Source organism: Muntiacus reevesi, chromosome 6 (assembly GCF_963930625.1).
Source record: "Muntiacus reevesi chromosome 6, mMunRee1.1, whole genome shotgun sequence".
NCBI lineage: Eukaryota > Metazoa > Chordata > Mammalia > Artiodactyla > Cervidae > Muntiacus > Muntiacus reevesi.
The window spans coordinates 72,230,191-72,372,770 of record NC_089254.1 but is presented as its reverse complement, the minus strand read 5'-3'; the positions used below and the strand labels follow the sequence as shown (position 1 = coordinate 72,372,770).

Here is a 142,580-nt window from a genome sequence, read left to right as displayed (position 1 = left end):
TGCCTTCATCTTCACGTGGCCTTTGCTCTATGTGTTCCTGTGTGTCCTCTCTTCTTCTCATCAGGACACTCATCCTTGGATCATCACCCTAAATCCAGGATGATCTCATCTTGAGATCCTAAACTGAATTATATCTGCAAAGACCCTGTTTCCAAATATAGTCATATTCTGAGGTTCTGGGTGGATGTGAATCTGGGGAGCACTCTCCATCCTGCTCCAGAGTGAGGAATATCGTGCATTTGTTCTTAGACTCCCTAACATACAAGTAGAATAAGCGTTGCAAGGTAATAAAAGGTAAGTTCTTAAATCATGTATCAATGCTAGAGTCTTTCTCTCTTCTCATTTCTGAATAATTCTCTACTTAGTTTTCCTCAATAACCTTTCTTTTTTCCTCCTCAAGCTATGTCAGGAAGTTTTGCAGTATTTTCCAAGGCCTGAGCCACCACTGCCATGGGCTTCTTACCCTGCTTTTGTTGCCTCTGAGTGATTTTCTTGGGACGAGGCAAGGGGAGTCAGTCTTAGGCACCAGGAGGGAGAGATGGTCTGCAGAGTTCAACATGGGGTGGGTAAAACCACTTTTAAGAGGAGTCCATGTGGCCATGTGGCCACCACCCAGGGCTCAGGGATGTGTTGGTGGAGGGTGAGCTGGGGCACTGACAGCCTTCATGCAGACTAGCAGATAGGGTTGGACTCACTCACCTGGTGCGGGAAATGATTGGATCTTTCTGAGAAAGAAGTTTAATGGAGTTGTGGTCCATGGTCACTGGTATGTTAATAGCAAGAGGGGACAAGAGGGCCCGGAAGCAATGCCAGCATCCAGAGGGGGTTTTCTCAGTCTGGACAATAGCCAGGGAGAATGCAGAATAAGGCAGACAGTAAGACAAGAAATGAAGGCGACAGACTATTTACAATAACCAGTACTTAGAAGCAGCCTAAGTGTCCATCAACAGATGAGCACAATGGAATATTACTCAACCACAAAAAAGAAGGAAACATTGCCATTTGCAGTAACACGGTTGGGCCTAGAGAATATTATGCTCAGTGAAATAAGTCAGAGAAAGACAAATACTGCATGTTTTCATTTATATGTGGAATCTAAAAAATAACACAGATGAATTTACTTTTAAGACAGAAACAGACTCACAAGACATAGAAAGCAAATTTATGGTTACTAAAGGGGAAAGAATGGGGATAAATTAGGAGTATGGGATTATCATATACATACTACTATATAAATAACAGGGACTTACTGTATGGCCCAGGCAAATTTATTCAATATCGTGTAATAACCTATAATGGAAGAGAATCTTAAAAATATAGATACAACTGAATCTGCTTTGCACCTGAAACTATAAATAACTCTAGCTTCACTCTAACTGTGTGAGAGGCGGTACTGGGAGTCTGTGCTGGGTGTGAGTCCCGCTTGCTTCTTCACTCCCACATGCTCACTCGGACAGGTAGCTCACGGCATCGATCCGTCTGCTCAGCGCTTGTGGGTGATAGCGGTGCCCCCCGTGCTGACCGGGGAGCGGGTATGAGGACCCGCTGCCTTTCCTAGCAGAGCCCCCTGTGGGGCTCAGGTCGGAGCGCCCCCTGGTGGGGCTGAGCTCTGCTGTGTCCGCTGCTCAGCCTGCCCCTCCCACCCACAGATGCTCATCCTGAGGGCACCCCCAGCAAACTTCCTGCACCAGCCCCCATCTCAGAGACAGCCTCCAGGACCACCCCGTCTGCAGCAGGGCCTGGCGATGATCACACCTCCTGGGAGGTCCTACGGACTAAAGAGATGCCATTGGTGGGAAATGAGGGGCCCTTGGCAGGTGGGAGCTAACCAGGGTATGTCATGTTCCAGACAGTGCTCCAGGGGAGACAGTGGATAGTTAGGGCGGGGGTTCAGAGTGAGGGAGAGATGCCCTCCTCATTAGCTGAGCGGGGAATGCTGTGGATCAGCCGGCTTCACCGCCCAGGTTGCAAAGAAAATGGCCGCCGTGTTCTTTTGTTCACCATGGACTTGCAACACGGAGGCAGGACAGGCTGAGTTTGCAGGAGAGACCAGAATTAGATCGCAGGTGGTCATGGATCTGGAGGCCTTGGGAAAGCGAGCGCCGAAGGCAGCGTGGAGATGTTAAAAACTACGCACTTAATTGCTCCAGAAAGTGCTGCGAGCATCAGAACTATATTTGGACTGGAAGGGCTTATTGGCAAAATATTGCAGCAGATGCTGGAGGGAGGTTTAATTGGAGGAGTCTGCCTGCTCCGTTTCCCGAGATTCTGAGTTTGATGCCACTTAATTTTTGCAAAATAGAACATCTTTTAAAAGGTTGAGAGCTACAATATAAGCCATTCATAGTTGTTAGAGTGGCATTTTTCTTTTCAAAGTAATTTAAAGTAATCTGTAATGACTGAGAAAGAAAATGTGGTTTCTGGGCGTGGGGTGAAGGAAAAACTGCAGCTGACATGCTCCATGTCATTATTTAATTTACCCTTCACACTGAAACCCCTGAAAATTAAATCATTTTCTTTCTCCTTTCAAAATAGATTAGGCATCATAGAAAGTCAGTGAATAAAATTGATTCTATCATTTCTAATGAGGAGAAAACATTGCACTTGAGAGTCATAGAGTTTTCAAGACACGTTTACAAACATTTTTTACAGCATATTGCAGTAAATGTGGGGAGGCCTAACCCAGCTTCTTATCTAAGAATTGCCTTCTTTTTCTCCAAAGTTGTCCTCTGAGACTTTCTTCCTGGTCCCCAGGCTGGGTGCAATTGATTGGACTACAGAGCATCAGCTGACAGAAGTGAAATCTGGCTTTCTCTGCTAGGTGTAGAGAGAGGAGGAAGGAAGAGACCACAGCAGCCAGACAGTGATCTTGGATAAAGGAGATGTTTATTCTGGGCTAAGTGGTCCTCCCCAGCACCCCCAGGCATCCCAAGAAACAGCCATTCTGGGTTAGGGCTCCTCAGATGCATCATGGGCTACCCTGGTGGCTCAGGGGTAAAGAATCCACCTGCAATTCAGGAGACCCGGGTTCAATCTCTGAGCTGGGAAGATCCCCTGGAGAAGGGAATGGCAACCCACTCCAGTGTTCCTGCCTGGGAAATCCCATGGACAGAGGAGCCTGGCAGGCTACAGTCTGTGAGGTCACAAAGAGTCGGACATGACTTAGCTACTAAACAGCAAGATGCAACACAGAATGACCCAGAGGGCATGTTGCTGGGTTCCAGCAACAGCTTCTGATTCAGCAGGGCAAGTGGGGCCCCAGAATCTGCATGTCTAGGAAGTTCCCATATGATACTGATGCTCCTAACCTGGGGACCACATTTGAGATCCACTGCTCTAGACAAATATGATGATGCTTCCCATGCAAATACAGTTTACCCTAGAACAACTTGGGGGTTAGGGGCACCCACCATCTGCACAATAAAAATCTGAGTGTAACTTACAGTGAACCCTCCTTAGTCATGGTTCCTCTGTGTCCGGGTTTCCTCCATATTCATGGTTCTGCATCTTTGGATTCAACCAACTGCTGATTGGATCATGATAAACTACAATATTTACTCTAAGTGGACCTGTGCAGTTCAAATTTGGGTTGTTCAGGGTCTGCTGTATAGTTGAAATGAGATTGACACAGAAATGCCAGCTGGAGCATAGGACATTCTAAGAGAAAATAGGGAAGAAAGTCATGCCTCTACTCTGTACCCAGCCTGAGGTTAAGAACTTATAGAGGAAACCCCAGAGTGGGTGTCAGAATGAGCTCCCCTCAGGCAGGGTGTGTGCGTACACGCTCAGTTGTGTCTGACTCTGCGACCCCATGAACTGTAGCCCACCAGGCTCCTCGGTCCATGGGATTCTCCAGGCAAGAATACTGGAGTGGGCTGCCATGCCCTCCTCCAGGGGTTCTTCCCAACCCAGGGATCAAACCCACATCTTTTATGTCTCCTGCATTGGCAGGCAGATTCTTTTTCTACTAGCTCCACCTGGGAAACCTGCCCTCAGGTAGGCTGATTCTGTTAGGAAGCTAGCCAGACATAGCTGCCCTGCACCCTGCCCCCGTGTCCAAGATGGTTCATCTTTCCCTCTCCCACCTGAACAGTGGTGGTTGGAGCATCACCTGAGATCCTTGCTCTCAGGCTCAAGGACCACTGCTAGATTTCCAGCCCTAGGTTTGGCACAGGTGCATCAAGACCTAAAAAGTGACTCAAGGTAACCCAGGGTTCATTGCACTGTATTTGTACTAAACTAGCATTGTGGTTTTTGCCCTCACCCCCTTTTGCTTGGGTGCTTATGTGTGCCTGTGCACTAGGAGAAAAGTTACATGACCTAAAGCTGTCAATCAGTTTGTCAGTCAAGCGACACAGGACACAGGGAGGGACTTGCCACCTCTCCAAAACAACCAACCCCAAACAGCCCGCTGTCATCCTTTCTCGGGAGTGACTTTCTTTCTGCTTAATAAAAGTCTTGCTAATTTAAACTGCTTTATGCTCCTCCACTGAATTCTTTCCCCTGAGAAGGGCAAGAATGGAGGAAATTGCCATTCTGCCAGTGACACTTCTGGCAGTTACAAGTTCATAAAACAAGATTAGACAATATAATAAACATACACCCTTTTCTCAAGTGTGCAGCTTGCTGGTTGTTTTAAACCTGTGAATCCCCTGATACCCCCTGAACGAAAAATCATAGAACATCCTCAGGGCCTCATACGTCCTGTCCGTCTCGTTCTTCCCCAGTCGGTCTCTCCATAACCGAGGTAACTGCTGGCTGATTGAAAGCAACATCATTAGTGTGGTCATTCCTGAATGTCACAGGAATGAAAGCAGACAGCAGGCCCTCTCAGTTCTGACTTCATAATCCTCTGAGATTCATTCAGGTGTTGCCTATAACAGTAGTTCAGTTTTTTTTAAAGGTGTGCAGGCTTGGCCTTTGAAATAATTACAGTCTGATAAGTTGTAAAATAGAGTGGTCTCCTGTTCCCTGCAGCCGGTTTCCCTGGTTGTAGCCTAACTGTGGGAGACTGTCCACACTGGAAAGCTGACAGAGGCGCACAGTGTGTGTGCTTATGGTCCTACGTCATTTGTTACATGCGTTGTGCCTGTAAACACCTCTGCAATCAAATTACTGAACTATGGCAAAGACCTCCCTGTGATACCCTTTGGTAGGCCTGTTCGCCCCTTGGTGGGGATGAAGCCAAAAGACACAACCAAGCCAAAGATCAGGAAAATGAAGGACTTATTTCTTGTAGCAAGTAAAGAGAACATCAGAGATGTTTCCCAAAACAGTATCTCTCCCAACAGCAAAACTGGGTAAGTTTTAAGCTAAGGGTACATGCATATTCATGATGGGGCTTGGGTGGTGGACAGAGACCCAGCCTTAGTTGACCGAAGTCACCAGGGTCAGAAAAAGCCAACGTTATCATCCATTAGGCTCTAGCTGACCTGGTGGTTGAGCTTCAGGCTAATCTTTACCACTGGAAGAGAACTGGAGGTCTTTACAACTGATATGTTATCTTTGCTATTATTACTTTTCTTCCTCCTAACAGTTGCTTGTTCCTGCCTTCTTTTGTGCCCTTATTAATTACTGAGGCCTGTCCAAGGGCCTGGCTCTTTCTCTGGGCATCCCCTGGTCTATCTACTCACAGTTACCCTGCCTTCATTCTCCCACAACCACCCCTGAGGCGTGGTAACCACCTGTCTCTTCCTTACCCCTATGATTTTGTCATTTCAATAGTTTTAATTATATGCTATAATTATAGATTACATAACTGAACAATGCAGTGTGGAACCACCTTTTTTCACTTGGCACAATGTCCTTGAAATCTTGAAAATCACTGTGTGTCTCAACACCTATTTCCTTTTCTCTGCTGAGTAATATTCCACAGGTTGGATGGTTGGAAAAGGAGAGGTTCCACCCTAACCCCCCTTGAGTTCTTTTGGCTAGTCTAATAATTAAATGGACACAGAATAGGTTAACAAGAAGAAAAAGAATTAGTTTGTGTTCATAGAGGTTTCATTGAGGTGGGACCTCCGAAGTGACCAAAGCAGACTATTTATGCATCATTTTTTAGAAAAAGAAACAATGATTTGTGAAGATTTAACAAAACAAAGGGGCTTATGCTTGAGATAGCAAAGAATTGAGATTTGTTTATACAGCTTTCTTAGCCTTGAATCCCCTAACTTTGGTGATAAAGCTTTCTGTCCTCCTGGTATGGGAAGATGTGGGAGATGTATTTCCTGCTTTCAGAGGGAAAGAGTGGAAGGAAGTCAGAGTGTTTTTAGATCTTTTTCTTTCACAGGCTGTTTCTCAACTTAATTAAAAATTATCAAATATGCCACTGTGGCATATGATGGGATGGTCAGCTCTGAGCCTCAGTGGGAGAAGACTAGTTTGATTCACCATTTATTCACTAGAAGACATTTTGGTTGTTTCAGTTTTGAGTTATTATTACAAACAAAGCTGATATTTGTGTACAGGTTTTTGTGCAGATGTCAGCATTCATTTCTCTGGGATAAACAGCCGGGAGTGAGATTGTTGGGCTGTGTATTATCACTGTATGTTTGGTTCTTTGAGAAATTATTATACTATTTTTCAGAGTGGCTATACATTTTACATTTGCATCAGCACCATTATAAAGTCAACTTTTCTGCATGCTTGCCAGTATTAGCACCAAATTTTATGTCTATTTTAGCTATACTAATATTTAATAGATGAGCAGTGGTATCTTGGTTTTTATTTGCCTTTCTTCTAATGGCCACAGATATTAAACATCTTCCCATGTGCTTATTTGTCCTTTGAATATCCCCTTCCATGATTTTGTGTATCTTAATCTTTGCCCATTTTCAGATTGAAATAGTTGTTTTTTCACTGTTGAGTTTTGGGAGTTCTTTATATATTCCAGATATTAGTGTTTGTCAGCTATGCAGTTGCGAAAACTCCATTCCCCCTCCCCCCACCCCCAGTTTGTAGCTTGTTTTTTAAATTCTTTTGATGGCATCTTTTGCAGAGAAAGCTAAGATTTTAAATTTTAAGTTAAATTTATCACTTGTTTTCTGTTATGAATTCTGTTTTGATGTCAACTCTAAGAACTTTGCAACACACTCTAAATCCTGAGAATTTTCCACTCTGCTTTCTTCTAGAAGTGCTATGGTTTTACCTTTTACATGCAGGTTTGTGATCTTTGTTGAAATAATTTTTATAAGGTGTGAGGTGTGAAATTGAAGTTATGGTTCATTTTCCAGTCTATGGATGTACAAACACTCCAGTAGTGTTTGTTGAAAGTACTGTCTTTCCTCCATTGGATTGCTTTTGCATCTTTCTCAAAAATTGCTTGACTGAGCTACTGCCGTCCAGAGAAGGCAGACTGCGGGGGCTTGCTGGGACTCTACTCATGAGGAAACTGGGCTCCATGAGGCTGCTCTTCTTGGATTCTTCTTGGAAACCTCAACAGCTCTCCCCAGGATATTTGGGGCCAGCTGTCAGGACAAACCCCTCTTCACTGTAACCTTTAGAGAACATTTCATGAGCAGACTTGCTCAGGACCACATTTTGTGCTGTTTCCCCTTTGTTATGAGTAAGAATTTCATTCTCTATATTTATGTGATATTTATGTGATATTTACATGTCATTCTTTATATTTCATTTAATTTCATTCTTTATATTTATGTGATATTTACAAAGCCTTGGTGAGGCTGGTTTAACTATTTCCCCATTTTCCAGGTGAGGGAGAAGAGCTGTGAAGGGTCCCAATCAAATCCAGACAGTGTCTGGGGCTCAGCATGTCAGCCTGGCTTCCTAGGCCATGAACAGAATTGGCATCTAGGTTCTAACCAAGAGGTTCAGTCAGTTATCACCACTGGAATTCACATAGTTTCAGCTCAAAGCAGCAATTCCTGAACTTCAGATGATTCTACCTGATTCCCTGATGCAACCATGGGCCTGAGAGCCCATGACATCAACCAAGTCATTCAGTACACAAGGGTGACTGGATGGTCATCTCTGAGGCAATGTCCTGAGGAGAGGTGAATGAAGTGCTGTATTTCATTAGAATCTGCAACACACATGATGCAAACTAGGGGGCGCCCTCTCCACCATCCTAGGGGAAAGTGAAAGTGTCAGTTGCTCAGTCCTGTCCGACTCTTTGCAACCCTATAGACTGTAGCCCACCAGGCTCCTCTGTCCATGGAGATTCTCCAGATAAGAATACTGTAGTGGGTTGCATGCCTCCATGCATCTTCTCAACCAAGGGATCAAACCAGGTCTCCTGCGTTGCAGGCAGATTCTTCACTGTCGGAGCCACCAGGGGAGTGGTGGAATAAACACAGTGAAGATCTTTGCCATGATTTCTTTTGTCCTGTCCAGGGACACTGAGCCTCACCTGAGCCTGGAGGGGGATGGTCAACAGCGGTTCTCCCTCTCAGGAAGTTCACAACCTCGCATGAATTCAGATATTATTCTATTCTGGGGACAGTTTAGTGGAAAAAAAGGAGAAGGGAATATTAACAAGTAATATTTATTGAGCACTGACCATTTCCTGGGTAGCAATATTAAAATATCCTTCCTTGCAATGGCCTTGGAGTTACGCTATTATGACTCTCATTAAACAGATAAAAGTCAAGGCCCAGAGAGGTTAACCAAATTGTTCAAGGTTATTCAGCTAGAAATGTTAGAAGAGGTCTTGAACTCAAGTGATACTCTTGACTGCTGAACTTGTAACTAATCTGGGAGCAGAGTTTTGTGGGCTGAACTTGGGGTGCAGAGGATAGGGCTTACTCTACCAGGGGTAGGAGAGTCGTGGGGGTAGGACTCCAAAGGTGGAAGTTGAGAGCTGAAGCAGGAAGGCTGAGCAAGGGTTCCCAGGTGGAAAAGATGGGCAAAGGCAGTGAGGCAGGGATTGGAGGCCATGGTGAGCCAGGTGATTTCCAGAAACTACAAGCCCCTCAAATTGGTTGGGGCCTGGGGTGTGGGGACAGCTAGGAGGTCAGACATAAAGGCAGGGGGAGCCCAGAGCAGGAGTGACCTTTACAGTCTGAACCAGAGGTGATTAGGAGGCTCCGGACAGCATTAGGCACAAAGAGACACACCCGGATTTCCCTTTAGAGAATTCAGCTTAATGACAGTAGGCAGGTGGGGGTGGCTAAGGGAGGGAAGAAACCACCGTGGTGGAAAACAGCTGAAAGGCTGGTGCCTCTCAAACAGCATGGATGGGGAGAAAGAGATGCAGAGGTATCCACATGTCCGAGAGATAGGTCTGTGATTGGATACAGGAAAATAGAAGCATTTAGCATAATCCCCAGGAGTTTTTCTTGGATGATGAGTAGATGGAAGAGTGATTTATTAAACAAAAATAAACCAAAGACCAAAACAAAACAAGAGAAATAATGACAAGAGAAAAAAACTAACAAGGGCAAAACAGTTTGATTTTAAGGAGAAACCAGGGGGAGGGGATTGCAGTTTTTCACAGACTGAGCTTGCAGTGTTTGTTCAGTAAGTAGAGGAAGGGTCCTTAGAGAGGCCTTGGTGGGCATACTGTAGGCCAGAGGCTTCTACGAGAGGAGGCTGAGAATAAACCAGCCCTGCAGTTACTGAATTTTGCTCTGTGTTTCCGGTGATTCGACTCTGAGGATCTGTAAGACAAACATAAGAATGAACAGACCACCAGGAAAAAAGTGACAGAAGTGACAGTGCAAGTGCAATATGTAAGCCTTCAGGACAAATGGGAGTGAATTCTCTCACATCATCATCTGGCCACTCAGAAGCCGGCCGTGGGTGGTGCGGGAAGTAACTGCCACCGTCTGTCATTTTACAGCAAGGAGCTGGTCTGGGATGTGCAGGGGAATCTAACAGAGACATTAGTCCTGGAAGACAGAATGAGTTAACCTGGCTCTTTTATTAACCCAGACACTCACCAGATGAATGGTGATGACTGAACTGTGCATTAGCGCCAGGAGTGAATCCAGACAGGATTGACCCTGATTGATCTGAAGCTGTGAGCAGGTGTCTCCTCTGGTTTTCGCCACAGAACCAACAGGCTTGGAGGGGACCTTTTCCTTAGAAAAGGTCAGAACCGAGAGAGGGGAGGATATCAGCATTCTGCTGAGATAATGTAGTTTCACAAGGATGTTGGAAAATAAAAACAGATCTTTGGTTTCAAAATAGAGTCTTGCTAAAATAGTCATTGCTCTTAGGGAAATTATTACCTGAGTGGGGGTGAAGGGACCCTGTTGGGGTGCTGGAAATATTTAATATCTTGATTTGGATGGTACATCTGTGGGTTTATGAATAAGTAAAATTTAATCTATATTCTTAACATCTATACATTTTATTGTATTTCAGCTGAATTATGTCTCCCAAAATTTACACACTGAAGTCTTAATCCTTAGAACCTCATAATGTGACCTTATTTGGAAACAGCTACATCATTGAAGATGTAGCTAGTTAAGATGATGTCATCCTGGAATAGGGTAGACACTTAATCCAATATGACTGGTCTCCAAATTAAAAGGGAAAGTTTTGACATGGACACCCACACACACACATCAGAGTGCCATGTGAAGACTGAATTATGCAGCCACAAAGCAAGGAACCACCAGCAACTGGAGAGAGGCCTGGAAAAGACCCTCCTGACACCTTAATCTTGGACTTACAGCTTCCATAACTGAGAGAATGGATGTCTGCTGTTTACGCTGCCTGGCCTGTGTACTTTGTTATGGCAGCTCAAGGACACTAATAAAGAATACATAACATTACCAGTGGCTAAGACTCCATGATCCCAATACAGGGAACATCGGTTCAATCTCTGGTTAGGGAAATAGATCCCACATACTGCAACTAAGAATTCCCAGGCTGCAACTAAAAATGCTGCATACCACAATGAAGATTAAAAGTTCCATGTTCTGCAACCACACCCGCTGCAGTCAAATAAATAGTAAAAAATAAATAAATAAATAAATACACATCATTAATAGGAAAAAGAAGAAAATGATCATTTCAAAGGACGCAGGAAAAGCACTTGACAAAATCCAACACCCTTTCACAATGAAAACACTCAACAAATTAAAACTAGAAGGAAACTTCCTCAATATGTTAAAGGTATCTGTATAAAACTCACAGCTAGTGTTATACTTAATGGTGAAAAGTTGAATGTTTTCCTTTAATATCAGGAATAAAGCAAGGATGTCTGCTCTCACACCCTCTATTCAACGCTGTACTTCAGGTTCTAGCCAGAACAATTAGGCAAGAAAAAAAAAAAAAGAGAGAGAGAGAGAGAGAAAGAAAAGGAAAATAAAAGGCACCCAGATTGGAAAGGAAGAAGTAAACTTCTTTTTAAATTGTATTTGAAGTAAACTGTATTTGAAGATGACATGATCTTACAGAAGACAATTACAAGGAAGAAATTTACAAAATAAACCAACAGAGCTAATAAATTGAACCAGTTTGTAGGATTCAAGATCAGTGTACAAACCAGTTCAAGTAAATGGATAAATGAAGAGATATCCCATATTCATGGATTTGAAGTCATAATATTTAGATAGCAATACTCCCTAGATTATTAATATCTTCAGATTCAATGCTATCCCTCATAAACTTTCAAAGGCCTTCCCCACCCCCCACCAAAGCAACAAACTTACTTGAAAACCTACATGGAAATGCAAAGGTCCCAAATATTTAAATAATCTTGAAAAAGAAGAATAAACTTTCAAAGTTGGAGCGCTTATATCTCAATTAAAAGAAGCCTACTGCAGAACTAAAGTAATAACAGCAATAACTCAGGACAGGAGTGAGAGTGAGGACCCCGGGGCTAAGCTGCCCGACGGAGCCCCGGATGAATCCCCATGCTGTGTGACTGGGTGGGCAAGCCACCTGCAGCTCTGCTCCTCAGTGTCCCCGCTTGTCCCCATGTCCAGGAGCCTTGCTAGGACTGCAGGAATCAAGATACATAAAGTGTATCTTTACAGCAGGGCCTGGCACACAGTGAGGGCTCTAAATACTAATCCCTATTATTTATAGAGGCTTCCTTCATAGCTCAGTCGGGAAAGAATCTGCCCGCAGTGCAGGAGACCCGGGTTCGTTTCCTGGGTCGGGAAGATCCCCTGTAGAAGGAAATGGCAACCCACTCCAGTATTCTTGCCTGGGACATCACATGGACAGAAGGAGCCTGGCAGGCTACAGTCCATGGGGGTCATAAAGATTCAGACATGACTTAGCAACTAAGCAACAACAACAACATTGCTTATAGGGACCAGAGATCAAATTGCCAACATCTGTTGGATCATCGTAAAAGCAAGAGAGTTCCAGAAAAACATCTACTTCTGCTCTATTGACTGTCTCAAAGCCTTTGACTGTGTGGATCACAACAAACTGTGGAAAATTCTTAAACAGATGGGCATACCATACCACCTGACCTGCATCCTGAGAAATCTGTATGCAGGTCAAAAGCAACAGTTAGAACTGGACATGAAACAACAGACCAGTTCCAAATCCAGAAAGGAGTATGTCAAGGCTGTACATTGTCACCCTGCTTGTTTAACTTATATGCAGAATACATGAGAAATGCTGGACTGGAGGAGGCACAAGCTGGAATCAAGAGTGCCAGGAGAAAGATCAGTAACCTCAAATATGCAGATAATACTACCCTTATGGCAGAAAGCGAAGAAGAACTAAAAAGTCTCTTGATGAAAGTGAAAGAGGAGAATGAAAAAGCTGGCTTAAAACTCAGCATTCAGAAAATTAAGATCATGGCATAATCTGGTCCCATCACCTCATGGGAAATAGATGGGGAGACAGTGGAAACAGTGACAGACTTTGTATTTTTTGGGCTCCAAAATCACTGCAAATGGTGACTGCAGCCATGAAATTAAAAGACCCTTGCTCCTTGGAAGAAAAGTTGCAACCAACCTAGACAGTTTATTGACTTCCCTGGTGGCTCAGAGGGTAAGGTGTCTGCTTGCAATGAGGGAGACTTGAGTTCGATCCCTGGGTTGGGAAGGTCCCCTGGAGAAGGAAATGGCAACCCACTCCAGTACTCTTGCCTGGAATATCCCATGGATGGAGAAGCCTGTAGGCTACAGTCTATGGTAGGCCACAGTCTATGGGGTGGCAGAGAGTCGGACACGACTGAGCTACTTCATTTTCACTTTCACTTTCAGACAGCTTATTAGAAAGCAGAGACATTACTTTGCCAACAAAGGTTCATCTAGTCAAAGCTATGGTTTTTCTAGTAGTCATGTATGGATGTGATAGTTGGACTATAAAGAAAGCTGAGCACTGGAGAATTGATGCTTTTGAACTGTGGTGTTGGAGAAAACTCTTGAGTCCCTTGGACTGCAAGGAGATCCAACCAGTCCATCCTAAAGGAAATCAGTCCTGAATATTCATTGGAAGGACTGATGCTGAAGCTGAAACTCCAATACTTTGGTCACCTAATGGGAAGAACTGACTCATTTGAAAAGACCCTGATGCTGGGAAAGATTGAAGGCAGGGGGAGAAGGGGACGACAGAGGATGAAATGGTTGGACCGCATCACTGACACAATGAACATGAATTTGAGCAAGCTCCAGGAGTTGATGATGGACAGGGAAGCCTGCCGTGCTGCAGTCCATGGGGTCGCAAAGTGTTGGACACAACTGAGTGACTGAACTGAACTGATTATTTATAATCATTATAGAAAACAGGAAAATATATTTAGGAAGCTGTGTCTTCTGTACATTGAACGTTTTAACCTGCTTGGAATCTTATGAATGCATAATGTTGACTTTTACTTTTTCCATTTGGCGTGAGTTCATGCAAGCCCATTGTGTCATTAATAATTTTAGGTCTCTAGATGCACTGAGAGCTTTCCATTTTTGTTTGTGAGAATATATGAGCTAGAAACTGTGGGGAGATCCAGTGGTTTCCCACTGAAACTACTCAGTCTGGATCTAGTCAAAATAAAACTCACTGAAGTCATCAACATGAATCTTTAAAGTGATGGAAAAACATTTAGGTAAATGTGAAAACTCTTCCTTTAGCTTTCAAATCCTGCTGTGCTGGGTTTAGTGATGTAAATTACAGTTCTGGTCCCGTGGTGGTTTCCTCCCCTTGGTGGAGTGCTGGAGCCTTCCCCATTTGCTTTGCCTGCCTGACCCACTCAGAGTGAGAGACAACACAGCGACCACCTTGACAATTTAATGGGAAGAGTCACTGCTTCTATAATTATGTAGTTATATATAGAGCACATTATGTCTGTCAAATAAAATTGTTAATTTCTATTCCTGTTCAGATAATGGGAAATGCAAATTTTAACAATGTAAAAGCATTTCCCCAAGTTTTCAATCAGATTTTGGTGCTTTTATCTTATAAACTTATTGAGAAACTAGAGCAACACAGGCTCTTTAGGTAGAAACAAATATTTATTGGTAGTACTTCATAATAAATACAGTACGGTCCCTGGACCAGTGGCCTCATATCACCTGGGAAATTGTTTAAAATGCACATCCTTTTGCCCCAGCCAAAACCTACTAAACTGGAAGCTGGGAGAGGGGAGGGCAATCCTCCAAGGGCTGCTGATGCAGACTCAAATTTGAGAACCGCTGGTGGCTCTGTGGTAGAGTCCACCTGACAATGCAGGAGACGTGGGTTCAATACCTGGAGGGGAAGATCCCCTGGAGGAGGGAATGCAACCCACTCTTGCCTGGAGAATTCCACGGACAGAGGAGCCTGGTGGACTCACTCAGTCGGTGAGTGCTTCATGCTAAGTTGCTTCAACCGTGTCTGACTTTGTGTGTCCCTATGGACTGCAGCCTTCCAGGCTCCTCTGTCCATGGGGTTTTCCAGGCAAGAATACTGGAGTGGGTTGCCATGCCCTCCACCAGGGAATCTTCTGAAGCCAGGAATTGAACCCACATCTCTTACCAGCTCCTGCAGTGGCAGGCAGGTTCTTTACCACTAGCACCACCTGGGAAGCCCAGGTTTCAGTCTACTCCAGTCTTTGGAGTTGCAAAGACTGTGAGAGCATGATTCACAGCATGGGATTTGGGATAATATTCTCGACTACATAATTCAGCAAAGTACACACACACATACATACACAGACACACATACAAAAACAGTTTAAGTTTCTCTCTTACTTTCATAGGAAAAAACAGTGAGCTAAGTTAAGGGGGTTCTGTCTGAATGACAGATAACTTGAAGGTCTCTGTAGTTCAGCTCTTGCCTGATCTTGTAAAATAGGCTTTTAAAAAATGTGTGTGCTTCCCTAAAGTTTCATAATTTTATCTCTATAGGACTTGCACCTCTTTTGTTACATGTATTTTTAGGTACCTTGGATTCTTCCCTGGTGGCTCAGATGGTAAAGCATCTGTCTACAACGTGGGAGACCCGGGTTTGATCCCTGTGTCGGGAAGATCCCCTGGAGAAGGCAATGGCACCCCACTCCAGTACTCTTGCCTGGAAAATCCCATGGACGGAGGAGCCTGGTAGACTACAGTCTATGGGGTCGCAAAGAGTCGGACACGACTGAGCGACTTCACTTTCACTTTAGGTACCTTACAGTTTTGACTATCATTATAAATGGGATCATTTGGAAAACTCTGTTCCTGTTTTAGAGATATAAATGCATTCTTAATTTCTGCTGCTGATCTTCTAGCCAATCATATTGTTAAATACATATCACTTATGATAATTTAGGTATGGATTTTCCTGAATTTTTGATGTATTGGTTTGATCAAAAATCTCATTCATGTTGTTCCATTGCATCTTACAGAAAAACTTGAACAAACCTTTTGGCCAACCCAATAGAATATCACATAATATTTAAATAATAATAGCTTGGTTCTTTATGATTTTCCAATGCTTAAAGATTTTAGATCTTTAGAAACTCTTTAATACCATTTACATTGATTTAATACTATTTATTATACTTTGCCAGGATCTCAAATAAATAGTGGATATAAATTATGAGATTGGGAGTCTTTGTCTTATTCTTGACTTTTAAAGAAAATGATTCTAAGATATCATCACAAAGGATAATGTTTTTGAAGATTTTTATTAAGTTAAGAAGATTGCTTCCATTTTATTCAATTAGACTGATGAAGAATGTGTGAAGAATTTTATCAAATGCTTTTATGGCATCAATTGAGATGATGCTATGGTTTCTCCCTTATTAATCTATTAACTTGGAGAATGATATGTATAGATTTTTTTTCAAATGCTAACAAAGCCTAGTAGTTCATAGAACAAAGTGGCGTGTACCCTCTTTTCCTATTCTTGGGAATTGTCTCTGATTCTGGAGAGATGGATTCCTCAAAATGATCACTAAAATCATCCAGGCTTGCTATTAACTACTGACTCAGTTCTTTTAATGATTATACCACTACTGAAATGTTTGATTTCCTCAAGATGTTTTTCATAAGTTATTTTTTTCCAGGATCAGATTATATACACTCTCAAATATGTTGCCACAAATTTCTAAATGGCATCATCTTAATTTCTTTAAACTGTGGTTTTGGTAATTAAGTCCTCTTTCATATTCCTAATATTTTATTCTTATGATTTTTGTTTATTTATTTTAGTTGTTTTTGGCTGCCCTGGGTCTTTGTTGCTGCCCTTGGGTTTTCTCTAGTTGCAGCAAGCAGGGGCTACTCTCCAGTTGTAGTGTGAGGACTTCTCTCGTTGTGAAGCATGGGCTCTAGGCACAAGGGCCTCAGGAATCGTGGCACATGGCATTAGTCACTCTGCTGCATGTCTGCTTCCCGGACCAAGCATTGAGCTGGTATCCCCTGCAATGCAAGGCCTACCCCTAACCATTGGACCACCATGGAAGGCCCGCTAATATTTTCTTATACTTTCCCTCCTTTAAAACAATCAACTTCTACAAAGAACTGTCAATTTTCTTAGTCATTTTAAAGAACTTATTTGGCTTTGTTGATTTTGAAGACTGAATACTTGTTTTCTATTTAATTTTAGACTTCAGCATATTTCCACATGATATTCTATAGTTCTTTATATAGCCTCTTAGGTTGGGTTCTTAGTTTTTTATTTTTAGCCTCTTCTCTTTCTTATTAAAGTCTCTGAGGCTATAAACTTCCCATTAAATACTGTGTCCATTGTATCTCAAGGTTTGGTATGCAGTATCTTTTATTGCTCAGTTTTAAGTACTTTGAATTTTTCTGGTACTATTTCACTTTGAGTCATGAGTTATTTTGACATACATGAACATTTAGCAATCATTTTATGTTTACACATATTTTACTTTTATTGTGACTGGATGACTGGTTTGTAAATATCTGAGTCTGACTCAGATTTTTGAGATTTACTTTGTGACCTGGTGTTTAACTTTCGTAAATGTTGCATACATACCTAGAAGAGTGTATTATTAAATAAATCAAGTTTAATAGTGTTCAAACCTACTTTACCTTTAGTCATTTTTTGTCAGCTTAAATTATTGATAATTGAAAAAGGTGGATTGATATCAACTACTCTGATAACATACTTGTCAATTTCTCATAGTTCTACCAGTTTCCTTTCTTTTTGGCCATACCTTGAGGCGTGTAGGATTTTAGTTCTCTGACCAGGGACTGAACACATGCTTCCTGCATTGGACCACTGGGGAAGTCCCAAGCAATTCTTAATTTATATATTTGGAGTTGACTTTTTCATGCAACTTCAGAATTATTATAATGTATGGATTGAATATTTATCTCCCTCCCCCAAATTCATATGTTGAAATCCAATCTCTAATGCAATGGCATTAGAAGGTAGGTCATTTGGGAGGTAATTAGGTCATGAAGGTTGAGCCCCCATGAAAGGGATTAGTGCCCTTCTAAGAAGAGGTTCTCAGGTATGACCTAAATCAAATCCCTTATGATTATACAGTGGAAGTGAGAAATAGATTTAAGGGACTAGATCTGATAGACAGAGTGCCTGATGAACTATGGATGGAGGTTCGTGACATTGTACAGGAGACAGGGATCAAGACCATCCCCATGGAAAAGAAATGCAAAAAAGCAAAATGGCTGTCTGAGGAGGCCTTACAAATAGCTGTGAAAAGAAGAGAAGTGAAAAGCAAAGGAGAAAAGGAAAGATATTCCCATTTGAATGCAGAGTTCCAAAGAATAGCAAGGAGGGATAAGAAAGCCTTTCTCAGTGATCAATGCAAACAAATAGAGGAAAACAACAGAATAGGAAAGACTAGAGATCTCTTCAAGAAAATTAGAGATATCATGGGTACACTTCATGCAAAGATGGGCTCAATAAAGGACAGAAATGGTATGGACCTAACAGAAGCAAAAGATATTAAGAAGAAGTGGCAAGAATACACAGAAGAACTGTACAAAAAAGATCTTCACGACCCAGATAATCACAATGGTGTGATCACTCACCTAGAGCCAGACATCCTGGAATGTGAAGTCAAGTGGGCCTTAGAAAGCATCACTACAAACAAAGCTAGTTAATGTGATGGAATTCCAGTTGAGCTATTTCAAATCCTGAAGGATGATGCTGTGAAGGTGCTCCACTCAATATGCCAGCAAATTTGGAAAACTCAGCAGTGGCCACAGGACTGGAAAAGGTCAGTTTTCATTCCAATCCCAAAGAAAGGCAAACCCAAAGAATGCTCAAACTACTGCACAATTGCACTCATCTCACACGCTAGTAAAGTAATGCTCAAAATTCTCCAAGCCAGGCTTCAGCAATACATGAACCATGAACTTCCAGACATTCAAAGGCAAAGGAACCAGAGATCAAATTGCCAACATCCGCTGGATCATCGAAAAAGCAAGAGTTCCAGAAAAACATCTATTTCTGCTTTATTGACTATGCCAAAGTCTTTGACTGTGTGGGTCACAATAAACTGGAAAATTCTTCAAGAGAAGGGAATACCAGACCACCTGACCTGCCTCTTGAGAAACCTGTATGCAGGTCAGGAAACAACAGTTAGAATTGGACATGGAACAACAGACTGGTTCAAAATAGGAGAAGGCTGTATATTGTCACCCTACTTATTTAACTTATATGCAGAATACATCACAAGAAACGCTGGGCTGGAGGAAGCACAAGCTGGAATCAAGATTGCTGGGAGAAATATAAATAACCTCAGCTATGCAGATGACACCACCCTTACAGCAGCAAGTGAAGAAGGACTAAACAGCCTCTTGGTGAAAGTGAAAGAGGAGAGTGAAAAAGTTGGCTTAAAGCTCAACATTCAGAAAACTAAGATCATGGCATGCGGTCCCATCACTTCATGGCAAATAGATGGAAAAACAATGGAAACAGTGAGAGACTTGATTTTCTTGGGCTCCAAAATCACTGCAGATGGTGACTGCAGTCATGAAATTAAAAGATGCTTATTCCCTGGAAGGAAAGTTATAACCAACCTGCTGCTGCTGCTGCTGCTAAGTCACTTCAGTCGTGTCCGACTCTGTGCGACCCCATAGGCGGCAGACCACCAGGCTCTGCTGTCCCTGGGATTCTCCAGGCAAGAACACTGGAGTGGGTTGCCATTTCCTTCTCCAATGCATGAAAGTGAAAAGTGAAAGTGTAGTCGCTCAGTCGTGTCCGACTCTTAGCGACCCCATGGACTGCAGCCTACCAGGCTCTTCTGTCCATGGGATTCTCCAGGCAAGAGTACTGGAGTGGCGTGCCATTGCCTTCTCCAATAACCAACCTAGACAGCATATTAAAAAGCAGAGACATTACTTTGCCAACAAAGTTCTGTCTAGTCAAGGCTATGGTTTTTCCAGTAGTCATGTATGGATGTGAGTGTTGGGCTATGAAGAAATCTGAAGAATTGATGCCTTTGAAATGTGGTGTTGGAGAAGACTCTTGAGAGTCCCTTGGACTGCAAGGCTCCAAAATCCAACCAGTCCATCCTAAAGGAAGTCAGTCCTGAATATTCATTGGAAAGACTGATGCTAAAGCTGAAACTCCAATACTTTGGCCACCTGATGTGAAGAGCTGACTCATTTGAAAAGACCCTGATGCTGGGAAAGATTGAAGCTGGGAGGAGAAGGGGATGACAGAGGATGAGATGGTCGGATGGCATCACCGACTCGATGGACATGAGCTTGGGTAGGCTCTGGGAGTTGGTAATGGACAGAGAAGCCTGGCGTGCTGCAGTCCGTGTGGTCGCAAAGAGTTGGACATGACTGAGCAACTGAACTGAACTGAACTGATAGACATTGTAAAATTTCATCCCTGATTATCTCAGCATCCATGTCCTAAGAAACAAGACACTCTAGTTTGTAACTGCAACATCATTATCACACTTAAGAAAACAAAGTCAGCTGGCAGCTTACTAATTCTCTGATATCATCTCAGGCCCAGGGCATTTTCACATCCCTCACTGTCCCCAAAGGCTAGTTTATGGTTAAAAACTAGGATTCCAGAGGTTACCATATTAAGTGAAGTAAGTCATAGAAAGACAAATATACAGTATTACTTGTACATAGAATCTAAAAAATATTACAAATGAACTTATTTACAAAACAGAAACAGATTCATAGACATAGAAAATGAATTTATGTTACTAAAATGGAAAGGTGAGGGGATAAATTAGGGATATGGGTTTAACATATACCACTGTATATAAAAGACATAAATACAAATTTATTGTATAGCATAGGGAGCTATATTCAATATCATGGAATAGCCTATAATAGAAGTAAACATGAAAAAGAATAGATAGATAAATCTATATATGTGTAACTGAATCACTTTGTCCACCTGAGACAAACACAATATTCTAAATCAATGGTAGTTCAATTAAAAAATAATCAACAGCTAGGATTCAATCAAGGTTCATGTATTACTATTGGTTATTATGTCTATTTTATTCTAGAACAGTCTCCCCCCCCCCCTTTTTTAATATAAGAGTGGTTTTCACCTAACATGTAATTTCGCAAAGAGGAGCCTGGGACTGGCTGAACCTACGCCAGTGAACTTCAGCGGGTGCCCCAGGTGACTGCTCCAGGTTGCCCCTTTCTCCTTGCCATCGGGAAGGAAGGAGTGGAAGAGCCTGCCCCAGCCCCCGAGCCACCGCTTTCCTCATTCCCACACTCCTCAGTCACCCTCGCCGGGGGGCTGACCCTCTCCTCCGTAGATAAGGTGACTGGCTCCCCCTACCTACAGTCTCTTTCAGGGGATTTGCCGGGGGCTTTCCCCCACACCTCCAGAGTGGGCAGATCACCTTGTTCACCGCAAGGAGGGATCATCCATTACCCTGCTTCTAACAGATGAAAATGTCAAAGTTGAGAGAAGCGAGGTTGATGGAGGTTGGCTCTGGAAGAAGGTCAGTGGTAGCAGCAAATCCGTGGCTGAGCAAGGCTGAGCTCTGAGCGTTTTGCAAAATGAACCTTGCCCCCCACTCCCACCAAATTCCAGGTGCAGTGCCTGGGAGCGCCCAGCCTGCCTGCTCTGCTCAGGGGGGCAGGTGTGCACACGGGTGTGCTCAGGGCTGAGGCTGCACCCTGCCGCACAGGGGGGCCTGGGCTACACCACCCTGGGCCCCCCGAGCCTTGCACAGTGGGCTCTTGCACTGTGACATCCTCACCAGCATCCAGGACTGCACATCCGCCCAGGTGCATTGGCATCTCCTTGGAGTTTGGATTCTTGCAGGACTTCTTAGCATCCTAACTGTTTCTTCCTGGGAACTTTAATTAATATGTGATAACTAAGCATTTACTCCCTGCTTGTAACTGTCTGTGGGGAGAAGGAGGCCCACCTGTAGTGTTCCAGCTCTCTTTTAAAACAGCATGTGACCAAAGAAAAAGTGCATTGACCAGACTTCAGGGCAGCCCAAGGCCTGGTTTGCCATCACTTGTGGCCAGGTCCTGGAGGCAGGTTCATCTTCCCCCTGCAGGCCAAGAACAGGGGCTTGATAACTGTGAACTCAAAGCACATATAAACTGGCCTGTTTTCCTCTCACTGATAGCAATTTGTCTTGACCTGAAAAAGACATATTATTGCAATAATAATGTGTATTTTGCTTATGCTTTACAGTGGCTGAATTGTAATTTATCTATTCTGACATATTCATTAGTCCTCATAGCAAACCTGTAATGTGTTAGATTTCCAACCTCATGATATTAAATTACATTTTTATGATTATAAAAATTTCTCATAAAAATTTTATAGCCACCGAAACAGACATACATAGGAGAAAAAACAAACATCCATATTCTCTGGGAACCTGCTGAGGGGAGCTAAGGCCTGGGGGTGAAGGAGAGGGACATGACAATGAGAAAGAGGTGACTGTGTGCTCCCGGAGCTCACAAGGGAGGGAGGTGGAGGAAGCTAAATGATTGTCTTTCAAGACTGTAAAAGTTTCCTAGGGCTGCTGTAAAAAAAAAAAAAAAAAATCCACAAACTGGGTGGTTGTTTTATAGTAGAAATTTATTCTTTCCCAATGTGGATGCCAGGAGTTCAAAATCAAGGTATTGGCAGGGCTGTGCTTTCTCTGAAACCTGTAGAGGAATCCTGCCTTTCAGCTTCCAGCTGAAGTGGTGGCTGGCCAGCCTTGGCATCCTTGGCTTGTGGCAGCATCACTCCAAGCTCTGCCTCCATCCTCACACAGCTATCTTCTCTTCTCATTTGTCATTATTCAGTCACCAAGTTGTGTCTGACTCTTTGAGACCCCCATGGACTGCAGCACACCAGTCTTCCCTGTCCTTCACTATCTTCCAGAGTTTGCTCAAACTCATGTCCATTGAGTCAGTGGTGCCATCCAACCATCTCATCCTCTGTCATCCCCTTCCCCTCCCACCTTCAATCATTCCCAGCATCAGGGTCTTTTCCAATGAGTAGGTTCTTCGCATCAGGTGGCCAAAGTATTGGAGTTTCAGCTTCAGCATCAGTCCGTCCAATGAATATTCAGGACTGACTTCCTTTAGGATGGACTGGTTGGACCCCTTGCAGTCCAAGGGACTCTCAAAAGTCTTCTCCAGCACCACAGTTCAAAAGCATCAATTCTTCAGATTTCTTCATAGCCCAACTCTCACATCCATACATGACTACTGGAAAAACCATAGCTTTTACTATATGGACATTTATCAGCAAAGTGATGCCTCTGCTTTTTAATATGCTGTTTAGGTTTGTCATAGCTTTCCTTCTAAGGAGCAAGTGTCTTTTAATTTGGTGGCTGCAGTCACCATCTGCAGTGATTTAGAGTCCAAGAAAATAAGTGTTTCCACTTGGACACCTAAATGCAGGATGATGGCATCTTGAGACCTTGAATTAATTTCTTCTGCAAAGAATGTATTTCTAAAGTCCCATTCTGAGGATCCAGGTGGACATGAGTTCTGGGGGGACCCCATTCAACCTGCTACAGAGATAGAAGTTGATGAGTGTGGGAAGGCAGGGGAGTGTGGAGGGAATCGGTGTGGGGCTCCTTTGATGAAGAGGGAACTGAGTTGGCCCATAAATGGGGGTGTGCTGATAGTGTTTTACCATACTAGCATCCCAACCTTCCCCAATTGACATGGTTCCAATGGACTGCCAAAGTGTGTGTTTCCCTGATGCCCTCTTGCCTAGGGAGGAACAGGACCCAGACTCATGCTGGCTGTCGGAGACCCTGGGCTCCTAGCCCAGTGATGGTCCCAGCAGTGAGCATGTGGGGGCCACTGGGCTGCTTCTGCTGGCACGTGGAGGACAGTGCTGACTTGGAATGACCCGAGGCACAGGAGGCACCTGCCCTTCATTGTGTTACTCCCATTGGTATCAGGAAAATGCAATTTGGGCTTCAGGACCCATCAGAGATGTGTGCGAACCGACCTGCCACTGTGGTCTCCATTCCTCTTGATTGACCTCGAAGGTTTCCGGCTGATATAGTGGGTGAGACTCTGCAAGCCAGAGGAGAGGTTCAGAGAGGACCTGGCCACACAGGGGATGACAGGGAACAGCTACACAGTTACCAGTCTGAACTGGGGGCAACCAGCGTACAGTTGTGTAGGAGAGGGGGTGGGCTGGGTGCCGGCCTGCCCAGCCTTGCCCAGGGCAGCACTCATGCCACATGGTGTTCCTAGGTGTTCCGTGGTCAAGTTAGTCAAAAGGCAGCGTTCAGCCAAGGTAAGCGGGGCTCCTGTCTGCAGCATCTCTTGAGAGCTTTCAGACACAGCATTTCTTTTCTTAGGGTTTTCCTCAGGACGCGTGTGCTGTAAAAAACATGCTTGGGGGATGCTCTGAGGCAGTAGGAAGCATCTTTTTTTAGAGCATGGAGTGGATAAGATGCTTTCTACATTTTAGGGAAAATGTGCCAGCGTCTGAGTGATGGGAGGGAGGGTGGTTCCAGTGGTCTTGGCAAGAAGCGGTGAAGACCCGGATGAAGGCAAGCTGCAGCGGGCGAGAGAGGAGATGCACGGGAGGAAGCTATTTCAGGAGTCGGATTCATAGGACTTGGAGGCAGATTGGACATGAGGCGAGGAAGGCAGGCTTGGAGGGAGAGGTTGCTGGGCTTCTGATGGGGATAAGGCAGTGCCTGGAGACTCAGGGAATCCAGAGTGGGTTGGGGTGGGGTCCCACTCATATTTCCCATGGGCTGACCTGAGTGCTGTCACACCAACACTTGAGTGTGACTCAGAGCTGCAGCTCTTTAACACAGGGAAGGGTCTGCTTAGCCAGACCCCACAGTGGCGAGCACGGGGCCAGTGGGCAGCGTGGCTCTGCACCAGCCTCCACCCTCTGCAAAATACAAAATGCAGGGCTGGGAGCTCATCGTCCAGGTGCCTTGGGCTGTATTTACAGCACTCTAAGTCCCTTCCCTTTACAGGAGATGCAAAATGCATTTAAAAATCCTTCTGGAGTTTTGGTTTTCCTTTTAGTCCCAGATGGCCTTTTCAGCCTCTGGCGCCTATATTTAACCTATTTAATGAGATTTCTTTTCCAGTAATTCCTGAAACTGGTAATCTCTAATTGGGTCAAATTCTCTACCCACAAGCCAGCGATTCTATTTTTAGTGCAAATCCTCAGGCTGAAGCTTCCCTGCCTTTCGGGCGCAGCTGTCAGAGTCGACTCTCCGCCGCGCAAAGCTTATTTCCCACCCGCCCCCCCCCCGGCACGTTTCAGGGTGAGCCTTTAGCTCCCGTCCCCTACCTCCCGCTGTCTTCAGCCTGACCCCCTGGGGAGGGTTTATACAAATCCATTTAGTGCCGGTCAGCTTAGGTCCCCTGGGTCACTACAAATAACTGTCGGCAGGCGGCTTTGGGGCAGCGCTGAGCGGGCACCTCTTCTGTTGCCTTCTGTCCCTGTGGTGGATGGTCTGCCAGGAGAGCTGGTAGTAAGAGCATTGTTTCAGGAGCTGTCAGGACCCCAGATGTCACCAGGGAATCCATAGGGAATCCCAGCTTTGTCCTCATCTCCCAGGGCACGCCGCTTGGTGCCAGGGTGCATGTCAGGCACTGCCTCTGGGTGGGTGGTCCTTGTCTGCACTGACCACCCTGTCCTCACTAGCAGCAGAGGTGACCATCAGGACGCTGTGTCCCCTCCTTCCTCCTGCTAGACAGAACCACACTCCCATGAGAACACTTGGCCCCCAGACAGTCACCACCTAGATGGAGAGCTCCCCTCCTTCTCAGAAAACACCACTGCATGCCTGCACAGAAGCTAATTTCCTTTGGGGAAAAAAAATGCAATATAGAGAACACAGGAAGGAGATGCACTTGCTTTGGCTCATGGAGGGAGGTGTGTTACATTAGGGCAGACGGTTTTTCCCTGGAGCACCTGAGTGGGCATGGATGGGGCTTGAATGAATTGCTGTCTGCACCTGAGAGTGGCCACCATGGCCTCCGTCCCAGGGTCGGTCAATGGACCCTTTCATCCTACCCGTGCTGATGCCAACCCTCCCAGAGTCATCCGGGCCCTTCCACCCTGCTCGTGGCTGATGTTCACTCAAGAGGCCACGTGTTGTCTCACCAAGATGACACAGAAACCTCATAGGAACTCGGCTCCGGGCAGTAGAGAAGGTCAGCAGCCCCCACGCCCACCACTGCCCACCACCACCAAGTCTGGATTAATCGTCTAGGCCCCACAGTGTGCTCCGGGCATCAAGAACAGTAGCCCACCCTTCTGGGTGTGCGGGTGCGGTTCACAGAGCCCAGTGCAGCCTGACCCCTCTCTCCCACCACAGGGCTCTTCCGAGGACACATCCTGCTTTCCTGGGAGATACTTGCCACAGGTGCGATCACGTATCTATCTGTGTGATTGCTCAGCTGGCACCCGCCTCTCCCACCCGCCCGGAGTCCTACTCTGCTTGATGCCACATCCTAAGTGACAAGGGCAATCGGCGAAAGTGCCTGTCACACCAACCTCCTCCCGCCAGCCGGGTCTCCCTGTAGAAGCGGTGGACACTCAGATGTTATCTGATGCCTTTGCCCCTAGGCTGGCCAGAGACGCCAGCGTAGAAGTGAGGACGCTGAGTCCCCCAAGATCTGCAAGCCCACCACCCCGGGGGAGGCCAGTGGTAGAGCCACTCTGAAGCTGCAGTTAGCTCTCTTCCTGCTGGCACTGCAGGGGACAGTGACATGTGAAGGGGAGGCTGGTTGTCTGCCTACTGTCATCTATCCACTTGTCCAGGGGCAGCCCCTGCTTGGGCTCGAGGACTTCAGAAGGGGAGCACCTCCCCCAGTGGCCTCCCTGGGCCTCCAAGTTGTGGTCCTGGGTCAGCCATTCAGGCTTTCAGTTGGGAGAGTAAAAGGGCCTCTTAGTTTTCAGATTTAAAAAAAAAAATTTTTTTTAATTGAGGGATAATTGCTTTATGATATTGGTTTGATTTGTGCCATGCATCAGCATGAATTAGCCATAGGTGTACATATGTCCCCTTCCTCTTGTACCTCCCACCCATTCCCACCGCTCTAGGTTGTTACGTAGCCCCAGTTCGAGTTTCCAGTCATAGTGCAAATTCCCACTGGCTATCTACCTTGCCTATGGTAGTGTATATGCTTCCATGCTACTCTCTCCATTCATCTCGCCCTCTCCTTTTCCCCGTGCCCTTGTCCACAAGACTATTTTCTATGCCTGCATCTCCATTGCTGCCCTGCAAATAGGTTCATCAGTACCATCTTTCTAGATTTCAAATATATGTGTTAATATATGATATTTGTTTTTCTTTTTCTGACTTACTTCACTCTGTATAATAGGCTTTAGGTTCATTCCTCTCACTAGAACTGACTCAAGTGTTCAGATTAAGATAGTTGGGGTTGGAGTTCTCCTGCCCCCTTTTGACTGGAGGGTTCCTGAGTAGAGCCCCTGAACTTTTCTAATCATTGTCCCACAAATCATTCGTGGGCTTCTCAAGCCCCAGACAAGTCCACCAGGAGCGATCTGAGGAAGGCCTGGGTAGTGCGCCTGCCCGGGTGTCAGGAACGCGCATCCCAGTGTCCCTGGAGGCTGAGCACCCAAGTCACCTGGCTGCAGGGCTACTCCACTTTCATGGCTCTCCTTTGAACCTGTCATGTGGGTCATTTGATTAAGAAGCAATGGCTCTGACAAAATTAACTCTGTGGAATGTAGTTTCCTTGTTGAACTTTCCTACCTCTGTCCCCACCAACTTGCATTTCCACAGTGGCTCAGAATCAGTCCACTAGAGGTAGGTCTCTTCCCCACAGACCCACAGGCAGAACTTTGTTCCAAATACAGAGCAGTGGCATGTGGAATAAGAAACACTTGTCTGCAAGCTAAGTCTCTGGCCAAAGTCTGAGGAACTCAGTGGGCTGGCTTAGAGCAACTACCCTGGTATCATGGTCTCTGTTCAGAATGCCTGAAACTTATACATTTACCTCAACGTGTTTGAATGGCCTTTGCCCCATTCCTTTACCCCATTTGCAGGGAACACTGACCCATGAGAGGCAAAACCCCTTTATTTTGTGCTTATGAAGTGTAGGTTCTGTGGGTATATATGCCTCTCTGCCTACCAAAACCCTGTGAGCCAGGGGTTGTTACCTACTCAATCTAAGGAGGACACGAGGCACAGAGAGGCTGAGTAAGCTGCCCAAAGCCACACAGCTGGGAGGGGTGGTGCTGGGACACCAGCCTTGCTATGTGACTAATGGTCCACCATCCCTGTGGTGTCTGTGATGCTGAATCTGGCTCCAGGCTGGGTCCACCCTGAACCATACTCACTCATGATCTGAAACTGGATTAGTTTCTGCGAAGTTCAGGGCCGTTGGCAGTTGTGATGCTCAAATGCTAACATACACATGAGATTTGTAAATAATCAAAAGTCAGAGGGAGGCCCGGTGGCACTACTGGTGCAAGAAACACTGCCTGCCTGTCCCGAGAGATGTGCCAACTCTCCTTAGGAAAGTGGGTAGAGGACTGTGAGCAGCCCCTCACAGGGGAGAGGAAAACTTTTTTTGGTGACAAGGAGGTAACCGAATGTCTGTCCTCCCAGGCCAGCAGGACTCAATGTGGCCCATGATGGTGCCCTGTATCTGCTCACCTCTGCTGGGGAGGACATGCTCCCCAGAACAGAATTTCCCCTGGTGATCTTTGCAACCCTTTTACTATCTGTCAATATTTGCACTCTGTAACATGGAACATTACCCAAGATAAACCACATGCTAGAGATATTAGTCTGCTAGGGCCCCTGTAATAAAGTATTGCACCCTGGGGGCTTAAACAACAGAAAAGAGATTTGCAAACAATTCTCTCACAGAAGTGGGAGGCCTGAAGTCCAAGATCAAGGTCAGTGGGGAGGGCCATGCTCCCTCTGAAGACACTGGGGGAGGATCCATTCCCCGGCCTCTCTCCTGACTTCAGGTGCTGCCTTGGCTTGTGGCAGCATCACTCCAGTCTTCACGCGGTGTTCTCTGTGTGTGAATCTGTCTCCAAATGCCCCCTTGTATAAGGACACCGGTCATATTGGGTTAGGACTCACCCTACTCCAGAATGGCCTCAACTTAATTGCATCTGTAATAACCTCATTTCCAAATAAGGTCATGTTCAGAGGTACTGCAGGTTAGGACTTCCAAGTATAAATTTGAGGTGGACACAATTCAAGCCATGACACCCAGCGAGAATACTGGATGTGTGCACTTGACTCTCAGATAATTTTCCCTGGCTGCAAATTGCCCATGTGCGGTCTTCTCCTTTCCTTCCAGCCAATGGGATGAGACAAGAGGAACCTATGAGCCATGCACGTCTGCACTGTGATGGTAACAATCTCTCCCAGCATCTGGAGTTAGGGAGCCATAGCCTCCACAGCTCCCACGAAGCTCTGGTGCATCCCCATCTCTGGCCCTGCAGCAACATCTCCAGGCCTCTGCCTCCTGGTCAACAAGACAAGGGTGACAAACCTTTTCACCAGGATGCCATGAGGCACAAAGGACATGATGGATGTGACAATGACCTGTGAACCGTGCCCCCCGTGGCCCCGGATGCTTTGTCAGGAGATGCTTTGTGTGTAGCGACAAACAAAAGGCATGGTGCCCATGGCTGAATCTCTTTCCATTGACCCTGATATACACAGGCTCTGTAGAAAAAGAGTTGAGTTTGCCCGTTAAAGTTGTTGGGTGAAGGAAGAGTGTGTTACTGATTTGTGAACTTTGTACCCAGATCACTTTATCATACTTCTTGCATTCTTACATAGTTTGATTCATTTTCAGATATTATTCAGTTTTCCTTCCACAAAGTCATTAAGATATAGAGATATACTGCATCATTTAACAAGAGAATCTACTCTTGATACTCAGTACTTAAAAAGAAAAATCCTAAAAAAAAAAAAAAAAAGAAAAAGAAAAATCCTGCAGACTTTGCTACCTTCTGGGGAGGGGCAGAAAACTAGAGGACAGAAGATGGGCACTTTGCCAAGTGAGGGGGAGGCAGGAGATCTTTCTGGCTCAGTTGCTGCCTTCCCAGAGCTGCCAGATCCATTAGGGTTGGAGACAAATGAACTGATGACCAGAGTGGTGGGTACTAGGGAGAGTAGAAACTGGGATGAGGAAGCAATTGGCTGGGGCAGGGGGAGTCAGGAAGGCTTCACAGAGGAGGTGTCCTGTGTGGGGAGGCCATTTCAGGAGGAGGGACCAGATAGCCACCAAAATTTGCTGATATGAACAGCTGGGAAACAAGGGTGGAGGTGTTCCTGGCCTAGGCAGAGATTGTGAGGTGATATCTTTACAACTATCACAGCTGATACCAGATTACTTTGAACCTTTTATAAAAATGGCAACTTCACCCGGCTCAACTGATTCCAGAAAGGTGTGACATACACCTCATATCTAATTCTTGTGTCCATATAACAGTATATGGTGCAGGGGGTCTCAGCCCTAGAGCCCCTCTGAAACAGACCCATGCCTGAGCCACAGTAGTTTAACCTGTTTGTCTGGAACTGGGCTCAGGTAGGACCCCTTGCAGAGAACCAGCCTCCTGGTCTCTGGGACTCATGGGATCTCTGATTCCCAGTCCACCCACGTGGTGGTCCACTCATATGAGAAGCAGCAGGGGATGATGGAGCAGACACTGGTTCTGCTGGGAGTCCTGACACCTCTCCACATCTCCTGGGGTCAGCTGCTTACTCTGAGATCCTTGTGTGTTAAGGGGGACATAAGCACGGACCCCCAGGGGACACTGTGAGCATAATGCAGGTTAAGGCTGGCACAAATCCTTTTCCTTTAGAGTGAGTGTAAGCAGTGGGTCCCACACACGTGCCACAGCAACAGTCCCTCCATTTGTCCTGCTGAAGAAAACATCTCATCACTCGGGTTTCCAGCTTCCACTTAGGGCAAACTGCAGCTTCCCTTTTCCTTTCCCTCTCCCATTCCACCCCTGCACCAGCAGCCTCACACCGGCTTCCACAGACTCTATCGCTGTGACTCTAACCTGGCTCCTCTAGCACTCAGGTGGCACTGGCCAGGCTACCTGCGGGCCGAACTTCGGCTGGGGTTTCTGCTCCTCCAATCTCACCATCTGGTCACTGCTTCCACCCCTGCACCCGCTGACGAGGGAGTGGGGGTGGGTGGGTTGTAGGAACCAGGACAGGACTTGCTTCTGGGTGCAGAGAGGCTGGGGGGAGGGAGATGTCACGGGTCACCACCTTCCTCTCCGCCCCCAGGGTTCTAGGGCATCCCTTCACCTCGCAGGGCTCTGGGTGTGGGTCTGTGGTCAAGCGTGGGCCTCATTTTGGGTTCCTCTAGAATATAGTGACCCGCTTTTATTGGGGGGTTACATTTGACAAGGTAAGCTGCCCGCCTCCGGGGGAACGGTGCAGAATTCCAGCACTTTTAACGCCCCAAGAGACAGCAGAGTGCCTGGCACTGCGCACCAGTGGGGAAACTGAGGACAGGAGGGGCAGGGTGGGCGCCCAAGGTCACGAGACTCCTCGGGCAGAGGGGCGTACAGATTGTGGAGTTGGGGTGCGGGCCTCGCGCACGCGCGTGGGCCTCGCGCACCCAGGCCCGCGGCTCCGAGCTCGGCTGTCGCAGCGCGGTCGCGGGAGGACCGCGGCCCGGGCGCGGGCGGCGCCAGTGCGCAGGCGCTGCGGGCGGGAGGGGACGCGCTCGGGGCGCGCGCGCGGGGCAGCCGGCGCCCCAACTCGGCCCGCCGCGCCCCGGCGCCTCGCCGCCCGCCCGCCCGCCCGGCGCCCCGGCCGGCGAGGGGCGCGCCCGCTGCATGGCGCTGGGATGGCGGGGGCGCCGCGCGGCCGAGGCGGCGGCGGAGGCGGAGGCGGCGCGGGCGAGTCTGGGGGCGCCGAGCGGGCGGCGGGGCCGGGCGGCCGGCGCGGGCTGCGGGCGTGCGATGAGGAGTTCGCGTGCCCCGAGCTGGAGGCGCTGTTCCGCGGCTACACGCTGCGGCTGGAGCAGGCGGCGACGCTGAAGGCGCTGGCCATGCTCAGCCTGCTGGCGGGCGCGCTGTCCCTGGCCGAGCTGCTGGGCGCGCCGGGGCCCGCGCCCGGCCTGGCCAAGGGCTCGCACCCCGTGCACTGCGTGCTCTTCCTGGCGCTGCTCGTGGTCACCAACGTCCGCTCGCTGCAGGTGCCCCAGCTGCAGCAGGTCGGCCAGCTCGCGCTGCTCTTCAGCCTCACCTTCGCGCTGCTGTGCTGTCCCTTCGCGCTCGGCGGCCCCGCCGGTGCCCACGCCGGGGCGGCAGCGGTGCCGGCGACAGCCGATCAGGGAGTCTGGCAGCTCCTTTTGGTCACCTTCGTGTCCTATGCCCTGCTGCCCGTGCGCAGCCTGCTGGCCATCGGCTTCGGGCTCGTGGTGGCTGTCTCACACTTGCTGGTCACGGCTACCTTGGTCCCCGCCAAGCGCCCACGTCTCTGGAGAACCGTAAGTGTCGCCGCGCGCCCTCGATCCGGTCAGGGATACACCTGCTCTCGGGAGGGACTGGGAACGCGGGGAGAAGGGTGTGCATCTACCGACTGGGCAGGAGGAGAAACTGAGGCCCAGAATTGGAAGGGGGACATTCAAGGTCACTCAGGGAATTGGGGACACATTGAGGGCTGGCACCCTGGGGCCGAACTCTTTCCCGAGTTACAGTCCACAAGCACTCCTGGGTCTGGAGACCCGAAACTAGCGGCGTGGAGAGGGCAAGGATTGGCCCAAGGTCACACAGCTGGTGGGCGGGCGGTGAGGCCAGAGCTCTGGTCCGACGCTGTCTGGCTGCACCCATCCCCACAGGATGGACAAAAAGTAGGCACGAGGAGCGGGCCTGGGCAAGCAGGATTGCTGCGGGCTGTGCGCTCAGCCCCGGGCTCCTCTCGCTTGCGCCTGGAGCGCGGAGCGCGTGCTGGGCTCGCAGAGTTCCCCTCCCAACCCTGCCGTCATGGGGGATGTGGGAAGCGGGTAAGGACTTTGGCCCCCTCCAGCCGCCCTGGCTCCCATTTGTGGTTGGGGTCTTGAAGGACAGGGTTTGCCAAGGTCGCACAGGGCTCTCTCTGGTCCCTCTCGACCTGCTCCGCCTGAGCCGGGATCCAGGCTCGCAGCGCCTGAACTTTGTCACTGTCTTTCCCCAGGGGCAAGATCGTGGTGAGGACCCCATGCTGACTGCTTCTAAGGGGCTCCTCCCCAGCCCAAGGACCCCAGAGGTCTGAGGCAGGTGTCTTCCAGCCCGGTGTTTTCCCATGCAGCCCAGCCCATCCCAGCTAGTCTTGGAGGGCGCAGAGGGAGGGTTTTGTTTCTCCCTCTGGTTGCATTTTGACAGGAGGGTGGTGGGAATCTGATGGGTTGGGGGAGCCCATCTAAAGAGAAATAGAGGGGAGGTGAGGAGACAGGGGTGAGGAAGGGCAGCTGGACGGAGCTGGCTTTGGGAAGAACAACTGGGAAGTGGGGTGTGGGGGGAGTGATGCGAGTCAGACAGCTGGTGCCAGGGCCCCACCAAGGCCCCTCTGCCCAAGGACCAAGGGAGGAGCCCCCAGACGGTGATGCCCGGAATGCACAGGATCAGAGGGGCCATGGGACACCGAGGAGTGACACATATTTCAGGGCCCAGAGAGACCAGTGTGTGGTGGGGGCTGGGAGGGGAGGAGGAGGGAGTATGTGGAAGGGAGCTGGCTGAGAGGGGCTGGTGGGGTGGGGGGAACAGAGGAGGAGAAATAGAGGTGAAGGCCAGAGACTGTGAGGAGGCAGAGATAAAGAAAAAAAGGGAAAAGGGCCAGGGGGCTGATTGCCCCCAGGGAGAGGAAGGAGGGAGTGGAGAGGGAGGGCTCCTTTCTGCAGCCTGCCTCCCACCTTCATACTTAGGCTTTGAGTGGCGCTTGTTTGACCTTCTCAGGGGCACTCCTGTATCTTTCCCCCCACAATCCTACTATGTGTTGTGTTTACTCCCCCCTCCTCCCAGCCAGCTTCCCCCCAGCAAGGACCTCCTCTCTATCCGGACAGGGGGTGTGTCTCAGTGGCCAGGTCAGCTTCAGGGGAGAGGGGCCCTAAGCTACCTGGACAGGCCCCAGCTGAGTTCTGGTGCCCCCAGGGGTTCAGGCAACTGCTTCAGTGAAAGGCTGTACTATTGTCTCCTTTTATAATAACCAGTGTTCTAGGTAGCCTGTAGACATTCCTTTTAGAGAATTAAAAGATTAAGGGATGGGGGGGTGGTGGTGGAGGAAGAGTCTGTAAAGGTGCCCCAGGCATTCACAGCTCCACCCCTCCCCCAGGATAAGATGAGCTCCTGTATTCTAGGGTGGAAGGGAGCCCATCCTGGACTTAGGTGAATTCTTAGGGAGCAGACACCAGGGTTTCAGTTGGCTAATAGCTGTGACTCCCTGGGCTAGGCAGACCCTTCCCTCACTGAGCCTCAGGTTCCTGTCCTGTCTCACCTTCAGGGCTGTGGTGAAAGTGAAGAAAGTTCACACTGGAAAAACACACATTCGGAATCTTGTGTCTCTTCCGAATTGTTGTGGCTTCTTTAGAATGTTGGTATTCAAGTCCACTGGTCTGTACAGGTGGTGGTGATATTGATGGACAGATGGAGATGGATGCGGAGAACCATGCGCTGATCGGACTGCATGGTGCCCCCGGGATTCTCCCTTCCACTGAGAAAATTCTGGGAGTCTGTGAAATCTGTCCTTAGTGAGCTCTGCAACTTGGTACTTGAGACTGGTGGAGAAGATGGCAGGCACATTTCCGAAGCGTGTTGGTTGCTAGTCATGCTTACGCCTCCCTGCCCTCCTGCAGTGCACTCACCTGCTGATGGTACCACGCCCGCAGGATGGAACCCAGGACAGGCAGAAGGGCTGGATGGATGAACCAGTCAGTGCCGGAGTGCCGTCTTTGCTGCAGATACGCAGCGTGTCGTGTGCTTGCTGGAGAAAGCCTGTGCTGGGGCCTGAGACCTGGGTTAAAGTGTGGGCTCCTCTGGCCCTCCAAAGAGGGACTCCAGGGGTTTCCTGCAGTCGTCCTGTGCTGCCCTGGTGTGCTTTGGGGCTCTGTAGGGCCCAGGCCAGCCCAGATGCTGGGAGGTAGAGGAGAACACAAAGAAAGTCAGACATGTGACTGCACAGCTGAAATATGGGGGGCTATGCTCCTCCTTTTCCCAGGAAGGTGTGCCTGCTACTGCTTTCCACTGGGGCAGAAAGAGTTTAAGGGAAATGTCATTATTCCCCGCTGGCCCAGGACCAAGGCCGGGTCCCATAAATATGGACCGAACGGGGTCCCTTCTGTCTGCCTCACTTTCAAGGCCCAATGGTTGTACCTCAGCACAGTTACTTTTATTTAACTGGGTGACATGTCTGAGCTGAAGGCATCCCATGCAAGAACACCAGAGGCCTGCTCAGAGCCAGCAGCGGTGGGCAGGCTGCAGAATCCTGGGCTTTCGAGGGTGGGGGAAGGAGGGAAGCTGGCAACGTCAGTCTTGTCCCTTGCTGACTTATATACGGGAGGTGGCTGTGGTCAGGTACAGGACGGGGAAGTAGAGTCAGGGGAGTGCTTGTGAAGGTCACTGCCGAAGGTCATTGCCAGGGAGTGATGGTGGGGGAGGGTGGGTGTCTCTGGAGCAGGGTCGCTGGCTCATGGTGCCTGCCCTGCCCCCAGGTGCCTTGCCTGTGGCAGGTGCAGGAGGTGGAGCCCCAGCTTCCTCCTTGTGCTGCCTCTCTGCTCACAGCTCCCAGAGGCCCGCTTCTCAGCCAGGGGGGCAGGGCTGCTGTATGTTTCAGAAGGGGGACAGCGAGGGTCCATGTGGCCTCCTGTCAGTGTAAAGGAAATATGTTTAGTGCCTGAACCATGGAACGGTAGCAGAAATCATGGCTGTCCTGGGGAAGTGGGAGCTGGCCAGATTTCCGTCCCCACCCCCCACCCTTGTAGTGTGGTCTGAGCTCTTGAGCTCGGAGTGCTGGCAGGTGGAGCCATGTGACCACTCTCAGAACCCCTGTGTGTGCTGGCGGTGCTGGCTGCCACACGGGCTTTGGCAACCCGTGCCTCTTGCCCCTACGTCTCCTGCTCCTCCTTCAAGGCAGGCCTCTGGGGCATCTGTCAGGACCTGTGTCCCTCCCTCAGCCCAGCCCCTCCTCAGGCGCCCCCCACCCCAATTCTCCTCTGCCCCACTGGCTGGCCCTCTTCCCCTCTTTGTTTAGTTACTGAGTTGTATCTGACTCTGCGGCCCCATGGACTGTAGCCCTCCAGTCTCCTCTGTCCATGAGATTTCCCAGGCAAGGATACTGGAGTGGGTTGCCATTTTCTTCTCCAGGGGATCTTCCCAGTCCAAGGATCGAACTCATGTCTCCTGCATTGACAGGTGGATTCTTTACCACTGAGCCACCAGGGAATCCCTCAGCCACCAGGGAATCCCTCTTCCCCTCTGGTCCTCTGCAGGCTCTCCCCACTCCCTCCACCAGACCCTCTCCTGACCGCCTGTGCAGCCCCACCCCACCGCGGTGCCCCTTCTCCTCTGGCTGGACTGTTTCCCAGCTGGGGCCCCTCTTCCTGCTCCCGTAACCAGCCTCCTGACCGTCCCCACCAGTACCTCCCTCTCCCCCCATCCCCACCCTGACTGGATTCTGTCACCTGTTTGTTCACCTGCCTTGGCTAAGCTGAGCAGGAGGGTAGGAGGTGGCTCCCCTGACACAGGCTTGTCCTGGGCTGGACACTCCTCCCCCAAGCCTCCGGGTGCTGGGCAGGGCACATACTGGCTTCCCATCCCCTGCACCTTACAGCTTAGGCAGTTTCCAGTGCCTCTTCCAGGCCTGCAGATTCATGTCCGTGGGCATCCATTCGGAAACTCCTGAGTCCTTGGAACCTGGGCTTCCAGACCTCTTGTCTGATGGGCGGTTGCCTCCCTAAACCTGGTCGCTTTGCATCACAGCTGTGTCATCCAGCTCCCAGAGTAAGAAGCACCTAGAGTTGCTGACACCAGGGCAGCAGGAACTAGGGAGCTAGGGCCCGGCTGGGGGGACCATCCTGCATCAGAGTGAGGGTTCCCACCTGCTGCCCTTCCGGGGAGTCCTCTACTGTCCATGTGCTGGAGCCTGGCCTCCCGGGGGGACGTAGCGGAGGGGCCGGGGACCACTGGAGCAGACACAGCTGTGAAGCCTCTGCGGCTGCTCGGGCTGTGGCGCCTTCTCCGGATGGTTCTGGGTCCACATTTGGGTGGCAGATGCCGAGCCAGGGACAGGACTGCCTGCCCTCCAGGAAGTTAGTCTTCCGGGACCCCAGTCAACTACTGGAACTGCAGTCTGTGCTGGGGGGAGTGTGTGTGACCTTCAGAGAAGAATAAAGGTGACAAGGCAGAGGGAGGGCTCGGGGCTGCCTCCTGGGGACAGTACACTCCAAGGTCCTGGATAGATGAGGCCAAGATGCTGCTGGATTCTGGGGCTGCAGGCAGCTGGCTGAGGGAACGAACTGGTCACCGTGGGGCTGGGGAGGCAGGTGTGGAGGAAAGAGCAGGTGCAGGGGAGGCCCTGGGGTTTGGACCACACAGAATGTTTTCAGGCCTTCCTCAAGCGGGTCCTGTGGGGAAACGTCCCCACCCACTGCCCTTTCCACGGGCTCCCTCCCAGTGGTTCTGGGGTGCTGCCCTTCTCCCGTCATGTCTCTGATGTCCAGAGGGCCCGGTTGATGGGCCAACTGCTCTGTGTTGCAAACTTGGAGCCCAGAAGTGTCCTTGGGCCATTTCCTGACTCAGATGGTGGTGGGTGGGCTTGCAGAGGGGGTGGGGTGGGAACTCCCTGCATGCAGGGGCTCCGCCCCAAGCTATGCAGCTGAGGGCAGGGCCCTTACCCTGTGCCTCCCTCTCCTCCGAGGTCGTGCCTGTGGTTGTGTAGGCACAGGTGGCCCCCGGGGACTGTGCCATCCCCACAGCGTGGGGCCGGCGCTCATTGAGGTGGAAGCTGTCTCCTGTCATGCACTCACATGCGAGTACTCATACACACACAGACACACACCCTTGCACACTGACACAGGAACGCATGCACCCACATACCGACTCACATACGGGCAGACTCTCACACGCTGCACTGATTATTTTTCCGATTTCCTGGGTAGATGTGTTTTCCCCGAGGAAAATGGGGTCTGGGGCCCTCCAGCCCCGCGACCTCAGAGGCCAGCCCTTGGAATGAGACCAGGCCCCAGGCTGCACCCAGATGGGGAGGCTGGGTGAGGGGGGCCATGCATGTAGGCCTGAGAGCCATGGGGTGACAAGGCCCAGGATCCCCAACCGTCTGGGGCCGTCCCCTCTGTCTGCTGTGTGTGAGTCTCTTCAGGGCAGGTTGGGCTCCCTTGTGCACACGTCCATGTGTGGGGCGTGGCGTGAGAATGACACTCACTGCCTTCTCCGCCCCAGTGCAGGCTGCCCCTCGCTGCTGCGTCTGTGTCCCTCCTGTCCTCATCCTCCCTAGATCCTGCTCTTTCCCCTGCAGCTCCTGACCCTGCCTTCCTGGATTGGAGGGTATCAGGATCTGCTCTGATACCCGAGCTGCTGGTGTTCAGTCTGCCTCCAGCTGAGGGAGAACTTCCTGACTCCCGGTTCTCTGGGTGGGGCTGTGCAGAGCATGGACACAGCTCTGGGGGTGGGGCTTGTGTGTGTACGTGTGTGCATGAATGTGGGCACAGGTGAGTGCACATGTGTAATGTGTGTGCATCTGTGTGGGCATGTAGTTGGCTGTGTGTACACCTGTGCATATGTCCTTCTGTACAGGAATGTGAGTGTGTTCATGTGTCCGTGTGCATGTATTGGTAGCATCCAGAGGCCCAAGTCCCACCCCAGACCTACAGAGTCTGGGTCCCTGGGTTTGAGGCCACCCACTGTTCTTCCAGAATCAAGCACCCACCTTGTGCCAGGCTTGGTGTAGGGTGTGTGGTCTGAGGGCCCACAGTTTGCACACAGGGATGGAGAACAGGGCCATTGTGTGTGTAGGTCTGGAGTCAGGGGCACTTGCTGAAATGGGCAGTGCATCTAAGAGGGGGCAGACCAGGGGTCATGGTCCATAGTGATCCTGTGGGCTGTGGAGCTGCTGCAGGCCCAGAACCAGGGTGTCCTGCTATGTGCCTGAGGGGTGCCCAGGTGAGGGGGTGCCCAGGTGAGGAGTGCCCAGGTGAGATGTCCAGGTGAGGGGTCCAGGATGCCCACTGAGGGACTAGAGTGCAGGGGAACAGGTCACCTGCCCCGGTGAGTAACCTGGGTGCAAGGGAATAGGATGCCCGATTAAGGACCCTGAGGATGGAACTCCCACCTATAATGCCACAGGAGCTCTGGACAGCTGGGTGCGCCCTCTTGCCATCCACGCTGTCAGAGAGGAAGTCCTCCCCAGGGCCACATTCCCAATCTGAGAGCGGCTTTGTGTTTTGACTCTGAAGGACAAAGTAGCTCTACCAGAGATCAGCTTTCCCTGTCCTGAAGTAGACCCTGACTTCCGGGAGCACAGCTTCCTCCAGGGGATGGATGGGCCTTGTTGCTCATGCAGCAGCTCGTCTGGGGCCCAAGGCACCACGTGCCCAGGCTGGACGTCAGGTGCCACACTCTGGACAAGGAGAATGGCCAGCTACAGAAGGGCCTGGGTGCTGAAACCTGGGCTGAGCCTGGGACCCTGGCCCTGTGGTCAGCCCTCCTGCGTGACCTGTCATCCCGTGCACCGTCCCCCTACTGCCCTTCTCGGCAGCTGCCCGACGAGCTCCTGGGAGACTGCACCCTGGGTGCCTCCCACATCTGCACTGGCAGCTTCATGCCGCATCTGAGCATCTGAGCGAGGTGTCTGCTCTGGGACTCTGTCCACTGCTGCTGGGAGAACTGGGTTGTGAGCACTGGTGGTCAGGATGGAGGGTACCCACTGAGAGCCTCGTGCAGGAGTGATGTGCTGAGTGATGACCTTCTCTGAAAGAATGTGTTTTTCTTGGTGCCTTTGCCTAGTTTCCTTACGTGAGAAACGCTCTCATGTTAAAGGAGTGTGTTGCCTTCTGAATCATCCGTGGCCAAAGGGATCTGAAATGTGTGCTCTTTGAACTTGTTTTGCAAGATGGCTGCTTTTCCAAACACACTCACCCTGCGCTATGGATGAAAAGCTCAGTGAGCACATTTGGGGAGTCACTGGTGTAGTTGAAGGATCTGGAAATATCTCTGCTACTTTATTGTGAAGCAGGTCTTTATCTGCAGGAATCACAAGTGGTTCCTGGGCCCTCACCATGTCCCTGGAGGACCCTGTGCAGTGGGATCCATTCCTGAAGTCCAGTTTGTTCAAGGGTCAGAAATGAGCAGTGAGGTGAGAGCCGCTTTGGGGCTAGAGCCGGTGTGTGACCCAGTCCATGTGTGCACACGTCTGCACTGTGTCCCCCTCACCCCACCCCGCCCCGCCATGCCCGGCTCCCGCCAGCTCAGCATGCCCCAGAAGCCATGTCACTCCAGACACTGGGACATACTGATGCCTTGCCTCTTATGTGCCTCTGTCGGTTGTGGAAAAGCTGGATCCCACTGCCCGTCTGATGACAGATGCGAGAGCTGGGCTGCAGTCTTATCAGGCCTTGTCTGAGACAACCTGGAGAGAGGTCGGGCTGTGCATGTGGCAGTGCAGGTGTCCCCCTGCACCTCCCTCCGCCCCCTTCCAGGGGTGTGCCAGGGCCAGGCCGCCTCCCCTCCATGTGCCCTCCGTTACTCATTCAGCCAACACCAGGGCACCTGCTGTATTATGAGAGGTTCCTGGATCCGTTGCGGACCTGACAGACTGAGGCCCCTTGAGAGGCAGCAGCGGGTAGGGGAGGTGGCAAATGAGTTAATGATACAATGTACTGGAAGATAGTAACTGCTAAAAGCAGCAGGAGGAAAGAAATAGAAAGGGCCAGCAGGAGAAACCGGAAGCCAAGGTGGAAGTGTGTGCACTTTTAGCCAGGGGTCAGGTAAGTGGTTTTGAGAAGGTGACATTTGAGTGGAGCCCCTGCAGGTCAGAAGTGCACCAGGCATTGTGTGGGAACCTGCCCAGGGATGCAGGACAGAGGCCCAAAGCAAAGCGGGCCAGGCCGGGGCACACGAAGAGGACAGGCTGTAGGGCATGAGCCACAGAGAGCTTTTGGCCCAGGGAGACTCAGGACTAGGGATTTAGAGCAGAGGACCGTCCAGGAGCCTCGAGGGCCAGGAGGGGCACAGGCTCGGGTTAGGAGGCAGCTTGGCAACCAAGCAGCGGATGGCAGGAAGGGCGGTCAGGGCCCCCTGTGTTGGAGACAGAGCCGGTAGGATTTGCTGGTGGTGGAAAAGGGCTGTGGCCTGAGAGGTTTCCAGGGGCCTGGATCAACTGAGGTGGGAGAGGCTGCTGGGTGAGTGCTGGCTGCCACCAGGGGTCCCACCAGGGCCTGTCCCATGCAGGCTTGACCCAGCAGGAGACATGCATGGACAGGGGAGGGGGACGGCTGGCTGGGCCAAGCTGAAGGTGTCGATTTGGGGGTCTTTGGCACAGGGATGGGCTCCCAAGTGGAGTGTGGCTGAGATGCCACAAGGGGTGGAGTTTGGGGTAGAGAGGGGTCCAGATGTGAGGCTTGAACCAGAGGACGCTGGGGAGGGCGCCCATGGAGGGGAGGTCATGGCCTGAGCAGGGTGGGCTGGACATTGGGACCTGAGCCTGGGTTCAGGATGTGAAGGTGGTCCTAACCTGGTCACAGACCATCCAGGACAGCTGCAGAAGGGATGGAGGCTGGAACTCCGCGGGGCCTTTCCAAGAGTTTTGCTGAAAGGGGAGAAAACTGGGCAGGCCCAGGAGAGAAAGAGAAGTCTCATTTTCAGGAGAAAGAAATAGTCGTGAGTTTGATAGCAGTAGGTTCCAGCTGGAAGGTAGAGGGGACCCTGGGGGCATGGGCAGTGGGAGTGGCTGGGCTGGGCAGAGAGAGGGCCCCTGGGGAGGAGGGACAGGTGAGGATTGGGATGGAGAAGCACTCTGGGCTGCTGGTGTGGAGTTGTGCACTCACTCCTAGGAGATGGCCCGGCAGACGGGCCCAGGCGTTTCCTCTAGCAGTGTGTGTGGAGCTGGATTTAACCAGTACTGCATTTCCAGAGTTTGAGGGGCAGGACAGTGTCCTGCTGGGCCATGGAGTATCAGCTGAAGAAGAAGAGAGCTCTAAGGGCAAGCCTTCCAGGGGCAAGAAAGGTGCAGATGGGGTTCCTGGCAGGGCTCAGGCATCCAGGGCCACATGGGGTGCGGGGGGTCCTGGGGGGCCTGGATGCTGAGGCCAGGTATGTGGGGGAGGTGCCCTGAGGCAGGAGTGAGGGCGGTTACAGGGAGGCCAGGTGGTGGGGCTGCTGGGTGTGCCCTGCCCTCTGCAGCTGGGGGCCCTGCCCTTCTTCAGGGCCCCTGTGTCTGTGGAGTGAGGATGCTGGTGAGGGTGGCAAGGACCTCTCAGTCTCAGGAAGTGTGTTCCGGGCTCTGTGGTACTCAGCCTCCACCCCAGTAAGGACCCTTCCCCAAGCCAGAACCCTCAACCTGTCCTCCTAATCACCACTTCTACTGCTGCCAGTGTGAACCAGCGACCTGTCCAGGCCACGCCTGTCAGCAGGTGACCCCTGGGCTTTTCTTTTTTATTTATTTTTTTTACTACTGGGCTTTTCTCTGCCTTGTCACCCTCCTCTCTGGTCACTGATTAGGTAGCCAGTCTTGAAACTTCTCTGTGCCCTGTGGGGCAGGACCTGGGCCTCTTGTCACTGCTGTGCCTGTCACCTTGGTTCCTGATCGTGGAGTGTGTGGGAATTGAGTGGGAGCAGGGAGCCAGATGTGCTGGGGGCTTTAGCATCATGTGGACGGCCTCCTCCTTTCATTTCCTGGGGGAGGATCGGCAGGTTTGTGAATGTGAATGCAGAGCATCGGGCAGGGGAGACCCCCTATCTCTGCTCCACTCTGCCTGCTAGACTCCAGCTGTGGGGCAGGCCATGGGGCTCTTCTTCGTGTGAGTGGCTCAGATGGTGTTGACAGGGCAGCCAGGTATGCATCCAGCTGGGCCTCGGTGTCCCTGGGGATCACTGTGGCCAGAGTAAAGGGAAGGTGTGAGGAAGATGGGTGTAGAGGGGGTGGCAAGGTGACCCAGCTCACCCCCTCTCTGCTACTGATTTTTCCCTTAACCAAACTGCCCAGCCTCTGCCAGCCCTTCTGCCCGCTGGCCCTCACCTCTCCACCCAGACCTCACTGGGGCCCTCCACTTTCCCGTTTCTGCCACAGGCCACCTGAAAAGCCCTGTCTTCCAGGCTCAAGTGTGACCTGTGGCTTCATGCACCCTGTGCTCAGCTGACGTTGGGTGCCTGGCCCCTCAGGTGGACTTTGTCCTCCACCTGACGGTGACAGCCGAGGGCTTCACTGCAGGGGTGCTGGGTTGGACAGCATCTCAGAAGAGGCATCCTGTGTATTATCTCGTCTCCATGTTCAGAACCTTAAATTGAGGCTAGGACGGCGTGCAGAAGCCATGAATGATTAAGGGTCTACTGGGAGATGAGTGTTTTGTGCAAAGACTCACTGTTGTTTAAATTTTTAGAAACCTGTCCAGCACTGTACCTGTGGGTGTTTTAAACACACTTAGTATGTGTTTAAATATTGATTCTGCCTGCCTGTCTGCTAAGTCACTTCAGTCGTGTCTGACTCTTTGTGACCCTATGGACTGTAGCCCACCAGGCTTCTCTGTCCATTGGATTCTCCAGGCAAGAATACTGGAGTGGGTTGCCATGCACTTGTGCCATGCACAGCCCTGAGGTTGTCCCCCTCAGGGGATCTTCCCGACCCAGGGATCGAACCCATGTCTGTTACGTCTCCTTCGTTGGCAGGCGGATTCTTTACCACTAGCACCACCTGGGAAGACCAAGTATTGATTCTACCAATGTGCAATGTATTGTTTCATATACGCTGGTCTTCCTGGTGCCACCAGAAAAGTGCCTTCATCAACAGACTGGCAGAACTGATCCCAGAACACAGCAGATGGTCCTTTAGACACAGAAAATAGTGTCTGGTACCGGGGCCCAGTGCAGCTGCCCTGGGTGCACCAGTGCTGGCCCCCAGGCCTGAGACCGACTGGCACTGGCCTTGGAGAAGCATTTGTGTTCCAGTCCTGCACCTGGTTAAAGCATGGATGCCCCAGCTCGGGGGGCACTCAGATTTGGAGGTGTTCAGGGTCACAGTGAGGGTGATCAGGGTTACATGCAGGGTCACAGGGAGATGATGAGGTCATGGAGAATGTCAGGACCTGACTTGGAGATGGTCAGGTCACATGGAGATACTCAGGGTCATGTGGAGATGATGAGATCGTGTGGAGATAATCAGGGTCACAGGGAGATGATCAGGGTCACATGGAATTGGTCAGGTCACAATGTGATGTTCCAGGTAACGGCAGGCACCATTTTTATTGGACTTTTGGCTGTTCTCCTAGACCCCTCTCAGGCTGGCCGTCCCTGTCTCTGGGGGGCAGAGGTAGGATCCAGGAGGTGATTTGCAGGAGAGTATTGTGTACACAGTCCATGTTAGGTGTAAACCTGTGTCCATCCTCTGCCAAGTGTAAGTGGACGAGTTGTCCATGTTGAGTTTGCTGGGAGCTCACTCCCCTGCTGGAGGTTTAGGGAGATGACCACTGGGTGCTGGGGTCCTGCGGATTCCAATTGCTTGGCCTGTCTCCGTGTCCTCCTGTGAACAGTTTCCATGTCTCTAGATGGATGTTACTGCCAGCTGCGACCTCCCTGGTCTCCCTGTCCTTGTCCCTCAGCTCTCCCTGTTCGGGCCACCTTGCCCATCACTGCCTGGACTCTGGAAGGTGTCCTCTGATCGTGGACTGCTGTCCCATCTGCCACTGTGTTTGTTTGTCCTGTGTAGTTGTGTGTGACATCAGTCCTGGGTGGGGAGTATTTCGGGTTAATCCATGAGGAGCAGTGACACTCAGAACCTGCAGGAAATGCTGGAGTTTAATCAAACATAAAATCATCCATTTTTGCAGTGACTGTGATGGGGATGGGTGGGTGCAGCATTTTTATAAACACCGCAGCCTCACAGGGAGGTGGGTGGACGTCCTTTCTGTCTCAGTGGCCTGGGGGCTCCAGGGGGATGTGCTGGGGTCCTGCTGGTCAGTGGAGGGCACCTCTGTCTGGCCCTGGGCCCTGTGGCCACGAGAGGTAGGTACAGGTCAGCTGAGGAGGCTAAGCAGGGGACATAGGGTTTGATCCCTCCCCAGCCCTGCCACTCCATGTGATGTGACCTTCATCTGTCGTGGGTGCCTGTGAAGTCCCCCGAGCTCAGTCCTGAGTAGTCTGGACTGGACTTGCATTTAGGCAGGTGAAAGCAGGAAGCGGTCAGACACTGCGGTCCTCAGACTTCCTGCCTTAACTCCCCGCCTGGGCAGAAGCTGCCCTGGAGGGGTCCTTCCTGGCCGGGTCCCTTTCTGCCTTCTTGTCTGTTGACGTGGAGTGAGAACTGGAGCCATCAGAGGCTCTGGACACTGCATTTTCTTCATCTTCATACATACAAGAGTTCAGTTCGTACCCAAATGCCGTTCTTCCTTTTTTGTTTTTAAGCAACTCGTTCACTCTTTTTCTGCAGAGCTTTCCCTGTTGCCTTTATGGGAATAACCACTCTGTCTTCACCTTAAAGGTTCTGGATGTAGTGTTTCCTTGGGCTGTTGTAATGAAGTGCCTAGGCTGGGCGGCTTAGACCACAGATGTTACTTCTCAGAGCTCTGGAGACTGGTCTTTCCCGAGGCCTCTCCTTGGCTTGTCGATGGCCACCTTCTCCCTGTGTCCTCACACGGCCGTCCCTCCGTGTGTATCTGCGTCCCCATCTCCTCTTATAGGGACACCAGTCATGTGGGATTGTTGTTGATGTTGTTTAGTCACTAAGTTGTGTCCGACTGTTTTGTGACCCTGTGTACTGTAGCCTGCCAGGCTCCTCTGTCCATGGGACTCTCAGACAAGAATACTGGAGTGGGTTGCCATTCCCTTCTCCAGGGGATCTTCCTGACCCAGGGATCGAATGCACGTCTCCTGCATTGAAGGCGGATTCTTTAGCACTGAGCCACCAGGGAGGTCCCTCATGTTGGATTAGGGCCGCCCTGATGGCCTCACTTTCTCTTGATTACCTCTTGAAAGACCCTGTCTCCAAGTATAGCCCCTCCTGGGGGATTGGGGGTCAGGACTTCCATGTGAATTTTGGGGGACACACCTTGCATCCTTGCCCACTATTCCATTACATGACAAGCCTATAGCACAGATGACCCCTCAAAGGGTGCAGGATGAGGCCTGGCTTGTGGCCACATGAGGGTGACTTGGTACGTGGGTCTAACTGGCGTGGTCATTTCGTGGGTTGGGGGTTGGAGGACGTGGAGGAGCCTCTGCGGAGCCAGGCCCCTGGTGCAGCCCTCTGCGTTGTTCTCTTCCCTCCAGCTGGGTGCCAACGCTCTGCTCTTCCTTGGTGTGAACATGTATGGGGTCTTCGTGAGGATCCTGGCTGAGCGCGCCCAGAGGAAGGCCTTCCTGCAGGCCCGGAACTGCATTGAGGACCGGCTGAGGCTGGAGGACGAGAATGAGAAGCAGGTCAGTGCCCAGGGTCTCAGCCAGAGGGGCGTGGGGGGCCCAGGGTCGGGGGATGAAGCCTCACAGTCTTCTACACCAAGGGCTTTGGGAGTGGGGCCAGCCTGACTCACCTGAGAGTCGGATAGGGGCCTCAGGCCCCCACTGGCCCCTGCGCCTCTGTGGGCCCGCTCCCTCGGCCTGGCGGGGAAGAGGACAGTTGTCGGGGCCACTGTGGGAGGGAAGGCAGAAGGACTGCCACCTGTGGCCTCAATTTGCCTGCTGGTGATATGTGGTACCGGAGTATGGAGGAGATGCCCGGGGGCCTTTGCAAGGCTTAAGTGGAGGCAGAGGAGAGCCGGGCTTTGTGTCTCTGGAAGGGCTGAGTTGTTAGGAATTGGTGGTCACCACGGCAGCCCCACAGCTGAGCGTGGCCGAGGCCGCAGAGCACCCTGCCCGGCTCCTGCCAGCCCTGGGGCAGCAGCACTGTACCCTGTGACCTAAAGGCTTGGAGGGGGCCGGGCTGGGTTCCCACTGCCCCAGCCACTGTCAGCTGTGTGTCCTGGGCTCACTCCCGCAGTGATGTTTCCTCTGCTGCTGTCCTGGGACCACCGGGCCACTCTGAGTGCTCTGGGTGAGGCCTTCAGCTAGGAGGCCCCAGACTCCTGGGCTTTATGGAAGTGCAGAGGCTTGTTTTCCTGGGGTGGGATGGATGGGATGGGTTTATAAATGAAATGCTATTATGGTAAATATAAGGCATGAAGTACTGACTGTATATTTAAAAATGTACACATTTCCATTTATAGGTATTGTAATGATGCCTAGTATTTACAGTAAAATTTGGATATCATTTAGAAGTAGGTGGCTTATGTATATTTAGATCGTGCGTACATCTGTGGGTGGCTTTGTCTGTGAGTGGTGTATGGGTGTGGGAACTACTTGTCTGTGAGGAAATGTACACACGTGTGATGTGCACGTGTGCACATATGTGTCTTGTGCGCACATGTATGTGTGGATTTGTATTTCTGTACACGTGTGTATTGGATATGTGGAGCATGTGTGCAAATGTATACATTTGTATATGTGCTCATGTTAGTGTGTGGGTATATCCACATATGTGGATTTGCATTCATGTGGATCTTGTGTGCATGCCTGTATGTCTGGGTACACATGTCCATGTGTGTATGGTTGTGGATATGTGTGCATTTGTGTGGATGTGCGCATGTGGATGTGTGTATATGTGTGCACACACGTGTATACTTGTGCATGCTCAGGTATAAGAAGTATATCTTCTGGGGCTGTGTCCTGAACATTTTTCCAGACCAGCATCATTAGCACCAATGGGGAGTCTTTGTTGCTTAGAGGGCCTTGAACTTGGTGTCCTTACCTTCATCACGCCCAAGAGATCCCCAAAGTGAGTCTTCAGAGTTCTCTCCCCTTAAATACATCTGCTGAAGTGCTAGAAAGATTGATGTGGGGGCCATTCTTGTGTGGATGAATCTGAATCTTTCTTTGCATTCCCTCTGTTTTCCCTGTTTTCCATCTCCTTTCAAATGTTTTCCTTTCCCACATTTTCTAATTTAAAAAAATTATTTGTCTTTATTGCAGTGCAATTGATTTATAATGTTCTGTTAGTTTCAGGTATATAGCAGAGTGACTCAGTTATACATTTTTTTTTCCAAAAATTCTTTTCACTTAGAGATTATTATAGAATAGAGTTCCTTGTGCTATATAGTAGGTCCTTGTTGGTTATCTATTTTATATATAGTAGTGTGTATATGTTAATGCCAGACTCCTAATTTATGCATCCCCCCTTTCCGCTTTGGTAACCATAAGCTTGTTTTCTATGTCTGTGAGTCTGTTTTTAAGTTCATTTGTATCATTTTTTTTAAAGATTCCACGTATAAGCTATATCATTTGATATTTGCCTTTCCCTGTCTGACTTACTTTGCTTAGTATGATAGTCTCTAGGTCCATCCATGTTGTTACATGTGGTATTATTTTGTTCTTTTTTATCGCTGAGTAATATTCCATTGTATAAGCATAGCGCATCCTCTTTAGCCATTCACTCGTCTGTGGACACTTAGGCTGCCTCCATGTCTCGCTATTGGGAACAGTGTTGCACTGAACGTTGGGGTGCATCTATTTTTTAGAATTATGGTTTTCTCTGGACTTACTTTCTCTGATTTTGTCTTTCATTTCTTTTCTTACTCTTGCCACTTTTCCTATAGACTACCTAGCTTCCACCCGTAAAACATGTTCAAATGCTTGATGCACCCTCTGTCCCTCGGGTGGGTCCTGCCTGTCAGTGGTGAGGATGCTGGCCACACGTGCGGGCTCTGCACATGTGTTTCTCCCCCTGTGCCCATATTCCCACCCTGGGAACACAGTGGCTGAGCCATCTTTCCTGCTCTCATCTCATGGAGCAGTTGCATCCCAGCCTCTGCTGCTGTTCATGTGTTGCTTCTCTGCAACTCTGAGAGCAAGAGTTTATTTTCTCTGCCCCACAGCTGGGGACACTCAGACTCATGGATGCTCAGAGACATGTCTGAGTTCTGATAGCAGGCCCGATGTTCTTAAGCAGGCAATCTACAAAATGGTAAATCCCGTCAACCCAGCTGAATGCTCCGTATCTTCAAGTTTTTGTCCTTATGCACATTCTCTCCCCACATCATTGTCATTGTGCTGTATATAGGATTTTATTTCTGCATTTTGACTTATTTCCCATAGGTGTATCCACCCGGTGCTCTAAAGGTAAAGGAAAACAGCTGCTGCTTCCTGCATGCACGTCTGACATCTGACATTTAGATACTGTTTTTTAAAAATGTTTATTTTTCATAAGCATCTTTATTCATATAGATTTGAAATAGCTTTGGTTACATCCTCAACAGTGCAAATAGGATGTTATTTCTCTCCCTGGGCCCTGGGCATTTCCCAAAACATGTGCTTCATTTTATCTTTCTAAGTAATAATTTGTTACACTGGACTCTGGGGAGCAGTGATTGAGTGGGGTCCTGGGACCAACAGAGCCAGCCTCACAGGGAGCCTGTCAGAAATACAGATTCTCAGGCCTGCCCAGTCCCATGGGTGGGAAAGCTGGGGTGGACCCAGCGTTCGGGGTTCTGGTGTGTATTCCCACTGTTGCTTTGACCCTCTGTTTCCCTCCCTCCTTCTCCCCGCTTCCTGTCAGAACTCGGTTCCTCCCGTTTATTCAGATGCTGGTTACTAATGCCGTGGCCACTTCTCCATGCATGCTTACCATTTGTAGTTCTGTGTGAAGTGCGTGTTCTAATCCTTTGCCCGTTCATGCTCTGACTTTCCTGTGGGTTTGAACGAGCCTCTCACTAGAGAAAGGCTGGCGCTTCATCTGAAGGGATCCCCGTGTTGCCCAAACCTGTTCCTCTAGCTCTGCTTTTCTTTGTGTAAAAACTCAATCTTTCATGTTTTCCAATCTATCAGTCATCTTCCTTGGTGGTTTCATCTATTGCTGCAGAGCTGAGCACATGGAATGTGGAGGTGAGTGAGGATGGGTCATCCCCATGAGTTCCCCTGGCTGGTCTTGCGAGGGGGCGAGGCAGCATCCTGACTTGTTCTGTGTTTCCGATTGGAACCGGCGGGTGGTATCACAGGACAGCTGTCTCCCTGAGCGGCCTTGTACCGGGCACTCAGGTTGCTCCCTGCCTCTGGCTTGCCTGACTGTTTTTAGCTCAGGGAGCCTTGTCTCTTTGGGTGGCAGAAGGGAAACCCTCGGGCTCACATGGGGCTCTAGCACCCCTCCGGGGCTCTCAAGCACCCGTAGGCACTTGATACATCAAAGCCTGCCCGGGGACTGCCTGGTTGGGCCAGGGGAGCCTGCAGGTGGCTAGCTACCTCTGCCCAACTCACGCTTCTGTGTCAGTGTGGAAAGCACAGCCCCCTGAGTTGCAGGTGAGGAGTGCCCCGGCCATATAGGTTTGTCATCTGTTTGTGTTTTCATGTCTCAGCTCAAATCGCAGAGCAGTCCAGTTCCATAGCTGCTTCTAGAGTCTTCTCCAGGCCTTGACCCCATCAGGCGGCAGCCAGGGTGATGTTGGTGGGTGCAGCCCAGTTTTGTGGAGGTGATGCTGGGGGTGCACCCCAATTCTGGAGGGGGCACTGGGGTATCTGGCTCCAGAGTGACCCCTGTGTGACGGCAGGTATGCCCTTATCAGCCTCTGCAGGAGGTGGGGTGACACTGTGCTGGGGCTGGAGGGGTGGGAGTGCAGTCCTTGAACGAGGCCGAGTCGGGGAGGAGCTTGAGCGCAGAGGCCGAGCCGGAGAGGGAGGCTGGGCTTTGCACTCTGTGGAAGGACGTGCATGAGCATGTGACCATGTGCCTGTGACGTGGGGCCTCTGATGTGTTCGAGCAGGTCAGACAGTTGGTCAGATGCAGGTTTTGGGGGGTTGGTGCGGAGGCAGGACTTGGAGGCAGGTGGGAGGCAGATACTCTAGAAATTGGTGGGTTGTTCTTTCCTCTCTTCCAGGGTGAGTATCCTCCTGGAGGTATTGAGTTTGGAGGCTTTGAGAGGCAGGCAGGGGAAGGTTGTGCTTCGTGGCTTGAAGCAGATGTTTCTCCTGAGCCTCAGGAGATGTTTTTTCCCTGGGACATGCCCTTTCTGCACAAATCTGCTGCCAACATTGTTCTTGCCCATGTTGATCGGTTACTTCTTTTTTATTGAAGTATAGTTAGTTTATAGGGGCTTCCCTGGTGACTTAGTGATAAAAAATCGCCTGCTAATTCAGGAGACATGGGTTTGATCCCTGGTCAAGGAAGATCCACTGGAGAAGGAAATGGCAACCCACTGCAGGATTCTTGCCTGGCGAATTCTGTGGACACAGGAAGCTGGCCTGCTATAGTCTATAGGGTCACAAAGAGTCGGATACGACTTAGTGACTTAATGCACACAGTTGGTTTACAATGTGTGTGTGTGTGTGTTAGTTGCTTAGTGGTGTCCGACTCTTTGCAACTCCATAGACTGTAGCCCACCAGGCCCCTCCGTCCATGGGATTCTCCAGGCAAGAACATTGGAGTGGGTTGCCAGTTCCTTCTCCAAAAGGAACTATAGAAAGAAAGAAAGTGAAGTCGCTCAGTCGTGTCCGACTCTTTACGACCCCGTGGACTGTAGCCTACCAGGCTCCTCCATCCATGGAATTTTCCAGGCGATAGTATTGGAGTCGGTTGTGGTTTACAATACTGTGTTATTAATAGTTTCAGGTGTATAGCAAAGTGATTTAGTTGTGCAGGTTTCAGGGTGCACTTCATCACAAACCTTGGGGAGAGCCTCTGACTGTCGTAGGAAAGGATGCCACTGTGAGCTCTCACCACTCACCCGCACTCAGCCGTGGGCATTCCATGCCTGTAATCACGGATTTTTAAGGCAACCCTGAGAAGAAGGTGATAATTGCTCCAGTAATCAGGAACATCCCCTCACCTCCTACATTGTTTAGAGCTAATTAGCCCTGCAGTTGCTGTTTTAAAAGAAAATCCACCTGCTTTGTCTACAAAATCTGAGTTTGTATTTATCTCCTGCCCTTCTCCCTGCACGTGTGGGCAGGCATGGTCCCCTCAGACATGTCTCCCAGAGCAAGGCCTCCTCCGACCTTTTCAACAGTGGGAATGTTTGAAGTGGTCTGTCCTCAGTGCAGCCCGCAGGAACAGAGGGGCTGGAGAGGATGGGCAGGGGGCCTGTCTGCTTCACGGGACACACTCTCGTTCTGGAGGTTTCCCGGCTATGCTTTGAAATAGCTACCTGAGTTGTCAGTGTCCCCGAGGCTGACTCCTATAAGAGAGACTTGTATATGCTGAAGTGACCCCCCCGCGCCCCCCACAGTCAATCAGAACAGACAGTAGCCCCTACACAGAGCTACCCAACTCTGCCCTGTCCCCCAGGGTCTTGGCAAAACAGATGAATGAGCTTGATCTGAAAGGCTTCTTTCCTCTAGGTTCTTAGATCTTTAATTTTAGGCCTCTGTGTCCATAGTGCAGCATGTAAGAACTTTGTTCTGTTTTATAAATCTGAGAACTAGGGCTGGGGTGAAGAATTTAAATGATGTGGGAAGGATGATAAGGCGAGTGACAAAGTAGCTGGTGATACAGTGAGGACAGCAGAGGCCCAGAATCCCCCCAAACCAGCCGTGGCCCACTTTCTCCCTTTATAGCCCACGTCTCCTCAGCCATTGAAAAGGCTCACACAGAGGTTTTGGGTTAAAATATTCCAAAGGGCTGTGAAAGGGTCTTTTTAATAGGTCTCTTTCAGTTTCAGACAAAAGTTGGTTCTTTGAAACAGAAAAGCCTTGGAGAGACTGACCAAGAAGAAAGAGCAGGCACAAGATGATTAGGGATGGGAATGTACCTGCCACAGAGATAAAGCTGGGTTAAAAATAGATAAGAGGGAAATACTTAGAGGTTTTTAGTTTTTTTTTTTTTTTTTTTTTTTTGCACAGGATATTTGAAAACTTAGACAAAATGAATAAATTCCCAGAAAGGTGTTAAGTTACTAAAATGGATTCTAGAAGAAAAAGAAAGCCTGAAACATCCTATGATCATTAAAACGATTGACTCAGTAATGAAAAGCTTGCCCCAGAGTCATCACCAGACCCCAGTGGTTCTACAGCTGAGTCACAGAAACTTCTGAGGAAAACGTTGTTCCAAGCTGGTCATCCATAGGACAGAAACTCCTTGTGACAGTGCAAGGTAGCCTTGCTCATGATTTTGGAGGATGGAGTCAGAATTCCAGACTCTCAGAAATGCAGGTCAGACAGACGCACAGGGGAGCAGCTTCTGCACCCTAGTCCTGCATTTGTGAGTGGTATCTGCCCTGAGGCCCTTTGCCTCTTGGTGCCAAGTGGGTTGGGAGAGGCCCAGCTGGAATTCCTGCGGAGGGTGGTCATCCTTGACCCGGCACATCTGAATGCTTGGCTTATGGCTCCAGAGACCCTGGAATGGAGGGAACCTGGTCTCAGCCAAATGTGGGACTGCATGGGGCACAGCAGCAGTTGGCTCCTGTGGGGAGGTCCAACTGGAGGATGGAGGGGTCTGAGGAGCATGCTACATGGTTGGGGGGGTGATGTGCATTGAAAGAAATATAGAAATATTTTGTTGGGCCTTTGAAGGTTATGTAGGAGTTTGCCAGGTAGAGGAGGCTGGGAGACGGGGAGCAGTGGGTGGCTTTCACTCAGCAAATGGGGGTGGGGTGGGGCACACAGGTATTCCAGTCAGGGCAGGCAGGTTGGTAAGCTTCAGCTCTGTCTTCCTTCAGCTTGGGGAGAGTTGGGGCAGAGTTGGACAACCTGCTCCACTGAGTGGGGGTAGGGAGTGGACAGAGAGACCACTTGGGGGCCTCAGGTGATCACAGCTCCCCTGGGGTCTAACCCTGAGGTCTGAGCCTGTCAGAGGTGGGGAGCATAGGGAAGGGAGTGAGAAGCCTCTGAAGGTCACCCCTTAGCTCCCTGGGGCCTCCTCCCTACTGCTCCCTGCAACCCGGCCAAGAAGCCTGAGATCAGTGTCCTTGCCCTGACTGCAGAGGCCACCACTCCAAAGTCCCTGACATGCCTCAAATGCCATTATTAGGTCCTAATTCCAAAACTGCATGCAATTGTTTACAAAGTGTATGCTCAGTTTGTCATTCTAACAAGATAAGTAAAACGTTGACAATTTTGATTTCCCGTTGTGTGACGGAATTTATCAAGAGAGAGAAAATTTCTTTTTAAGTGATATAGGGTGGATTTTTAAACAGATCTGGCTCATTCACTGCACCTTTAGAAACCACCATAGTTGTTATTTATTTTTAATTAAAAAAAACCTATTGATCTACTTACATACTATTAAGTTCAATTTAAAGTTCAAAACAACTAAATGACTTTTCTGATATTTTGAGTGTGTAACCATTATAATAATCTATTTTTTGAAAATTTTCAATCACCCCAAAAAGAAAGCTGTACCCATTAGTGGTCACTCCTTATTCTAGACACTGTTAATCTGTGTTCTGTCTCTATGGGTTTGCCTGCTCAGGAAGTTTCTTTTAAATGGAATCATACAGTATGTGGCCTTTTGTGTCTGCTTCTTTACTTTGCATATTGTTCTCAAGGTGTATCTATGTTGTACCATTGGTCAGTGCTTCATTCCTTGTTATGGCTGAATAGGATTCTACTGTGTGGATGGACCACACTGTTTTTTTTTAATTTCCATTTATTTTTATTAGTTGGAGGCTAATTAGTTTACAATATTGTAGTGGTTTTTGTCATACATTGACATGAATCAGCCATGGATTTACATGTATTCCCCATCCCGATCCCCGCTCCCACCTCCCTCTCTACCCAATCCCTCTGGGTCTTCCCAGTGCACCAGGCCCGAGCACTTGTCTCATACATCCAACCTGGGCTGGTGATCTGTTTCACCATAGATAATATACATGTTTCGATGCTGTTCTCTCACATCCCACCCTCGCCTTCTCTCGCAGAGTCCAAAAGTCTGTTCTGTACATCTGTGTTTCTTTTTCTGTTTTGCATATAGGGTTATCGTTACCATCTTTCTAAATTCCACATATATATGTTAGTATACTGTAATGGTCTTTATCTTTCTGGCTTACTTCATTCTGTATAATGGGTTCCAGTTTCATCCATCTCATTAGAACTGATTCAAATGAATTCTTTTTAATGGCTGAGTAATATTCCATGGTGTATATGTACCACAGCTTCCTTATCCATTCATCTGCTGATGGACATCTAGGTTGCTTCCATTGGACCACACTGTTTATCCATTCATCTATTGATGGATGTCTGGGTTGTTTCTGCTCTTCTGTTATTATTCTAGTTATTTTCTCTGTTTTTCAGTTTGGTCAAATTCTACTGTTCTGTCTTCAAGTTCACTAAACTTTCCTTGGTCCCCTCCATTCTAATGTTTCCATCTGTTGAGCTTCTTATTTCAGTTTTTTTTTTTTTTTTTTAGTTTTAAAATTTCCATTTGATTCTTTTTTGTATCTTTTATTTCTTTGCTGAGAGTTTCTGTTTTTTCATTTTTGCAAGCATATTTGTAGTTGTTCATTGAATCATTCTTAGGATAACGGCTTTAACATCTTGCTGGTTATTCTGATTATTGTTTTGGTGTTGGAGTCTGTTGATAACCTTTGTTCATTTGTTGAGGTTACTTTGGTTCTTTGTATGATGAGTGATTTCTGACTGGAACCTGGACAACTGGGGTATTGTGTGTGAGATTCTGTGTCTTGTTTGAACCTTTTCTTTTGGCTAGCTCTCTATGACTTCACTTGGTAGGGGAAAGGGGAGACCACCACCTCAATACTTCCTTGTTGAGGTCCAAGTCGAGGTTCCACACGGAGCCTCTGTTGGGCCTTATGGTGGTGGGGGTGCCTCCTTACTGCGGTGCAAGAGAGAGTTCTGGCTTCTGACTTGGAGGGAGGAGCAGGAAAGCCCTTGGTCTCTGCTGATGCAGTGGAGCGGGGTTGGTGGGGTGCGCTGGGTGTTACCCGCTGGTGGAGAGCAAAGGCAGAGTTCTCTGCCTGGCTTCTCTGGCTCCCCAGCCTAGCGAGGATGGAGCTTTGCTGGTTTTTTGGAGTGGTTTGCCTGGAGTGGGACAATTATTGTATAGCAGTTTCCATCTCACAAGGCTACCCTTGTCCTGATCTTTTAATCAGAGAGGGTCGAATTTGTTGGAGCTTACTGCTGTGCCTGTTGACATTTCTGGGCCACCCACATTCCAGCACCCAGTCTGGGATATGTAGGCAAAAAGAAAGTCCAGGCCCTCACCTCCAGGCCATCGTTCATACAGAGGTTTCTGCCTCCTTCCCTCTGCCTTCAGAGCCTTCAGATGACTATTTTATATGTAATGTCCAGGACTTTTGGTGTACTTAGTGGGGGAATAGGGAAAAATGCTTTTCCATCTTTTCAGAAACAGAGTCTTCATAATTGTTGTTTAAATATCTAATGTTCATTAAGGTTAATATATTAAGTCACATTTTGATAAGATAAACATTGAGGTTTTTATATAGCCTTCATAGGATGCTGGGATATTTTCTATGATTCATATTTATAAATTTGTCCCTTTGATTTCTGGCTTTGTATCTTATTTCAGTAGTTAGAACTCATCATGTAGCTGTCTGCTTCTAATGTAATGTTTATTGCTGCCTGAGGCTTTAGGGCTGGGTTTGGAATTGGATGTGGATTTCAGGTATTATCTTTATGATGTCAGCCAGCTAAGTTGTTTGCTGCTTTTTGTTTTTAATCAGGGATGGGCGCTTGATCTTTTCAGATGGCTGGCTGCTTCGCTCCCCGTGGGCGAGGTTGTGTACTTTCAAGTCTTGATTATTAATGTGTGTTGGCTTCAGGCACTATCACTAATCTTGTGGATGGAGTCAATGCTGAGCCCTTGGTCAGAAATATAGCCTGCTGTTAGGAACTTCATATGACAGTGGCTTATGCAAGTGAGATAACTCTTTTTCTCTTACATACATATTCCAGGGCCGGTGCTTTATGGCTAGTGATGCAGATCTGACCCTTGCAATCCTCACAACCCAGTCTCCATCTAGTTAAATGGTCTGCCATTGCTAGCGTGTAGCTTTCATCCTCCTGAACTAAGATGGTCAGTACAGATCCAGCCATCATGACTGTATCCCCAGCAACAGGAGGAGGGAAGAAGAACAAGATGTCTTTAGGGAATATTCCAGAAATTTCCACTTGATCCTTCAGCTCCTACCTCCGTGGCCACATCTCGTTGAACAGGAGGCTGGACAATACAGTTTTCATGTCCCCTGATGAGAACGAGCGGCTAGATTGTGGTGCTAGTGGTGGAGGAGGGACCCTGGGGCAGTGCTAACTCAGCCGTCTGTCTCGGCACCCCACGCTGCGCTGGGTGTGCACCCCTGGGCTGCAGCAGCTCCTGGCCTAACCCTCCGTACTTGCCCCCCGATTTCCTCTTGAAGTCCCGGGCTGGTCAGTGTCCCTCTGCCTTTTCAGCCCTTCCCTCCTCGTGGCTGCCTCGGTTTCCTTGTTCTAACTCCAAGTCGTGCAGGACAGCTGAGGGGATGGAGAGGCCGAGAGGTCTCTGTCCTCAGCAGGACCCCCGAGGGGGAGGCGGCAGCTCACTCAGGGAGAGCGGTCAGTTCTGGGGCTGTGAGACGGTGAAGGAAGGTGTGAGACGGGCGCCGGGGAGGACAGTTTCCCTAGCTTGATTTGACTTGAGCGACACCCGAGTGCTTTTCCAAGAGCAGGTGACAGATTTAAAAGATGCAGGACATTTTTCATGTTCCTTTACCTGCTGGGTACAGGATTGAAACATGTATATCATCAAGTGTGAAACAGATCACCAGTCCAGGTTGGATGCATGAGACAAGTGCTCGGGGCTGGTGCACTGGGAAGACCCAGAGGGATGGGATGGGGAGGGAGGTGGGAGGGGGGTTCAGGATGGGGAACGCATGTAAATCCATGGCTGATTCATGTCAGTGTATGGCAAAAACCACTACAATATTGTAAAGTAATTAGCCTCCAACTAATAAAAATAAAGGGGGGAAAAAAAAAGATGCAAGAGACAAAAAAGAGAAGCCATAAAGAGCTGTCATGGGAGGTGCTGGGAAGTGTGATAAAAATAGGGACCCCTGAGGGTCAGCGAGGGCCTGAGGTGTTTGTCCCCTTCTCAGAACACTCTGCTGAGGAGGTTGATGTGGTTATCACCCTGATAGACAGGATGGGATTGAGACAGAACCTAACTAATGGCCCTGGAGGAGGCAGAGTCGGGACGGGAGGCCTGGTAGCTGTCCTGCAGGCCTGGGGACTCTCCTCCCTGAGACCCCTGCGTGGGGCTCTGGGGTGCACCCTGAGCCCCTAGACTGGCAGGTAGCCTGGGCTTGTAGATGCCTCTGATGCTGGGGCTGCAGAGAGGGCTCTGCGTGTTCCCAGGGCCCTTCCGGGGTGGCCTGCTTTGTCATCCAGCTGCTTCTGTTTCCCACCGTGCATCTCAGGGCAGTGACAATCTCTGAAAGCTTCCAGGTGGTCCTTTGATGGTGGCCTGAGTGAGCCCCCTGCCAAGTACTCTCTGGGACAGTGGGCTGGTCTGCAGAGGCTCCTGCTCACGGGTGGTGCTCAGGTTCGTCCCCAGAGGCCCCGCTGCTGAGGAAGGGCTGATCTGGTCCTGTCTACACTCAGGTCACACACCAGCTCCCACGCCTGGGGCACTGGGACTTTCTGTCCCCGAGGCTGTCCTCACACGCTCACGTAGACTGACACTTCTGTTTCAGAGGGTCCTCTCCCCACGCTGGTCACGGAGTGTCATAGACTGCTGTGCTGTTGCGATGTTCCTCCTGAGTGTGGGGGTCTGTCCAGCCTGGAGGCGTGTGGGGGCCACTGTGGATCCCCCCACCCTGCACAGACCAGGCCTGGTTCACCTGGGCACACATACTCAGCTCCACCTGGTGCCGGGCAGGGCTGGGCCTGGCCTCCATCCTCAGAAGTGTATGTGGGGATACGTCACCTGGGGAGACTCTTCCTGTGCATCAGACACATTCTCCCATCTTAAAATAACTTTATGATCTGGAGCCAAGGGGATGAAGCCCTCACACCCCCTACCCTAGGCCCCCGAGGCCATTTCCTGGAGGTGGGAGGGCTTTTAGGGTTGGTGACTGTTGTCACTGCTGCTGCTGTGATCTCCCTGCAGAGGATGTCACGCAAGGGAGCGGCTGCTCCCAGTCAGGGATGGGGTCTTATGCTGCAGGGTAGACCTGGGGTCTATGAGGGCCTCAGGACCTGGAGACTGCACCCGGCCACCTGGTCTAAGTGGGAGATACCAGAAATCCACGTGGCCCCTTCTGAGCCTCCTCCATTGACCAGACTGAGGCCCGGGGCTGTGGGCCCAGCTGGGTTGGGGGGTGCTCCTGGAGAGAGAGTGAGGGAGGGACTACTGCCCCTTCCCTGCCCCACGTTCACCCTTGTAAGTAGGACATCTTACTTGATTGCAGGTGGGATCTAAGTTCTGCAATTTATTTTCTTTCCAAAGCAGAGTGTGTGTGGTTGGGGAGGGGCTGTGAAACGGACTAAGGAAGGAGCAGGGGTTCTCGCCCCAGGTTTCTGGAACGTGGTTTTTCAGACACGGTGTGGCCAGTGGGATTGAGGCCAGGGAAGGCTCCATCATGAAGAGGAGAGATGGGGACTGGAGGAGGAAACCAAGGTCCAGAAAGGGTGACAGAGCCCCCGGGGGCAGCATGGCTCCTGTGGATAAGCCCAGGCATTTGGTCCATACTCTTCAGGGTGGAGAACCTTTGACTCCTGCAGGTCAGGGAGAAATCAGAAGACAAGACCAGGAGAAAATGCCACATTGTGTCCAAAGTCACTTATCTCTATGGAACATGGGCTCCTGTCTGTCGTTGGGCATGGGCAGCCCACCTTGAGGTCCCTCTTGAGGCTGTGTTGGGCGGTGGTGTGGGGAGTGAGGCTGGACAGGCTGGAGGCAGCAGTGTGTCCTCCCTGTGACCCCTACTCATTGGAGCTGGGGCACATGGGTGAACTTGCCCCAGCAAGCTTGCCCAGTGCTCTGGGAACGAGTTACCTGTGCAGTGACAGTCCAGGCCTGGGCACAACCCACCAAGGCTCTGGGGCTGGGCAGGGTCCGTGGGGCTGGACCACATGCTGGCCGTGTGTGAGGAGGCTCTGGGGCCCCTCGTGGAGGGCAGCTCCTTGGCACCATGGTCACTGGATTGGGCATGTCCAGGAATCACAGGGAGGAGCTGCTGTGTCACACAGGCCTGTCTCTCCTGTCCAGGAGCGGCTGCTCATGAGCCTCCTGCCTCGGAATGTTGCCATGGAGATGAAGGAGGACTTCCTGAAGCCCCCTGAGAGGATTTTCCACAAGATTTACATCCAGCGGCATGACAACGTGAGGTAGAGCGGGCACTGGTTTGGTCCTGTGATGGGCCTGGGGAGCTGAGGTGGGAGGTGATGGAGGTGTGGGAGGGGTGATCGAGGAGGTGGGAAGTGATGGAGGAGGTGGGAGATGATGGAGGAGGAAATGATGTTGTAGGTGGGAGGTGATGGAGGTGTGGGAGGGGTGATCGAGGAGGTGGGAAGTGATGGAGAAGGTGGGAGATAGTGGAGGTGGAGGTGATGTAGGTGGGAAGTGTTGGAGGTAGAGGTGGTGGAGGAGGAGGCGGTGATGGCAGAGGTGGGTGATGAGGGTGGAGGTGGAAGTGATGGTGGAGGTAGTGGTAGAGGTAGGAGGTAATGGTGAAGGTGGAGGTGATGGAGAAGGAAGAGGTGACGCAGAGGTGAGCAGAGGGCCCTAATTTGAGGGAAGGAGGGAGCAGGTGTGGGTCAGGAGCCCAGGTGAGCACTGACCCAGCAGGGAAGCAGTTCCCACAAGGGGTGTGGGTAGGCTTCTTGGGTGATGCACTTCACAGTTGCTATTTCTCATTTCTTCACCTTCTGTTTCCTGTATTGGCTGGAGAGCATGGGAACTCTGTCCCTTAGCCAGACTTGGACAGTGGCCATTGGGCTTGGAATTTGCCTGTATCAGGTTAATAGCTGAGCATTGTTCTAGTTAGTGCTGGGCTCTGGGGTAGGTGTTCCTTTTACTTTGTTCATCTCATGGCAGCCCCAGGAGGTAGAGATGTTTATTCCTGTTTTATAGGTGAGGAGACTGAACCCTTGGAATGAACCAACTTTCCATGGACACTCTGAAGTTTGCTAATTTGTTTTTAAAGATTCTGTTAAATTGTAGTTTATTATATTAAGTCATGCATTGCCTTTAAAGATCCTTAGAATAGCAGTGTTTCCTCTCTGGGAGCAATACTTGACAGAAGTATCAGGTAGGAAATGATGGTTTGAAGGATCCATGCACTCCCTCTCCTTCTGGTCTTTGCTGGCTTTCTTGGGTGTTGGTGTCAGGCCTCCCTGCCCACTCAGCCCCTGTGGACACAAAAGGATAAGAAAATCCTCATTCTGTCCTTGTCAAGTGCTGCAGACTGGGTCCCCACGAGCTGGTGCTTGTTCGTCTGAAATGAGCCAAGGCCCACTGCCCATCCTTGTCAGGGTCCAAGCGCCCCTGTGTGTGGGCTGGTGTGGCTAACAGCTGTCTGGTGAGTGCACTCACTCCCACTGTTGTGTCTCTTGATAAGGACCAGTTTTATCTTCCTACAGAAGACGGTGAAGCCAAATGGGATTAAGGCCTGATATGTGAGGCCAATGTTCAAGCCCAGTCAGGAAAGGTCACTTGGTTCTGTTTAATATCATCACACCCTTGGTATCTATGAGCACTGTCACCTCTACTTTATAGATGAGGAACTTGAGCTTCAGCAAAGTGAGGTGAGTGTGCAGGACTCCCTGGCCAGTGAGTGATAGGGTTGAAGCTAGTCTAGGATTGGCTGATGCTGATGCCTGCCTAGACCTTCCCATTTTGCACACTGCCCTTTGTTACTGGGTAAGGACTCGATTTAGTGACCAAATGCTCTGCTGAGAAGGCCAGACTACCAGAACAGTCCAGGGCGCACCTTGCCAGAGCAGAGCATCTGCATACAGCAAGGAAAGCGTCAGATATCAGGGGCTTCTGGGCCTGCAGGTAGAGGTGGGCACGTGCATGGGGCACCTGAGTGCCTTTCTCTTCCTCTCCTCTCCTGGTAAATACAGATGTGACGAGTTACTACTCCCCTTTGCTGCTGAAAAGTCTCTGTCCATGTCCTATGGTGGGCTTCCCTGATAGCTCAGCTGGTAAAGAATCCACCTGCGATGCAGGAGACCCCAGTTTGATTCCTGGGTCGGGAAGATCTGCTGGAGAAGGGATAAGCTACCCACTCCTGTATTCTTGGGCTTCTCTTGTGAGTCAGCTGGTAAAGAATCGCTTGCAATGCAGGAGACCTGGGTTTGATCCCTGGGTTGGGAAGATCCCCTGGAGGAGGGCATGGCAACCCACTCCAGTATTCCTGCCTGGAGAATCCCCATGGACAGAGGAGCCTGGTGGGCTCCAGCCCATGGGGTCGCACAGGGGTGGACACGACTGAGCGACTAAGCGTGTGTCCTGTGGGCCAATGTGCTTGCTGCAGGCAGGACAGCCCTGAGACAGGAGAGGAAGCTGAGGCTCCGTGTCACAGGTAGTGCCGGCTACACCATAGCCCTCTGGCTGCCCTCCATCAGGATCAAGAGACATCTTTCTACAGCCCAAATATGGACATCTCATTGGGCTCTCTACAGTCCTTTTACGTCCGAGCCCAGTATGGCCTGGCTGAGTGTTGAAAGCATGTCCCAACATTCACATACACACCCTTGTCAAAGACTGAGAGACTTATCTGCTCCAAACATCTATGGAAATTTCTGTCTAGTCATTAGCTGAACACTATACCAAGTTAATGAAGCAAAGACTTTAGTAGTGTCACATAACGAAGAATACAGACTTTATAGAATTAGTTCAGAAAAGTCACTAAAGAAGCAATAGTATAAACAAACAATAACAGCAACAAACCCTGAGGGGGATATGTTTTTCAGAGTTGCCATGTTATATTACCCAGTTTTCAATAAAAATATATGAAACATGCAAAAAGAAAGAATGCATGACTTACATAAGAATATATTTAAAAAGCAGTCAATAGAAACTATACCAGAGGAAACCCAGACACTGAACTTGATACTGCCTTTAAAATCAGCTATTTTAGATATGTTCAAGTAACAAATGTCTAATGTCTTATGTCTAAGAAACTAAAAGAAAATATGAGAGTGATTTCTCATCAAATAAAGAATACCAATAAAAAGATAAAAATTATATAAATGAACAATTGAATAGAAATTTCAAATGTGAAAAATAAAATGAAAAATTCATCTGGGGCTTAACAGCAGATTTGAGCAGGCTGAAGAAAGAATCAGTGAATTTCAAGATAAGTCAGTTGAAATTATCCAGTCTGAAGAACAGAATGAAGAAAAGGATGAAGAAAAATAACCAGAGAACTGAGGGACACCATCAAACATAGCAACACACTCATAATGAGAGTCTGAGCAAAGAGAAAAAGGGGAAGAAAAATGGAAAAAACAGTGGTCCAAAATGTCCCAAATTTGATGAAGAACACTTAACTACACATCAGTTCAGTTCAGTTCAGTCGCTCAGTCGTGTCCGACTCTTTGCGACCCCATGAATCGCAGCACGCCAGGCCTCCCTGTTCATCACCAACTCCCAGAGTTTACTCAAACCCATGTCCATCGAGTCAGTGATGCAATCCAGCCATCTCATCCTCTGTCATCCCCTTCTCTGCCTGCCCCCAATCCCTCCCAGCATCAGGGTCTTTTCCAATGAGTCAACTCTTCGCTTGAGGTGGCCAAAGTATTGGAGTTTCAACTACACATCAGAGAAGCTCAATTAAGATAAACTCAAAGAGAACCACACCCGCACACATCATAATCCAACTGTCAAAAGCCAAAGACATGGAGAGAATCTTGAAAGCAGGAAGAGAGAAGCACTTTGGTAAAGTTTCTAGCAGGTTTCTCATCAGAAACCATGGGGGCCACAAGGCAGTGGCATGGCTTATTCAAAAGCTGAACTAGAAAGATAAGAATTCTTTCCCCAGCAAAAGTCACAACAGTACCAGCTGCTGTTCTCTCTGCCTGGGGAACCTTCTCTGGTGTCTTCATGACTCCCCTTCTCCTCCCTTCAGGACTCAAATGTCACCTGACTTACTCCAAGCTCCATACCCGAATTCCCTCCTTCATGTTCCTCCATGGTTACACTTGTCACCTTTGACATACTGTGAGCATCCACCTCCTCCGACTAGAATGGAAACTTCTGGAGGGCAGTGATGTGTGAATCTTTTTGTTCACTGCTAAGTCCCAAGCATCTAGAACACTGCCTAATATGTAGATTCTTCAATAAGTATTTATTGCATTGTAACACTAATAAATTATCGTAACTAAGCAATTGGTGAGCTCTTATTAGGTGCAAGGTGTTATTCTAAGTGCTTTGTTAATCCATTTAACCCTCACAACCTATCATCTGGACTCTGGTCTTATTCCCATTTTAAAGATGGAAAAACTGACATGTGAAAGTGTTGGAAAGGTTGCCTGAGGTCCCAGCACATTGTCATAACTAGCAGAGCTGGACAGTCCTTCTAGAATCCAAGGTCTAACCACTTCTCCGCCTCCTGCCTTTCCTGGCTAACACCCAGGAACCTCTCATCTTGGATACTTGTGTTCCACTGCTTACCGCTTGTATCCATGTCCCAACCAGTCTGCCTCTCTCAGCTTTTGATAAGTTATTATATGGTTTCTCAGCCATCTTAGTTTCCACATACTATTTGCACTTCTGAATCAATCCCCTCTTCCTTTCTTTCTCCTTTCCTCCTTTCTTCCTTTCTTGTTTGTCTGGGAGATGCCTGGATAGGCTCCAAACTCTGCTCCAGCCTGGCTGCATCCTTGAAGTGGGTGTTGTGCCTTCCTGCTGAATTCCAGCCTTACCATATCATTGCTTCACTGTGTTCTGTCCCTCTCTGCTCTGAGCCTTCTTTCCCAGATGTTGAGCTCCTGAGGACAGGGACCTGGGGTGTAAGAGACCTGGGTGCTTCAGGGGTGAGGTTTCCCACGGGTTGTGGAGGTAGACAGGCAGGGAAACACTGGGGGCTTTCCAGTCGTGGAGGTGGGCAGTGCTCAGTCAGTGTTCATGGAACCAAATGAATGAGCAGAGGCTGAGAAACCAGAGGCTAGAGGAGGGCGTGTGAATGCATGAGTAGTTACAGAGAAGGAAGAAAACATGGTGGATCCTCAGAGATGTAAAGAAGCTTGAATTTTATACTAAACAGAAGGGAGAAAACTTGTTTGTCTCCACCCACTCCCACAGTCCCTTTGCTCAGCTTCTGAGTATCAGAGACACACCTATAGCCTAGACACAGTTTTTACCCATTCATTCATCCTAACACAGATGTGTATCCCCTGTTTCTCTGTTTGGTACAGTGGGATGTGCAAGTCAGGTCTGTATCCTTAAGCTCCTCACAGTCTCAGTGGGGGATGATTTTCTGCAGTTAGAGGATTATAATGGCATATGAGACTTGTCCTGGGGTGAACACAGCCGCTCTCTGCACTGGGGCAGGGCGTGGTTGACATGGTGGAGTAAGGACCTCATCAGAGAGAAGCCTTTCTGAGATGTGGGTTCCCACTTTCTGCCGGTAATGTGGGTCCCCACTTTCTGGCATGAGGTATTATTGAAAATTCAACCCTGAGTTAAGATCTGGCATCAGGAATTAAGATGTGAACGCATTTGTGTCCAAAGAACAAATTACTGTACACATCACTTTCTTCATTTAAACTGGAGATGCACGTTTATGTCTCGTCAATCTCTCCAGTACCCATGTGAGTGATCTCCCAAGTCTCATAGCTGAGGGTACTTTTGGCTGAAGGTGACAAAAGTTGGCCATACAGTGCCTTCAAGACTGAGGGGTGTTCCCTGGGGTGAGTGGTTTGGAGGTGACACCTGGTACTGATCCAGGAACTCCATGATCAGGCCTCGTGGTTCCCGTGGAGCAGCTTGTTCTGAGCTAGGCCCCTGGTCACCTCTCCATCATCCCTTACACCTGTGGGGGATCAAAGTGCTTGGAAGATTCAGCAGGAACCCCACCCTCTTCCAAATGTACGGCTAGGGGAAGCTCTCTGTTGCTTTACAAGTTCTCTGTCCTGCCTTGGTCCTCTGTGTTGATTCATTACTTAAGACTTTTAAAGTCTTTGCAGCATCCAGGTTGCTGGCTGTGTGCTGTGGGTGGACATGGTGTTGTTTACCCTGACATGGGTACTGTAGTAAATGGGTGCCCAGCATCTAAGAGAGATGTTGCCCTCACCCTTGTCACCCTTGACTGAAGGGCGGCCCTGCCCACAGCACAGCACCCCTGGGTGGCTTTGACAGGGCCTGGGCTCAGTCACTGGCATCAGTTGTGGAGGGAGGGGGTGGGGAGATGGTGTGAGGGCTGCTCATTCCTTGACATGTCACTCTTGCTCACCTGCCACCAGCCATGACCCCATCACCAGGCCACCCCGGGAAGCGGAGTGGGCCTCGTGGACGTTGAGCTGCTCCCTGGGTCTGGGGGACACCGAGTATATAGACAGCATGTGGGGGTCACCACTGACCCTCCAGTGTCCTGGGAGGAGTCAGCAGGAACTCTGAGTGGCTCCAGCATTTCCTCCCTCTGTGACCGAGGAGTCCCCCGGCTTCTCCCAGCCTCAGTCTTGTCCCGGATCCAGCAGGGATACACGGGGGGCTGTGGTTTCAGGTGACGTCTGTCTGAGCTCATGGAAGAGGGCAGCTGGTACCTCTCTGTCTTGCAGCATCCTCTTTGCAGACATCGTGGGCTTCACGGGCTTGGCGTCACAGTGTACGGCCCAGGAGCTGGTGAAACTCCTCAACGAGCTCTTCGGGAAGTTTGATGAGCTGGCCACGGTAAGTGCAGCTACCCGCTTCTTCTGATGAGGTTGCTCCTGGGGCCAGGACATGCCTGGTGGATCCTCTGGTGGAGATGTGGTCTTGGCTGTTGTTTCAGCCTCACTGGTTCCTCCCCTGGGACCAGAGTGCTTGCTGCCTTTGCAGATGGCAAGAGCTGCATGAACCCAGTCAGCACCTCCAGTGGAGGGCCCTGGGCAGGAGGAGGCACCGTGGGTTGTGGGGCCCTACGTGAGTGTGGACTGACTGCGGGCCACCCTCCACCTTCTTTGTCCCTTGGCAGATGTCGCCTGCGCTGCCCTTTTCTGGGAAGACTACCTGGACTTGAAACTTGCCTGCTGGGGGTCAGTTGGTGACATCTCAGGATGCCTGCCCCCTTTTTGTGCTGTGGGTTGTGCTGTGGGTTGGGGTTTTGAGATTTCCCTGGGACAGGTCACATCTAAGGTCTGTGGGCTCAGTCGTTGCGGCTCCTGGGCTCTGGAGCACAGGGTCAGTCGCTGCAGTACATGGGCTTGGTTGCTCTGTGGCATATGGAATCTTCCTGGATCAGAGATTGAACCATCTCCCCTGCATTGACAGGTGGCTTCCTATCCACTGTACCATCAGGGAAGTCCAGGATGATGACTTTATAAAAAATTTTGGGTTTTTTTTCCTATTTCATTTTGGACAGTTTATATTGCTGCACCTTTAGGTTCACTAATCTTTGCATCTACACCGTCTAATCTGCCATGTACCATCCAGTGCAACTTCCGCCTTCTCTAGAAATTGTTTCTTCTCTGGAAGCAATTTGAATCTTTTGTCCTTGTTGAGGTGACTGACTGTGAGGAAGCTCAAAATTAAAATGGCCTCGTTTGCTTCTTATTTATTGCTTTCTTTCTCTGTTCTTTCGTGCATTGGCGTTTTGTGTCTTCAGTATATTTTCACTGTTTTCTGCTTGTGTCCTGTTCAGAGGAGCACCTGGACGTGTTTTCCTTGTGTATGTGCTTGTTTTACGTCCCAGTGCCCTGTGTGGAAGGCGTGGCGCCCCCGGGGATGCAAACACATCCTTCTTTATGAAGGTCCCTGGCGGGTGGTTAGACAGTCTCACAGTGTGTTTGTCTTCATCTCCGTAGGAGCTGACGGTTTGTTTACCCTGATCCACGGCTGACGACCCAGATGTGCACTATGTTTTTGAACTTTCCTCCATTTATTGGATCTATTTTAGATTTGTGTTTGCTCTGATGTCTGTGTGTCTCTCGGAAACTGGCCACACCCTTTGAATTTACGGAGAAACACCTGTCCGGGTTTAGCCTTGCTCCACCACCATCTGTTGGGGGTGGACCCATCTCTGGATGTGTTTTTCCCATGGGAAAGTGATCTGCCCGGACAAAGCAGATGCCCCTCTGGCAGCTTCCAGGAGGCATGGGCTAGTGGGGAGGGTTCCTGGTGTGCCAGCCACGGAGATGAGCCTGGGTCCATATTGGCCTCTTGTCGGCTGGCGGACTGGTCCTCAGGGGTGATGGGCAGGTGAGAAGATGGTCTTCAGCTCTGGTCATGACACCAGGAATCCTTCAGGGACTGTTTCCAGCAAGAGCTTGTTCTCGCCCCCCGCGTGGCCGTTGCCAGGCGCAAGAAGGGGATGCATTGGATTCAGGCTGGTGCCCGCGGCCAGGCAGCTGACCTGCACACATCATGGGTGGTTAGAGAGCTTGGACAAATTCAGAGGCTTCCCCTCTTTAGGTCCAAGCATTCCTGGGGTGTGCGGGGTCTGCCAGGGGCTCTCCCTGGGGATGCCAGCCCTTGGGCTTGGCCAGTCCTTGTTGTCCCTGAACTCAGATGCTTTGGGAGCCTTTGCAGGCCATGAGGACCCAACACCGGGGAGCACTTGGACAGGAATGTGAGGGGTCCAGTGCCTGATGGATGACTGTGATGGCCTGTGTTAGTGAGGGCATTATTTCCCAGTTACTTGTGTTACTCTGGATGATTCTGAAAGGGACCCATGGAAGCCTGTCGGAGGGTGGAGCTCCCCACCCAGTTCTCAGCTGCTTGGCTGTATATGTTCATGTCCATCCTTCCTGTCCTCATCTTTCTTCCTCCTCCTCGGGAAACTGCCCTTGGGTCATTTCAGAGGGCCATGCCTTCCCGTTCTGACAGCTGGTCCCATGGCTGCGTGGAGCTGGCCACATCCAGGCCTGACACGTGCTCAGCGTCCGGTTGTGACTCTGCTCAGCAAAGCTGCCTGTGCGCCTGCTGTTGGTGGGGTGAGGGGTGGACTGGAGCCCCAGACAGAGTCAGAGAACCTTGGCCAGGGAAATTACAATCCAGGCAGGGAGACCTTGAGCCAGCTTTGTGAAACCAGGATTTTGCTGAAAGAGATGTGGTCAGGATGTAAAGAGATATCATGAGCACAGCCTGCAAGGGGTGGCCATGGGACCATCCCCTGAGCTCAGCTTGGAAAACTGACCTAAGGGTAAGACTTTAAGTGATCAAAGTAGAATGTAAAGTTGCATATAGAATAGAATCCCAGTTTTCACACTGTGTGTGCAGAAGAGGATGCGGTGCCTCTCTGTGTCACTGAGAAGGCATGTGTCCTTCGTTGGGTTTGGAAAACAGCTGCCAGGTCTCTACTGTGCGCCCGAATTGTCCTGGGTGATGGGGATGATGCAGCAGGAACAAGTCAGATGTAAACCCTGCCCTTCAAGGTGTTAGGAAATTCACACATGCACAAAGTTAGAGACAGTGACATAACAACCGCCCCCAGGCACTCATAATCCTCTTTGACAGAAACTAATGTCCGGCCAGTCTTGTGGGCCTGCACCCTCCCCCCAGATCCCACCCGTCAGCACACCACATCCTGGCAGCCTTGGAGAGGGGCTCCTCTGTTCAGCACGTTGGGACCAGTGCCAGTTTGACACCCCTATGACCACCGCCCACACTGCCCACAGTTACGGGTAACTGAGTCCTGATCTGGCCTTGGTCACCCTGCTTGTCTCAAATGTGTCTCTTCTTCAGAGCTCATTTATTTCAGTCAGGATTCACATGAGATGGATGTATGTCTGGGTTGTGCCTGTGGATTTTAATTTATGGAGGTGTCGACTTAAAAAATATTCACAACCTGGAAGATGAGAGTTAGGTTTAATTTGGTGGGAATTTTTGGGACTTTAAGCCTAGGAGACAGTATCTCAAGTGACCCCGAGAGAACTGCTCCAAGGAGGCAAGGAGAGAGCCAGGTTATATAGAAGTTTTGCAACAAAGGGCAGGTAGTCTGATCATCAAAAGTTTATTTTTAATTAAAGAAAAACAGATAGCCCAAGTTAAGGAATTTAGTGCTTTTCTGTGTAGGGGAAGATGCAAGTCTGGGCTCAGTGAAATCATTCCTTTGATATGCCCTCAGCTATCTGAGGCCGTATCCTGTGGTTTTCATATCCTGAGTTTCCTCCAGGCTCAGAGGTAGTGAGTGGCTTCGGTCTGATGGCTGCTAGATGGCAGGTATTCTTTTCCTTCCTGAGTTCCCTCAGGGCTCACCGGCTCACACACGGAGGGCTGCAATCTCTGATGGCTGTGACATCCTTGTTTACTGATATGGCAGGAAATACTCCATTTTTCAGAGGTGACAGTGATGGCATGGAGGCTCAGGCCAGGGAAGGATGCTCTATTAATCACAGAGGAGGGACCACTGGGTGCCCAAGAGGCGGAGAGGCTGGGAGAGGAGGACAGGGCTTTATAGGTGTTTCCATGGCGACGAGCAGACATAGGGCTGGACAGTGTGGATGGTGAGGGCTCTGGGCTGTCGGTGTCTCCTGCTCCCTGGTCCCCACTCTGATGATTAGGAGTGGCAGGAGTATGAGAGTCTGATCTGCAGTGGGATAGGAACAAGCTGTCTACTGTCTCCAGGAATTAGCCAGCCCCGGGCAGGGGTGGAGAAGGAAATGGCAACCCACTCCAGTGTTCTTGCCTGGAGAATCCCAGGGACGGGGGAGCCCGGTGGGCTGCCATCTATGGAGTCGCACAGAGTCGGACACGACTGGAGTGACTTAGCGGTGGTAAGCGGGGGGCATCCTTTCCTACCAGCAAGGCCCCTGAGATGTCAGACCTTCATAGCATCCAAAACCCAAAAAACCAGATGGATACACACATTGTATTCAGTGGATGTGCCAAGTGTGTTTTGGTTTCGGTCTTTCCTTGCTGATGCTCCAGCCCTTGGTGGCAGCTCAGCTCCAGGGGTCGGTGTGCTCTGTACTTCTCCCGGTCTGTCCAGGCACCTGAACGAGCTGACCTTCTTCACCTGCCTTAGGTCCTGAGCTCTCATCTGTGTTAACGCCCCTTCCCTGATCACTTTGCTTCTCCCCTGTGCTCCTCTGCTGGCCTCTTCTCACCGGGGCGTGTGAATCTGAGGTTCGTGTGTTGTTACGGGCTTCCCAAGACAATGTGCCCGAGGGTCACAGCAGTTGCCTGAAAAGCTTGGCTGATCTGTATTCACTTGGGTTTACACACTCAGCGTCAGTTTTCTGATCCTGTTGTTTCTTCTGCATTTATTAGCTTGTGATTTTTTAAAAATGAAGAACATTTACTCATGAGCTGTTTGGTTATCCTCAGTGAATGCTTGATTCTTTTCATTTCTTTATCAAGGTTCAGGACTAGATCCTCCAAGGGAGTGAGCCTGAGGCTACCTCTTGCTTCCTAGCGACTCGGCCCACACCCTCCCAGCATGTTCCTGCCTCACACACAGATGCGGCACTTTTCAGAAGCTCTAGTTTCTCTCAGCAGGAAATGGGTTTTCCAGCCTGTAATCCGGGTTGTCTCTGGCCCTGTGACTTTCCAGAAGACAGAGGTGGAAAATATTTTTTAGAAAAAGGGAAACAAATTCTGAGTTCCTATGGATATTTCCAATTCACTCAGTCCTTTGATTTTTACATTTGTGTCTCTTTTCCTTTGATGTTGGAAACCCTAATGACAGTATTATAATTTTTTGCTTCATTCTTTTATGTACATTTGATTCAAAAGAGCATCAACAATATTATTACCCACAATAAGACCGTTGAATACAGTCTAAGATTTCTTTAGTGGTTTCTGTGATTATCTTGTCCTTGGATTATATCCCACTAGTGTGTGTGTGCGTGCATACTCAGTCACTTCAGTTGTGTTTAACTCTTTGCGACCGTATGGACTGTAGCCTGCCAGGATCCTCTGTCCATGGGATTCTCCAGGCAAGAATGCTGGAGTGGGTTGCCATGCCCTCCTCCTGACCCAGGGATTGAACTTGTGTTTCCTGCTGTCTCCTGCATTGCAGGCAGATACTCTGAACTACCAGAGAAGCCTTATATCCTGGTGGCTCAGAGGATAAAGAATCCACCTGCCATGCGGGAAACCTGAGTTCCATCCCTGGGTTGGGAAGATCCCTTGGAGGAGGGCATGGCAACCCACCCCAGTATTCTTGCCTGGAGAATCTCATGGGCAGAGGAACCTAGTGGGTACAGTCCATTGGGTCACAAAGAGTCAGGCACCACTGAGTGACTAAGCATAGCAATAGCACTGATATATAGTCAAATATGTGTTTTCTCCTCACCTGGAAGAGTTCTCTGCTGTGTGCTCGCTGCCAGCGAGGTTACAGTTAGGTTTATTTTATTTTGGTTTTGATTTTTAGGCATTGCTGTTTTAAATTTAATTCTTCTTTTTAAGTACATAAAATATTGGCGTAGCTTCATCCCACAATGGAGACTCCGAGACAAGATACTCGGATACTGCCAAGTATCTGCCAGGCCAAGATACTGCCCTGCCCCACCATCTCTCCCACCCCATGCATTTAGGGATCTGTGCTGTGTCTGGGGTTGCCCCTCCATTGTTCCTTTTGAAGACCAGGAGCAGGTATATACTTGTGACTGTTTATTACTGAAGAGTGTGCCTCGGTGGGGGCTTCCTATGTGGCTCAAGTGGTAAAGGATATGCCTGCCATTGTAGGAGATGCAGGCAGGAGACACCAGTTTCACTCCCTGGGTCAGGAAGATCCCTTGGAAAAGGAAATGACAAACTGTCATTTCCCAGTACTCTTGCCTGGGAAATCCCATGGACAGAGGTGTCTGGGAGGCTACAGTCCATAGGAACACAAAGAGTTGGGCACAACTTATCGACTGACTGACGGAGTCAGCCTCCCTGGGACCCGTTGTTTTCCCACTGATGGCCAGACACCGTGCAAAGTTAATATGACTTAGCCAGTTGGGTTTTGGATGCAATCACCTGGGGATCAGGTGCAGTCACTGGGTTATTTCCAGCTCTCTGTCTGCACCTCCATTTCCCCTGGGGAGTGCCACCAGGTCCTGGGAGCTTCCTTGCCTTCCCAGAATCCAGGTGCAGTGTAGGGTCCACCTGATGGCCTCTGGCCTCTCTGAACTCCCGTTTCAGAGTCAGCCTCAGTCCCAGAGAGGTTTGGGCATCTTTGGGTTCTGAAATTGCAGTGGGTCTTCCTGATCCCACTGAATTTTCTGCTTCTTCCCAGGCCTGGGGCCAGTGGGGCAGGCTCACAGAGCCTTTGAGCATGAGGATCTCTGCCGTCTTCTCCGGCAGGGCCAGCCAGGTCCAGAGTTGACCTGCGAGCCTGCAGAACACATCTGGAAGCCAAAGCGTGAGAGCCTCCTCCCTGGATCCTCCTGCAGCTCCTCTGCTGCTCTGAGGGGTCTCTGTCTGTCATGTCCCCATCACTCCTGTCCCTTCTGAGTCAGCTCCTCCGCACCCCCCCTCCATTTTCTTTCTTACTTTGGCTGGGAAACAGCTGTTCAGCTGTCACATGTGCTCCTGCTGGGGAACTCCAGGCGCCAGCTTTCATTAGTTACAGCGAAGGTGTTGTAATCTAAAACACCCAAAGCAACGGAAAAAACCTTTTTGGTGTCTTAAGCTTGTTAACCAAAGCCGGTGCAGTTGAGATTAAAAAAAACAAGGTGACAGCTTAGCATTTCACTTCCCTAGTCTGTTCTGGGCTGTGTCGGCTGCCCTGCGGTGGAGCCGGCCCGGGAGGGACCAGCTCAGGATGGTCGCCAAGAACACGTGTGTCACTGACTGGCTGTAATTATCCTCCCAGTCCTGACTGTGTCTACTGGTCCAGCAGAGGATGGCTCTTCTCTAGGAAGCTCTCCCCAGAACGTGGTGGACCTGTGAGCCTGTGGCCTGGATGTCACCTGCTAGATGCTCTCGTCCTCCCTTGGAGAGCAGCCATGCTGGCAGGGAGGCTCACTCCTGAGGCTTGCTGGGGTACGACTTGCCTTCATCTTCATTTACACTTTGTTCTTCCAACCCCTCCTGTCCTGACGGTCCAGCCATCAGAGAGTCTCCCCAGCCCCACAGACACTCCCCTTTTTCTGGCGGCCACTCTGAGTGTCGGTGTCACGGGGGACAGTCAGGTTCAGGCAGTGGCCGTTTGGGGCAGCCCCATCCACGGCCTCTGATTTTCCTTCGAATCTGATGGTACAGCTGCCACTTATGACCAGCCTATCGATCGAATTTATGGTCCGTTCATTTACACACACACACCTGCCCACACCTTCCAGTCTAGGGACAGTCCTGTTGGGGACACACAGAGACAAACAGGAGGCTGGGATCATGGGGCCTGGAGATGGTCAGGAATGCAAGCTGGGGGATGCAGGGACGTCCACGGTCACCCACACTCATGCCCCAGGGGGATGCTGATGGGTAGGGACACCTGTCATCCCTGAGGTCCCCAGAATCGGGGCTTGGTGACCTTGAGGAATCTTCTGCAGGAGCAGTGCCTCAGTGGAGTAGGTCCTGTCACTTCTGTGGGCTCCTCAGGGGGAGGGATCTAGCTCCCCAGGTGGACAGCTGGGAGGAACGCTGGACGAGTTGGGGGTTCACGAGCTTTCCACTGAGGGTCTCTGTGCCCAGGGAATGGTGGAGCCTGGCAGTGGACCCTTGTCTCATCCTGGGCCCTTGGGTCCAGTGAAGGTAGCCTGAGTGTGAAGCGGGTGGAACGGGTGGAGGAGGGAGCTGTCCTGCAATGACCTACACCGTGTGTCCTGGCAGTGAAGGGACAGGTGGGGGCAGACATGCTAGAGATTCCGGGAGAGAGCCCAGTGCTGCCTGCTGGCCTGGAGAAGGCTGCCTGCCAGAAGCCTGGCCCTTGGCTCCATGATGTGGACATCTGCACCCAGCTGGCCCTGGGCTCCCAGACTGTCAGCTGCAGCATTGTCTGCCGTGGGACACGGGGAAACCCCCTCTGCAGACCAGGAGGCGGATGTCTGATGGCTGAGTGACTGCCCCAGTCACTTGAAGGCTGAGTGGCCAGATCCCGGACCTCCCTGAGGCCAGCTCTCTGACCACAGCAGGTGCCTTCAGGGCTCGGGTTGAGGCACACCCAGTCACTGGGCTTTCCCAGAGCCCTCCCAACAGGGGTAACGTCCATTCTCCTCCTTCTCTTTGACTGAGTGTCCCTGTGGTGAGGGAGGCCCAGGGCTGGGAGGAGCCGGGCACTGAGTCATCTGCACAGAGGACACCCCTCCGCTGATGCCTGGACCACCACTCCAGAGAGTGTCGGGATGCTGGCCCTGGCCTGTCCCCCACCACTCTGCCTGGTGGAGCGTGTCCTGCAGCAGTGCATGAGTGGTGAAGGCTGCAAATTCTCATCCCAGGGCGCTGAGAATTCATAGCATTCGAGAAAACCTGCAGGAGGCGGCTTGTTTGTAAGAAAATGAAGAGCAGAACTAAATATAATTTATAGAATGTGTTCTCAGAGTGGAGTCAGTGTAGCTCTGGGTGTCCAGACCACCTGGGGACTGTGAGATCCGTCTGATCCAAGGATAGGTTGTGTGAGGCCCATCTGCTTCATAGACATCCTCTAGGAGAGACCATGGAGTGAATGGTGGAACACCGAATCAGCTGGAACAGATAGACTAGAACCAGAACGTGGAACACAGAAAACAGCTGTCTTCTGTGAAGACAGATACCGAGACTGGCAGAAGGGAGAACAAAGCCTTGCTTCTCACAGTGATTGTTTTGGAAACTGTCATAATTTTTCATAAAATGTGTTACATATTCTTGTTAATATGTAATGGATTGGCTACTGTTACTTTATTTTTAATGGTTTTTGTTTCCTTTATTAAAGTTCTTCAAGGTTAGTGGAAAAACACATAAATAAAACCCATAAATAATCCAAAACTCTAACTTGAATTGACAGTTTTACCCTCCACACGGATGATGCTGTCTTTAGAATCCTTTGTATCATCTAAAGCAGCCCTAATCTTTAGTTTCACTTCCTCTTTTCTTTTAACTCTCTCTGCTTTGGGGTCCTGGTGAACAGCAACATGTTCCATGGAGGGAGGAGGAAAGGAAGAGGGTCGTGTATTACTTTAGATGCATTAATACATTTTTAAAAAAGCTTCTCAGTCGTAGCTTCTTATGTGGTAATATCCATAGCCCTAACCTACTTACACAATAAATTTTTGAGGTCCTCAGTTATTTAGGGGGTATAAAGGGGCGTTGAAAACAAAATGTTCCAGAAATGCTGTTTTAAGGCTCTCATTGCATAAAGTTGACAGTCACCATCGTCATCATAGCCGGCCCCGATGGGTGAGTGCAGGGTGGATGGTAGCAAGCATCTCCTGTGTCTCTCTGTCCTCAACTTGAGGGCGAGGTGGAGCCAGCATTCTTCCCATTGTGTAAATGTCAGAGGAGACCTTGTGTGGTATAGGATGCCTTTCTGAGGTGCTCCCTGTGGGTGGTGAGGTCGGGGCTCAGACCCCCACTGGTGATCCTTTGGGGAGACCTGCTCACATGGCCTGTGGACCTCGACTCTGAGTTAAGCTACGGGGCGCTCAGAGGCGTGTGGCCTGGCCCTTCCTGGGGTGGGGAGGGGACTAGCATGTTCCAGAAGAGCCATCACATGATGATTTGAGTTGGTGGTCAGACTGTCCTAGCCCCTCCTGGGAGAGAGGACCCCTCCCTGGGGAGAAGAGCTGGCTCCCGGGCATGGGGTGGCCTCCTGACCTTGAAGGGTCTGTGGGTTTGGCCCTGGTGAACTGAAGGGCGGGAACGGTGGAGGGGTGTGGGGCAGTGTGGGGTGCCCCAAAGCGACCCTAGTCCCAGCCATGGGGAACGCCTGCGCTCTGGAGGTGCCCTGACTGTGGGGGGCACAGTCTGGACCCTGGTCTAGCTTGTGCCTCCAGCTCAGCCTCTGGTGGCAGAAGAGCAGGTTCTCTGGTGGCCCCGGGTACATTGCTAACTTGCCCTTTGCCCTCTCGTCTGAAGGAGAACCACTGCCGCCGCATCAAGATCCTGGGAGACTGCTACTACTGCGTGTCCGGCCTCACGCAGCCCAAGACCGACCACGCCCACTGCTGCGTGGAGATGGGCCTGGACATGATCGACACCATCACGTGAGTGCCCTGCGGGGAGCCCGCCCCGCCGTGCAGCCCGCCTTGTGCTGGCCGGGGTCCGAGGTGGGTCACCTGTGTCGTGGCTGCAGAGAGCCGATGCCTCTCGGCGAGGTGCAGGGTGAAGGTGCTCTGCCTGCACTGCGGGGCTCCGCCTCTGGGGGTCCCTACTGTGCATTTTGTTGGGGCTGCGCTTTTCTGTCCGTGGTGATCCCAGGTATTGTCAGCTGTGTGTTGTTGCTGTTGTTGTCGCTCAGTCATGTCCAACTCGTTGTGACCCCATGGACTGCAGCACACCAGGCTTCCCTGTCCTTCACTATCTCCCTGAGTTTGCTCAAGCTCACGTCCATTGAGTCGATGGTGCTGTCCAACCATCTCATTCTCTGTCGTCCCCTTCTCCTGCCCGCAATCTTTTCCAGCATCTGGGTCTTTTCCAATGAATTGGCTCTTCCCATCAGGTTGCCAAAGTATTGGAGCTTCAACTTCAGCATCAGTCCATCCAGTGAATATTCAGGGTTGATTTCCTTTAGGATGGACTGGTTGGATCTCCTTGCAGTCCAAGGGACTCTCAAGAGTCTTCTCCAAAACCACAGTTCAAAAGCATCAATTCTTTGGCATTCAGCCTTCTTTATGGTCCAACTCTCACATCTGTATATGACTACTGGAAAAACTATAGCTTTGACTATGGCCCTTTGTTGGCAAAATGATGTCTCTGCTTTTTAATATGCTGTCTTGGTTTGTCATAATTTTTCTTCCAAGGAACTGTGCATTAGTCCAGCCAAAAGAAAGAGCCTTTCTAGCTTAGCTAGATGAGATGCTCAGGGAGTTGATTGTGGAAAAAGTGTTAGTCCCTCAGTCATGTCCGACTCTTTGTGACCCTTTGGGCTGTAGCCCACCAGGCTTCTCTGACCATGGAATTCTCTAGGCAAGAATCCTGGAGTGGGTGCCCATTCCCTTCTCCAGGGCATCTTCCCCACGCAGGGATTGAACCCAAGTCTCCTGGATTGCAGGCGAATTCTTTACCGTCTGAGCCACCAGGGAAGCCCTGGTTGTGGGAAAGCTTTGGCTCAAATCTGGTTAAATTCCAGTTGAAAAGGAATCACGTGTGCTTGCCCATGAGGGCAGATATCCAGGCGGCAGGTGTTCTCTGTGGGGAGAGGGTTAGATGGAGCTGGTATTTCTGGAACACCGGGAGGCCTGCCTGCTGGTTTCTTAGCCACCCTGTCTCCCCACAGTCCTTGTCCCCAGGGCCTGGGATGAGGCAGTAGGGGGCCTTCTGTCTGGTTACGGAAGGTGTAAAGCCGGGAGGGTGAGATGGTGGATGGAGCATAGATCCACATTTCAGCTTCTCAGCAGCGTGGAGAGATAGCTTCGGCTCAGTGAGTGGGGTTACCAGGGCCTGGTGTGGTCTCACACTTGGCAGAAGAAACTTAATAGCCCAAGAGTGGAATGAGACAGGGGTGGACAGCAGGCTTGCTGTACCGTCCCCGTGAGGCGGATTTCAGGGTCCACACACCTGCACACTGCGTGTAAAGACAGGGCACTCAGCAGTCTCAGACCAGATGCTTGGTCTCAGGAGACAGGACCTGTGCGTCAGCATTGCCTGGGTGAATTGAACCCCCGAGGGCTGCTCTGCTCAGAGAGCCCATGGCAGCTGATCTGGGCTGTGGTCTAGAGTGGATAATCACCCCCAGGTGAGTTCAGTATGTAGCCCCTGCTCTGGAAAAAGAGGCTGAACTGGGGGACAGGCTGGTTGTTGACCACTGTCTTCTTTGAGGAGGCCACAGGTGCCCCTGGGTGGTGGGCATGGTGCCCTGAGTGGCCAGGAAGCAGCAGAGTGCTGAGATGTCCCTGGTTGAGGCCACAGAGAGGTCTGCTGCAGGCCTGGGGGCCTCTGAGTGGACAGAGGAAGTTCAAAAGCAGAAGGGATGGTTTTCACGGTTATGATTCCCAAAGCATCTCCTACAGATCCCATGCGTGGTGATACGGATGCTCAGGATCGGGAATGTTCTTGTCCTACTGTGGTATGTTGGACCACCATCGTCACCTCCCTTTTCAGGCTGATGCTCTGCTGGCGGTGCATCCACCAGGATCATTCTCGAAACAGGGCAATCCATTCTGACCCTTGTGAGCACAGGACCAACTTGTGTGGGTCAAGCATTTGATATCACAGGATAGAGAGGAGTGTAGTAATTTACTGAAATTCATAAAAACCAAGGAAGAAATCTCTGCCAGGGCAGGTGAGCAGCCTGACCAGCTCTGACTTGTGTGAGAACGGAGGGGTCGAGGGTCTCCTTGGCCGGCAAGTGGGGAACGATATTGTTTTCCACTTGGTAGAAAGTTCGTTTCTATGGGGAAAACAGAGGAAAAGATTTTTCATGTTCCGTGTAAAAGACAAAGCAAAAAGTACTGCCTTGAATGTGGAGTCCCAGGGCCCCCAGGGACAGAGGAGCCTGATGGGCTGCAGTCCATGGGTTCACAAAGAGTTGGACACGACTGAGCAGCTGAGCACAGAGGACTCTTACCCTCCCAGGAGAGTGGCAGTGCCCAAGGTTGGTGCCCCAGGTTGGTGCCCCGAGGCCCCCTGGGCTCCTGCTCTGGGGCATCTGGACCCTGTCTGCCCTCAATACCCAAATCAGATCCTTCTCTCAGACTTGTGGACCTAATTAAGGTGTGCAATACACTCTTAAAAGAAACACCACAGGTTAATTTTGTTGGTATGATTTTTAATAATAATTTAAAGTTATATGTATTCCTGGTTTTGGCCAGGTGGCTCCTGCCCATGGGAGGAATGGAGATAGAGTGGGGATTGCCTTCATGCCCAGTGAGTGTGATGACTGGCTTGGGCTTGCCCCTGCAGAGCTGTGACCCCGGCCATCAGATTCCCCATCTGTAAAATGGGAGTGTCGGCTTCATGACATCCAGGGCTCTGAGTGAGGCTGGGCTGGCAGAAACCCAGGGCAGTGGAACCCACTCTTGGCCTCTACATCTGGGCCCTGCGGCCTGATGGTCAGGGGCTAGACCTTGAGGATTCCGGGGAGATTTCCCCAGGACTCCTTTTTTGTTCTCTCTCTCTCTAGGACTCCTGGTGGTGTCATGCTGCTTGGACCTATGTCCTTGACCCTAAGTCCTGTGGCCCCTCCCCAGGGTACCCAGGCCTGAGCCTGCTCCCACCCGCCCCCCCACCAGAGGGTGTGCTGCCCATGTGAGATCTGTGCCTTCACTCTTTCCCGCATCCCAGCATACAGCGTTCCTTCATCAGGCCCTGAATATTATTAGGTCAGTCCTGAGGAACTGCTCCTCTGCAGCCAGGTCTGGTACATGAACACTTCCTAGGGTTCAAGCCATCAGTCCCCAGATTCAGGTGTTCCTGAGCGGGTTGGGGCTTCCTGCCCAAGGAAGCAGATGGGCCCCCTGTCCCATCCCTAAGGTGGTGCTTCAGTTTCCTCAAATCCCTGATTTTCTCTGCTGTGAAATGAGCTGTTGTGAAAATTAAATGGGATCCCAGGTTAAATGGGCTGGCAGGGAAGATGCTGGATCCCCAGGCACTGCAGATGTCAATTCAAGTCTCCCCTTCCCAAAAGGGAGTGGCTCAAGGGTGAGCCAGCTGGGTGGCTGCTGTCCCTGGGGCTCCAGAGCGTCTTGATTCTGTGCACTTACCAGAAGGGGGGGTTGTCCACTCCACCGGGACCTCCTCGACCATCACAGGAGTTAGCCAATCGCAAGTCAGACCTCAAAACATAGAAGTACCATTTTGCTAAATTCTTAATCCAAACATGGCTTTGCTTGCAGTCTGGGTATTTTTAGTTCACTGTAATAAGTAGAAGTAAATGGCATGTGCTTTTCTTTCCCTGACCCATCTTTGAACTGGTAAGGGCCAGCTTGCCTGTGCTCAGGTTATGGGTAGACCCGATGTACCCAGCTGGAGTGGAGGTCTAATGAGAAGAGATGCTCAAGTGGCAAAAGTCATTTCTGATGGTTCTGGAGGCCCCATTCTTCCCCTCCTCAATTTTCTCAGTTCTTGGTAAATGTTCCTCAATGAGACAGTTTTTTTTTTTTTTTTAATGGTTTTTCTTTTTAAAAAAAATTTTTATTAAAAAACTACAGTATAGTTGTTTACAATATTGTGTTAGTTTCAGATGTACAGTGAAGTGATTTAGTTATACATATGTGTATATTCTTTTCCAGGTTCTTTTCCCTTATAGGTTATTACAAGGTATGGAGTATGGTTCCCTGTATTACACAGTAGGTCCTTGTTGGTGATCTAGAGTGAGACAGTTCTTGAGGAAAGATTTATCTTAAGTGATTGTCCAGTTAACGGCACATCTGTCACTGCAATTGAGAACCTGCTGGAAGCGATGACAGATGGAGTGAATTGGTAGTGTCCTGGGCTGCCTGGTTTGTTGGAAGTTGGAAAAGATCCTTACATACCAGGGACTCCTGAAGGCCTGCTTGAGGGAGGTGGACGTGGGTCCTAGAAGTCCCCCTGCCTTTCTTTGATTGCTGCAACAGTAGAAATGCCTAAAATGCACAAAAACACCTTTTGCAGGTTTACTTACTTACATTTCCCAAATTGATTTCTTTTTGTGAATTAAAAAAATTAAAAAAAATCTTAGTTTTCTTATTTCAGTACCTTTAACTGGAGATTGGCAAGTGAATGAAAAAAAGTTAAAACTGAAAAAAAAAATACACATTCAAAATATATTCAACTAATTAGGTATTAAAGATATGTGGACAGCCAGACTTCCAAAAAACCTTTACTATAAGTTGGTGACATGCATACTTCTGAGACTCTCAAAGCTGAACATCAGGCTGCCCTGGACCCTGCGTAGATGTATCTGATTCTGTGGTCTGGCCTCCTGAATGCAGAGGATGGTGAGCTAGGCTGGAGGGCCAGCCAGGAAGGTGGTGTCTTAGCTCACCTTTGGAGGCCCTGGTGCTATGGTTTTGGGGAACAGGCCCTTGGTGGATGAAGTGACCAGTTATGGGCAGAGCTGCTCCTGGTTAGAGGCCAGATTGGGGGGAAGGTTTGAGTGGAGGCTGCTTGGGGCAGGGGGCTGTGACCAGTGGGGGCCCCTGCGGCCAGGCAGTGGGTAAATGAGCAGTGTGTAAGTGGAAGTTAGGGCGGGGGCAGGTGAGGGGGACGCTGACCTGGCAGGTGGGCTGGGTCCAGCAAGCCTCGTTCTTCTTGTGTTATTACTGACAAATGGGACTTTGTCAGTAATGCTAACAAATCCTGGCCTCAGTGGAGCGAAGTGGCGGCAGCTCAGGGCCGAGCAGGTTTGCCATCATCATCCCCTCTCGTTGGAGTGCCCCGTGGAGCCTCTGTTAGTATCTCCACAGCCCATGCAAGAGGAGCAGCAGGATGGGGGTGCTGAGGGGCACTGGGATTGAGTCTGAATGCTTTCAGAGCCTGTGGGGCTCATTCAGCCCCACGCTGGATTGCACACAGTGAAACCGAGGCCAGGAGAGGGCAGTGGTCGGGGTGGTCAGTCACCAGGTCAGATGGGGTTTCCCCAGAGGCCTTCATTTCTCTTAAACCACCTCCCCCACCCCGTGCTCCTCCCCACGCTCTGTCCTCCCTCCCCTGCTCCTCGACCACGCCCCCTCATCCTGTCCCTTCCTGGTTGCAGCCTCTAGTCCTTGGTCTGAAGACAGGACACTGGCATTGAAGCAACTGAGTGTGCAAGAGCTGGGCTGGGGAGGCGGAGCTCTGAGGGCTCAGCCAGTGGGGCACCCTGGGTGGATAAGTTTCCCTTCTTTAACACTGCTACTCCTGTTATGATGATCAGTAAATTGTGAATCATTAGCAGGGGCATCATTTATCAATAACCTGCTATGAAGAGATGATGGGTTTCAGAGTCTTTGGGGAGTTTTGACCATTTCCATCTGGCATTCCTGTGGGTGGCCGGCTCAGTCCTCCCTTCTGCACGAACTGGCTCCTTTCGCTGTCAGAGGCCTGGTGAGCCAAAGCTTTGGGACCTTCCTTCTCTTTCACTCTCCTTGCAATGTTGTGGACTTAAGTTGTGTCCTGGTCACGTTCATTTTGTTCCAGATGAAGATTCCCAGTCTCTTTATTCCAACATCACTCAAAGCCCCTCATCCTTTAATTTTTTTTTTTTTTTTTTTTTTTTTTTTTTGGTCCTTTAGGATTTTTCTTTGGAGAACAGTGAGCTGGCGGTTCTAAGGAGCTGTGGGTGGGTGAGGGGAACTGAACTGTTTTGATCACGGGCCCGCTGTGTCCCCCAGTTTGGCTCAGCCTCCCTCCCTTCTTGCTCTGGAACTTCTAACACACCTGCTGTGCAGGGCCACCTTTGGACCCAGCCAGGGTGGAGGGGCCAGGGTCACTGTGACTGACCCCCTGCCCACCCTCACGCTTCCTTGCAGTTCTGTCACTTGGAGCACACCAAGCAGGCCTGATACTGCTTCCTCAACAATATGCTTTAAGACTGTTCTGCCTTTTGGGGAAAGTGGGAAAAAGAGAAACATGGCATCAGAGGGTCTCCCCGTGGCAGCGCTGCGTCTTCTGTGCTCTGACTTGTGATCACAGCCCATCATGTGCTTCCCGCATCTCACTCCACTGTGGGCGTTGTCGGCCTGGAGAGACCCTGCAGGCATCTTCATGGCCCCAGAGGGGATTTCTGAGCCCTGCCCACCTACAGGTTGCCTTGAGTCTCTCTCTTTCCGGGAGCTTTAAAAACCACCTCCCATTTCCTCACCCAAACGCCCTCACTTCCAAGGGTAGTCTGCTGGGGGCCTCAGGGCTTCAAGCCACCCTCTGCTGGAAGCTAGAGCCCAGGGACTGAGGGGCTGGGCAGGTGGAGTGCATACTGGCCCTGCAGCCTGATTTCGGCATCCACACGTTTCATCTTGCTTTCTTCCGTGAGTTGACCATGGCACAGTTTACGTCCCACAGAGTCCTCCTGTTGTTCGGGCGGGTTTGCAGAGTCCTGGGGTTCCCCACAGGAGAACTTGGGATCAAACCTTGACCATTCCTGGAGCTCCCAGGACCCTGTCAGATGTTCCCCGTGGCTCTTACGCTGGCCCCCGGGTAGGCAGCAGGCATGAGCACCCCTGATCAGGTCAGTGGGACACAGAGCAGGATCGGGGACTTGGGACCGGGATCTTGGGCTTGTTTCCCTTCTGAGGCTGCCCTGGGTAAGGAGTGGCGGGGGGAGGTGTGATGCCTTGTGAGCTGAGCAGTGGCTCTGGAGTTTGGGGGAGCCAGCCTGGAGAGACCCCTGCCCACCAGAGGCTCCAGCTCAGGGGTCAGGCTGATTAGGTCAGGAGACCACCCTCCCATCCACGCTCCTGCTCCCCTGTGCTCATGGCGCCATGGGAGCAGACTGCAGGGTCCCAGCTCCCGCCCTGTGTCTGTGTTTGCCGCAGGTCCGTGGCCGAGGCCACTGAGGTGGACCTGAACATGCGTGTGGGCTTGCACACCGGCAGGGTCCTCTGCGGGGTCCTGGGCCTGCGTAAGTGGCAGTATGACGTGTGGTCCAACGACGTGACCCTGGCCAACGTCATGGAGGCCGCCGGCCTGCCTGGGTAAGTCCGGGACCCTGAGGGCAGGGGCAGGGGGTAGTACTTGGCCCTTCTGCTTGGAGGGCCGGGAAGCCTGGCCATCCTAGCCCCCATCGACAACTGGGGGGGCTTGCGCTGGGCTGACTCAGACTCCTGGCCCCCACTGAGAGCAGGCAAGCTGACCGGAGGAGTCGGAGGCTGAAAGCAGCCTGTCTGCCTGGCTGGGAGCTGTCCAGAGTGCTGACTGCCGCTTCTCATTTCACTTTCTTTCTCAGACTTAGACAGTGGAAAGTGTTGTGGTTTAGCGCCCCACTAGGGAAGTTAACAGATTTTCTTCTATAATGAGGATGTGTTTCTCATTGGTCCCTGCACTTCTAATGCCTTCTAATTACAGTTGCCTCTCTTGATCTCATTTTATTCAGACCATTCCACAGAGCCAAGGCATTGTACTGCTGTGAAAACATTAATCTGAGAGCTGAGTGGGTGCTCCCCTCCTTCCATGAACGGTGGGCAGCAGGAGGATGATGTGATGGCAGGAAGGGGGCTCTGAGGCACACTCATCTCTCAGTCACACCCTCCTGCTTTCCTCTCCTTAAGGGGTTCGTGGGCTGTGCTCACAGCTGCTGCCGGGCCCAGCTGTGGTTCCCAGGGGCTCGAGCTGAGCGTTAGACGCTTGCACATGTGTGTCTGCTTTTGCACACTTCCTCTGAACTTCAGGGCAAAGCTCTGTGCCCTCTTCTGTGGCCCCTCTGACCCGGGCTTCCTGTCCTCTGCCTGCCCCCAGGCATCCTGTTCTCACCCTGGAGGCTGCAGTCCTCTGGACCACGTCTCTCCTCCTCCCTCCTGGCCTGGCCTCAGTGGGGAGTGTGGAAACAGGGGTCCCCTTTCTGTGCTGAGGCCCTGAGCTTGCCTGAGGGCCAGGTGGCATCCGAGGCTGCTCGGCGTGCTCTGGAGAGTGACTTTGAAATCAGGAAAGGGAGGCTGATGGGACTTGAGGAAGTAGCGAGCCTGGAGATTAGAATCCAACAGCAGAAAAAGGGAGGTGGGGGCTCAAAATCTTCCTCAAAGCCTCACTGTACCTACCCCAGGAATGGCCACACCATTTCTCCATGCTCAGTTGCTTCAGTTGTGTCTGACTTTTTTCAACTCCATGGACTGTAACCCTCCAGGCTTCTCTGTCCATGGGATTCTCCAGGCAAGAATACTGGAGTGGGTTGCCACGCCCTCCTCCAGGGGATCTTTCCAACCCAGATATCAAACCCATGTCTCTTATGTCTCCTGCCTTGGCCGGTGGGTTCTGTACCACTAGCGCCACCTGGGAAGCCTAGGGCATTTCTAAGTGAGGTCAAAAACCCTGGCATTGTTGTTTGCATCCAGGCTGCCTTTGCACATCCCCTGGGGCGACCCTCACAGTCACTGACCCCTCTCTCCCACACCCCCATCCTGTTCTCTGCCCTTCAGAGCAGGGTCTCAGGGGATCACTGCAAACACCTTCTCACTGTGTCTGCCCCTCTGACAGCCGTGCTCACAGCCCCCTGTCTGGCACAAAGTCCAGACCCTCAGCCAGCAAGGACGTGACAGGAGCTGCCCACCTCCATCCTCCCCTGCCTGCTGAGGTCCTATGGGTCCTACCTGCTTTGCAGCTTCATGTTTAGGACAAACCCAGGGACTCCCCACTGTTAGGGGGCTCTCCACAGGTCCCCTCACCTGGCCAGGGCCTTTTTCAAGTTGGGGCTGACCTGTAGCTCTCCATCTACCAGACTCCTTGACTCCAGACACCTACCTTGACTCCACCTACCAGACTCCCAGGAGGGGCCTCATTCCCCATGCCTGCTCTCTACTTGGCTTTCTTCTTCCCTCTTCTCCTCCACTCCACCTTTCTGAGACACTCCTCTCCCCGAACCCCACCAAAGAAGACCACCAGCCAGGAGCATAATGATTACAGAGCACCTGAAGGGTGCAGCGCTATTCCTGGAGGGTGGTGGTGGTGGTGGTTTAGTAGCTAAGTCGTGTCTGACTCTTGTGATTCCGAGGACTGTAGCCTGCCAGGCTCCTCTGTCCATGGGATTCTCCAGGCAAGAATACTGGAGTGGATTGCCATTCCCTTCTCCAGGGGATCTTCCTGACCCAGGAAGCAAACCTGGGTCTCCTGCATTGCAGGCAGATGATTTACCAACTGAGCTATGAGGGAAGCCCCTGGAGGGGGCGTCGGCAGCAAAGACAGAGCCCCTGGCCCTGGTGGGGTTCACATGCTTGGGGCCACAGGGAGCACTCTGGGGAGTGCACAAGAGGGGAGCATGACCCAGGGCTGGGGGGCCCTTTTTCATCAGTCAGGCTGGGTCTCCCCAGGCACCAAGGTCAGTTAGGGGCTCACAGGCCCCCGGGGCCCTGAAACTCTGGAGCTCCACCCTGAGCACAAGGAGGAGGGCGAGTGATGAGGCCCAGACCTGAGAGTCCCTGAGAGAAGGGGCGCCGGGAGGTAGAAGGAGGAGCAGGGGAGGGGCAGGGTGGTGAGAAGGAATGCAGGCCGCCAGGAGGAGGGCCTGGGGAGGAGGAGAGCCATCAGCTGTGTTCAGTGCTGCACAATGAGGACCAGACGCCAGATCAGCTGTGTGCGGCCTGCAGTGGCCTCAGCAGACGGTTCTGGGCACGGGAGAGCGGACAGAGGAGGCAGAGCATTGCCGTTCCCCCTGCAGGGCCTGGCACTGGCTGAGTCCTCCTGCCCTGGGGGTTTTGGGGACAGACCACGGCCCGGGGAGAGGCCTCCTTCTTCCTCACTTTGCCGCCCTCTGTGTCCCTCGCTGTCCCCCTGCATCCTGACACTTGCTTCCCTCCTCCCCTTCGGTTCCCCTCCGGCCCCTTCTCCCCTCTGCCCGCAGCTCTCTGCTCTCCCCCCTCTTTACACACGTTCCCCTCCCTCTGGGTCCCCCTCATGCCCCTCCCCACCTGCCAGCCCTCCGTGTTTGTGCTGCAGGGAAGCTGAGTGGTCCTTCCGGAGCTTGCCCGTGGCAGGGGACGCCCCTGTCAGGACCCTGCCTAGTGTTGGCCCTGTGAGGGAGGCCCCCGCCTTGGCCCTGAGCAGAGGTCTCCACGCCCTTTTCCACAGGAAGGTTCACATCACAAAGACCACCCTGGCATGCCTGAACGGTGACTATGAGGTGGAGCCGGGGCACGGACACGAGAGGAACAGTTTTCTGAAAACTCACAACATCGAGACCTTTTTTATTGTGCCCTCGCATCGGCGAAAGGTATGCTTGAGAGCGCCTCCTGTGCGGAGTCTTCATTCTCCTCGGATCGCTGCTTCTCAGGCCCTGAGCTCTGCGGGCTTGAGGGTGTTCCCACTGACCTTGTGTGCTGGGCCTGGCCTGCTGCACGAGTGGGGAGGGGCGGGGAGGGAACTTGGAGTCGGGGCCCCGGGGTCCTTAAGGGCTGGGCCGTCTGAGTCCTCCTGCACCTACCTGGGCCTTTGCTGCCTCTCCTGCAAATTAAGTTTGAGAACCTTCTGTAAGAAGTCAGTGATGGATTGCACTGTGGATTGAGGGGTGCTGTGCACAAAGGAAGGCTTGTGGCCATCCCATGTGGGCACTGAAGGTCACTCGGCCCTGGGTAAGTGATCTGGACATGATCAAGGGTGACTGAGCCACTTCCAGGGCTCAGGTGTGGGGTGCAGGGCTCCGGTGAGGGTGCAGGGCTCTGGCGAGGGGCGCAGGACACAAGAGGCTGTGGTACTCCTGGCCACAAGCAGGTCAGATATGAGGGAGAGCTTCCTGATTTCGCGGTCCTGGTGCATCCCTGGTCTAGCCCTCCCCAGCCTGGGATGCGGTGCACCATGTGACATGGGGACCTTGGATGGTGTAGCGCTGGCAAAGTGAGAGAAGTGGGGCTCCGGGAAGGACAGGTAGGGTGAGATTAGCTGATTCCTGGAGAAGGAGAGTGAGTGTGCAGGAGAAGGGCAGGTGTGAGGTGCTCTGGAGGAGGACTGGGTGAGAGGTTTGGCTGACCAGCTCGGGTGAACCTGGGAATAGGGGAGCAGAGGGCGGAGCCCAAGGAGGGAGGCTTGGGAGCTGCTGCCAGGGTGTAGGAGGTTCTGAGTTGGTGGAGGGAGCCTTGGGGCCCTGTGTGGATGCAGCCCTCCTGTCATGCAGAATTAAACGACAGCGTCAGGCAGGGCTGTGCTTTGAGGATGAGCAGGATAATGTGGTTTGTACAATGAGCAGCCCCTTTGGAGAAATTTGGGGTGAAAAAGGGAGAGAAAAAGGCAAAAGGCAGAAGGGGAGGTCTACAGGAGTGACCCTGGGGGGCCGGTGGGTGACACTCACCAGCGTGGTGCAGACTAGCTGGGTGATGTCCACACATCCGCCCCGGGATTCAGGAATCGCTCTGGTTTCAGACACACTGGGTGGAGTTGAGAGCTGCATGTTTGGGGGCTGGGTTGTGGTTCTGTTCCCTGGCAAGCAGCAGGCCTTGAGCTAGCTGTCCGTGACCCCTCTGCCCTGTCACGTTTGTGCTCCCCGCGAGAGGCAGGACGTGCCTGTTACTCACAGCGTATCTCTTTGCTGCACGTCTGCACAGATATTTCCAGGGCTGATTCTCTCAGACATAAAACCGGCCAAGAGGATGAAGTTCAAGACCGTGTGTTACCTGCTGGTGCAGCTCATGCACTGCCGCAAGATGTTCAAGGCCGAGATCCCTTTCTCTAATGTTATGACCTGCGAGGACGATGACAAGGTAGGCTGGCCCTGCTCCCGTGCCGGCCCTGCCGAGTCCCCACCCCTCTGTCCTCCTGGTGTGGTCCTGCTGTGGTCAGCTCCATCAGCCCCGCCCCTCATGTTTCATAGTCTTGTAAATGCTCTTTGGAGCTGGGCTGCTTTGCTTTCCTGCAGAAACCTTTTTATTATCTTGTATTTTTTTTTCCCCACAAGTTGACATTCCATGGATCTATTGGTGAATTTGAGCTCGGATCCCCCAGATGTTGTTTAAATCTGTCCTCAGGATACTCGCACATGTCAGATGTTGTATTGCTGCTTCTGGAGGCTCCTTCCCCTTCCGTCTGCATCCCAGGAGCCTCAATATGGTGTCACCACAGCGTGGTCCTTCACCTCCGTGGGGAGCATCTCTCACCATCCGCTCCCTCCCTCTTTGGCTCTCATATCAGAGGCACCCCCCTTCCTTGGTTAAGTCCCTCTAGTTGATGGTACATGGCCTCCAGACTTCACAGAGGTCCCTTTTGGAAGTGTTTCTGCAGGGCAGCCTGGGTGCAGGACTTTCCACTTTTCTTTTTGGGTTGGTCAGAGTCACCTTCCGATCGTCTTTAGTCTTCTGCCAGAGTTGGGTGGGGCCTGGGGTGAAAGCATGGAGCTGAGTGGGGAGGCAGCACTGTGGCTAGGGGTGGTCCTCAATGTCTGCCTCAACCACGCGGGCCTTGTGTCTGTAACCCCCCTGATCCCTTCCCCTCCAGGGAAGACCCCAGTCCTTTGGGAGCCTGGGGTGAAGCCTGCTCCATCACTTCATCAGTGGCTCTGAGCATCCTCTTTCCGAGTCCTCTTGTCATTGGCCTTCCAGCGCTTGTCCTTGCACCAACGGCTGCACCTTCTGAATATTCTCACTTTCATGGTCGTCTGTTTTCTTGGATCTGTCAGTGACTGATTGCCTCTTTCCTGAGATTGCATTGCTGCCTTCTGCACTCTGGTTTTCTCTGCTTTGTGGGTTTTATGCCTTTAAAAGGAATTCCCTCACCACAGTTTCAGTGACTTTTTAGGAAGAAGCAAAATCCTGCTGACTCTCACTTGTGGTGCCTTATTCTAGAGGGAGTTTTGTGGTTTGATTACGGGCTTCTATTTGGGAAGACTTTATCTGGAAACGCAGTAAGAGCTCTGTTGATGGAGAATTCTCTCAAGGAGATTAGTCTTTTCTCTGCCAGCCACGAGGGAGTCTTTAAGCTAAATGCCCAACCTGTGGTTTCTAGATGTCCCAGGAGGCAGGCACAGGCGGGCACACGCCTTTGGTACAGAGTCAGGTCTAAGACAGGCCAGCTTCTTCACCAGCCCCACTGCTCAGTCCCTCCTGGTTCTTTCTGATGGAGCCTCTCAGGGTCTGGGGTTCAGCCAGATGTCTGTGACCTCACTGCCCATCTTGCTTGGGCCCTGGGTTTCCTGTGAGCCCCAGAGAGCATGATGGCACCATTCCCTGGCCTGAATTCCTATTGTCCTATTGTTTCTGGCCTCTGGTCATTTCCCTCACTATTTTGTCAGTTCAGTTGCTCATTTCACAGTATGAGTGTTTTGATATATTTACCCAGGACGTGTAACAGCAGCACTCTCAGGCTTTCCTGTTTGCCAGCTTGCCAGAGTAGAAATACTGACTTAATCGCTGTCTTCTTCCTGCAGCCCCGCCCCCCCCAGCCCCCTTGACTCATCTTAACCCTCCAGAGATGGGACTGGGGGAGGGGAGTGAGGTGTACAATTTAAATACATGTCCAAAACTCAGTGTCAGGATAAATTTCCTACATGCGTGCTCAGTTGTGTCCAACTCTTTGCAATCCCATGGACTGTAGCCCGCCAGGCTCCTCTGTCCATGGGATTCTCCAGGCAAGAATAGACATTGATTCCCCACTCAGCTCCATGCTTTCACCCCAGGCCCTACCCAACTCCAGCAGAAGACTAAAGACGATCAGAAGGTGACTCTGACCAACCCAAGAAGAAAAATGGAAAGTCCTGCACCCAGATTGCCCTGCAGGAACACCTCCAAAAGGAACCTCTTTCAAGTCTGGAGGCTGTGTACCATCAACTAGAGTGGACTTAACCAAGGAAGGGGGGCTCCTGACATCTCCAGGAGCGGGTTGCCATTTCCTCCTCCAGGGGATCTTCCCGACCCAGGGATTGAACTTGGGTCTCCCGTATCTCCTGCACTGCAGGTGGACTCTTTACTGCTGAGCCATCTGGGAAGCATCAGGATAAATAATAGTGCAGTATTTTAAAAAAATCAAGTGTAATCTAAAAGAACCCACAATGAACAAAAAAATAAAATTTTAGATGAAGCCAGGGCAGTGCAGAGTCATTGTCCTGGAGCCCGAGGCAAGGACTGGTGTCCCCAGGACTCCTTAGGGAAGTTGGGGTGGGGAGAGGGGAGAGAGCGAATCATTCCTGTTGGATGTCCGGGAGGGTGGGGTTCATAAGATCGAAGAGCCCAGGCTTTTCCTGGGCAGAGCCTGCTGACCTGTGAAAGGAGCCTGTGGCCTTTGGATTCAGACTGTGTCTGATGAACCCACATGGTTAGCATCAGTCTCTCCTCAGGGACCGAGCAGCCCCCTCAGTGTCCCGGCTCGGACCTACGAGTGCCAGCAGCAGACCCTACCCCGCCCACGGCTCCTTAGCTGAGGAGGAATCCCACGCTGGGCTCCCTGGCCACCTTTTCTGGCTGGTGTCTGCAGTCCATCCTCCTGGCGCCATGGCCCAGGAACCCAGGGAGCCCTGCAGCTCCACCCTTCCCATCCCTGCTGGGGAGACCTGCTGTGCTCAGGGCCCCCTTTCCCCACTCCTTCCCCACCAGAGTTCAGATTCCTGGATTTTTCCCCAAGCCTGTCACCTCCCTGGTTTTGTGGTCTTTCTGTCTCCTCTGGGAGCATGAGGGGTGGTATCCCGGGTTTCGTCCTCAGTCCCTCTGTCCCCACAGTCTCCCACGGGTCTCCCCTGGGTGTTCAGGACCCCCGCTCCAGCATTCCCGACGTCTCTGGTGCTTGGGACACCTCCGCTGCTGCTTGGCTGGCCCCAGACTGAGGATCCCGCAGCCCAGTCTTGTACTCTGCTCTCAGACGCCCTCCTGCATCCATCCTTCTTCTCCCTCCATCTCGCTGCCTCCTCCAGACTCTGATCTCTCACCCCCAGCGCACCCAATTCTGACCTCTTTGCCCACAACCTTTGTGGGCCCAGGCAGCTTCCCTGCTGGGGAGGCAGAGAGACAGCACAGCCCCCGTGGGCACGTGCCAGGGGCTGGGGGCCCAGCTGGGAGCCTGGACTTCTGCTCCGCTCTGTGCCCCTTCTTCACTTTTGCCCTGTGATCAGGGGAAACGAGTCCAGGATGTGGAGGGAGCAGTGTCGGCACCGTGGGAGGGCATCAGTGGTGAAGGCAGGGCAGTGACAGGCAGGTGGCCTGGGTGGGGAGTCCATGGTCGTCTTGAAAGGATGGAGTGGAGAGGCTGTGTGTAGGCGGGGCTGACCACCAGCGGGGGCATTTGGGAAGGATGACATGAGTCACCCGTCCGATGACCTCGAGCAGAGCAGCCCCTTCTCTGGGGCCATTCTCCCCAGCGGGTCCCAAGTCCTGCATCTGCTTTAGGGCGAGGTTGCCTCATCTTTTCTGTTGCTGTCTTCTGTTCACTTTATCCACACCTCCAGGCATGACAGCCTGATGGAGGTGTTCTTGTAGATGGAGCCGGGAAGGCTGGCGGGATCCGGACAGTGGAGTCCACCACTATCTGTGCCTTTGTGCTTCATTTGTGAGAAATTGTGTCCCAAGTTCTGGGGAGTGTTGACTCAGGTGTCTGTGGTCAGCCTCAGACCACAGCTTGTCTTGGGTTCCCCTGTTCCTGGCCTCCCTTGGATCAGAAGTGTGGGAGCCCAGGGTGGGTCGACCGCTAGGTGGCGATACTATGCAGGTGCCTGCAGGGCGGCCTGGGCTTCCAGGTTTGGTTTTAGGGCACCCATACAGCCCAGTTGCACCCCCATTTCAGACGGCGCCCAAGGGGCTGCTCTTCTTAATATGCCGGAACAAGCACCTGCGGTAAAACCTGACCCCCGTGTGCTTACCCTTGTTCTATTTCTTCCTTCAATATTCCTGATTATAAAAGAACTTCATTGTGGAAAATATAGAAAAATACAAAAATTCACAAAGAAGAGAATGAAAAGCATTCATCTACAATCTAACAATCCTCAGCCAACCTATTATTAATATTTTGGTCCTTCTAGCTTCTTAGATGTGTGTATATTTTGCATTTTTAAAAATAAAATTGATGGGATGATATACAACGTTTGCTGCTTTCTTTCACTTGCCAGGGTATCATAAGCATTTCCTTATATTGTTGACTCTTTCTAAAAAATAGGATTCCTCAGTCATTGAGTAAATCTCCAGCCTAAGGAGAGATCATTTACTTACTCCACTTCTACTGATATTTAGGTCATTTCTGCTTTCTTTTTGTTTTTTCTTTTAATCAAAGTAACTAATTCACAGGCTTTTGCTCATGATCGTGCATGTACATCTCTGATCATTTTGTAAAATGAGTTTCTCTGCCTCACGTGTCTGTTTGGGAGTGGGTGTGTAGCTGGTTAGAGGTGGTAGTGCGCATGTCCCCCATAGCAGCAGGGGGGAGACGTGTCTCCCCAGCCCCGGCCAGTGTGGGGGGATGCTCTCCCTAAAACTGCCAGTAGATCTGTCCCTTCTGGAATGTACACCAGGAGCCTCCCAATTTCTCTCCCCCTTTTAATTTTAATTTATTTATTTTATTGGAGTATATTTGCTATATGGCATTGTGTTAGTTTCAACTGCATGACGAGGTGAATCAGATACATGTATACATATATCCCCTCCCTCCTGAGGCCTCCCTACCACCTGTCTAGGTCATCACAGCGCTGACCTGAGCTCCCCGTGTTTTACAGCAGCTTCCTACTAGCTGTCTACTTCCCACGTGGTAGTGTATTTATGTCAGTGCTATTTTTTTTATTTGTCTCACCCTCTCCTTCCCTCCCATGTTTACATGTCCATTCTCTATGTCTGCATCTCTCTTCCTGCCTTGAAAACAGGCTCATCTGTACCATCTTTCTAGATCCCATACATATGTGTTAATACATGATATTTGTTTTTCTCTTTCTGACTTACTTCACTCTATGTAACAGGCTCTAGGTTTATCCACTTTGTTGTAAGTATCCTGTAGATGTTGTTCATCAAGTTGGGGAAGTTCCCCACCATTCCTTGTTTTCTGATGATTTTTATCATGAGTGGATATTGAATTTTGTCAAAAGATTTTTTAGTTGATGTTACCATGGGTTTTTTCATGTGGTGGTTAATATGGTGTTAATATGATAGCTTGCGTGGAGTGTTCAAATATTTAAACCTTATGTATCTAGAAAAGTTCATGGTATGGACTTCTATTTATATATTGCTGAATCCTATTTGTTAATGTTTTGCTAAGGATTTTTGCATCAATATTCATGAGGGATGTGCCCTCAAAAGTAGTTTTCTTTAATACTCTCTTAGTCTGGTTTTGGTATCAGGATAATACTTTACAAAGTGAGTTGGGAAGTGTTGACTTTTATTTTCTGGAAGAGACTATAAAGTTGATGTTAATTCTTATTCAAATATTTGATAGAATTCACAATGAAACCATCTCAGCCTGAAGATTACTTTTTCATGAATTTTTAAATTATGAATTAAATTTATGTAGCCATTATAGAGCTTTTCTATTATTATCTTTCCTGTTGGGTGTGTTGTAGTAGTTTGTATGTTTCAAGGAGTAGGTGATTGATCTAAGTTGTCAAATTTATTTGGGGAATACGTGTAACTCTATGGCTGATTCATATCAATGTATGACAAAACCCACTGAAAAAAAATAAAAAAAATTATTTTTTTTCTTAAATTTTTTTGGCTGTACGTGGCATCTTTTGGCTGTACTTGGATCTTAGTTTCCCAGCCTGGGGTTGAGCTTGTGCCCCCTGAAGTGGAAGCACAGAGTCTTAACCACTGGACCATCAGAAAAGTCACTGAGTTGTCAAATTTTTATGTGAACTATTGTTCATAATATTTCCTCATTATCCTCTTGATGTCTGCAGTGTCTATAGTGAATTTACTTCTTTCCTGAATTTGTTTATATATTTTTCTCTTTTTCTTTGTCATGCTTGCTCACGATCTGTTGATTTGATTGATATTTTCAAAGAACAAGTTTCATTGCTCTCTGCTGGACTCTATCCACTGCACACATGGGGGTCCCATAACCCTCCACATGGTGCCACTACACAACCGCCATGTGACCCCACTTACAAACACAGAAAGCCCAACACCAAGGATGTGATAACTCACCTGGGATCTCCTCACTAGCAGGTGGAGGAGCCAGGAATGCATCTCAGACCCCCAAACCAGCCCCCGCCCCAGACTCTGCCAGGACCTCAACGAGGACCTGGGAGGATGGAGCGTAAGAGCTCTTTTCTTTGCTAAGTGGAGAATCTGACCATATCCCTGCCTTTCTTTCTATAATGGTCAGCGGAGGGCATTGAGAACAGCCTCGGAAAAACTCAGAAACCGCTCGTCTTTCTCTACAAACGTTGTCCAAGCCACCCCCGGGACACGTGTCAACAGGTACATCGGCCGCCTCCTGGAAGCCCGCCAGATGGAGCTGGAGATGGCAGACCTGAACTTCTTCACCCTGAAGTACAAGCAGGCTGAGCGAGAGCGAAAGGTGAGTGCTGGGGGGCTCAGGGTGGCTGGGAGTCAGAGGCCCCGGGACGTCCTGGGGATGTGGGTGCAGCTCCTCTCGCTGTGGTGGTCCTAGGCCTCCTTGGTGCCCTTGGGAAGCCCTTGGCGTCTCCTGGAAGCTGGCAACTGATGGTCTATTTCTGTGTCTTCTAGTACCACCAGCTTCAGGACGAGTATTTCACCAGCGCTGTGGTTCTGGCTCTCATTCTGGCTGCCTTATTCGGCCTTGTCTACCTTCTAATAATCCCGCAGTAAGTGCCATTCTGGGTCCATCAATCATAGGAGGTTACCAGGAACCCCTTTGTTTTCAGGTTCAGGTTCAACTCCTGCGGTCACTCTCCCATGGAGTCCCAGCTTTTGGAGACCGCCTGAGCCACATGCCAGTTCTCTGTTACCTGGAGGACCTAGCTAAGCATGCCTGATGGCAAATGCATGGGACTGCTCCCTCTCAGTTGTTATTTTGAATGTGCTCAGTCCTCAGACACCACATATTTTCAGAGTACTCTGTCCACAGCACATGCACTCTTGACTTCAAGGCCCCGACTGCAGGAGATCACACACAGGACCGCCAATTTTTGAATGTGCTCAGTCCTCAGACACCACATATTTTCAGAGTACTCTGTCCACAGCACACGCACTCTTGACTTCAAGGCCCTGACTGCGGGAGATCACACACAGGACCGCCAATGGGGCACCCTGGCTTCTGGGTGCTTGTCATTTTCAGAAACATTTAAATGAGGACAAGTAGCCCCTGGAAAGAAAAAAACATACTATTTTAATAACATTGAATCATCCTAAATCAAAGTGAGTGACAATTTTGGTTTCTTGGCAAGAAAGAACCTGCTCTTCTTCTAGATGTGCCACTTTCTTAATAAACCTCCTGAGTGGAGCAATTCTCCTGTGAGTTTCCAGAAGACACTGGAAGCCAGCCCCCACCCCAAGACCCTGTGGACACACAGTGGCCACCTGGATGGCCTATTAGGGGATTCAGCTTTCTTAAGAACCCTTCCCAGATGAAGCCCAGGAAGAGGGCGGTGCCCAGCAGCCAAGTCTGTGCAACCCTAGCCCTTCCTGCACGCGGAGGGCATCTCTCGAGCATTCCTAGGGCTAGAGAGACCCTGGAGGGGGGCATTTAGAAGTTGGGGTGGACAGGAAGAGCCTGTCTCCTAGAAGAGGACCGGCATGGGCAAGTCCCCAGACACCAGTGTGTCTTCCTGGGGGCTGGAACCTGCTGGGGGAGGGGAGGAAAGATGGCATCTCTCAGGCACATGTCACCGGGCCCAACCTGCAGTGACCGTATGTCTTCTGTCGTAGGAGTGTGGCCGTCCTGCTCCTGCTGGTGTTCTGCATCTGCTTCCTGGTGGCCTGTGTCCTGTACCTACACATCACCCGGGTCCAGGTACGTGTGTGCGTGTTCTGTACCTTCACATTGCCTGGTCCAGTTACATGTGTGTGTGTGTCCTGTACCTGCATGTTACCTGATCCAGGTATAAGTCTGTGTGTGTCTTGTACCTACACATCACCCGGGTCCAGGTACATGTGTGTGTGTTCTGTACCTTCACATTGCCTGGTCCAGTTACATGTGTGTGTGTGTCCTATACCTGCATGTTATCTGGTCCAGGTATAAGTCTGTGTATGTCTTGTACCTACACATCACCTGGGTCCAGGTACATGTGTGTGTGTGTCCTGTACCTGCATGTTACCTGATCCAGGTATAAGTCTGTGTATGTCTTGTACCTACACATCACCTGGGTCCAGGTACATGTGTGCATGTGTTCTGTACCTGCCCATTACTAGGTCCAGGTCCATATGTGCGTGTGTTCTGTACCTGCATGTTACCTGGTCCAGGTATAAGTCTGTGTGTGTCTTACACCTACACATCACCCGGACAGGCAAGTGATGGCCTCTGGCTGCCCTCTTGGCAGGACAGGTAGGAGCAGTGGAGGCAGTTTGTCCCCTCGCCTCCCTGGCAGGTGAAAAGAGTTGTCTGTTTGGCAGGAACATATTAAGCCTGTCACATGCCAGGTGCTGTTTGTGGAGTTTCAGCAGCGTGCCCCATGGACAAGGGTGGTGGTTGACAGTGACGGAATAAATGAACACGTGGTGTGACACTGTTCTGTGTGGGTGGAGAGTCCCGCGGCTTGTTGTGTGTTCATGTCCGTGACTGGGGCATCCATTCTGTCGAGGATGCTTCATCTACGGATTGAGCCTGTGGTCCTGTGTCACATGAGGCTGCTGGGAGAGGACTCTGTCTTGTCCCACACGCCTTTCTCATGTCCTCAGCCTTCATCATCAAACATCCCATGTCCCCACCAGACTCCCACTTGTCACCTTTGCCAGACCCAGGGTTATTTTCCCACAGTTGTCGAAAACAGCTACTTTGGGAGAAGATTGAATCAGTTTTATTTAAATTCTTTATTATTCATAGGTAACTTCTTGAGTTAGGAAAAAAATTCTACTTACTCAAACCACATTTCCAGCTCCTTGATTTCATAGATGGAGGCGTCTGGTTCGGTGAAATTTCCCACGTCAAATAAGATTGCTTTATTCACCTAATTTCAAGTGAAAGTAAGTGGATGTTAATTTCTATGGCCTGTTCCATTTGTCCCCAGTATTTGAAATCTGTTTCTGGTGGACCAACAGTTCTCCTGGCAGAGGTGGCCCTGACTCCACCAGCCCCTGTCTTTCCATCCCCCCTGCCCATCCTTGCCCTCGCCTGTGGGTAAGAGCCACTGACCCCACATCTGCTCTGCAGGCCCTGCGCTGGGCTCTAAGTTTACTGCCAGGCTTGTGTAGAGGACTCTGGGGTTCTGGGTGACAGGGAGGGGCCGGACCGCAGGCTCTGACTGGTGGGCCGTGGGGGTGGGAACTAGCCTTCCTGCGGAGGCCAGCTCGTGCGGAGATGGGGAGACGCAGGTGGGATGGTCCATTGTAGCCAAATATCACCAAAACACCTCAAGTCAACTGTGACATAGAAGTGGCAACAGCCAGGGCTTCTGGCCGAGGGCAGCTGAGGCCATCTGGGACCTTCACCCACACAGTTGGTGCCCCCGTCACTAGGGACTAACTGTGGATCATGTTCTGGCGGGAAGTTTTCATTGTTCATGTCAGTTCAACTACCTTTTTTCTGTATCATGACAGACTATTTTTCATGCTGTTGTTAGGTCTGTGTGTATATATTTATATGTGTATCTATCTATATATATATACATATATATATAAATTGTATTGATCTGTATGTGTGTGTGTATATATATATATATATATATTTGCTCATGAAAAAGAACTGATAAGTTGACCAAATTAACTGTGAAGGAGGCTATTAGTATTAAGATGAACAGACGGCCCTTCTTATCCTGTGTGTATGTGCTCCTACTCCTCTCGTTGCTCCCAGCAAACAAGTCCAAGCTCTACTTGGGTCCCTGTGATTGTCATTACTAGAGAGGTATTTTAACTCTCGTGTGTTTAATCAAACACAGTCATAGAATCAGGCATTTAGTATCGAATGAAGAGTCTCGGTACCCTGAGGCTGGCAGTCACAGCTGTTCACCGTTGTGTGATCCAGGGGCTCAAATGGCCTTAAATGATAAAGGGAATTTATTGGCCCACATATTTGGGAAAAACCAGAGGGAGAGAGAGAGGGGAGGAGGGTGGGCCCAAGGCTGGTTTTATCCAGTAATCCCATTCTGCTACCGGAGACCAGTTTTCTCTGGGTCTTCTCACTTCCCCAAAGCTGCCCTTCCTTAGGGTGGCCTAGAGGCCCGGTAGTCCTGCTGTGTGTCCACGTCCACCCAGCTTGCTCAGAGGGGGACACACCCTGGGCAGGGCTTGCCCATCCGTGGCCAGTGGCCCTCTTCTCCTCGCCTTCCGAGAGACTCTGGTCCTGTCCCTGCCTCTTGCAGCGCTGGGGCCAGGCCTCACTCCGGGTGGTGCCCCGGGGGCCTCTGAAGTCCCCTGGACCAGAAGGAGCATCTCAGGGTTTGCTGAGTGAAAGCGTGAGCGGCCCGTGCTTCACGGGGCTGAGGGCTTGAATCCCCTGGCGCATCTGTGGTCACGCCCAGGGCTCTGTGGGAGAGCAGACAGGGAGGGTATGATGCAAGTCAGTAAACAAGCAGGGCTGGTGCCACCACAGAACAGCTTGTCTTTCTGAGAAGCTCAGAGGAGACCCGTGTTTCAAGGAAAATACAACCATGTAGGAGCCTAGAACTGGGACCCAGATCCATACCCACCACTGTGTGAGCCGGAGCGCCCACTCTCTGTGCTGGGCTGTAGAGTGAGTGAAGTTGGCTGGTGGTGTCTGGGCTGCATTTTTTCCCACCTGTAGGGCAGGGATGGTAACGTCTCTGACTTCAGAGCAGGGAGAGTTAGGGGGATAACTCTCTAGATGGCCCCAGGCTCCCTGACTGGTCAGTGTTTTCTGTAAGGTCGCTGTGGTCTCTGTTTTTGTTTTCATTTGTAATTTCAGAAGTGTGAGTCTAAAAAGAACTTCCATCTGTGAAGTCATTTGTTGAATATTGCACAATGTTTAAATAGACTTAAAACATAATAACTGGACAAGATAAAGCCTGTGTGAAGAAAATGATAAAAGTTAAAGTCTATAAAGGAAGCCACAAATAAATGGGAAGTCTTTACCATTTCTGAGATAGAGGGATGCAATATCATGAAAATGTCAACGTAATCTCTTCGATGAATTTCAGTGCCAGTCCGTGTCACAGAGTGGTGGGAGGTGTGACCCTTTTAAATTTAAAGATGTCAGTTTTCATTTTTTAGTTTGGGCAGCGTTTTCACCTGGGAGATTAATAATATGAAAGCAGTCAAGAAATGTGTGTGGAAGATGAACGGTGGGTGAGAATCTAGCCACATACAGATGGGTGCGGACATTCTGTATCATGATTTATTTACTGTCGACCTGATTGGCTTTGTGATAAGAAGCAGTTTTTAAAATAGTGTTTCGTTGTTCAGTGTTTTCCAGGGTGCCTGACCATCCAAATCCGCACCGTCTTGTGCATCTTCATCGTGGTCTTAATCTACTCTGTGGCCCAAGGCTGTGTGGTGAGTGTCTCTGCTGGGTGCAGGGATGAGGGCGCCCCTGCAAGGGACCACCCTGGAGGTCCTGTCCCTGGGCTGTAGAGGGAAACAAGGGGGGGTCAGAGATCAGCCTGGGGGTGCCCAAGGAAGTGGGGGAAAGGGAATATCTCCCAGTGGAGGAAATGTGATGTCCTCCTGGTAACTGGGGACTCTGCCCTTTGTTGTGTGCAGAGGACGAAGCTGAGGCAGAGAAACAGGAAGGAGGTGGTGTGGGGAGGAACAGAGTGGAGTTGAGTGGTTTGGGAGGATGGTAGGGGCCTTGTGTCCCCCCGGCCCTGATCCTGGGGCTCCCCGTCTAGTAGTGAGGAGCCCAGATGGGCCATGAGGAGGCAGGAGTGTCCGAAACCTGACTGTTGGCACCAGAGGAGTGGGTTGGAACCAGAGGCCATGGCGGGCTGGGAGGAGGGTACATGCTGTGTCCTGAGTGGATCCCCTCCCACGCTCCTGCTCCCTCCCTCCTCCGCCAGGTGGGCTGCCTGCCTTGGGCCTGGAGCTCCAGTCCCAACGGGTCCCTGGTGGTCCTGTCTTCCGGGGGCGGGGATCCAGTGCTGCCTGCCCCGCCCTGCGAGTCTGCGCCCCACGCCCTGCTGTGCGGCCTCGTGGGCACCCTCCCGCTGGCCATATTCCTGCGGGTCTCCTCCTTGCCAAAAATGATCCTGCTCGCCGTGCTCACCACCTCCTACATCCTCGTCCTGGAGCTCAGCGGGTACACGAAGGCCATGGGGTAGGTACGCTGCTCCCGCCAGAGCCGCCGGCCGGGCGTTGCCAGTGTCTGCCTGGGGCTCTGTGTTCCAATCTGCTGACTAGAAGCTCTTTGAGCTGGGGCTGCTCCCGGTCTTCACCTGGGCCCACATGCTAATGAGTTCCTGGGTTTCTCTGTGGACGAGGTTCCCGGGCATCCCTGGGGGTGTCGCATCTGAGGGCCTCTTGGGGATGGGCCTCGTGTACTTGGCACTGACATTGGCTTCCTTCCTTCTCTTCCCCTAGGGCCGGTGCTGTCTCAGGGCGCAGCTTCGAGCCGATCGTGGCCATCCTGCTATTCTCGTGCACGCTGGCCCTGCACGCCCGGCAGGTGGATGTCAAGCTGCGGCTGGACTACCTCTGGGCGGCCCAGGCAAGAGGAGACCCTCTGCTTCCTTTTGGGGGGGGCTGGTGATCAGGGGATCCCTTGGAAGGAGTTTCAGGTGGGGGCTCCTGGCTGGACGCCAGTGGCCATGTGGGCATCACTGTTGGGTGGAGGAGGCTGTGGTGGGGCCAAGGAGCAAGATGGCAGGAAGGCAGGAGGGGGACAGTCTGATGAACCCTGTCTGATGGTCAGAGGTTGGCTGCTTTGCTGACCGTGAGCTTCCTGTCCCCACAGGCATTCTGGCAGAGGGACCCAGCCTCGGTAGGCTAGACATGACAGCGGGTCTCATCAGGGTCCTGGGAAACCCCTGAGGTTGTCACATCTCACATGGCCTATTCCAGATTGAGTAGGTCTGCTCGGGGGGCCAGGAACCCATATTTTTACAGTGCACACGGGGGAATTCTGACACGAGAGGCCTGAGGGAGGTGGAGGGGTGGCAGACCTGGGGGCTGTCCTCGGCCCTGAGGCCTGGTGGCAGGTGGTGACCCCCAGAGTTCTCCCTGCTCGCCCGCCGGGGGCCAGTGCTGGGTGCAGAGCTCAGCCCAGGTCACGTGTGGTGTGGTGTCTCTGCGTCCCCCTCATTGCCTGCTTGGGTCCTCTGTCACCCTCTCCATGTGTCCTTGTCACCCGCCTCTCTGTGTCCCTGGCCCTGGGAACCGAGGCCTTCTGACTTTTGGGTCCAGGGTTCAGACTCCATCGGTGGCCCTGGACAGATTGCTTCCTTTGTTTCCTCGACTGAAAGTGGGGAGACACGTGTACGGTAGAACAGAGGCTGCAGGAGGGCCTTGTCATTCTGACACATACACATGAAGAAGCAGCCCTTGGCTCTCTGAGGGAATTCGCTCTGTTCAGTCCCCATGGCAACCCTGCCCAGGAGGTGGGATCACAGATGGGGATCAGATATGGATTAACATGCCCAGGGCCAGAGCCGGAAAGTCCAGGGGTCCCGGCAGGTCTGAGGTGGGTGGGAGCGTCTGCATACCAGGAACCAGAGTGTAGCCAGGGGTCCAGCCCAGAGCTGCAGCACAGGGGCGTCCGTCACTGGACCCCAGACAGGTGCAGCCCAGAGGGCCACAGACAGGAGGCTGTGGGCGCCCAGGTGGCTGGGTACACCCTGCTGTCGCCCCATGTTCTGTGCAGTGGGACAGGCTCAGACATGCCTTCTGGGGGCCCAGGCTCCTCCTCTGCTGCCTGCCCATATCTTTTCTTCAGGAAGATGTATGACTCCTGTCCACGTCCTCTGGTAGAATAGGCAGGAGGTGGGTGGTCAGTGACTGAAGCCCTGGTCAGCTGTGTCTGATGGGCCTGGAGTTAGGTGGTCTTCATCCCAACCCCCACAACCCACCTTGGTGTCTATGTGACTCTCTTCCCTGGTCCTCAGTCCAGTCGGGTGATGACTCTAATCCTGTGTGGGAGTGTGTTGGTCGGGTTCTGCAGAGAGGACTTTTATTCCAGGGACTAGCCTGTGAGTTATGGAGGCTGAGAAGTCCTGGACACCAAGTGCCACTTCAGTTCAGTTTAGTTCAGTCACTCAGTCGTGTCCGACTCTTTGCAACCCCATGAACTGCAGCACGCCAGACCTCCCTGTCCATTAGCACTTGCTATGAGAGAATAGGAGCGCTGGTGTCTGAGAGTGGTGAAGATAGACGCCCAGCTCAGGCCAAGAGTGGAGCTGCCCCTTCTCTGCCTTTTCCTTCTATTCAGAAGGATTGGATGATGCCCACCCCCTTGGCTGGAGTGGAGGACATCTTCCCACAGTCCAGCCTCTCAGAGCTAATCTCTCCTATGTGTCCTTACACAGACACACCCAGAAATGATGCTCACCAGCTATCTGGGTGCTCTGTGGCCCATCAAGTTGACACATACAATTAGCCATTGCACTGAGGAATAATTACAGTTTCCTTCCCAGGGGGCTTGGCTGGGGCCCTGGCACATAGTAGGTGCAGACACCCTGCTCCCGACATCTGACAGGCTGTAAGTTTCAGTGGACTTCCTTAGGACAGCCGCTGCTGAGTTTCTCACTATGGGAAGGAGGGGTTGGGGACGGAGGGGTAGGCTGTCTGTGATGGGGGCAGAAGGTGGTGATCTCTCTGATGAAAACTGTTGTTTACCCTTTAGTTAACCTGGAAAAGATAAGATGCTAGTTAAGCAGGTTTCTGTCTGCACATCAGGGCAGGTTGTATATTCAAGATCATGAGGAATTAATCCATTACTTGGGGCAAACAAAAAAAGAAAATGTGTGTGTGCACATATATTCTGTATGTATGTATATCTCTGCACACATAGATAACTAAGTGAAAAACTTGGCTTATCTATTCCTTTTTATGTAGCAGCTTTACTGAGATATAATTCACTTCCCACAAGATTCACCCACTATACAAAGTGTACAATTCAGTAGTTTTCAGTATATTCACACAGCTGTGCAGCCATCACCACAGTCAATTTTAGTACAGTTTTGTGTCCCCCAAGGGACCCCTGTAACCATCAGCAGTCACTCCCCATTTCTAACCACTCCCAGCCCTGAGCCACTGTCTGCTTTCTATCCCCGTGGATTAGCCTGCTTCTTCCACTCTGCAGTCTGTTTGTACTTTTAAGTCAGTGCCTGTTCTGGACAGACTAACTCCCTGTGTGCGGCCAGTGGGGGCCCTGAACCAGGCCTTGGAGGGAGAGAACCCCTGATTCTGATTCCAAGGGGCTGTGGCCCAGCCCTGTCTTCACTCCACACCTGGCTTCTGGATTCCAGGTGGGCAGGGAGCTGCTGAGATCTGAACCCTGCATTCCCTCTCCACGGGCAGAGATTCCCAGGTGGGCTGTCTGTACAGAATTGGCACCAGTTGCTAGGCAGCGTGGCAGGGGTGGTGGTGGTGAGGGCATGCAAGTGGTGCACCCGATTCTGGCTCGTCCTTCTCCTCGAGGGGCTCCAGCTACTGCCTTCATGAGTGCCAAAGCCTGGCCGCTGCTCCCCAGGCATGCCCACGTGATACCCAGCCAGGCTTCCGGAAGTGCCGGGCCTTCTCTGGGCCTCTTGGATGCTTGAGAGTTGGTCGTGGGAGGGTGGGAGGGGCCGGTGTTGAGGAAAGGAGACAAGGCATGTGGCAGGAGGGGGACCTTCACAGAGACCTCATGGGGGTGGGGTGGCAGGGTCCCATCCCCGACTCTGGAAGGTGGCCTGGTGGTGGAGTGCGATGGAGCGGGGGGGCCTGGGGAGGCACCCTGAGGGGAGACACCACCATCACGGGGGCCACCAGAAGGGCACTTCTGAAGTGGCTGGGTGGAGCCTGGGCAGGGTTGGCCATTGGAAAAGGGGCTAAGATGGTGGTGGGCGTGGTCTCAGGCACATATCACTCATTCTGGGCAGAGGGCAGAGGGCACATTTCTGACTGACAAGGTCAAGAGAGCTGATGGCACTGGACCATCTGAAAGGTGGGTCAGGGGAGGGCAACCCTAGAGGGGTGCAGCGACCAGGATTGCAGAGTGGAGGGTCCGCATCCCAGACCTTGGGGGTGCAGGAGTGGTCCCCGGAACCAGGACAAGGCGGGCCACCAGAAAGGACTCACCACCTTTGTCCAAGGGACACGGTCAGCCTGCAGTGACCATGCTGGGAGGGACCTCATCACACTCTGCTCCCTCCCTCCCAGCTCCTGCCTGGTGCTTCCAGCGGCAGAGCCTAACCAGAAACTGTGAGGGGGCCGGGAGGTAGGTCCTCTGGGCTGGCCCTGGGTCAGTGCAGATGTCAGGGGAAGAGAGCAGTGCATACCGTTCCTGGAAAGGCCATCTGGCCACTGCAGCTTGCCAAAGCCTTGCCAGGTAATGGAGGACAGCCTGTCTGTGGTAGACTGTGCTGCTGAACTTGGTCTTGTCCAGCTCTGGCTGGCTCTCCAGGCTGACCAGACTGGCTGGTCTCTGAGATGTGTCTACCCCGCCATCAGCTGACCCCTCTGGTTTAAGGTCTTTCAGTTAGGAATAGACACTCAGAGCTAGAGAAGAACAGACTTAGGATGAGCCAGGAAGAGCTAGATTGGCCTGGGGGTGTGTGAGATGGTTCCCACTCCATTGACTAGATGCTTGTTCTGGATCTCACTCTCAGTGGGATTGAGGCCCTTGCTGTTGGCTGTCCCAACTGGGGACTCCCTCCTCCAGGGCGAGAAGTTTCTCTCAAATGGGTGGGCAAGGGCCATTCTAGGCATTGGTGTCCCTTTATTTATTAAGATTTTTTTTTTGATGTGAACCATTTTTAAAGCCTTCACTGAATTTGTTACAGTGTTGTTTCTATTTTATGTTTTAGTATTTTGACTTCATAGCATGTGGGATCTTAGTTCCTGGACCAGGGATTCAATGTGCACACCCTGTGTTAGAAGGGGAGGTCTACCACTGAACCTCCGAGAAAATCTCTGGTGTCCCTTTAAGTGTTATTAAGTCCGGTGGTTGACCCTTTCCTGGGATTCTCCTTCAGTGATACCCCTTGTACACCCAGCCTCACCGTGAAATGAACTTTCCAGGCAGTTTGGTGCAAGAGAGAACCTCTGTGTCATGGAGGGAAGGCTTGCCTGTACGGAACACACTGACATATTTTTCTAAGGACGTGTAACATGAAACGCCTCACTTTCCTGTAAACACAACAAAACAAGAAAATTTTTAGACTTTGCCCGTTTGCCCTGTGGATATTTAAGCCTGTCATGCAGGTATCAGAGTGCCTCAAACTATTGCAAAACTGCCAGACCAAAGACTCATTGGTTAATTATTTATTGAGACCCAGTTTGTTCTATAAATGTAAATAAACAGATGGACTTTTCCTTTCTGATGACTTCTCAACCTCTTAATCTGTAACTATCAGAATGCTTTTGCTCCAGTGATTTTTTTTTTTGAATTCAGTGGATAATCATGATGACAATTATAATAAAACAATTTCTCTACAATGAATACCTATTCTGAGGGTAATTTCTATTTGTGCAGCTGCTGTTCTCAGCACTCAGAGCTGGGGCTGGCTCAGACATGAAGCTTTTGGTCGTTGGGCCGAGCTGAGGCCAGCTGCACTTCCTCCGTCACTTCCCTTCCCAGGCCTCCTTTCTCCACATGTGGGACAATAACCTGGTCCTTGGGATTATAGGAAGTTCATGCGACACAGTTCATGACCCTTATTTCACATATGAAATGCCATGTGTGTTGTTCATCCTGTTTTCTTGGCCCCTGGTGTCACCTCTGGGACTTGGGTTGAGAACATCCCTCAGTGAAGCCAGTGCTTCTGGGTTTATCATGGCTGTGTTCTGAAACACAGTGCCAAGGAAATGCCCACAGAATCAAACACTGGTGCTGAACCTTGGGCTCTGAGTCCAGGAATGTTCCCCACTCAAGGGAAGTCAGACCTGTCGCCGTGTTGGGAAGTGCACAGACAGCCTGGGGCGGCCCTCTCTCTGCACCTGGTGTCCTGCCTGGCTCCATCCAGTAGCTGCTTATTGAGCACCTGGTTTACACCAGGTCTTGTATGGGGAACTCATGTAGTGGAGCATAACCCTGCTCTGAATGCCCAGAGGCTGATAAAGGAATAAATGTGTCAGTCATAGATGATTTCAGAACAGTGATAGAAGTGCCACTGCATTGATAAAACAGACCATAGCCTGACTCAGCACTCAAGTCAGTGACATTAGCCTCTAGAGGGAATACCTGGAGATTTCGGAGGAATTAGCCAGGGAGAGGTTCTGTGGCTGTTAGATGGTGTTTTATAAATGTCAGTTTAATCAGGTTGCTGACAGTGTCCTTCAGGTCTTCTATACCCTTACTGATTTTCTCTCTAGTCATGCTGTCAAGTTTAGAGACAGTGATCTTGGAAATCTCCAGCTATACCTATAGATAGAGATTCCAACACCATTCTCTCTAACTTCTTAAAGTTCTATCCGTTTTTGTTTTGTGTAGTTTGATGATCTGTTATTACATGCATAAATGTTTATGTCCTCTTGATAAATTGAAGCCTTTGTCCCTCTTATCAAAAAAGACCCTTTCATATATCTTCAGTTCAGTTCAGTCATGTCCAACTCTTTGTGACCTCGTGGACTGCAGCATGCCAGTCTTCCCTGTCCATCACCAGTTCCCGGAACTTGCTCAATTTCATGTCCATTGAGTTGGTGATGCCATCCAATCATCTCATCTTCTGTTGTCCCCTTCTCCTGCCTTCAATCTTTCCCAGCTTCAGGGTCTTTTCTTTATAAAGAGTCAGTTCTTTGCATCAGGTGGCCAAAGTATTGGTACTTTAGCTTCAGCATCAGTCCTTCCAGTGAATATTCAGGACTGATTTCCTTTAGGATTGACTGATTTGATCTCCTTGCAGTCCAAGGGGCTCTCAGGAGTCTTCTCCAACACTACAGTTCAAAATATTTCCAGGCTAAAACAAAAACTCTAAATAAATATTGAACCTCTAAAAAAAAAGAAAAAGACCTTTTCCTAAGTAATGCGCTTTGCTCAGTAGTCTGTTTTGTCTGATATTAGTATAGGTAATCTAGCTCTCTTGTTATGTGTTTCCCCTCATTTTACTTGTAACCTTATTGTATTTTTTTTGATATAGCAGAGTTTTGTTAAAGTATAAAGAGGGACAGAGAAAGCTTCTGACATAGACATCAGAAGAGGGTCAGAGAGTGCCCCCCTGCTAGTCTTTAGCCAGATGTTTTCAGTCTGTTAGAAAGCTATTAATCAGATAAGAGGGACACCTCAAGGCTGACGGAGTTTCACCAGGCCCCTCTCCCACAATATGCATTTTTGAGATAGGATGGCGCAGGTGTATCATCCCCCAGCCATAAAACAATTGATATGAATACTTGTTTGTTGAGCTGTTGTCAGCCAAAAGTTAGTCTTAGGTGGAACCATTTTGAAGAAAGGCAAATTCCAAAGCAAATACATAGATTTTGCAAATACAAAGCAAATACACAAATCTATTAATGTAGATTAAGAAAAACATTTCCATAAGAAAAACGCATTGATTAGCTCAAGGTTCCAGAAAAGTTAAGTTCTGGTGGAACCAGGTGTTGTCATGGCAACACAGAATTTTAAGAGAAAAAAGTCTGACACTTGAAGTTTGTTTCTTCCTGCTGCTTAAGGGAGAGATAAAAAAATGTCTGACACTTGTAGCCTATTTCCTCCGTTTGGAGACCCCTGGCTTTCCTGCCTGTTACCCTCTCATTCTCCCCTTTCCTTTTAGGAGAATTATGTTGCCTAGGGAAAGGGGCATTGTGTTCATTCCATAACTACTTCCTGCTGTTGTGGGGCGTGATCCCTAAATTGTTGAGGCAACATATTCTTCTAACGCTCATGTAGTCTCTCATCCAGGGCCCCAAGTAATAGTTGGAGGAGGCTGTGGCACTCATAGGAACCTGGACAACCTATTGTAACTTAAAACCTTTTAGATGGTTAGAGACAAACCCCAGTTTACAGTTACAGATGTAAGGCAAAATAGTCATTAAACCAAGTTAAAACCTAATCAAAATTAAAAGTCACATTGTGTCCATAGTTAAGGTACAATATGTTATACCAGTCGATCTTAGGATTGTTAGATGTCATCAGATCAAGAAGAGGCATCACATACGGTTGTTGTTGGTGAAGGTATTTGCAGAGTTGAAGAAAGTCCTTTCCTTGAAGTGGAGTAGCCCATCATGGGAAGCCTTCAACTGATGATGAGGTTGAAAAACTGAAAAGCTGAGTCAAATAGTTAGTTCTAAGGCTTTAGGATCTATGACAATATCTGTGTGCAAAAACATTCTGTCATAGAGTCAGTCCCTTCTTCTTAGGGGCAGTTTGAGCCCTCATTAAAGCTACAGGTAGAACTTTAAACCAACTGTCTTGTGTTTCTTGAGTTAGCTTACATGGCTGTCTTTTAATAATGTCATTAGCCTTTTCAACTTTTTCTGAAGGTTGGGGTCTCCAGAAACAGTATAAGTGATATTCTATTCCTAGAGCTTTTGACACCCCTTGAATTACAGCAGCTTTAAAGACAGAGCCATTGTCACTCTGAACTTTAGAGTTTAAGATCCCACTTACATCATGAGAAGTCAGTACAGTAAGATTTTGCCCATTCATTAACCTCAGACTTTAGTGAGTACTGCTTTTGATGTGAAAATAGATGACGGTCATTGAGCTTGACAATGATAGGAACAGCATTTTGTTCTTGACCCATAGTTTTTCCATCAGCCCACACTCTAGGATTTGCATTTTGTTCAATTAATGGGAGAGAAAGAGCAGGCTCCATATTTATGAAAACAGAGGCCTGGACCTTGTTCAATATATCCCTCCCCAGAAGGGTGAAGAAGACTCTGGCACAATAAGAAACTCGAGAAAATAGTACAGAGTCCTAGTTGCAGCTTAAAGGATGACTGAAATAATATTTGACTCATCCAGACAGTCCCATTATGGTAGTGGATTAGGAGGAAAGTGGGCCAGGAGCTTCAGTGAGCACAGAGAAAGTCGCCCCAGTGTCCAAAAGAAAATTGACTGACCCTCCACAATTATTGATACCTGGGGTTCCTCAGGTATAATTAGGATGGGAGCTTGTGTGGGGACCCCTGGGCACCTTTGGTCCTGTTGTCCTGAGAGCCTGACCTCTGGGGCCTACACCTTGGAGGGCAGTCTCTTCTCCAGTATGGTCCTTTGCAGACTGGACGTGGAGCTGGGGGTGGCTTAGATGCCTGATGGCAATCCCACTTGAGATGCCCCTCCCTTTTCACCTGGGTCCCTCTGAGGGTTTTTCCCTCAGGCTATTTCAGAACAGGTCTAGCAGCCACTGTTGGGGCTTCAGTCTATTGCCTGGTTCTTTTTTGCCTGCTATTTTCCTCCTCGTATTCTCTACCATAATATACTGTCTGAGCCAGCTACAACAGTTTTTCTAAAGACTGATTTGGCCCGAGTGTCTGTTTTTGTAACTTATAGCAGATATCTGGAGTTGACTGAGAGAGAAATTTATCTTCTAAGACTGTTTCTCCCTCTGTACTTTTAGGATCAACATCAGTAAACTTGCGGAGAGTCTCCTGTAGTCTGTCTAGGAATTTAATAGGAGTTTATCAGGAGTTTCCTTCTCTCCCTGTTCTATGTCAGTCAACTTAGCATAGTCTAAAGTCTTAGCGTGCGCTTGCTTGAGTCCTTCAAGAATACATCCGGCAAAGTAGCTCTGTTATGGGAACTGCTTGGCTCCCAGTAGGTAGGAGGGCTGTTTCATGTTCCTTATTTTCCCTGTCTCACGTTCAATCCATTCATCTCCAAAAGTAGTAGCTTCCCCCAAAACTTGAGTTCTCAAGTCAGGAGTTAGCGTCTGTCCCAAGAAATACATTACATCTCTCCAAGTAAGGTCACAAAGTTAGCCCTATAAAGGCTTCTGTGAACTTTTCTGGATCCTCTAGATAGTCTGGACCACAATTGGTATGGTTTGAATTTCTACCGAGGCTGAGGAAACCCCTCCTGAAATGGTGCCCTGCCTCTCAGCCTATTCAGTTGGGAGCCCCAGATACAGGGGCAAAGTAAGAGGACAGGAGGGAGCTGAAGGTTTCACACCCAAATCTGCACCCTTAGGACATACGTATGGCATGTCTCGCAGAGAGATAAAGAGCAACACATATGGCACTTCTACCCATTTCTCTTGTTTTCTACAGATCCAGTCTAGTTGTCAAGTAGTATCATAATTAAGAGACCTTTCAACAGGCCAGCATTCCCTGTCTTCTAAAGGATTTTGTGGCCATTCAGTATCACAGAAGAAGATCAGGCATGTCTTTTTAAACTCTGAAGATCAAATTTGTCGTAGCTTTTTAAAAATACATTTTAAAGGAGTGGTTCTGGAACTGCTAGCTCTCATCTGTAAGAGAGAAAAAAGCGGCATTCACAGCTGTGGCTTTTTTCAACTGGAAGCGTCCTTCCCTGCTCTAGATGGGGGTGTAGACAGACTATCCACCAAAGCTTTCCTTCCCTGGTCGGACTTAGTCTGTCCCTTACCGACGAAGGTGTTTTACTCTTTCCTCCTGGTTCTACCACCGACACGGGGTAGAGATGCACCAGGGGTTCATTCCAGATAGCATCCCAAGCTGATTTAGTTTCATACCACCAAGACCTTTGTTTGATTTGCCCTTTTCTCTGATGCTCCCTGAGGTGGAGCAGAGTAGTTTTCCCAGAACGTTTCCCAAGCTAGGACTCCTAGGGGAAGCATCTTTCTTTCATGTGCCCATGCACATTCCTGAGTACAGTTCTGACCGCAGTAGAAGCGGTGAGTCATAAAGGGATGGACAACAACCACGATGTCCTTTCTGAGCGTCACCACGCCAGTATACGTGATAGCAAAGAGGTGGTGGAGGATTGGCTAGTGAGGAAAAAGTGATAATTTTGTTCCTGAGCTGTTAGGGCCAAGCCTTCCAGTTCATTTCCACAGATTCCACAAAAGGAGTATCTAAGGAGTTGAGACAAAAGCCACCGGGACGCCTCCTCTGGTCCACTAAGAAGAGCTAGTGCTACCAAAGGAAGAAGCCCATTGCACTTCCAGTCTGGCCAGATCCTGCAACTCTCGATCTGTGTCCTCAAAAACCTCATGGTCGCCAGCAGTGCTTCTGTCCATATAGACAGGAGACACAGCCGTGACAAAGACTCTGCCAGATCGCTGGCCTCTGAGGCAGGCAGTGAAGAGAGTGACCTCTAGCTAGAGCTCTGCCTCACTCCCGAATATGCTCTTGTAACTTTTGGCTCCTAGCAAGGCTAGGCGCTTCCATGACTACCAAGTTTGGGGTCTGAGTAAAAGTACGTAGTAACAGCATGAATCACAAGTCCACATAATCTATGATCCAACAGATTATGTTAGTAGTTCTGGTTCCCCACGAAATTATGAAATGGTCAAAGAAAGCAGGAAAAGGTGACTGAGAAAGGAAAGTTTGGTCCACATGCTTTGCCCATCTCTGGCTGTTCCCCTAGCAGGGACCTTGGGTGACTCTTGCCATTGGCAGGTCGGTATAAATCCCGGACAAGGCTCTCTTTTGGGGGTTGCCTTTAGTCATTACAAGGCACCATGAAACTGCAGAGGAGGGCTCATCACTTGTTTTGTGCAGGAAATGTCATTCACACAAGCACACCGTAGACTTAGTGAAGTAAAGCAGAAAACATGCATACTGAGAAAGCAGAGAGGCTAGACCTCTGAGTGTTTTTACTTGTCCTGAAGATCCCAGACAAGCCCTCGAGATAGCTTGCAGCGAACGATGTTGGATTCGTGATCTCCGAAGAAGAAGATTTAGCTTCGGGACCAGGGACCAGACTTGATCACTCAAGAACTTTTGTATAGCAGAATTTTATTAAAGTGAGAAGAGAAAGCTTCTGACGTAGACATCAGAAGGGGGACGGAGAGTGCCCCCTTATTGTATCTTTTTATTTAAGGTGGATTTCTTGTAAGCAACTTACAATTAGATCTTGCCTTTTAATCTAATTCCTAAATCTTTGCCTTCTAATTGAGGTCTTCAGATAATTTACAATTAGTGTGATTATTGATGTGATTGTATTTTAATCTTCCATGTTGCTGTTTCCTATTTGTCCCACCTGCCCATCTGTTTGTTTCGTTTTCCTCTTTTTCTACCTATTTGGGTTAATTAAATATTTTTATTATTCTGCTTGATCTGTATTTTTATTAGCTCTAACTCTTTGTTGTGTTATTTTAATGGATACTTAGCATTGTCTGTCTTCAAGTGGTATTATACTACCTTACATATAAGAACCTTAATATTAATAACAATATATACATCAATTTTTTCCATCCTAGGGATTTTGCATTGACATCATCATAGACTTTATTTGTACATATAAACCCCCCAAATATATTATTATTTCCATCATAAACATTAAAGTCTACTTTAAAGATAGATTATAATGAAAAAGAATATTTTTTGTTTACCCACTTCGTTATGATTTCTGGTACTTTTCATTCTTTGTACACTTCTGGGTTTCTATCCGGTGTTATCTTCCTTCTGTCTGAAGGGCAGATGGTTCTCGCAAGTCTATGGATGATGAATTCTTTCAGTTTTTGTATGTTTGAAAAACTCTTCAGTTTGCCTTCATGATTGAAAGATACTTTTGCCGAGTTTAGGATTGTGAGTTTTTGATTTTTAAAATTTTCCATATGTTAAAGATACTGTTCCACTGTCTTTTTGTCTGGCATTGCTTTTTTACGATATTGCTATCGTCTTTATCGATGTTCCTCTGACCCCATCTCCTCTCGTGTTTCACCATCTTGGCAGTGGGGTGGGGGCTCCTCTGTGCCCCATGTGGTCTGACGAGCCTGGCCCACTCTGAATCTCCACACTCTTCCCCTCTGCAGTGTAGCTGCTCTCTGTGGGGACCAGCACCAGCACTGATCCCCTGCCTAGCTGATGATTGTCCATGCAGCCTTCTCACAAAGGGCCTTTTCCTCCAGTGAGACCAGACCCGGAATTAGAGATTAAGTTCTTCTCACTTTGTGCTTTGAAAAGGTCCTTTCTCTCTCGGTACTTCTCCAGGAAGGGGTAGTTCTCAGAGCCTGGGTGCCCCAAAGAGGAGCCTGTACACCCCAGAAGGCAAGTGAGACAGCACAGGAGGGTTTTGGAAGAGGACATCATGATGGTTAGTTTACGTCTCAGCTTGGCTGGATCATGAGGTGTCCAGTTATTTGCCCAGATATTATTCTGGGTTGGTCTGGGAGGGTATTTCTAGATGAGATTAGCATTTGAATCTGGACTCAGTAGAACAGATTCTCCTTCCTAATGTGGGTGAGCTTCATCCATCCATTGAAGGAGGCCTGAATAGAACAGAAAGGTGGAGGGAGAGAGAAATGGGGCCCCTCTTTCCTGACTGCACCATCTGGGACATCTCCACTCTCAGCCCTCCTGGGTCTCAGACCTCCAGGAGTTACAGCACCAGATCTCCTGGGCCTCCAGTTTGCAGATGGCAGAAGGTGGGGCTTCTCAGCCTGGAAATGGGGGCTGAGCCCTTTATTGGCCTTTGAAAGCTCCAGCTGATCTGGGTGATGACTGGTCCAGAATTTCATGGATCCTCTGGGCCCCTAATGTTGATTTAGTTCCTTTGCTTGGTGGGGCCGTGGAGATGAACCTGGTATAGACCATCAGTGCCCTTGGTGTTCAATTTGGATGATTACAGAGAAGAATGTGTTAAAGGCATAGATTCAGAGCTCTTGTTAAAGATGGTAAGGCAGATGTTATTCAGGAGCATTGTGTTAGATGAAGGAACCACCACAGTGGGGGAGAGAGATGAAGCTCCATCCTAAATATAGCATGGGCAAGTGGGGGTTTATAGTCAAGGAGCAGGGTGGGGGGTGGTGGATGGAAAATTATTAAGAGGAGACATCTGGGGTGAGGGATGTTCTGGCTGAACTGACCTAACAGGATTCATGCTGAGGGTAGGTCAAGGTGATCTAACATCACCTGGGGAGGGTTGGGATGAGGAATCTGATCAGATATCTGGGGTGATCAGATGTCAAGGATGGGGTATCTTGTTAAACTGTCTTAGCAGGGTTCTTGCTAAAACTAGACACATGAACACCCCAAAGTCAGGACCCTGTTGGAAGAGGGTTCAGAGTCTGACCCAGGTGAGAACTTGTCACACGGCAGGGTGTCAAGTAAGGGAGTGTCATATGGTGGGCTGTCAAGTGAGGGAAGGAGGCATGAACGGGTGGCTGGGTGACTTAATAGAGGACCCCCTTCGCAGGCAGAGGAGGAGCGGGACGACATGGAGAGGGTGAAGCTGGACAACAAGAGGATTCTCTTCAACCTCCTGCCAGCCCACGTTGCCCAGCACTTCCTGATGTCCAACCCTCGCAACATGGTGAGCCTGGGGCTTGCGTGCACTGAGGTGCAGCGGCCCCTCTGCCCACCCTCAAGGGCAGGGCCAGATCCAAGACTCCTGGGGTGTGGGGTTGACAGGTGCTCAGAGTTAGCGTGTCCTCCCCTTTGATCCTGGGAGAGAGCATCGCATCCACTGTCCCCACAAGGAAGGCAGGATGCTGCAGTAAGTCACACATGAGGTTGCAACACGCTGCCTTGAGGCCTGGGTGGCCCCCTCCTGGCTGAGTTTGGGCAGCAGTTGCCTTCGAAACCACACCCCGCCTGCTTGGCTATTCACTTCCTTCTCTGTGCTCAGCGCGTCTGGGTTGGTCTGAACATCCAAATGGCCACAACCTGCTGCAGTAAAACTCTGGAACCACCTGGACAGCACAGAGCAGGGCTTACAAAAGCTGATTCAAAAATAAAGAGGCTCAGGCTAGGTTTTTAAGTCCTAAAGGCACAGGCCCCCAGTACCAGTCCTGAATGCTGCTCTGGCTGCCCATTCGCTGCCTGACCCGACCTTTGACCGCCCTCAGGACCTGTACTACCAGTCGTACTCGCAGGTGGGGGTCATGTTTGCATCCATCCCCAACTTCAATGACTTCTACATCGAGTTGGATGGCAACAACATGGGCGTGGAGTGTCTGCGCCTTCTGAACGAGATCATCGCCGACTTTGACGAGGTAAGGGCTGCCCTGCAGTCCTGACACCCTGGGGCCTGGGTGTCCTTGTGTGCCCCCTCCAACAGAGTCCTGAATTGTGTCCACTGATGTAGTGTGTGCTCTGTGGATGGCATGGGGCCAGGGGGATCACCTGTATTTTGTCTCCTTGGGAATCCCAGCCGATCGTTACATTTGAGGAAGAAACTTTGCCTTAAGATGGGGAGGGTGAGTGGTGGTACCTGTGCTCTTCCTTGTGAATGCCAAGCTCAGGTGGGCAGCCTCGCCTGCAGGATGGGCGGGCAGGTGTCTCTGCACTGTCCACAGTGGGCCTCTGGTCTGTGCCTGCTTCCCTCCCTGGGGCCTGTCCTCCTCCTGGGTGATCGTGAGGTCAGCTGCTGGGGGATGGGGGTGTGTTCTGCACGGTTCTTCCTTGGTGCCTTTTTTAAATGCCTTTGTTAGAGCCTCTGAGGCCTGCATTTCTCAGTTCGATCCCAGATCGTGTCTTGTGCCCACATGAAGAAGACACATTGCTTTCCAGAATGCACCTGTCTGCTCTGTGCTTGCTTCCGGCGGCTGTACACTGCTGTGACTTGTCTAAAATGTTATGTAACATTTAACAGTTTTGTGTTTCAAACAAAGCTCATGGACAAAGACTTTTACAAGGACCTAGAGAAGATCAAGACCATCGGGAGCACGTACATGGCCGCTGTGGGGCTGGCGCCTACTGCTGGGACCAAGGTGAGTGTGGACTGACAGGTGTGCCCTGTTCGGGGACTGGGTCCTGGCTCTGTCCCCAGCTGCCCAGGGACCACGGGCAGGCTCCCTGCTGTGGGCCTCAGTTTTTCCTCTGTGTTGGATTAGGGAGCAGCCCGAAGGCTGTCTTGTCAGTGGCCAGTTCTCTGTAGTCACAGCCTTCTATGGAAAATCAATGCAGAAGGCTGAACACAGGAACTTCCTCCAGCCCTGCCTCCTCAACCCCCATCCCCCCACTCCTATCCTGGGAACTAGCACTACTGAGTATTCCTCTTTCTCAGTTCAGGATTCTGAATAAAATCCCCAGACTGCCCCTATAAAAAGACAGAAAAAAGAGAGGAAGATGTAAAAAAAAGAAAAAGCAATGAACAGAAAGCAGTTATACATATGGTAGATGCTATTCGAATCAGCAGTCGCCTTAAATGTGAGAGGTCTAAACACATCAAATAAACAGCAGAAACTGACAGAGTCGCCAAAAATCAAGATCCAGCTAGGTTTTCTGCAAGAAATACACTTTAAATATAAAGCCACAGATACACTGAAAATAAAAGGATGTAGAAAGAGACACCATGCTAGCCCTGTTAAAATTTCAAGTAACTATCTTAATTTTAGACAAAGCAAATTTCAGATCAAGGAAAATTATCAAGGATGAAGAGGTACATTACAGAATGATAAAGAAGTTAATTCTCCAAGCATACATAGAAATCTTTGATGTTTATGTACTTAACAACAGGAGACAAAAACTGATAGAACTGCAAGGAGAAGTAGATGAATTCCTTATTATAGTTGGAGACTTCAGTACCCTGCTAATGGTAATTGGTAGATCCAGTTGACTGGAAATCTGTAAAGAGGACTGAACTGAACAGCATCATCAATCACCTGGATGTAATTGACGTCTATAGACCACTTTATTGAAAAACAGCAGAATATACTTTGTTTAAAGCTCACGTGGGACATTTACCAAGATAGATCACATTCTAGGCCATAAAACACAGCTTAAAAAAATTCAAAAGAATTGAAATAATGTAAACTATATTCTCAGACTAGATTGTGATTAAAGTAGAAATCTACTGTTGTTGTTTAGTTGCTAAGTCTTGTTCGACTCTTGCGACCCCATGGACTGTAGCCTGCCAGGCTCGTCTCTCCATGGGATTTCCCAGGCAAGAATACTAGAGTGGGTTGCCATTTCCTTCTTCAGGGGATCTTCCCAACCTGTGGGTTGAACCCACATCTCTTGTGTCTCCTGCATTGGAAGGCAGATTCTTTACCACTGAGCTACCAAGGAAACCTTTGCTAGGAGAATCAATTACCAGGAAATAATTGGAAAATTCCAAAATATTGGGAGATGAAACAGTATACTTGTGAATGATACAAAGGACAAATAAGAAATCTCAAAGGAAGTTGAAAAACATTTTGAACTTAATGAAAATGAAAATCAGTTCAGTTCAGTCACTCAGTCCTGTCTGACTCTTTGCAACCCCATGAACTGTAGCATGCCAGGCCTCCCTGTCCATCACTGACTCCTGGAGTTTACTCAAACTCATGTCCATTGAGTCGGTGATGCCGTCTAACCATCTCAGCCTCTGTCAGTCCCTTCTCCTCCTGCCTTCAATCTTTCCCAGCATCAGGGTCTTTTCAAATGAGTCAGCTCTTTGCATCAGGTGGCCAAAGTATTGGAGTTTCAGCTTCAGCATCAGTCCTTCCAATGAACACCCAGGACTGATCTCCTTTAGGATGGACTGGTTGGATCTCCTTGCAGTCCAAGGGACTCTCAAGAGTCTTCTCCAACACCACAGTTCAAAAGCATCATCAATTCTTTGGCACTCAGCTTTCTTATAGTCCAACTCTCACATCCATACATGACCACTGGAAAAACCATAGCCTTGACTAGATGGACCTTTGTTGGCAAAGTAATGTCTCTGCTTTTTAATATGCTGTCTAGGTTGGTCATAACTTTCCTTCCAAGGAATAAGTGTGTTTTAATTTCATGGCTGCTATCGCCATCTGCAGTGATTTTGGAGCCCAAGAAAATAAAGTCTTTCACTGTTTCCACTGTTTCCCCATCTATTTCCCATGAGGTGATGGGACCAGATGCCATGATCTTAGTTTTCTGAATGTTGAGCTTTAAGCCAACTTTTTCACTCTCCTCTTTCACTTTCATCAAGAGGCTCTTAAGTTCTTCTTCACTTTCTGCCATAAGGGTGGTGTCATCTGCATATTTGAGGTTATTGATATTTCTCCCAGCAATCTTGATTCCAGCTTGTGCTTCCTCCAGCCCAGAGTTTCTCATGTTGTACTCTGCATATAAGTTAAATAAGCAGGGTGACAATATATAGCCTTGATGTACTCCTATTCCTATTTGGAACTAGTCTGTTGTTCCATGTCCAGTTCAAACTGTTGCTTCCTGATCTGCATACAAGTTTCTCAAGAGGCAGATCAGGTGGTCTGGTATTCCCATATCTTTCAGAATTTTCCACAGTTTATTGTGATACACACAGTCAAAGGCTTTGGCATAGTCAATAAAGCAGAAATAGATGTTTTTCTGGAACTCTCTTGCTTTTTCGATGATCCAGTAGATGTTGGCGATTTGATCTCTGGTTCCTCTGCCTTTTCTAAAACCAGCTTGAACATCTGGAAGCTCATGGTTCACATGTTGCTGAAGCCTGGCTTGGAGTATTTAGAGCATTACTTTACTAGTGTGTGAGATGAGTGCAATTGTGCGGTAGTTTGAGCATTCTTTGGCATTGCCTTTCTTTGAGATTGGAATGAAAGCTGACCTTTTCCAGTCCTGTGGCCATTGCTGAGTTTTCCAAATTTGCTGGCATATTGAGTGTAGCACTTTCACAGCATCATCTTTTAGGATTTGAAATAGCTCAAATTCCATCACCTCCACTAGCTTTGTTTGTAGTGATGCTTCCTAAGGCCCACTTGACTTCACGTTCTAGGATGTCTGGCTCTAGGTGAGTGATCACACCATCATGGTTATCTGGGTTATGAAGATCATTTTTGTACAGTTCTTCTGTGTATTCTTGCCATCTCTTCTTAATATCTTCTGCTTCTGTTAGGTCCATACCATTTCTGTCCTTTATTGAGCCCATCTTTGCATGAAATGGTCCTGTGGTATTTCTGATTTTCTAGAAGAGATCTCTAGTCTTCCCCATTCTATTATTTTCCTCTATTTCTTTGCACTGATCACTGAGGAAGTCTTTTTTATCTCTCCTTGATAATCTTTGGAACTCTGCATTCAAATGGGTATATCTTTCCTTTTCTCTTTTGCTTTTGGCTTCTCTTCTTTTCACAGCTATTTGTAAGTCCTCCTCAGACAGCCATTTTGCTTGTTTGCATTTCTTTTTCTTGGGGATGGTCTTGATCACAGTCTTCTGTACAGTGTCACAAACCTCCGTCCATAGTTCATCAGGGACTCTGTCTATCAGATCTAGTCCCTTAAATCTATTTGTCATCTCCACTGTATAATCATAAGGGATTTGATTTAGGCTATACCTGAATGGTCTAGTGATTTTCCTTACTCTCTTCAATTTAAGTCTGAATTTGGCAATAAGGAGTTCATGATCTAAGCCACAGTCAGCTCCTGGTCTTGTTTTTGCTGACTGTATAGCGCTTCTCTATCTTTGGCTGCAAAGAATAGAATCAGTCTGATTTCGGTGTTGACCATCTGGTGATGTCCATGTGTAGAGTCTTCTCTTGTGTTGTTGGAAGAGGGTGTTTGCTATGACCAATGCATTCTCTTGGCAAAACTCTATTAGCCTTTGCCCTGCTTCATTTTGTACTCTAAGGCCAAATTTGCCTGTTACTCCAGGTATTTCTTGACTTCCTACTTTTGCATTCCAGTCCCCTATAATGAAAAGGACATCTTTTTTTGGGTGTTATAATGAAGGGATGAAGTCAAGCAAAAGCAACACCCATTTGTGGATGTGACTGGTGATAGAAGCAAGGTCTGATGCTGTAAAGAGCAATGTTGCATAGGAACCTGGAATATTAGGTTCATGAATAAAGGCAAATTGGAAGTGGTCAAACAGGAGATGGCAAGAGTGAATGTTGACATTCTAGGAATCAGCAAACTAAAATGGACTGCAATGGGTGAATTTAACTCAGATGACCATAATATCTACTACTGTGGGCAGGAAGGCAGGAATCCCTTAGAAGAAATGGAGTAGCCATCATAGTCAACAAAAGAGTCCGAAATGCAGTACTTGGGTGCAATCTCAAACATGGCAGAATGATCTCTGTTCGTTTCCAAGGCAAATCATTCAGTATCATGGTAATCCAAGTCTATGCCCCAACCAGTAATGCTGAAGAAGCTGAAGTTGAATGGTTCTATGAAGATCTACAAGACTTTTTAGAACTAACACCCCCCAGCCAAAGAGAAAATATAACATCAAAATTTGTGGGATGCAGAAAAAGCAGTGCTTAGAGAGAAATTATGTCATTGAATTTATACATTAGAAAAGACCAATTGAAAATCAGAAAGCTTCCATCTTAGAAAAGTAAAGAAGGGCAATATAAACCTAAAGCTACAGAAGGAAAGAAATAATAAAAATCAGAGCACATATGAATGAAATCAAAGACATAAAGTGAAAAAAAATAAATGAAACCAAAAGTTGGCTTTTTGAAAAGGTCAATAAATTTGATAATCTCTAGTCATGCTAACCAAGAAAAAGGGAGGAGACACAAATTACTAATATTAAAAATGAAAGAGTGGCCAATTCCACTGAACCAATGGACATTTAAAAGATATTAAAGTGTATTATGGACAACTCTCTGATACTACATTGGAGGTCCTGGCCAGTCCAATAAGGAAAGAAAAGTGAATAGATGGTTTATGAATTGCAAAGTAAGAACAAACCTTCATTCTCAAATTGCTTGCATATTTAAAATATACAAGGCTGGAATGTTTGTATATAAACTGAAAGAACTTTTAAATAACTTTGCGAAACTTGCTGGATGTAAAACAACATAGAAATTTCTATTTTATCTCTGTTTCTTAACTACAGACAATTAGAAAATCAAATATTTTAAAAGTTCCTATTTCCAACTAGTATAAAAATGTAACTATATGACCACAAAATTTGGTAATTTAGGTGAAATGGACCAATTATTTGAAAGACATAATCTGTTAAAACTCACATAAGAAAAACAGATAATCTAGAGAGGTCTGTATCTATTTTAGAAAATTTATCAATAGTTAATAACTCTCCAAAGCAGAAAGCACTAGGCCCAGATGGGTTTATTATTGAATTCTAGCAGGCATTTGAGGAAAGTTGGCTCATATCAGTTTCCTAAAATCAAACCAGTTTCCTAAAATCTCTTTCATAATGTAGAAGTAGAGGATATACTTCCTAACTCATTTTATTTTACCATAATATCAAAACCAGATAAAGAATTACAAGAAAGTAATATTATAGAACTGTATTTCTCATGAATTTAGATGCATAAGTCCTTAGCAAATATTTACCAGTTGAACCAACAATGTATGAAAAGAATTATATACCACAAGCAGGTTGTTGGATTTATTCTAGATAAATGGTTTATTCTAGATAAATGGTTCAACATTTCAAAATTAATTAGTACCTCTAATAAAAATAAATGAAAAAAAATTTCCATAAAAAAATAAAGTAATTGATAAAGAAAAAAAAAAACACAAAGTGAATTAGTAAAATGTACCATATCAACAGGATAAAGAAGAGAAATCATATGAACATATCAATAAATGCAGAAAAATTATTTGACAGCAACTAAAATTCATTCCTGATTAAAAAAAAGAAAACCTCCCAGCAAACTAGGAAGAGACAGAGCTTCCTCAACTTAAAGAATATCTGCAAAAGCCCTATAGCTTTGACATCATACTTAATGGTAAGAAATAAATATCTTTATTTATTTATTATTATGAGGAACATGGCCCCTTCACCACTCATAGTTGACATTCATACTGGATGTCCTAGCTAATGCAATAAGACAAGAAAAGGAAATAAAAAGTATATAGACAGAGAAGGAAGAAGTAAAAGTATCTTTGTTCATAGATAACATGATTGTTTATATAGAAAATAAAAAGGAATCAACAAAACAACAACAGTAAGCAATTATAGCAAAGCTGAAGGATACAAGGTTAGTGTACAAAAGTCAATTGCTTTCTTGTATACCAACAATGAACAAGGGAAGTTTAAAATAACAAATACAATGCCATTTACATTAGTACCCCAACATTAAATATTAGGTAGAAATTAAAAAAATATATATATATATATAATATCTCTAGAGGAAAGCTATAAAAGTCTGATTAAAGAGACTGAAGGTCTAAATAAGTCAAGAACTACTCAGTGTTTCTGCATAGAAAGACTCAATATCATTAAGATGTCAGTTATTCTCACTTGATCTGTAGACAATGCAATCCGATAAAAAGTATAGCAGGTTATTTTATTATTTGACCAAATGATCCTAAGTTTGCATGGAAAGACAAAAGACTGAGGGTAGTCAACACAACATAGCAGAAACAGGACAAAATTAGAGGACTGAAACTCTCAACACCAAGATTTATGGAATTTCCCTGGTGGTTCAGTGGCTAACACTCCTGGCTCCCAATGCAGGGGACCCGGGTTTGATCCCTGATCAGGGAACTACATTTCACATGCTGCAACTAAAATAAAGATCCTGCATGGTTCAACAAAGATCGAAGATCTTGCATCCTGCAACTAAGACCCAGCACAGCCAAATAAATAAGTAATATTAAAAAACTTTCTATAGAGCTGCAATAATCAATACAGTATGGTTTTGGCAAAAGAGTAGTGAAATAAACCAGTGGAATAGAATAGAGAGCCCAGAAATAGATCTGCGTAAATATAATCAACTGATCTTTGACAAATGGAGCAAAGATAGTGTTCAACAAATGGTGCTAGAAAAAATTGGATATCTAGCTATCTATATTTGTAAAGTGAATCCAGGCACAGACCTTACATTCTTCCCAAAAACGAATTCAAAATGTATCATAAGCCTGTATGTAAAATGCAACACTATAAGATATCTAGAAGATAACATAGGAGAAAATCTAGGTAGCCTTGGGTTTGGTCATGAGTTTTTAGACGTGGTACAAAAAGCATGATCTGTGAAAGAAAACACTGTTAGGTTGGACTTGATTAAAATTTTAAAATTCTACTTGTGGAAAATACTATAATGAAAAGACAATTCATAGACTTGGAGAAAATCTTTGCAAACCACCTGATTTGTATCCAAGGAGATACAACACAGTGAAAGAGAATCTCAGTGTATGAGGAAGGAGGGTTGGAATTGCTCTCTGCTGTTGTGAACGCTGACCACCCACTGTGGTCACCTTGCTTTGTTTGTCTACGGTGGGCCAGTGGCAGCATTGTCTGAGCAGTGGGATGTTTGGTTTCCCACAACAGGGTCCCCTCCCATCCCACCAGCCCATTCCTGCAGAAGGGCTCTGCTTAGGTTCCAATGGCCTCAGCCTCTGCACTCAGGAGCTGTAAGCCTTGAGCAATAATATTCTACCTTTGTTTCAGTCTCCTACCTGTAGAATGGGATGATAAACGCACCCTAGGGCAGCTATAGGGTGCCACTCAATCCCTGATGAGAACCACCCAGCCAGCCTCCAGCCCCAGCCAGTTACTGACATGGGGATCAAGTCCCTGATGCTATGAGGGGTACAGGCTAGTCCCCTCACCCTGCAGGTCACTGGCTGGGTGTCCCTGTCCTCTCTGGCCTTGCACCCCTCAAATGCAATAACCTGTGTGTGCTCATGTCCAGGCTAAGAAGTGCATCTCCTCCCACCTCAGCACGTTGGCAGATTTTGCCATCGAGATGTTTGATGTCCTGGATGAGATCAACTACCAGTCTTACAACGACTTTGTGCTCCGTGTTGGTACGTGGCTGCAAGTAATCCCATCACATGGGCCAGCTCACCCTTCCTCTGCTGCCCTGGGAGCCTGTGGCTTGGGTCTTTCCTCACGAGCAGGGGTCGCTGGTCCAGACTCCCTTGTCTCACAAGAAGGAGGATGGAGCCACCCAGAGGAGTGCAAGCAATGCAGGGACCACTGGGTATCAGTGACTTAAGAGCCTGGAAGAATCATTGTTCAGCTCACACAACACAGGAGAAACCTTGATTGTCCTAGAGACTCTCAGATACAGCTCTGAGCCCATACTTACCTGGAGGAAGATGCCCCGTTTCCTGTCAGCAGGCCTGGGGATCTGATAGGCTGTGCAGGAGCCCAGCGGTGTAGGCTCAGGCCGGGCCCTGGGTCCTCCTGGGCTCCCGTTCCGCGCCTGTGAGTGAGGAGGGGAACCAGCTGGGACCTGCGCTCCTCTCTAGCTCTTACCAGACTATAGGGTTTCTTTTCTTGTAGTCTTAAATTCACTTTTTTCCTTCCTGGTAAGATAGGTTTAGCAGAAAACTTTGTATTAGTTGAGGATATAGTAAAATTAGAGAGTTTTTTCTCCCTCCCTCCCTCCCTCCCTTCCTTCCTCTGTCCCTCCCTACCCCCTTTCTCCCCACACTTACCTGTTAGTCTATGATACAGTTAAACTGGACATTTATTTTTTTTTACAATTCAAATGTTTAGTGACCTTCAGAACAGAACTTAGAGCTGGGTTTGAGTGGGTTTGAGGTGTGGTAGCCGATGTCCACCAGAGTGGGGGCAGTTCTGATGAGCTTAAACACAAGGGCTGACCTGGCCCTGGTGCCTGGCCTGCGGGATGTGCTGGAGGTGGGAGCAGGGCACCCTCTGTGCCTCACCCGCAGGGTTCCGTTCTCCTCCGGGGCCGTGGGCTCAGATTCATAGATGAACGGATGTGACAGGAAACAGATCCAAGGGTCCATCAGGGAGATTCTGCTTCTTACTCTCCTACTGAGGACCCATAGGCCAATTGGACCTCCATGCCTGGACGCTGGTCAAACAGGAAGCTGGATCCTGGCTCAGTCTTGTCCACGTGGATTGGGGCCTCCAGGGTGGTAAACGGGGGTTCCCCAGGTTCCCCCAGCCATCTGGAAGTGGCCCTTTTGGGGCTTCTCCCTGGGTGCCCACATTCACCTAGCCTGAGCTTCCCAGCTCACTTTAGCCATTTCTGCCCCCGCCTTCTCCCGAAGATGCCAAGTACCTACTGCCCAGGCTTTAGGGGGCTGACTGGGTCAATGTCTGAAATATTATTAATATGCTTGGGTAAGCTCAGAAAAATTGATGCAGAGTACAGAGTCAGAAGGTATGATGTGGCATCAGCCCAGACCTGGCTGCAGGGGAGATTTGGGGCACCTGGGCCTGTGTCACTGTCCATGCCAGTTAGACCCTGACCACATAAAGAGAAGGGGGCTCACTCTCTTTAGAGCATCCCCAAATACTTAGTTCTGGGCCCCACACCGGAAAGAACAGAGGGATCCCATCTGGGGAAACAGGAGCTACTGCCCTTTCTGGAAGAGGGAGCTGGGTGTGGGGACACACCTACAGACTGAAAGCTTAGCTTTCTTAGCAGCAGGACTCAGCATGGGGTCACCCTTCCAGGAAATGGGACTTCTTCTTGAGGTGGGGACCGCTGGCTAGTGGTGCAGTGTGCAAGTAGAGGTCGGGAGCTGCCCCTCGGCAGTGCTGTAGGGTCCCTGCTTTGGGGAGGAGTGTTGCTCGGTGACCCCAGGAAGCCGTGACTTCACGAGGGGCAGCTCCTCCCCTCGGAAGCCTCTGCACGGACACCACGCCGTGGCTGTTTTCCAGGCATCAACGTTGGCCCTGTGGTAGCTGGAGTGATCGGGGCTCGCAGGCCGCAGTATGACATTTGGGGAAACACGGTCAATGTGGCCAGTCGCATGGACAGCACCGGCGTCCAGGGACGGATCCAGGTCAGTTCACTCAGAAGTCCCCAGGGCCCAGGTGTCCATCCTGGCGCCGGGAGACTGAGGTGGGAGGGGCAGGGGTCGTGTGGGGGTGGCCACCCAGCCCAGCAGCCTGCGTCCTCCTGTCCCTGTCTGCCTCTTCTGGGTGGGGACACTGAGCCATGTGGCTCGGTGTGTCTGCGGCTTCGGCGGCGGGGCACAGGGTGACCCCTCTGTGGTCAGGAGCAGAGTTGGGGTGGTGAGTGGCAGGGGACAGTTAGTTGGGAGTGGTGACAGCTCCCTAGAAGAGAAGGGGCTTCCTTGCCTTTTGAAAGATGGGTGCAGTGGGCCACCTGACCTGGGAACCTGTGGGTGGCTCATGGGGGACGAGAACTTGGTGCATGACGCCAGCTGGCACTGAAGATGTGAAAGATGGTGGCAGAGAACGTAGTGCTGGGGCCAGGCCCTCCGCTGTGGTCGGGCCCCGAGACCACCTCTGAGCACTGCACAGCCGGCAGTCCCCACCTTGCAGCCAGTTCACGCTGGTCCTTTTTATCACAACTTCTCAGTCGGTCCTCCACAGACCTGTGCATTCACCCCAGGGCTTGAGAGAGACGCTGGGGTGCGATCCTGCAGGCTGCAGTTCAGTGAGGAGGTTGCCCGCCTGGGGCTCTCCCGCGTCGTGCCCCTTCAGTTCCTGGGGCCCTGCCCCCATTCATTGGGCACTAACTCTCAGGCAGGTACCTGTGACGATTCCTAGGTTCCACCTCAGCCATCTGCTTGGGGATCAAGCAGGTGCTTCCCTGGAAATTCCTCTATGGGGGCCCAGGATTGTCTCTTAGACAGAGTCAGGTCGACGTGGCTGCAGAGCAGGTGTCTCCCCACCCCTGATGCTGGCCAGGCCTCACAGAGAACTCTAGGGAGAGTTCCTAGTCAGCCTCTTGGGAAATACAGGGATTCTCCTGCAGATGGTTAAAAATCAAACTTCCTGGGGGATGCCCTCTCAGCCTCTTGGGGACCTTGTGTCTCTGAGCCCCTGACCTGGACCCTCTCTGGGACCCACCACGGCAACATCATGCACAGCCCCGACTCACAGCTTGGGATTTCCTGGCTCGAATCTTAGGGTGGAGGGATGCAGAGGACAGGGGTAGCTGGAGCTCCCAGGCAACCTGGAAGGACACCCAGGCCCATCCCAACCTAAAACCTTCATTTTCAGCTTTACTGTGTGTAGCGGCGGATTACCTTTACCTCCAGCAGTTCTTTGTGCAGTGATCTGGGAATTTTATTGCCTCCCATTCTTCATAAGGCAAGAAAGGAGAGAACTCACCTTAAGGATAAGACTCAGAGGGTTTTGTCAGTGTGTATATTCGGGCTCAAGCTGGATGTCAGGGTTCTAGGGAGCACAGATCTCTTTGAATGGATGAATTGTGGGTTCAATGTGAAAGGAAAGATTTTTATCACCATACGTTTTGCCACCTTGCATCTCAGAGGCCACATCTGAGAGGTGACCTTTCTGAGGATAGCGTCTTCCCCGTGTCATTGGCTAGTCTGTGGCTCAGTTCCACGAAGGACTTTGGGGTGCACTGAGCCTGTTGGGGAGCCGAGTGAGGCCACGTAGCTCCGGCCCTCAGTTGGAGCCTGGTGTCCAGGCATCTGACTTGGGGGTGACCACAGAGCTCACACGCCAGTCCTTGAGGCTGGGTCCTTGGGGCCCCGTCCAGTCTGCTCCTCCACTCTCAGTATCCCTTATGGTGAGTGCTGTCCTCTCCTGTTTGTCCAGGGCTCTGTTAAGGCCCCTCCGAGTCCCATGGTCTGCATGATCATGTCTTTCTCACAGAGAGACCAGCGTGACCATGGGAGGAGCATGGCTCAGACTCCAGGCAGAGCTGGGGAGGCCCGAGGCAGGGCCATTGGGGTGGGCAGTGCGGGGGGAGGAGGGACCCTCCCGTGGGCTCCCTGTTGACGGCCTTTCCCCACTGCAGGTCACAGAGGAAGTTCACCGGCTGCTGCGGCGGGGTTCCTACCGCTTCGTGTGCCGAGGCAAAGTCAGTGTCAAGGGCAAGGGCGAGATGCTGACATACTTCCTGGAAGGCAGGACCGATGGAAATGGCTCCCACACCAGGTCCCTGAACTCAGAGAGGAAAATGTGTCCTTATGGAAGAGCTGGCCTCCAGACCAGACTGGCTGCGGGTCACCCCCCGGTGCCCCCTGCGGCCGGCCTCCCAGTTGGACCTGGGCCAGGGGCTCTGCAGGGCTCGGGGCTTGCCCCAGGCCCCCCAGGCCAGCACCTGCCCCCTGGAGCCTCTGGGAAGGAGGCTTAGTGGAGCCCATGCCAGCCGCTCGGGGCACAGGGCACAAATGCTCAAGGTGTTGGGGGTCTTTGGGGCTCCCGCAGGGACCAGCCCAGCCAGCAGAGCAGGGCCGGGAGCCAGTGACTGGGCTGGGGAAGGGGCACAGTCCAGGCATGACCCGAAGCAGCTGGGCAGTGAGTCCAGCAGCAAGTCGGGTGAGGGGCGAACCCTGACCACACGGACACCGAGGTTTTAGTGGCGACCGTGTTTGTTTTGTCCTCATCTCAGTGGCAGAGGGAGGTTGGCTGGGTCAGCTCCAGGTGTCAGGACCTTTAGGACATTCGCCAGGGCCGTAGGCTACAGTGAGAGCCTCAGAGGTCTGGCTGGCAGAGTGACTGGGGTGCCCACCTTGTGCCCTGAGATGGATCAGCATCAGCCCAGCCGTGTGGGTCCCATGGGGGCAGCTCCAGCCCTGGGCGGTGGCCTGCACAGCCCGGAGTGGGAGTCAGGACTCTCTCAGCAGTGCCAGAGCAGGACAGGCCTTAGGGGATGGTTTGGGAAGAACTGAGAAGCGCCTGTCCCCCTGCAGGCATGGTGGTGGCCACTGGCTTTCTTCAGATTGAGTTTTCGCTGAGAGAGGCGGGTCTTCTGGAATTCTGGGGGGCCCTGCAGCCACACTTCTGTGACCAGCATAGTTCATGTTCTGCCTCTGCATTCTCCACCTGCCCCGCCTGAGTGCATCAGCTCCTGTGAAACCTGGACATTCCCTTTTCTGCCCACGCCACTGTGTTTGTTCAAAGGAGAGAAGGTGGTTGGTATCATTTCTTACCTCTCTACCGTGGCATCTTGAGTTCCTGTGTGCTGAACAGCGGTGCAAGGCTTCACTGACTCTGAAGATAAATGAACCTCACGAGCATGAGAAAGCTTCTTCCTGGATGGAAGGCGCTTCTCCAGCAGAACCAGTCCCCTGGATGTGGAGTTTTGGCATTCATGGTTGTCAGTTTAGATGCCCCTGCTCTAATTTGCAGGGAAGGTGACTGCAAATAATTCTGTGCAAGGCTGGGAATCTCCTACCAGTGTATCTCTGTGGTTGCCATGGAGACGAGGAGTGTGACCATGCTGGAATACACTGTTGCAGGGGGCAGAGGTGCAGGAGGACCAGTGGGAAGGAACTGTCTAGAAATAGCTGGACGTGGAGACCTTGACTTTCGACCGCAGGGAGGAGGGCAGCTTGAAACTGGAAGGAAGGTTCTGGGCAGGCAAGTCAATGTAGGGGGGAATGTCCATCCGAGACCCAGAGCTTCGACAGCATCTGGGGGGTTCTGTGGGTTGCAGGGGAGCCCTGCTTGGCAGAGTCAGCAAGCCTGGGTGTCCCTCTCTTCGCTGGTCTCCAAGGGCTCCACCCCCTCCCTGGGGGTCCTGACTTTTCTGTATTGGAACAGGGGATCACTTTGGACTGAACCCCGTGTCCTCCAGGCTCTCCCCATTGTGGGCCTGTGTCTTGTGACTGTTGGGGCGGGTAGCCAGCAGAGTCGGCTGCCTAGCCAGTATGGATGGGCCAGTGACAGAGGTGGGCAGGTGGGCAGTTTTTCCTCAGATGCACCCTGGATGAGTGGTCCCCCGCCTCCTACAGACAGGGCAGAACCGAGGCGTCTCCCGAGCACATGGCTCCTGGCACGTGTGCATGTCTGTGCCAAGCTGTGAGGCTGAGATGCTGTCCAGAGTCCTGCTGCCCATCTGCTCACCATGGCCGAGCTTCCACCCCAGGGCATGGTGGGAGGAGGCGGGTGGCATAGTGGATCATGACCCTGCAAATACGCTGTCACCTGGCTAAGGGGGCACTCACTCAGGGTGCAGGCGGTGAGCTGCCAAGAGGGTCCTGGGCCATGTGCGTTAACTCCGTGTGACCAGTGTGATCACATGGCCCCTTAGAAGTGGATGAGGCGGGTAGGCAGTCAGGAATATTCTGAGCACGAGGTTTCTGCTTAAAGATGAGGGGCTGCAGTCGATCGAAGGTGAGGATGCCCCAGCCATCAGCCAGCGAGGAAGCAGTCGTTGCTCCCACAGCCACGGGCTCGCTCTGAATTCACATCGACTTGAGTGAGATGGACCCTGAGCCTGGTGTGAGATCCTAGTCTTGCCGTGCTGGGACCTAGGGTCCACAGAGCCGTGGGATCCCCATGTGGGTTGGCAAAGCCACGGAACGCGTGGCACCCCCGTCACCGCCACCTCGGGAAGCCATCGGGGCCTCGGCTGTTCTGAAACTGCGAGGCCTCCCCTTCGATGAGCAGAACCACCTTCATCAGCAGCAGCTCCAAACCCTACCTGCTTCCTGTGGGCACAGGGGCCGTGTTCAGCCATAACGTTCCTTGGGGTTTGGTCAACAGTTCCTTTTTATTTGTGATGAGACTGTATGATATTGCCTTATTTATTTTTAACCTTGTACAATAATCATGTACAAATGTTAGAGCCTCCCGAGTAGGGTTCTCTCTAAATTATTTATTTTAAGATGCTCTGTAAATAGTGCACTGGGTTAGGTGCTGCCTGCTCCCTTCTGACCAAAATGAGGGCAAGCCCAGCACCCGGTGTAAACAGCACACTTTAGCCTACGCGTGAGGTCCCTAATGCACCCCCCTGCTTGGCTAGGCTGCTCCCCTTTGGAATGACCCCGTCCTTGTGTCCTTTCAAGACCCTTGCATGCCTCTTGTGCCTGACCTCAGTAGATTAGAACGCAGCCCTGACCTTCCAGTCGCTTCCACGGCCCCCAACCCTGGGCCAGTCCACTCGGAGGTCCATGTCCTACAGGGTGGACGCCTCCCCCCAGACCCGGCCGCCGTGAGCCTGCCGTGTTTATCAGACTCCAGAGCCACCAGGGCTTCCGATCCTTTCTGTCACTAGAAGCAATAACTCTAACTCCAAACTGTAGAGACAGGTCTGGTCCAAAGCAGATTGGTGAGTCAGAGACAAGCCATGTGCGCGTTTCCCCAAACTGAAGGGCACTGTGGGGCGCTGATACCCCCCAATCCCTGGCTGATGTGCAGGCTTGGACAGGATCCAGCCAGCCTTCCTTGCTTTCTCTCCACCTGATACCGCTGTCCCAGCAGCCACCTGGATAATATTTGAATCCTTGCTTTCACCTACCACTCAGGAAGGAAGAGCTGGGTTGGTCTGGCAGCTGTGTCTAGGTTTTCTCCCTGGCAGGTGGACCCGTCTCATTTCCAGGGTGTGTCCACCCTTCCACATGGCGTGTTCTGTGATTCCTTGAGTCTGGGGATCCTGGAGGTTTCTCCCTATGTGGCAGGTCCTGCTGGGGACAAAAAGCATGACTCGTAAGGCAAACGCTGCCTAAGTGTATGTCCACCACGCACACAGGAAATGCGGGTTCCCATGCATATGCCCTGCGTCAAGCAGTTCCCTTACAGGGGGACCACAGACCTGCTCTCACACTTGTCATTCTGAAGTATGCAGGCCCATCGATTGTCTATAATTAGCCCCTGCAGAAAACTGACTTGCCCTGGTTTTGTAATGGCTTCAATTAACAAAACAAAACAAACCCCCCAAATCCAAACTTTGTAGAGGCAATTGGTTTCAAAATATTTGCTTTGGTGAAATATTTAAATGAGAGGTGGGCTGTGGCTGGCTGGCAGTTGAAGGACACGACCGTGTCCCAGGGCCCGGACGTCCCCCTCGCCAGCTGCAGTTTGAAAGTTGCAAGTGTGCATTAGCCTTCCCAGATTATCATGTAACATTCCCAGTTCCATTGTGAACAATGAAAGATGTGACATCGCTTCATGCAGCCTCCTGGGTTTGCATCTGCCTTCACAGGACCTTAGGCTGAAGGTGGGTCCAAGTCAGATTCCAGGTCCACTGGGGGCTGTGCTGCCAGGTCTGGAGGTCAGCAGGCCAGACAGGGGGCCCTAGGCCTGGGTGTTGGGAGGTTAGCTGTAATGGCTCAGGCCTCCACCTTCAGTTGGGAGACAACTCAGAGATGGGTTTTACCCTTGTAAGTTCGCTGACAGTGCCCAGTGTCTAGTGATGTCTGTTGGTCTGTTGTGAGCAGAGACCAGGCCAGGTGCTCGGGGAGTGGCCTTGTGTGCCATGGGGGGAGTGGAGTTGTGACTTTTCCCAGGGTGGTTTCAGGAGCTTGGGGCTGGTGCCTGAGGCCTGCAGGGGTGGCACCTGGGGAGTGCTACCAGACAGTTGTTTCCCACCCTCAAAAGCAGAGAGGGCATCCTTGATTCTCTGCGAACTGATGGCTGGTAGGCTGGTGCCAGGGAGGCAGTGTGGGAGGGTGAGTGGCATGCAGTGGACAGCTGAGTGGCTGGGGCCGGGCAGGCATGGCCAGCAGGGTGGTCAGTCACACCAGCTGTGGACCGTGGGCTCAACCCCAGAGGCTGGGACCCGATCTAGATTTCCCTCTCAGGTCAGGGGCACACCCCAGACTGTGGGCATTCAGGGGAGCTCCTCGGGACTTCTCACTTCCAGGAAGCCCCAGGAAGCTTTGGAAGGGATTCAGGGAGGTTTTCCTTTGCTCTGTGCTCTGTCCTTCCCTCTGTGCTCACGTGTGTGGGAGGCAGGTCCTGTGATGGTGAGAGGAAATCTGTCTTCTCCTTTGTCCATCTCATGAAATTAACAAGCCCAATTTCAGGTGCCCCATTTGGGGCTGGACCTCCCTAAACAGTTTGACTTCATGGTAACAACTCAGACATTCATATTCCTTAATTTTCCTGAAAGTATAACACATGTGTTCACTAAGATAAAAGATAACTTTTCTGCCAGAGGCCTAACTTAATCTGAATCTGTGTGTGTGTGTGTGTGTGTGTGTGTGCGCACGCGCGCACACACGCGCGCATGTGTATTTGCATGGCATGGCATAAGCAAAATTAGAATCAGTTATTTGTTCCTGGAATCAGGATGGATTCATATAAGAAAGATACTAGGAATAGAGGAATACAGACTACAGGAATACAGGAATAACTAGGAATACATACAGATGACTTCCCCCCAGGGCATCAGGTGAAGTCATCCCTGCGTGCCCCTAGAGACCCCGAGCCTGGAAGGAGAGGGCAGGGAGGGGTGGACAGAAAGGCGGCCTTGACCCCCTGCTAGCAACCAGGTGGAACCCAGGCCTCCATCTCCAGCAACTACTAGAGAGTAAGAGAGCTTCCTATCTCCCTCCCTCCCTTCCTCTCTTTCTGTCTTTTTTTTTTTTTTTTAAGAATCTCTCTCCAGTATCAGTACGAAGTTCAGGGCATCAAGACCCCAGCATGGTTCTACTTCCTGTTGTCTGTGTGGTGGTTTTATTTTTGTTGTGTTTGGGTGTTGGTATATGTGGAGGCCTGTGGGGAGAGCTGCAGGTGGGTGGCTGTTGGTGCAGGAGTTCTGAAGGAAGGAGCTGGCAGGGCACCCCCCACCTCTCTGCACCCGGGGAGCCACTTAGAGGTCTGGCTTCAATCTCTGGACTGAAGGAAAAAACAATAGACAGGTGGTCTTCTGGGGAGTGGGTCACAATTGGCTGGGGAAAGAAACCCTGGATCTCTTGTGATTACAGATGGCTCCTATTCTTCAGCTGCAAATAATGACTGTTCATGTAGTTATGAATATAATCCTTCATTCCTTTATGAAATTCCTGTACTTCCCTAGATTCAGTTTGTTCTACACTAATAACCGCAGGGAAATGGCCAATCACTCCTCTGTGCAGTTAAACTACATCTCCAGTGGACTTTTCATGTGACCACAAACTAAGGAAACCATCATGACTAAGACCCACATCTAACTCGGCAACTGACGGGGCACCTTCCCTGTGCTTCACCCCGCTCACCTCCAAACAGTTGGCAGGGAGAGGTGTGGCTATACTCCCCACGTTGTTGATGAAAATCTGAGGCTCAGAGAGGCTATAGACGTGGGCAAAGTCACACAGCCCTGAGTGGCAGGACCAGGATTCATCCTGTTCCTGTCTGTTCCGAGCTCCTGTTTTCCGTTCTATTCAGCGCCTCTTAACTAACGGTGAAATTGGCGAAGCTGTGCTGGTTCTGATGGCGCCCTGAGCTTGTGTGAGCACGGGTGGTGGGGGTGCAGGCCAGGCTAGTTCTGAGTGGCCAGGCGGGTCCCCAGGCAGTGAGTTTGCCCCACAGCCCACCCCTTGGTTGTTCCCGGGCACAGAGGCATCCTCAGCTGGGCCTTACCTTGTGAGATGAAGACAGTGTGTGTTCTCTCCTCTGAGTGCTGTCTCTGCTCCAGCAGCTGGTTCCCGGCAAAGACTGACAACATTCGGCTGCAGTCCCTGCCCTGTTTTGTCATCCTTTCTGTCCTAAACCTGAATCCTGCAGTACCATCTGCCATCGTGTCTTAGAAACTGTCCCTCAGTGAGGAGGACTGTTGTCCTCTCACTTTCTATAAAGGCCTCTCTGCCATCGGCCCGGGAGAGAACCAGGCCCTCAGGCGCTTCCAAACTGCACACAGTTCTCCACCCAGCCCGCCAGGGGCCTCTACCAGGTCAGAGTCCTCTGATGTCCTTGTCACACAATGGCGTGGAGGAGGCAGCCAGTGTTCCTTCTTGGGGATTAGAGAACGTCCAAGTGCAGGTTTCACTGAGAATGTGTGGAAGGTGAGGCAGAGACGTGGTGGATGGTGAAGGATTGGGTGCCCCCAGAGTGCAGGTGTCCCTGACTCCCCCAGGGCTGGCTGGCTCCCAGAGCTGACTGCTCATCTTCAGCAGGATTGGATTCCAAAACCAGCTGGCAGTCCCTTATTGAGAGCTGATGTTTAAGCAGAGAGGAATTCCTAGACTAACCCCAAGAGATCTGCCCACCCTTGGGCTTCATAAGTGCGTGCAGGGCAGCGTGCGGGACCAGCCAGCCAGAGAGCCATGTCTCGGGCTCACGCTCCAGATGGCACTCCATGGGCGGCGGGCCCACCAGTAGCCAGAACTTGTTTTTTGCCTCCCACCAGCAACCCCCACGCAACCCCTGGCCCAGGCACGCAGCACATGTCTCAGGGCACCATTCCCACGTTCCGGGAATCCTGACGAAGCCGCTGCTGCGGCCTCTTCCACGGGCCAGGGTCACCGATGCTCCCTGGGCATCAGCCCCAGAGAGGCACGTGGTTTTGCCTTCATCTCTTTTGAAACTGTGGCCGCGTGAGCCGTTTGCACTCAGCATCGCATGCTGTGAAATCCCTAACCGTGCAAAACTTCGTTTGGATCCAAAGCACACAGCATGGCCCAGGCCACCACGGGTCGTCTGCTGGCTGGCCACAGCGCGTCCCCCTCGGCGGATCCTGGACCCTGAGCCTGTGCAGCTCCTGCACCCCTCCTGCACTGTCTCCTCTCAGCCTCAATGCACTCCCCTTGTCTCTCGTGCACACCGTTCACACCGATAGCACCCCACCTTGCACACGCAGAGCTAATGTACCAATTCTGACCATCTCTTAGCAGCAGATTCCACTCCCATTTAAGATAAACCCAAAGCTCACTCTTGGATTTTCTTTACTCACTGAGAAGGGTTGTGTGGACCACTCACCCTCCTGCGTCCCCCCAGGGAGCGCAGAGTGGGCTGGGGTGACACATTGTCCCGCTGGTAGAGCTCACGGAAAATGCTTCTTTAGACGCGGAAACAAAATGTCTGTACCCGAACGACAACAGCTCAATATCACTGGGTAACTTCTCATGATAGATTTGTATAATCAATACGGGTCTATTTTTACGTCCACTGAACACTGTAGAGTACCTTCCAGTCTTTTCCAAGATTATTAAATTGAGACAAGTAATTGAATAATTTGTCCTATTTTTATTTAAAAAAAAAGTGAATGGACTGAAATGTTAAATGTGAATGTACATTTCTTAATTGCAACTTTTCTACTGAGTGTTTGCACTATACTTTCTGGAATCTTATTTAACAAAAATAAAGGAAGAAAAATTGCTTGACTAAACTCCTTGGCCATTTTAATAGAAAAACAATTGGTTGTGTGGATATTTTAAAGACACTCCTATCTGTTTAACTTATCCTGCGGGGAGAGAGTGTAATTTTCTAAAATGCTGTCACCCCTTTCTTCCTTGGGCCCCTGGTGTGGGCTCTGCTCCTCTGATGAAATGCCCCCTCAAGTGACAAGCAGTTGCTCCCAAGTGGGAGCAATGGATGGACACACTTGAGCTCTTTTTAACTTCTTCACCTAAACATGAGAATCCCGGGAAGATAATTTGTATTATTTGGAATTCCCCTTGACTAGTCTCTCTCTGTCTAATGAGTGTCTTTTTGCTTAATCTTTGATGAAAGAACAGGGAAAAATCTTGCCTGTCTGAATGAAATATGAAAGTTGGGGTTCGGTCTTGCGCTTGATCTGCTGTGCACTCCTGCAGACCTAGTGAGTGGAGGGGCTCCGGGGTCCTGGGCCATTTGAGCAGGTGGCAATGACCACCTCCAGGCAGAGGCCACAGTGACCAGCATATCTCAGGGCTGCTGGGGACAGCACTTAGTGGACTGAATGACGATTGTCTTGTGATTTATGAAAAAAATTCTGTTCCAGCACTGAGTGGAGTGTAGTCCCTAGTTGTGGCTGATTCTGAAACTCAGGCATCCTCAGGTAATGTCAGTGGACACCATGGCCCTGCTCGAGAGCAGGTTAAATTGTATCCCTGTCCTGGATGAGCAAAACTTCCTGCTGCATGAGGCTGTGGGGTGGGGTGAAGAGTGGTTGGGCATCAGTCACCATGGAGAGCTGAGATCTACCTGTGGGGAGCCTGGACCACCAGGAAGCCGTGGCAAGGGCGGGCTCAGGAGAAGGGGCAGGAGGAGAGGTGGGGTTCATGGGCTCTGGAAGCACCCAGATGCCTGATGGGTTCTGTGTCGTGTGGCTACGAGCCTGGATGCGCCTCCCTGGTTCCCACTGGACTCCTTGCTCCTCCGAGTCTTTGCTTAAATGTCAGCTTCCCCAAAGGGCCCCTTCACTTCTAACTAGCCTCCTCAGCCCTTGCTTCACTTTACTCTCCTGCCCATCATCACCTCTGAATATGCGTACAATGTATAGGTTTTGTCTGTACCACTTCCTGACTCCTCACTGGAAGGTAATCCCCTGAGAGTAGGGATTCTGTCCTTTGTACTCATCTACTCAATAGAAATTAATCTAATGAATCACTGAATAAACAAGGTTACCATTTAGGCGGCTGTATTAGCGTCCTGTAACAAATGACCAAAAACTGGGGGGCACTTAGAACCACTTACAGTCTGGAGGCTAGAAGTCCGAGATCAAGGTATCACAGGGTTGATTCCTTCTGGGGCTTGAGGGAGACTTTGTCCCATGCCTCTTCCATCTTCTGGTGGCCTCAGGTGTCCTGGGCTGGTGGTCCCGTCACTCCAGTCTCTGCCACTGTCTTCACATGGTCTTCTCCCTCGGTGTCTGTGTCTTCTTTGCTGTCACTGGAATAGGGGCCCACCTTAGTACAGATAATCTCATCTCCAGACCCTTACCTTTATTATATCTGCAAAGACCCTTATTCCAAATAAGATCTGCTATGGACTGAACTATGTGCACCCCAAATTCATATTTTGAAGTCTGTCTTCCAGTGTGGCTGTGCTTGAAAATGAGGTCTTTATGGAAGTCATTAAGGTTGAATGAGGATCAGAGCAGAAAAACTTGAGTACCCATGGATAATGATGATGGTGATGGTGGTGATGATGACAGTGGTGATGATGATGGTGGGGGAGGAGGAGGAGGTGGAGAAGGAGGAGGAGCACCAGCAGCAACATCAGAAGAGCTCTGAGCACCCATGTGCATTAACCCATTTACCCTCCTCACATCCATGCTCTGGTGTGGTTCATTGGAATCTGCATTTATGCCTCTGAAGAGACAGTGCTTTCTAGGGAAACACAGGTGAGTAGCTTTTTCCTGAGTAGCTGCTGTTTCCCTGGGCTGACATTCCCTGCCCAGCATCCCAGGGGCCCAGAGTGGAGGGACGCCCCAGGCAGATGTTCACAGATTCCAGCAGTGAACCTCTCCCAGCGGGGAGTCCTTGCTGGTGGAGCTGTCAGATAAGCAGTGCTGAGTGGGAGAGGGGCTAGAAGAAATGGGAAGGAATATAGATAGGGGCAAGTGGGAGGGCAGAGGAAGAGATATGACTGAGGGTTTCCAAGGGCCAGGAATGAGGGGACCTGATGACTGGGCAAAGGATCCAAGGGGACTGGAAAACCACCACTAACAAAACCAAAGTATTTATTTCCTTAACAGACACAGAGGGTCATGTCCTAACACTAGCATAGGAAAAGCAAAGACAAATGGGTCAGAAAAGAAACAGTCCAAGAGAAAAACAGGCAAACCAATATGACTCTGAGCTCAAGAAAAGCAAACCACATGTTCCCCTTTCACTTGTTCGGTGGGTCCAGATCACAGATTTGGATGCTGTTTGTGCAGAAGGCAGCCCTTCTTCTGGGTCTGGGGGCTGGAATTCTAGACTGGAAGTCAGTTCCCTGATAATTCTGAGGACATTAACTGCCGCCTCCTGGTTCCCAGCGAGCCCTGGAGAAGTGGGACCCATAGGGTCCTCAGTGGGAAACTTTGTAGGAGGGTTTTCTCTCAGGAGGTTTCTTGGGTCAGGTCTCTGTCCGGTGTGCTGAAAATTTCTGTGCTGTGTGAATGGATCAGACTCACCCACTACGCTGTACACTGCATGCCCATGCCTTTTAATATGGAAATCACATCCTCCCTTTTCGGGAAATACTCTTGAATGATTCTGTTGATAAGTAACTCCTCTCCGTTTCTCTGTCTTCACTTTCCTAATCTCCTAGTATTTGGATATTGGATAGGTGATGTTGTTCCTCTAATCTTATTTTTTCTCAGTTTGCCTTTTGGACTCTTTATGGGAGAATTCCCCAGTTTCATCTTCCAATATTATTATGTAATTAATTCTGTTAAGTTTTAAATTTTTGAGGCATCTTTTATCTGCTGGGCATGGCTTTGTGTGGCATCCTATTATTTCATCATTATTCCCTGAAGACAAACTTTAGGTTCTCTGATGTTTTCTTCTACCTTCATAACCTTCAGTCTCTCTTTGTCCTTTGAAGTGAGTATTTGCCATAATCTTAAAAGCTCTGCGTGCATGAGTGGGGTTCATCTCTTGTGGGACAGGTGTTAATGGTGTGCCTCAATGTTTCTGTTTGAGGTGATGCCCCATCTTCTCCTGGGGCTCTGGGCCTGGCTGCACCCACAAACCCTAGGGAGGCATCTAGAATCTCAGTGTCCAGTATGTAAACCACCCCGTACCCAGCACGCACATCAACAGTTAGAACATCTTAGCCCTCAAAGCTCCTTCTGTGTCTCCCCATGAGTATTCCCACCCTTCTCAAAGGTCGTCACTATCTTCAAAGTATCACATGACTTCATTAAAAAAATTCAGTGTGAGACTCTGTCTTCTAACCAGGGAATTCAACCCATTTATTTTGTTTATGCTGTAATTGAACTTGAAGCATCTTGCTTCTCAAGATTTACTTTATTGTAAGTATTAAGATGTGCGTCTGTCTTCAGTCGCTCAGTTGTGTCTGACTCATTGTGACCCCATGGACTGTAGCCCGCGAGGCTCTCCTGTCCATGGAATTCTGCAGGCAAGAATATAGGAGCGGGTTGCCATTTCCTTCTCCAGGGGATCTTCCCGACCCAGGGATCAAACCCACATCTCTTGAGTCTCCTGTATTGGCAGGTGAATTCTTTACCACTGTGCCACCTGGGAAGCCCGGGGTATTAAAACTGCCAGAGGGAAAAGAAAATTTCATTATTCATGGTATTAATTGCTACATTATCCCCCACTCAATAAACAGTGCTGACCGCCAAGATGGCAATGATGTTTTGGCCTCCATTCCCAACTCCTCTAAACACTGGAGAATATAATTGGTAAAGTTAACCCAACAGTCAAATGAAGGAATAAAGCAACTGAGAGCCTTTTGCTTGGCTGGAATCTTATTTCCTGTTACATGCTCTTCCAAGTGATAGATGCCAATCTGCCTTATTCTTCCCTGTCTTTAAGGATGATTTGTAAAAAGTTGAATTATTGATGAGAGAGAGAATGAATGTTTTGGGTGCTCTGATAAACATGAAAACAAAGTAACAAAAATGGCAAATGGGAAAAGAAAAAGTGTTTTCATTGAAGCAGTAATGCATTCACTTCTGAATAGTTCAAGGTTAAAAGGTAAAAACAAGATGATGTTCTCACTGAAAAATAGATACTTGAACTGTCATCATTGCCCCACCCTAATTACGCGGTATTCTTAACTATTATTTTAGTCCTGTGCTTTTAAAAATTTCACAAAAAGAAATCTTTTGGAGATATTACAAGCTTTGTTTCAGATTACCACAGTAAAGTGAGTATTACAACAAAGTTGCACAATATTTTTGGCCTCCTAGTTATGTTTTTTGGCACACAACAAAGTTATATTTACACTATATTATACTGTGGTATTGGAGAAGACTCTTGAGAGTCCCTTGGACTGCAAGGAGATCCAACCAGTCCATCCTAAAGGAGATCAGTCCTGGGTGTTCATTGGAAGGACTGATGCTGAAGCTGAAACTCCAGTACTTTGGCCACCTAATGCAAAAGTTGACTCATTGGAAAAGACCCTGATGCTGGGAGGATTGGAGGCAGGAGGAGAAGGGGATGACAGAGAATGAGATGGTTGGATGGCATCACCAACTCGATGGGCATGAGTTTGAGTAAACTCCGGGAGTTGGTGATGGACAAGGAGGCCTGGCGTGCTGCAATTCATGGGGTCGCAAAGTCAGACACGACTGAGTGACTGAACTGAACTGATAGTCTAGTAAGTGTACAAAAGCATTATGTCTAAAAAATGCACATACATTAATTAAAAAATACTTATTGGAACTTTCCTGGTGATCTAGTGGCTAAGACTTCATGCTCCAATGCAGGGGGCCTGGATTCTATCCCTAGTTAGAGATCTAAGAATTTGCATTCTG

The 142,580-nt window shown here is 50.0% G+C and overlaps 1 protein-coding gene across 1 annotated transcript; it reads left to right on the top strand.

The window, feature by feature from the left end:
- Positions 1-31,577: 31,577 nt before the first annotated feature.
- ADCY1 (adenylate cyclase 1) lies at positions 31,578-129,656 on the top strand. Its single transcript, XM_065939234.1, has 20 exons — positions 31,578-32,222; positions 46,195-46,344; positions 60,101-60,219; positions 66,619-66,730; positions 76,958-77,085; positions 84,472-84,630; positions 87,713-87,854; positions 89,179-89,334; positions 95,855-96,049; positions 96,220-96,317; positions 97,381-97,465; positions 101,029-101,118; positions 101,622-101,878; positions 102,142-102,268; positions 115,976-116,092; positions 116,628-116,774; positions 117,393-117,491; positions 125,286-125,400; positions 127,238-127,362; positions 129,318-129,656. Exons 1-20 carry the CDS (start codon positions 31,578-31,580, stop codon positions 129,654-129,656), a joined length of 3,405 nt encoding a protein of 1,134 aa, XP_065795306.1.
- Positions 129,657-142,580: the final 12,924 nt, after the last annotated feature.

Bases quoted from the DNA above. Each gene is read 5' to 3' on its own strand.
- ADCY1 (XM_065939234.1), top strand. From the start codon at position 31,578: ATGGCGGGGGCGCCGCGCGGCCGAGGCGGCGGCGGAGGCGGAGGCGGC. The intron at 66,731-76,957 runs GTAAGTGCAGCT...TCTCGTCTGAAG, and splicing joins AGTTTGATGAGCTGGCCACG to GAGAACCACTGCCGCCGCAT. The intron at 125,401-127,237 runs GTACGTGGCTGC...GCTGTTTTCCAG, and splicing joins CGACTTTGTGCTCCGTGTTG to GCATCAACGTTGGCCCTGTG.